This window comes from Gobius niger (genome assembly GCF_951799975.1).
Source record: "Gobius niger genome assembly, chromosome: 2".
Classification (NCBI taxonomy): Eukaryota; Metazoa; Chordata; class Actinopteri; order Gobiiformes; family Gobiidae; genus Gobius; species Gobius niger.
Genome location: NC_136853.1, coordinates 21,393,423 through 21,516,780, shown reverse-complemented (window position 1 = coordinate 21,516,780; position 123,358 = coordinate 21,393,423). Strand labels below are relative to the sequence as shown.

At 40.5% G+C, this 123,358-nt stretch overlaps 10 protein-coding genes and 3 long non-coding RNA genes across 20 annotated transcripts; 4 read left to right on the top strand and 9 right to left on the bottom strand.

The window, feature by feature from the left end:
- The first annotated feature begins 5,554 nt into the window (after positions 1–5,554).
- Positions 5,555–17,208, top strand: LOC306959858 (lysosome membrane protein 2-like). The gene is made up of 12 exons (XM_079552091.1): positions 5,555–5,773; positions 8,310–8,467; positions 8,725–8,872; positions 9,008–9,199; positions 9,296–9,387; positions 9,687–9,803; positions 13,205–13,383; positions 14,232–14,350; positions 15,381–15,454; positions 15,709–15,760; positions 15,850–16,002; positions 16,911–17,208. Exons 1-12 carry the CDS (start codon positions 5,651–5,653, stop codon positions 17,019–17,021), a joined length of 1,518 nt encoding a protein of 505 aa, XP_079408217.1. The 5' UTR covers positions 5,555–5,650; the 3' UTR covers positions 17,022–17,208.
- A 3,283-nt stretch (positions 17,209–20,491) lies between these two features.
- On the top strand, positions 20,492–32,010 carry nup54 (nucleoporin 54). 6 transcript variants are annotated; one of them, XM_079551998.1, is made up of 15 exons: positions 20,493–20,583; positions 20,843–20,950; positions 21,501–21,584; positions 21,723–21,758; positions 25,681–25,767; positions 25,880–26,038; positions 28,467–28,693; positions 28,772–28,959; positions 29,048–29,244; positions 29,314–29,368; positions 30,501–30,594; positions 31,071–31,178; positions 31,276–31,395; positions 31,504–31,614; positions 31,701–32,010. In XM_079551998.1, the coding sequence occupies exons 1-15, from the start codon at positions 20,541–20,543 to the stop codon at positions 31,821–31,823; spliced, it is 1,740 nt and encodes a 579-aa protein (XP_079408124.1). In that variant the 5' UTR covers positions 20,493–20,540; the 3' UTR covers positions 31,824–32,010. The 6 variants fall into 6 exon arrangements, with proteins under 6 accessions (XP_079408123.1, XP_079408126.1, XP_079408124.1 ...); XM_079551996.1 differs by having other exon boundaries at positions 21,723–21,887; XM_079551997.1 differs by lacking the exon at positions 20,843–20,950 and having other exon boundaries at positions 20,492–20,583; positions 21,723–21,887.
- Positions 32,011–32,184: 174 nt separating this feature from the next.
- ppef2b (protein phosphatase with EF-hand domain 2b) lies at positions 32,185–35,906 on the bottom strand. Its single transcript, XM_079552275.1, has 15 exons — positions 35,823–35,906; positions 35,699–35,753; positions 35,447–35,622; positions 35,241–35,355; positions 35,121–35,167; positions 34,882–35,048; positions 34,768–34,804; positions 34,273–34,422; positions 33,877–34,203; positions 33,632–33,817; positions 33,412–33,554; positions 33,240–33,346; positions 32,980–33,143; positions 32,808–32,895; positions 32,185–32,725 (listed from the first exon to the last, which is right to left on the bottom strand). Exons 1-15 carry the CDS (start codon positions 35,889–35,891, stop codon positions 32,529–32,531), a joined length of 2,028 nt encoding a protein of 675 aa, XP_079408401.1. The 5' UTR covers positions 35,892–35,906; the 3' UTR covers positions 32,185–32,528.
- A 3,734-nt stretch (positions 35,907–39,640) lies between these two features.
- On the top strand, positions 39,641–41,212 carry gsdf (gonadal somatic cell derived factor). The gene is made up of 5 exons (XM_079551834.1): positions 39,641–39,763; positions 40,036–40,193; positions 40,273–40,356; positions 40,452–40,570; positions 40,948–41,212. Exons 1-5 carry the CDS (start codon positions 39,642–39,644, stop codon positions 41,089–41,091), a joined length of 627 nt encoding a protein of 208 aa, XP_079407960.1. The 5' UTR covers position 39,641; the 3' UTR covers positions 41,092–41,212.
- Positions 41,213–44,258: 3,046 nt separating this feature from the next.
- aff1 (AF4/FMR2 family, member 1) lies at positions 44,259–52,931 on the top strand (the record flags this gene model as incomplete). Its single annotated transcript, XM_079552274.1, has 11 exons — positions 44,259–44,275; positions 45,630–45,744; positions 46,799–47,455; positions 51,417–51,460; positions 51,555–51,618; positions 51,685–51,821; positions 52,072–52,137; positions 52,208–52,301; positions 52,383–52,417; positions 52,495–52,712; positions 52,807–52,931. The coding sequence occupies 11 exons, from the start codon at positions 44,259–44,261 to the stop codon at positions 52,929–52,931; spliced, it is 1,572 nt and encodes a 523-aa protein (XP_079408400.1).
- Positions 52,932–54,450: 1,519 nt separating this feature from the next.
- On the bottom strand, positions 54,451–60,745 carry LOC306959854 (macrophage mannose receptor 1). Its single transcript, XM_079552084.1, has 21 exons — positions 60,703–60,745; positions 60,514–60,627; positions 60,323–60,438; positions 60,094–60,248; positions 59,819–60,024; positions 59,358–59,535; positions 58,720–58,944; positions 58,457–58,626; positions 58,314–58,384; positions 58,141–58,241; positions 57,912–58,028; positions 57,664–57,801; positions 57,444–57,598; positions 57,276–57,375; positions 56,963–57,198; positions 55,572–55,755; positions 55,257–55,505; positions 55,003–55,185; positions 54,859–54,918; positions 54,636–54,787; positions 54,451–54,564 (listed from the first exon to the last, which is right to left on the bottom strand). The coding sequence occupies exons 1-21, from the start codon at positions 60,712–60,714 to the stop codon at positions 54,520–54,522; spliced, it is 2,967 nt and encodes a 988-aa protein (XP_079408210.1). The 5' UTR covers positions 60,715–60,745; the 3' UTR covers positions 54,451–54,519.
- A 214-nt stretch (positions 60,746–60,959) lies between these two features.
- Positions 60,960–61,569, bottom strand: LOC306959780. Its single transcript, XR_013792644.1, has 4 exons — positions 61,529–61,569; positions 61,290–61,423; positions 61,180–61,223; positions 60,960–61,106 (listed from the first exon to the last, which is right to left on the bottom strand). It is a non-coding gene; the product is annotated as an uncharacterized lncRNA (long non-coding RNA).
- A 2,503-nt stretch (positions 61,570–64,072) lies between these two features.
- LOC306959210 lies at positions 64,073–64,911 on the bottom strand. Its single transcript, XR_013792606.1, has 3 exons — positions 64,831–64,911; positions 64,263–64,382; positions 64,073–64,184 (listed from the first exon to the last, which is right to left on the bottom strand). It is a non-coding gene; the product is annotated as an uncharacterized lncRNA (long non-coding RNA).
- A 1,130-nt stretch (positions 64,912–66,041) lies between these two features.
- Positions 66,042–66,768, bottom strand: LOC306959882. Its single transcript, XR_013792654.1, has 3 exons — positions 66,684–66,768; positions 66,193–66,294; positions 66,042–66,119 (listed from the first exon to the last, which is right to left on the bottom strand). It is a non-coding gene; the product is annotated as an uncharacterized lncRNA (long non-coding RNA).
- A 184-nt stretch (positions 66,769–66,952) lies between these two features.
- On the bottom strand, positions 66,953–70,434 carry LOC306960014 (C-type mannose receptor 2-like; the record flags this gene model as incomplete). Its single annotated transcript, XM_079552273.1, has 8 exons — positions 66,953–67,058; positions 67,746–67,881; positions 68,066–68,184; positions 68,323–68,429; positions 68,510–68,733; positions 69,973–70,106; positions 70,169–70,281; positions 70,408–70,434. 8 exons carry the CDS (start codon positions 70,432–70,434, stop codon positions 66,953–66,955), a joined length of 966 nt encoding a protein of 321 aa, XP_079408399.1.
- Positions 70,435–72,616: 2,182 nt separating this feature from the next.
- klhl8 (kelch-like family member 8) lies at positions 72,617–81,324 on the bottom strand. The gene is made up of 12 exons (XM_079582907.1): positions 81,226–81,324; positions 79,806–80,025; positions 79,007–79,068; positions 77,415–77,580; positions 77,010–77,330; positions 76,718–76,904; positions 76,483–76,626; positions 76,303–76,414; positions 76,057–76,225; positions 75,826–75,985; positions 74,035–74,236; positions 72,617–73,957 (listed from the first exon to the last, which is right to left on the bottom strand). Exons 2-12 carry the CDS (start codon positions 80,001–80,003, stop codon positions 73,834–73,836), a joined length of 1,845 nt encoding a protein of 614 aa, XP_079439033.1. The 5' UTR covers positions 80,004–80,025; positions 81,226–81,324; the 3' UTR covers positions 72,617–73,833.
- Positions 81,325–82,046: 722 nt separating this feature from the next.
- Positions 82,047–89,338, bottom strand: sdad1 (SDA1 domain containing 1). The gene is made up of 21 exons (XM_079551994.1): positions 89,146–89,338; positions 88,973–89,077; positions 88,794–88,892; positions 88,101–88,211; positions 87,952–88,023; positions 87,777–87,877; positions 87,650–87,707; positions 87,502–87,580; positions 87,314–87,411; positions 87,174–87,243; positions 85,892–85,995; positions 85,740–85,797; positions 84,499–84,557; positions 84,354–84,430; positions 84,179–84,276; positions 83,816–83,892; positions 83,409–83,535; positions 82,682–82,961; positions 82,512–82,596; positions 82,269–82,430; positions 82,047–82,191 (listed from the first exon to the last, which is right to left on the bottom strand). Exons 1-21 carry the CDS (start codon positions 89,233–89,235, stop codon positions 82,147–82,149), a joined length of 2,055 nt encoding a protein of 684 aa, XP_079408120.1. The 5' UTR covers positions 89,236–89,338; the 3' UTR covers positions 82,047–82,146.
- Positions 89,339–90,738: 1,400 nt separating this feature from the next.
- ptpn13 (protein tyrosine phosphatase non-receptor type 13) lies at positions 90,739–114,300 on the bottom strand (the record flags this gene model as incomplete). Of its 3 annotated transcripts, none has more annotated exons than XM_079552081.1 (48): positions 90,739–91,001; positions 91,074–91,136; positions 91,211–91,426; positions 91,503–91,840; positions 91,920–92,010; positions 92,083–92,231; positions 92,302–92,387; positions 92,457–92,512; positions 92,594–92,703; positions 92,769–92,858; positions 92,932–93,079; positions 93,159–93,314; positions 93,401–93,462; positions 93,546–93,631; positions 93,714–93,924; positions 94,348–94,519; positions 94,611–94,766; positions 94,832–94,988; positions 95,156–95,514; positions 95,600–95,695; positions 95,773–95,987; positions 96,062–96,209; positions 96,379–96,464; positions 96,543–96,636; positions 97,383–97,514; positions 97,990–98,438; positions 99,597–99,728; positions 99,815–99,922; positions 100,000–100,089; positions 100,295–100,348; positions 100,438–100,541; positions 100,680–101,058; positions 101,138–101,300; positions 101,377–101,559; positions 101,649–101,801; positions 101,932–102,070; positions 102,153–102,303; positions 102,438–102,606; positions 102,688–102,762; positions 102,857–103,073; positions 103,758–103,848; positions 104,311–104,403; positions 107,612–108,217; positions 109,264–109,351; positions 110,637–110,822; positions 110,948–111,013; positions 112,332–112,498; positions 114,186–114,300. In XM_079552081.1, 48 exons carry the CDS (start codon positions 114,298–114,300, stop codon positions 90,924–90,926), a joined length of 7,533 nt encoding a protein of 2,510 aa, XP_079408207.1. In that variant the 3' UTR covers positions 90,739–90,923. The 3 variants fall into 3 exon arrangements, with proteins under 3 accessions (XP_079408207.1, XP_079408208.1, XP_079408209.1); XM_079552082.1 differs by having other exon boundaries at positions 97,398–97,514; XM_079552083.1 differs by lacking the exon at positions 97,383–97,514.
- Between the last annotated feature and the right edge of the window lie 9,058 nt (positions 114,301–123,358).

Genomic DNA, 123,358 nt, shown 5'->3' with positions numbered 1-123,358 from the left:
TGAAGGGAGCATGTTAGTCTTTCTTATTTTTTATATACATTGGGGCAAAGAAGAAGAGAAGATTCAAACTTCATCCAGTGGTGGGCGGTAATGCAAAGTGTGTGATCCGCCGAATACCAAAGGAGAAGAAGAAGTATACGTACTTTGGTCAATATTTATTTTATGGCAGGCTTTGTGATTACATTTCTTTCCTGTTTTATTTAATTTATAGTATGAACTATTTGTTTCCCTTCTATTAATTTTGCCATAGAACAGATTAAAGCACCTTTGTTTTATTTAAATATAATTCATCTTGGACTGTAATTGAATCAATTCTTCTCTATAAGCATCTGAAGAAGTGTTTCTTTCAGCTTCTTTTTGTTCTTTACGTTTATCTTTCGCATATTTTATGGAAAATGTTCTTACTTCATTTTTTTTTTTAAATCCCATTGACTTGCATAAGACGTAAGGTCAGGGTTGCTTTGTACAGTATCTAAGATCTTTCATATCATAATACTGTTAATCTTTCAAATAATTAGCATTACATTTTTCACGACGTGTGATTTAAACTTTCCTCAGATACTAACCATGAATCTGTTGTGAATTTATTCTGTCCATTAGGTCTTACCCAGGAAAATGGTGTTGCATCAGGGTTAAAGTGCCTCCACACATCAGATAGGGAGCTGTTATTACAAAAGTCCACTAATATTTGGTGAGGCTCATATGTCACATATGTTGTAGGGAATCTATCCAGCCATTCGTCAGAGACAGAGTTGAAGTCTCCTCCTACTCAAATAGTTGGGTATTTGATGTTTAGTTGTCTAATCTTATCAGTAATTGAAGCTAATTAAAACCTATTCTCAACTTCAGTGTTATATCCATATACATTTATAAGGATAAACAAATAAAAAAACATATTTGAACACCCTCGATGTAACCAAAGGTCCACGGTCATACGCTCTCTTGTTCAAGAGTCAAGATTAATTTATTGGTCCCGAGGGAAGTTAGTTTTGGACGTGCAGGACAAACACAATGAACAAATACAATGAACAAATACAATGACATAATGACAGGACTTAACATTCAAGACAGAACATTGCAAAACACAATCACCACTCTGCTTTTGGCCTGAGTTCAGGAGACCCACTGAAATGGGGAGGAAGGACGTCTTGTATCTCCTTTTGTGTTTGATAGTGACTCTGGGGTCCGGATGGGAGCAGCTCATACTGGGAGTGCGGGACATGGGAAGGGTCTTCAGTAATTTTCCATGCTTGTTTGATGACAACCTCCTCAAATATGTGCTGTAACGATGGATAATATTTTACTCCCGTCACTTTGTGTGCCGTGCGCATCAACCTTCATCCTCGGCCACAGCAGCATCCTCTCGGTCTTCCCTGATCATGTCTTCAGCAAAACTAATGCCCTCCTTTCAGCACACTTCACAGTCTTTAGTAAGTCACCATGTGTCAGATTGAACACTGGCCTCGTGTGATTTGGTTCTTTCTGACTGAATGGAGTCCATGTTTTTCCTAATGTCCCACGAGGCTCCAGGAGCGATCTTGCAATCATTCTCTTTTTCGATGCTTGTATCTTTCTTGCTCTCATCGCACATTTTTCCCTCAAGGTGGTCATCTCTGCCTGAAGCTTAGCATTTGTTCTTCGAGCGCATCATTTTTAGCTCTGTATTCATTTGCTTCCTTAGTTAGTTTCCATTACTCGAGCACATCTTCAGGCTTAGCAGACATTTCATCCATCTGCTTTTCTTGTACATCAAATACTGCAGATCATTTCTTTACCTCTTTGTTGTTGCCGCAATGTCTTCAGACGATATATCATCTTCATATTTGTTCTTTTTGTTTTTTCGGGGTAGCTGGCGCCCCGTTTCTCGCTGGAGGATTTCTCATTCGACGTGGCTTGGTTGTAATCAGGATCCTTGGAAAACATAAAGACAAAGTGAATATGAAATGTTTACCTCCTACATGCACGAAATGCACCATATAAATAAAGTTGCCTTGCCTACAAAGTAAGCCAGAATAGACTTTTAATCCTGTCTTATTCTACTTTTGAGGGATAGGTATAGGTGCCCGGGAAAGTAAGTGCCGCTCAGAGCGCCATCTTGACCATGTAAACTAATATGAGTGAAGGGGCAGGCACAATTCTTGCAAACTTCCGGAATGAGATGAATAAAGATATTCACAAATGTATGCCCCGCCCTCCCGTGGTCAGTGTTGAATAGGCTAAATACCTCAGTGTCTCCTGTGGTCAGTTCCCCTCCACCTGGACAGGGCCTTTCTGTGCGGAGTTTGCATGTTCCCCCTTAATGCACGTTTCCTCCGGGTACTCCGGTTTCCCCGACCACTAAAACATGTAGAATAGGCTAGGATGAATGAGTGTGTTTGAGCATGCGAGGGGGAACAATAGATGAAAGGCTACAATCCAGCGTGGCGTGTTGACATGCATGAGTTCCATATGGAACATACATACAGTATGTACTGTATGTAAACATGCAATGTCCCGACCAAATAAACACGATAAAAAGTTTTTCCTGTCTGGTACTGGCATCCTCCAATGGTGTGTGAGAAAGAAAAACACAATTGGAAGAGAGATACAGAGCGTGACCATGAAACTGATACATCCTGTACAGGTTTGCACAGGCTTCTGACTAAATAGCAAATTTGTAGGATTTCAAAAACTATTTGTGTCCCTTTGCAATGACATTCAGGAAAAGTGATACATTCTTTATATTTGGCCGAGAGCTGTAAAAGCCTCCCCCATTTGAAGGTCACCTGAGCTGTTTTGACTGTGACGTGCATGGAGGGCAGATTATTAACATGTTATGAATGCTTTTTAGAGTTTCCTTCTGATCACAATGCCATGTCTGAGCACAGGCTGGACGTTGGTCTAAATGCATGAGGTGGTGGCTGGTGATGTAAACTCTAGGTGGGGCTATTGCACAGTGCACACAGTGTTGAGAATACATCACTATCAGATCTACCAAAATGCATTTACTGATGCAGCGTGTCAGCCTAAAAAGAAGAATTTAAGCACATATCAGCAAATACCAACAGAACCAACGTTACAGACAGATCCGAGCTCAGAGTATCAGACATAAAGCCTTAACTACACAGACGCAACTATGCAAAACTACAGCTTAGTCGTCAAACAGTTCACATAAGGTCAATTCCAAGATGATATAACATTAGTTGTTTTTTATGCCTTTAGGTGCACGTTGGAAATGCTAATGTGCAGTAATATAGCATTGTTAATTGAAAAATCAAAAATAAAGGTGCTAAGCTAAAATAGTAATGGAGTAATAGTAATAGTGTATTCTGAAACACGAGGTCTTTTGAATACAGGAAACAATTAAGACATTGCAGACTTTTCACCCTCATTGTCAACCAACGTGCTGTAAATGATTGTTTGACTTACAGGTATTGTTGCAGCCTGTGGAAGAGGAAGTGTCACGTCTTCGGCCTCATAAATGTATCAGCTACAGAGAACAGGACCATGTGCTCGGATCATTCATGTGACCCTGCCATTAAAAGTGTCAGTTCAGGGATTTTCAAAGTGCAAACCTGTCCCTTGACCCTCGACGTGAATTACTAAATGTGATCTTTAAAAAACACTTGTGAGTAATGAGAAGCCTAATACTAAGTCATACACTACTACTACTACTACTACTACTACTACTACTACTACTACTACTACTACTACTACTACTACTACTACTACTACTACTACTACTACAATTATCAGGCTACTGCTAAAACAACTACTACAAATACTACTACTAATAATAATAATTACAATAATACGCCTTCATTTTGTTTTTGTTGTGTTATTACTTTTACTGTTTATGTTTAGTAAGTCAAGCAAAGAAGTTCACCAGATAGACAGGCACCAAAAGAAAAACACAATTGGAAAAGGAGCAAGAACATGCCAAAGACTTAAAGTTCATGTGCTCCAGCCTCATGCCTGTATTGCTTTGAATTGACAGAAATTAAGGCCCTGAGATGGAAAAAGGTCAAGAACCTCTGGCCAATCTCATGAGTGTCAATCTCCTCACAAGGCTGTTTCAATGAAGCAACATCCTATGAAGCTGAGGGAGCCCTGATTGCACTTTCCTGTTGTGTAAGATAAGCTTTTAAGTTTTAAGTGAGACCTTTTTTTCCAGCAGGGCAGCCTATACAATGCAAACTACAGGGGGAACACGGGACACAATGGATATATTTCCTTCAACCTATTTTTAAAACTAGGACAACAGATGAAAAAGACGACTGATTTTACCCTTCGTAACCCTTCGGGAACTATGCATACATTTGGTCTGAAGTCGTTTGCTCTTAGAATCACACCCCAGGCCTGTTCAGCAGAACAAATCTGAATGCCCAAAATAAAAACAATCTGGAAAAAGGTACATGTGCAAAAGGGTTCGATGGGGCACAGTGCAGGGCAATCCCACAAGGCAAATGTTTGGCTTCGATCAATGCTGTGCTGGCAACACTGAGTGTCAGTGTCCATCACATCCTGGTATTAATCCAAAAAGAACCCAAATCCGACCTACTTTACTTGCCTAATCATTTTGTATTAACCTTTTTTTTTTTAAAGAGGGGGCATTATGCTTTTTTCCATCACATAGCACCAGTCAATATCACACTACAATAATGACGAAACCTTCTGTTGGTCTGTAAATGCAGTAAATTAGAATAACTGCCTTGTATAAAATTGCTCTCTCAAAATGGCTGTAGTGAAAGTCTTGAAATAGGCCTCTGTCTCTTTAAGAACCTCTGACCCTTTCCGACACGCCCCCTCCACACGCTGTCTGTGGCATCAGTGGGGAGGGGGTTCTGCTGAGGAGCAGTGGTTGGTTACTCGGCTGGTGACGAAAGCTCGGAGGCGTCTCCAGGAGGTGGGGGCGTTCCTAGGAGGACTCAGGCAAACCTATCCCTAAAATGGCCGCCATCAGAGTTTTTACAGATTACTCAAAAATACGTGAATGTGCCAAGGCAACACTTCAGGCATGTTTATAATGAGGGAATGACATAATAACATGATGTAAAGCTTGAAAAAGTCGATTTTGCATAATACCCCCCTTTAATTCCAATGTATATTTCCCCCTTCCTTTGCCTTATCTTCAACAGACTATAGCCTTCCTATCTCTCCAGCCACGCAGCATAAAGAGACTTGGCTTCACTTTCTCTGACCGCCTTTTTATTCATAAACCCCGCACAGTCTCCATTCAAAACTCACACTGCCACACACAGAAGTAGGTTATGAGCAATAAAGTGCCCCACAACACGACAGCAGCGTCGTACGGGTTACTATCCGTGCGTAAACTCCCGCACTCGCGTGGCCCCAGCTGACCAATCAGAGAAAGACAGACAATGAGAAAGGGGGAGTCTTCGCGAGCCGCGTTACTAGTACTTTGTGGCACGTTTGAGCGCTATTTATCTATCCCGCCAGGCAGAGCGATCCTGAGTTTAGGCCAACTTGAAACTTTGGATAAACACACACACACACTGTCCGTTCCTGAGCGCAGTTTCTCACGATAACAGAGAAACTTTTTTTTGTGTGTGCAACGCTTCTGCTGTTGAGCGCGGTGTAGCAGCAGCCGGTGCTGAGGTGAAGCAACACCACAGATCTTAATTGTGCATCCTCTTCAGCACCTGCAGCCATGACCCGGAGATCGTGTGCGATTTACGCAGTGGGGATCGTCTGCGCGAGCCTGCTCGTCGTCGGAATCGGGTTGATTGTGACTCAGGTCTTTCGCACGATGATGCACAACCGTCTCAAAAAGGTAAAGAAGACACGTGTTGCTGGGAGTCCCATAGTTCACAGCTACAACATGACATTGTGCATGACATCTTTACCCACACAACCTCAGTGACACTTTCCCTGTGGGCGATAGCGGCTTATGTGCCTTCATTTTCTCTCAATGTGGAGGCGGGTGAAAAAGAAACTAACTTCAGTAATAATAAGAGTCCCACAAGGCTGCAGTTTATCAATTCCTGATTTCTAACTGTTCATCTGTTATTTGTTTAAGGGTGTTGTCCACGCACAGTCTCTCTTTGCTCTTGAACTTTGCTACAACTCCTGTGTTTCCTAAGGTCAGGCTTGAGGGCAGGTGGATTCACACAGCGTGCAGCACAGAGCATTGCAATAGCCCTCTTTTTAATAGCCTTCTCTAAAGCCTTTTTGTGTGCATTCTCTTATTGTCTTTAGAGTGACCTTCTAATATCCTTCATAATGACTCCTATCATGCTCTGACTCCACATGGTCTGTTTGGATAAGTTCAAAGCTATCTCTGAATGTTTACTTATCCCAGTTTTAGAGGGGAGCAGTTGAAACATTTAGTCTCATGGAGTTTTGTTATACACAGCTTATAACACATGTTCCTCATAACGCTTCACAGATGTTCACCCGTTCATGTTATGATGGAATTTGAGAGTTTGGCGAGAGGTTTATGAACTGGTTTAAGGACCTTATTGAAAGCTCCAGCATTGTGTGTGGGGGACGGGGTGTAACAAGGACAACAGGCAAAATAGACTTGGGTAATGTAAGGTCACACACCGCCATTTGACCTCACGTTATATGAGGGGTTGTCACTGACAGCTTGCAGACATGTGTGTTTAGATAGTGCTGAAAAGGGAAGTGAGGAGATTTTATGACAAAGTTGTGCAATATTGGAAACCCCTTTTTCCCTTTCCTCACTAAGATAAATTATACACTAAATAGCCTATGTTGGTTGCCTGGAATAATTCAACAAAGGAATCTTGCCAACTGGTCTTGTGTACATTCCAGAAAATCCTTTTCCCACGCTGACCACGCACAAATAATGGTCTGATCTATTCTAGTTTTGCTCAAATAGGCTTCTGGGGTGTGACCCTTGCACGGACTGCAGCAGTGGCAGCATGATTTATTTTCGGCATCTCATGTTACGGCTTTACCCCACTTCCACCAGTGGGAAGGAATGATCCCATTCCTTAGATGCTCTCTCACAGTATGCCCTCTTTGTACGCCAGGCTTCTTCACACACCAGCGTACTCGCCACCGCCTCTTTTTCTCATTGGCTGTTTACCAATAAGTTCAGAAACGATTCGGTAGATGTGGCTTTATGACGATTTGGTTTGAAATAAATATAAAAAGAGTAACATTTGCATTCATAGTTTGTTCTTTTATTTCTCCGTTTTGATTATTTTAACAATCAATAAAAAAAGCCCTTTAATATGACTTGTGCATGAATTCTACAGGGCCGTGACATTGTAGCAGTTGGGGTGGGACATGTCTGTGTAAGCTCTCCATCAAATTCCATTCAACCTATTGGTCATTATTGGGTGTTTTCTGTTACTGAGACAAACCCATTTCCAGCATGCAAAGCTGAACCACCACACGGCCTCATGCTGTGCCTCGTGTTATTCGTATCAATGAACTGCCCTTACCTCTACATCAAAGCTCGAGCAGCATGTTTATCACCTCGTGTTTTCATACAGGGAGTGGTGCAAGACTTGAATAGATGTTAAACTATTAGTCTTCCTGTTCTTTAGTTTATACAATCATTCTTTCGTATATGGAGTATGTAAATTTACAATAAAAAAAAAAACGCCCCACTTTATATGATCTAAGGTGACAGCTTCATTGTCCTTCGCTGCTCAGCAAACGTTTGTCTCTGAATAAGCCAAGGGGTCCCCAAAGCTGAAGGGGGGGTATGTCACTCATGCAATAAAGGGATGTGCTTTCAGTTGTGAAACTTTGCTCCCTAACTTGACACAATTAGGCCAAAATCTTACTTGAATTTTTCGTGAAAGACAAACCACCCCACCCCCTTCCCTTGCTCCTTGTGTTTTCCAATTCTTCAGAGGAACCCTGTCGTGAAACAGTTCTCGTCCTAAAGCCACAGGACAAACTTGGTGACTACAGTGAAAAGAGGACCATATATGTTTGTGCCAATGCCAGTGGCTCAGACCTCTGACACAGGAATGTGGTTCAGAGCATTAAGGTCACAGTCCTGCGCTACCAGCGGGCATCCAACTCTCCACATCACATGATCTGCCAGCCACTCGGTAGTCATGGGCAACCGCAGACAATAAGTCTGTGGAAGGGTTTCCCGATGCCCCTAATACCATTCATGTGCACCACCAGGGCTCACCGAGGCTCAGACTGCCTCTCTACTCTTAAACCCCACGGATATTATTCTTCACCATGTTTTTATAAGGAGCAAGTCGAGTACCACAAAACAGACACGTTTACGTACTTGTTGTCACTCAAGCAGTGTTTTAAACTAAAAAGTTGTAATAGTAAGTAAAATAATTATGGAACATAATTTGTGTTTACAGGAAATAGTTTTGGTGGAAGGCAGCCGTGTGTTTGAATCATGGAAGAGACCCCCGCCCCCAGTCTACATGGAGTTGTTCTTCTTCAACATAACAAATGTAGATGCGTTCCTGGCAGGGGAAAAACCTCGGGTCACGCAAGTGGGACCTTACACCTACAGGTAGGACGCAGATGATTATCAAGCAACACAATTCAGACACGTGGCTCACGTCTCCTTGGAAATAATGAAGAAGCAAAGATTGTTTGGTTCATTGAAAAGTACAGTGAATTTAAAACAGTAGAACAATATAAGATGCACATTTGTTTGATTGTTTGTTTGTGATATTTATGATTGATAACCCTGTAAACTATGTGACTACATTTATTTGATACTAACATTTTGAGTTCACTAATTTTGCATATATTTTCTCTGTGCAGACAGTACAGGTATAGGGCAAATGTAAGCATGGTGGAAAATGGCACAAAGGTATCCGCTTATAACACAAAAAGCTTTGTGTTCCTGAGAGAGAGGTCTGTGGGAGACCCTTCTGAAGACACCATTACCACAGTGAACATCCCTGCCTGGGTGAGTCACTTCGTCTGTATCCCGTCCCCCCACTTTGTCCATTGTTTTCCCTCTGTATCCTGAACACAAACATTTACCTTCTTCTCTTTGGCTTCCTGTCATTTTATATATGTCTGAAACCTGGATGTGTCTTAGGCCGTTATGAACAAATTGAAAACTAGTCTTTGGAAAGCGTCCTTGATGTCTATGTGGATGAACTCCATTGGAAGTGGTCTCTTTACCACACGCACTGTTGATGAGCTGGTCTGGGGCTACGAAGACCCAGTGCTGGCACGTCTTGCCAGCACCAGTCCCGACGTGGATAAGATATTTGGCTTGATGGCTAAAGTATGTATCACCTTTCACAATGTACTTTTTAGTATCATCTGAATTTAGTTAATTGGTTGATTGTAAATGCTATTTCTTTTTTTTATATATATATAGAAAAATGGAACCAATAATGGCGAGTTTGTGTATCATACCGGTGAGCAGAACTACCTGGATTTTGGCCGAGTTGTGACATGGAAAGGTCAAAGGTACTTACATTACGTCTTACTTATCACACTATTGCATTAGGTTGATTTTCACATCTGCAGAGGGCAGGGCATCCTTTTGCTCTGGATGCCATATGTAATGGCTTTATTTGATCTGTATCATAATTGTAGATTCCTCTGAGACTCTGATTACACCATGCCCATGAGAAACATGGCTTTTATGAGTGCGCGTTTGATCATGAAAGAATGCTTTCAACACTAAGATAAACGGCGTGATGGTCTTGTTACAATAAATATGTCCAAGATAAATGTAACTGATTTTACTTTAATATAATGTGTAGCCAGCTGACATTTTGGACATCGAACCAGAGCAACAGCATCAATGGATCCGATAGTGCCTTTCACCCACTTCTAGACAAGAAGGAGCGCGTCAATATCTTCTCTCCAGACCTTTGCAGGTATAGTAACATTCAGCATAATGATACATTCACTTTTTCACCTTGCATTTCCTTTTAGTGTCTCATTTCACCAGGGGAACACAACCAACTGGTGTTTGTTTCCTAAACGTGAGGTTGTGCCAAGTGTCAAACTAATAACTATTTTGTGAAAATGTATGAGATGTCCGAAGCTGCTGACCATATGTGGTTGTACTCAATGACACCATGCAGATGCAGGATATTGCCTTGTATCCCTTATTAAAACATCCTGATCAGAATAGGTTTTATTACCATTGTCAGTGAAAGATACATAATAGTAATAAAACTTAAAGGGACTATACGAAGTTGAAAAATGATGTATTTTCCTCCCCCTACATGTTCCAGCCATGTCCTAATGTGTAGAATGAGATCAGACCTGTTCACCACAACGGCCTCTAAAATCCTGCACTGTCACTCAGAAAGGTGTTACTTCAAGTCTGAAGTGTCGTCATGCACAAGCTTAATATAGAAGCTGCAGTTACACGTATGACCTGAGGTGGCAGTAGTGAGGATAAAATGGCCAACTTGCATTTAGCCCCTTTAAGGGCATACAATAAAGACAACAGCAGGAGTTTATTTACAAGTGTACAAAAAGCAGCATGTGTGAGGTGAATAACCACATGGTGCATAGAATACAATTAGCAGGTAACAGGTTAGTTAGTGTTCCTGAGTTTTATGAGTTTTATAGGGGTGAAGCTGTTCTTTTGGTGAGAGGTTTTGGTCTGGATGGACCATAACCTTGAGGGCAGAGGGTCAAACAGTTCCTGTCCAGGGTGAGCTGTGATCCCACCAGCAAGCCCCGGGACGGGTCCTGGAGAGATGGGAGCCTGCAGCTGAGCAGTAGTCTGTGCCTGCACCTGGCGGACCATTGCTGGGCTTTTTTGACGAGGGAGCTTTTGTCAGTTCGTCAACAATAAGCCGTCTGTTTTTGTTAGTTTTCTTAGGTTAGCCCTCTTACAACATTCAACTGAGCCAGGTTTTCATTTGAGCCCACTCCAGCAGGTGAAGCATAGCTGTCAAGTGCCCCATATTTTGCCCAATATCGGGGCTTGGTTGTGGTCATGGGACGGCTCGCAGCACGTGCTGGTCCCTTATTTTCAAATCCAAAACTTGACAGGTATGAGGTGATTGTCAGGGCACCTCTGACACACTGCTACACAAAGAAAATGCTGAAAAATGTTTTTTATGAAAAGTTAGTCACTAAATCTAGCCCATAGTTCTATAATGTCAAAAAATGTGCATCCCTCTAAAAAAGAAAAAAAAAAAAATCAAGCTGACCACACAAAGACGCAAACTGTACAGCTGCAAATCTCCCTCTCATTTGTTGCCTACTAATAATCCGGTGTCTTACCTTTGACACAGATTTGATGTGTTTATATCCAACTTTCACCTACTAATTTATTGCTCGTGTGACTTTTCCTGTGTTCTCTCCCTGTTTCCTTCAAAGCAGGAAATATCTCATGTTAAGTTCAGAGGAAATGTTGACCTCACTTAATCACTTTAGCTTCTGTGTACAGAGTTGGCAACACTCTTGGGCAGATGTTAAACGATCTACAACTATCTCAAACTAATCCTTGCAATTGTGAATCTATCAAAGTCGAGTTTGCTCATTTCTTCTATTTATTATTTTGGTAATTAACAAATCTTACACAAGGGATCATGGATGAGATGGATGAATGAGATGTTTTAAAAAAGGGGGTAATTTTGTCGGGATCCCGATTTACTAAGTCAGGGCCTGAAATAGATTGGATATTCGACAGACATTCAGAGCAGTGGCTGTAAGTCCGCTAGACACACACTGGATAGGAGCGTAAGCCGCTTCCCTGTCATTAATAACCAATTACTATTCTTAAAATCACAGCTAAAAGTAAGTGGCACATGAAAAGAGCTTTGTAGCGAAATACTTTGCTATATCACCGCTGATCTAAAACAGATCTGTTGTTTTCATTGCATTTGTATGATTTTTGATATTTTTCAAATTTTTGACTTAGCACTGATATTAAGTATGTAACTTGCTAACGGTCCCTAAATTTGACCAGCTGGTTAAGAGCGTAAGCAGCCTCCCCATGTGTGTTTGGTGGCCTCACAGCTGCTGCAGCTTCCGCTTTGAATATCTGCCGAATATCTAATATCCAACCAGCTTCACCGCGCTCACTATCTCGAGTTAATATCTCGTGGGCTCGACTTATTAAGTCGGGATCCACAAATAATCACCCCTCTTTTTTATCTCATCCGTGTCCCGTGGCGGGCTCTGTACATATCTTATACAGACATCTTGTCATTTTTTATCATTTATAATTTTTCTTCTTGAAGACGTACCCCTTATTTTACACAAGGTATCTTTATGGTGTCTTATTTCCTTCTACATTTAACATTGTTATTATAGCTCATTTTTTGCCAACTGTCTGCATCTTATCTAAACGCTGCTGTAACAAGCGAAATTCTCCACTGTGAGATTAAACAAGTCTTATCTTATTTACAGACCTAACATTAGGGAGATTCCTGTCGTACTTTTTACTTAGCCGCTCCCTTAAAGAGGGAAAGGTCCGAACTGTGTTCTTGCACAATGGTGGTCTGCATAGCTCAGGGACACATCCTCTCAACCCACTGGCAGACACTCTATAGACGCCTTTGTTCTAATAGAGAATCAAAGTAATTCCTTAAACTCAGCTAAACCATGGATAAACCTCTGTGTTACTGAGGAGTGAGGACTGTTGTCAGGATACACTGAACATATATTTGAACTAAATATTATAGATACTGTTGACCTTTCATTACATGGAGTAGGGCTGCACAATATATCGCGAAAAATATCGTAGCGCGATATTAGCTGATGCAATATCCGTATTGCGAGAAGCCACAATATATACCATTACCATAGCCTTCATCTGACTGAGATCGACCCATTTTTTTTGCAAACTCAAACTCATGCATTGAGTTTTGAGTTTTGAGTTTAACATTTGCTAGCTTTGTTATATTCTACCCTTGTTTTGGTCCTGATGGGGTGTTTTTTAAGTCTTCTTTTGACACAATTTGCTGAAAAAAATGGAACATATCATGTTTGGTGAAATATCACAATAATATCGTGATCACGATATTGCACAGCCGTATCGCAAGTCACTTCAATATCGTGCAGCCCTAACATGGAGCAACATTAAATGTTTCATGGGTAAAACCAACAATGTAGTAACATTACATAACAAAACAGCAGCTATGTATGTATCAGACTGTATATACAAGAGGAATGGCCCGCTAATGATATCTGCTGATAGTATTACAACATAGTATAGTATGAAAGTCAAATATTAAAACTCAAAAGCATATATTCATAATGAGAATATAATGGTGAATTATGTTTACACTGTTGTTTCTGTTTCATCCAGATCTATCTACATGGACTTTGAAAAAGATGTAGAGGTGAAAGGCATCCCAGCCTACCGCTTTACCCCGCCTCGCTCTGTCTTAGCCAGTAAAGAGGAGAATCCAGCCAATGCAGGCTTCTGTGTCAGCCCTAAGGAGTGTCTTGGAACTGGCCTTCTTAAAGTCAGCCCCTGTCGTAAAGGTACATCAAGTTTTTAGTTCTTAAATATCTCTCATTACATTATTGTTTGTTACTTGTAGAGAACATACTGAATACAGACTTTTTAATAATTACATAGCCTAATGTGGTAGAATTTCATAACCTCAAGGCCATAATCAGGTGACTGGGCTTACCGCCCTCAGCTACTGAGCCAGTCAAGGTTAAGCGGCGCCTCAAGTGGAGAGAGCAGTGTCACATGGGGCTATGTGTGACCGAACAACACTCTAAATCAATTCATTTTTAATCATTTTTTACTGCAATCTGCCATCAAGTTAGAACGAAACAAGGTTAATGTGCAAACAAGTAATAGTGAAATAAAGATATCCTATGTACTATGAATAAAAAACATAAATAATATTTTCAAAATAGAACAAAATATAAGGTGTAAAAATGTGAAAAAAGTTGAAAGTGCAAAGTTTACTGTCATAGTGGAGGTATTTGTTTACTCCCGGTGGTAACCTTGGGGGTTGTCAAAGGGACAGCTTGCATCAGGTGACATGTGTTCACTATTTGTGTTGTGTCTGTTTCCAAACACAGACTCAGGAAAACGCTCACCTCTGCTCCACTTCATCACGGTCTCGCTCTGACTTGTGCTCTACAAGTATAGTCATAGTATAAATATAGGTCAGTTTGTGCTGTTTGCAGGACAGGATTATAAAGAATCAATGTAAACCATAATATAGAGACCGCATATTAAACTGTTTTCTCTTTTCTTAACTGCTTGCTCAGTCTGTTAAGAAAGGTGAGTCATTGCCACACCACTGTCTTAGCTGACCTTATGTGACCTCTTCTGAAGAAAAAATAATAAAAGTTTCTTGTTTTTCATACAGGAGCTCCAGTGGTGGCTTCTTTTCCTCATTTCTACCTCGCCGATGAAAAATATGTGGCTGCCATTGAAGGAATGTCTCCAGATATAAAGCACCATCAAACATATCTTGACATTAACCCGGTATGTCATTAGATGAGAATAAAGGTATTGCTTCCCCATCTAGAGGTCATTAAAGGTATGGCAGAACTGTATCACGCCCAGCAGAACCAGCATTGTGTTTGAGGTTCACTTGTCACAGTAAGCAGCCTGGGTTCTGACTTTTAGCTTGTGCTTGAGTTTGCGTGAGAATGAATGGGATGTGCAGACTGGATGGCGTCATAGATATGTTTAACCTCTTAGCTCCCACCTGAACGGATCCCATTTTCATCCAGTTTGGCTTTACCCTAATCAAAAAGCTTCTTGGGAAAAAGCACCAAAACAGCCACAAAAAATGAGAGTAAAACAAGGATGTAAATGCAACAAAAATGTGACAAAAATTCAACAAAGATGTGACAAAAATGTGACAAAAACTCAACCCAAAGAGTGACAAAAATTCAACAAAAATGTGACAAAAATTCAACAAAAAATTTGAAAAAATTCAACAAAAAAATGACAAAAATTCAACAAAAAGTGACAAAAAACTCAACCAAAAAGTGACAAAAATTCAACAAAAAGTGACAAAAAACTCAACCAAAAAGTGAAAAAAACTCAACAAAAAAAAAAAAAGAAAAAACATACAAAAGGTGACACAACACAGCAACAACGCGAGGAAAAAGATCAGTTTTGTGGGTCTCAGCTTTCAAATGAGGTGTTACACAGGCCTATATAATAGCCAAAGAGGACAGAATGCATTTGGTTTTGGCGGGTGGTAAGAGATTAATATGATCCAGCTTCCACATATGAGCTCCACAAATTAGACTGGAGGTGCTTGTGCCAGGTCAACACCCTTAAGGGCTCCCCCAACTGTCCATAAATAGAACTACAATAGTCCATACGCCAATATGGCCCAACAACACACCCAAAGTAACTAGTTGTAGGGTGCTAAAACAATGCTATTAAAGTAGGAAATTCATGCCAATAATTTGATGTTTTAACACAATAATTTCATAAAGAATACACAAAAATCATCCTTTACAAGCATGATAACATTATTTTTTGGGTTTGCTTTCAGACAACTGGAATTATTGTACGTGCCAACAAGAGAGCACAAGTGAACATCTTGATGGAGAAGATTGGGGGATTTGTGTAAGTGTTGGAGCTTGTATATTTAGATGGTTTTACTGGGTGAACTTAATGACGTACTTTTTCACAACTTTTTCTATATACACAATAAGCCCACTTCTCTCCAATATTGTTTACAAATCTGTCTAAACCTGTGTTAGTGAGCACTACACCTCCTCACAGCTGTGGAGATAGAAAGGGCTTTATACCATTGCGTTCACCCCATGAAAAATAAAATCATGTGTGTGTATTTCTCTAACTTTCTTTTTCCTTTACAGAAAAACTAGAACTCTAAATGAAACAGTGATCCCAGTGATGTATATTGATGAGGTAACAGTTGTCAGTAATAAAGCTGTCTTCTGCGGTGATGTTATTTGCAATATAAATAACATTTTCCCACCTCATTCCCTTCATTGCAGAGCGTGGTCATCGACGATGCGTCTGTAGCGAGAGTGCAGAAATTACTTCTGATTGTCAATCTTGTGTCAAATTTCCCCCTGATTATTGTGGGACTAGGAGCCATCATGCTGGCTGTCTTCATCCTTCTCCTTGTACGTGCTCGTAAACAGAAGGTAAGCGGCTAGAAGAAATCAAGGTATTGTTCTTATATTTCTTCTTTTTCTTGCTCTTCTCGATACTGCTAAACTGTATTGGCAGCACTGAACTCCTCCCTTTGCATTTATTAATCGCATCTTTGTGTCCTTTTGCTGAATTACGCTACAGGAATGTTTCTCCACAAACATATACACAACTTTTCTGACCCAAACTGCACTCGTGAGACAAAACTTCTGGAGCTCGTGCTGTAACTACTTTTTATAATAATGCATTGGTTCTGGACAATCAAAGAAGCTTTACATTGCACTATTCGTTCACTATTCGTTCGACCACCACCACCCACTCAGGCTTCCTGATGTTCCCAAACGGTCTCCCATCCCAGTTTCGACCAGGCCCTTCCCTGCTTAGCTTCCGAGGTCTGACGGGATTGGGCAGAGCAAAGGCGATATGGCCACATTTTACACATAGAAGCAATGTAAACGCTGCATTTATGTGTAAAAAGTCACATAAATGTCACTTTTAGTCTTGGACTCCAGCTCCTGCCTCACTCCTCCCTCTGCTGCTGCACACGTGCTGTCCACACATCCATATAATCCAAATAAAGCAGTAGTTCTCTTCCTCCATCATCGTCCCTGTTCTCGAATGTTCTCCGGGTCAGACTTCTCCGTGTGTAATGTGAACACGGACCATGTGCTTTATTGTGAAGTTGCGCCGCCCGTGTGGTTCCGTGTCAGACTTCCTATTAGGCTGTTTTATTTCTTTGACTTTAGCCTGTACTGTCCTGGCTAAAGCATAAACACAGGATCATCTTCTATCGAACTGCTTGCTCACAGTACTGTACATGAGGGGGGACTTTTATTGAATAAACCTTTTGTTAAGGCAAATAATATATGATTAATTTACAAATGTCAAACTCTTTCCTTAGACCACCTCTGAAGATGACACATCGTATACTCCTGTTAGTGGAAAAGAAAAGGAAGATCCTCAGAATGGCACCTACATCGGTTTGACTCCTAAAGTTGATGCTCAAGCTTAATTTCACACATCTACAAGAGGTTTAAATCACGTATTATCATTTGTCAGGGGCTAGTTATCATTTTATAGTTGCTATGTTGTAGTGGTTATCACCCATGCCACTAAACCGTCCTGATGTTAATAACAAGACTGTGTTATATTCTGCTTTTCCTTCCAAGGTTGTTTTAAACCAGGTGTTACTGACCACTGTGTAACCGAGAAGACGTATTTGTGAGACATCTAACTGTGAATTTTGAGATCATATGTCTCTCAGGGGACTAGATACAGTATTATTTAGTTTCCAGGGCCACTGTTATTTTATGTAATGCACTCTATGAAGGTAGTGTCTGATGGTTTATACCTGAGGAGGCATCTGGTGGCACGTGTGTGATACATTCCTGTCACTGTCTGGTGGGAACGGCTATTACACGTTGTACATTTAAGTTACACAAGTTTTGTAAAATATTTCTTGTTTGTAAATATAATATAGAATTGCTTTACTTTGAATTTAGACCTTTACCAGTGTTTTCTAGTTTTTGCAGTAACCAGTTTTATAAATTTTTGAAAGCCAAATATGGCGGTAACGCAAACAAGTTCCTTTCGTTTCATTTTTCCCATGACATTTCAATTATTTTAGTCCAATTTTTAAATTCACTTTCATCTCTTATTTTAGTGGCACTGCTGTTTTCATTCATTGTTGTTGCTGATGTTTGTTGCCATAAAAATAGGCTCTTTAAACTCAGTTCACAGCACAGGCAGCACACGTGTCTTTTAGGTCAGATGTTTCAGTTACTGGGTAACAGTGTGTGAATTCGTGTATATGTGCTTTTGTATTTCAGTGATGTGCAAAATGTCAGCGTCTGAATGTTTCTCACTCAACACAGTATTACGTGATGTTATTGTAAGCCATTGATTAAAGTGTAGTAAATTTAAAATGCTGAATTTGTTTCTTGAGCCACAATTGGTTTAACACAGCGCTGTATTATAAATTGTGGACTCTTATGATGTGCCAAACTGCTGTGAAAAAATCCACTGAATAAAAAATTTAAGTTGATAAGTTTTGTTTGTTGTTTTATTGTGGATGTAAATGTTAAAGCCACAGTCAGTTTCTTCATCAGAAATAGATTGGTGCTTCATGGTTGTTCAGGAGGTCCACCCAAGAGAGTGAGACGCTCCTGTCCTTATGATTCCCCTTAAATGAAGCGAAAGAGCAGGGAGGAAAATCTGGGCATGTCCGCTTGGACATTCATCCCACAGCCCAATATGAGATGAATTCATAAATCGCACATATGTTTAAGAACTTGTGTGTGATGTAGGAGTATTAGTTGGAACTGTAGTGATAGGTCCTGACCTGTGTAGCCTACAGTACAGTGGGGGAAAAAAGTATTTGGCCAAAATCCAATAGAATGTCTATGTGAAACTAACCAAATACTTTTTTCCCCACTGTATATGGTTGTGCAATCTAGGACGGGGTTCCCAAACTTTTTGAAAGGTTCTGGCTGCAGACCGACCCTCTCATGTGTCTCTGTGATTCTCATAAACAGAAGGGGGAAGCACTGTCTTCTAACACGTCATGGAGTCTGATATATTAAAAAGACTCCACCACCCTATCCTATGGCCCTGTGCAGAGGACATCCACAGCTTTCTCACAATATGTAATGTGTTGGGGTGGCACTAACAGTGCGTTTGAGACTTTCCTTGAAAATGGACGAATTTTCAGTCAAATCAGTCAAATTTGATAGACCCAAAGTTACTGAGAGGGCTAGTTTTAGCCAAATCAGAGAAAGAACCACATCAATCTCATTATTCTTGTAGAGAAGGTTCGTTTTTACTTTTGTAAATGAAATGTTTACCAATATTTTTTTTACATTTAGGATCTCATGTGCAGCACTTTGGAAACATCTTTGTTGGTTAAATGAGCTATACAAATAAAGTGGATTGGATTGGATTACATTTAAGCCCTTTTGAAAACATTTTCTTTCCATGTCCATTGTAACGGACGCCAGGACTAAATGTGCCTCTAAATCTCTGATAAACTTGGGGTTAAATGAAAATGAGAACATTTTGAGTTAATTAGAGACAGTACATTCAGACTTGGAGTTGTGAGAAGTTAAGCTGAAGGTCCAGTATTTGAAAAGAACAGTGGAGGTTCAGAAGAGGAAGCATCAGCTGAGGACACAGCAGGTCTGGGTCTCTGCTGTGGCACCAGTGTCCACTATGGGGAAGAACTCATGGGTTATGAAGAAAATGGGTTGTGTGAGAGCTCTTTGTGTGGTTCAGAGCCCATCACTGCTCTGTAGACACAGGTGTGTGAGGGGTCAGTGTCACTTTACATTCATTTACAAGCATTTATTAAAGAAACACCAAACCATGAACATAATAACTACAGATGTGAATGTAACCTACTTAAATATTAACTCTCGTAAATGATATTTATGATTATGCAGTGGTGGAAACTAACAAAGTAAAACGTACAAGTAAAAAGTAAAAATTACTTTTACTTTACTTAAGTAAATTTTATGATGAATACTTTTTACTTTTACTTCAGCACAGTTTAGAGCCTGTGTCTGTTCTTTCTACTCCACTACATTTCATAATTGTGTTAAAAGTAAAAGTATTTTATTTTCAAAGTGTCCTCTCTACGATGAACTGGTTTAGTCCCAGTTTAGACCTGGTTTAGTGGTTTACCCCTTTAGACCTTGTTTAGATCTGGTTTAGACCTGACCTAGTTTAGTCTGGGTTTAGTTCCTGTTTTTGACCTGAGTAAGTGGATTACTCATTTAGACCTGGTTTGATTCAAATGACTTAAAAAAAAATCCTGCACATTAAACTCTTGAACACTTTAACTTTTTACTCATAGAGTACATGTTACAATGCATACTTTTGTACTTTTACTCAAGAAAACATTTTATCAGATACTTTTACTTCAGTACATTTTTGGTCCTGTATCTACACGTTTACTCAAGTAAGAATATCGAGTACTTCTTCCACCACTGTGATTATGATATTGATTAACATGAGATCAGTAAAAAAATACTTCATCATTTAAGAATACTTAGTACTAATACTTAGTATTTCACCTGTGTCGACCCAGTGTCTGCAATGGACATGTCATAAAAGATACATTCAATAAAACTAAATTGCAAAATGTTTTTCTTTTTACTCTTTCACTCGAATTAAGTGAAATAAATCGAAATACAAGCATTCAACAGAAGAGGGCAGCATTACGCTTTTCTAACGTACAACCTGCCGGATCCACTTAAAGCTTAAGAAGAAGAAAATGTGTCGCTGGTAGCCGCCATGGATCTGGTCTTCTTTTCGTAGGATAGTTGGTACATTAACCAATCACAAGTCATGAGAATGAAACGTCATACAGATATCAACCAATCAGCTTAACCCTGATCCTGCCCTAGCCAATAACCTTAAGGGTGGGGGGCGGGTGTCAGAGCGTTATACATCTCTGATTGGATGATGAATGTCCACTGTATACCGACTATCCTAGGATAAAGAATCTGGCTCGCCGCTCAGAGACGCTGGCATCATGGCGTTTAATTTCGGCGGCACCACGAACAATCCCGCAACAAGTATGTTTTATTACAATTCCTTCGCTATATCATGAGTCGCATGGTGTGTGTCCTGGCAAGTGAAGTTTCTAATGGTTGGATGTGCTTTATCATCATGACAAAATGACACACTGTTCACCTGAACGCATTGGCCATTAGCATAACCCGCAGTGGCAACACTCAATAGAAATTGTCCAGAAAATACAGCACCCGAATTAAATAAGATGGGCTTCTTGACTTGTTGTCATAACCCTTGGTAATTTCTTGTACATTTTTGAAGGTACAACTGGATTTTCATTTGGCTCTTTTGGTGCCAAGACCACAGCACAAACAACATTTGGCTTTGGCACTCCAGCAACCACCACCACCGCTTCATCTGGGTTCGGCAGTGAGTGCACGGACAAAATGTCGTTGCAATTGACTTTTATTCATACTCCATTAGACGTAAGAACTTTGTTCTTGCACCCTGAGATGCAAGAACAAAATGAAGTCACTTTTTTTGTAACCATGAGACTGTCGTCAGTTACAAGACGGGAAAACATTACTTCACTTTGTTCTTGCATCTCAGGGTGCAAGAACAAAGTTCTTACGCCTTATGAATAGTATGAATAGGCCTCTAGTCTTAAAATAATTTGACTACGTTTAGATGGGTCAGTACTAGTGTATGCTCCCCATAGCCCTATGTTCCTACTTTGACCATCTGGACCAAAGTTATCATTTCCTAGAAATGATGCGTGAGATGTTTGAGATTTGTATATAAATAATGTATTTCACAAATGTGGAATCACAGAGCTGTGGGGAACAGGGGTATGCGCTCGCTGCCATACCATTGTTTTTACCATTTCACATTTGTTTATCTGCATATAATAACGCAATAATCCCAAATAACGCAGAGCTTACCATACTGTATTTACTGTATTCACAATTATTTTCTCTAGCTTTTACAGCTCCCAACTTTGGTACAGCCACCAGCAGTGCTGCTGCAGTCCCCACAGGCTTTAGTTTTGGTTCCACCAATCCCGGTAAGATCTTCAACATTAAAAAAAGTTTTCAATGTTTTTTTTTTTTGTTGCAGTTTCAATGAGAAAAGAGACCAACTTTGTGTTTTTAACTCATCAATGTCATCTCTTTCTTTTAATGCTTGCCTATACTGACTGTAGGATTTGGGGGGCTGGCAGTTGGAAACACCACCACTGGTGGGTTTAGTTTGGGGGGGGTTGGCTTAAATACCAATCCAGCACCTGTCAGCTTTAATGTGGGATGCTTGGGTACAACTGCTACCACTGGCAGTGTCTTCAGTTTTGGTAATAGCCTGGCTAGCACAGGTAGATGGCCTTTGCTTTTTTTTTTCGTAGCTTTTATTTGTGTTTCGGGGATTCAGTGAAACTCTATGCGCGCTAATGACACGGGACTTCAGAGTGTGATCCCCGGCAGCCGCAGTCCTTCCTCTCGCTATTTTCACAATAAGGATTAGCAATGTCTTGCACAAATCAGTATCTCACTGACAGTGAGATCCGAAGTCGCTCGCTACTTGCTAAAAATATTACATTGGATGTAAAAAACTTGACTGCAGGAAACGTCTCAGAGCTAATGGCTAATATCAAAAAACAACACCCCAAAAATTAAACAATTAAAAATGTTATTGTTTGAGCAGGCTCGTTCAAAATGTTTTTGCTATATTTTAATTTTTAATTAGTGTTAAGACACTAACTTCAAGACAAAAGCACTTACTGTGAAGAGCATGGAAGTTTCCTCTGGTGAATTCTTTGCTCCTGACACGATGATGATGCTAATGACTGTCCAGCATTAATAATAATAATAGTTTTATATAGCGTTTTTTTCAGACGCTCAAGGTCACTTCACTTGGGGGTGGTAAGCTACTATTGTAGCCACAGGTGCCCTGGGGTAGACTGAAGCAAAGCTACCAGTTTGCGCCATCCGCCCCTCTGACCACCACCACTCACTCACTCACTCACTACATTCACCCAGGCTTCCTGTGTTCCCAAACGGTCTCCCATCCAAGCACTGACCAGGCCCCTCCCTGCTTAGCTTCTGAGGTCTGATCGGGCAGAGCACAGGCGGTGGTATGGCCATAACTAACTCACTGCCTGCCATGTAATCTTCAGCTATTTATTTTTGTAGACAAGACATAGGGAAATAACAGACGGGAAGAGCAAGCGCCGGCTGAGGATCCACTCGGAAGTCACGTGACGCTCGCGTGCATATAGTGTATACTTGCATTGTTATGTTATTGTTGTAAATATATTGAGTTTGGTTTTCTTTGTTTTAATATCTAAAAAAAAAGAAAAACACATTCACTGTAATATATCACACAGTAACAACATGCTAACAGAATGGAAATTGCATGGTGACGAGGGATAACAAAAAGAAAGCATTTTGAGCCCCGTTTTCTTAAAACATTTTTCAATTTACATTCTTGTTGAGTTAACGTCCGAATTTAGAACTAGGGTAAGAAATCATCATGTCATCATGATAGGTCCAGTTTCCATACCATATTTACCATGTTATTACACTTTTAGGTACCATGTTATCCTACAGGAGAAACTTGGAAAATTAGAATATCGTTAAAAAGTGCATTCATTTGTGTTATTCTTAAACTGTTAAACTAATATATGATACACTCATTACATGCAAATTGAGATATGTATAGTCTTTATTTGATTATGGCTCACATCTTGTAAAAACCCCAAATATAAAAATCTCATTAAATTAGAATATTTTCAAAATGGACATAATCCATAACCATGAAAATGATAACAAATAGAGGCTTGGCATGTGTCACTTTGCATGGAATGAGTCAAGATCATATATTAGTCTCACATTTTTAAGTGGAATAACTGAAATAAATGAACTTTTGAGCGATTATTGTAATTTTCTGATTTTCACCTGTGTTGCCGTGCTTTTACTGTGCTGTAAAGTGAAGTGCTATATTGCTGTTTTTCTTCATATTCGTGGGGTGTGCATGCGAGCTCTTACTGCATGTCAGATAGTCAGTCTTTCTTATGCATATTTGTTGCTTTGCCAAACACTCACCAGGAGTTTGGTCTGCTATTGCCATTCATGTCGTGCCAATAGGCCAGAGAGGGGAGTGTTGCTGACAACTTTCTGTAGGGTCAAGGTTGTTTCCTGAATAATTTACGATTAAAAACGTTAACACTGACAATGTGATCAAAATTACACAAAAACAATCGTCAAACCTTATATTCAGTTTTTTTCAATCTTTATTTAATTTTTAATTTGTTATAATTGTGGACAGGAGAGCATGCAAGTGATGGCTTAGCATGTTAGCAGCATGGCAACAGAAGCCAAATGAGTGTTGAAGTTTACTTTTTTAATTTGGTTTGACACTTTGACAGTCCAATGATGTAAGTGCGTCCCGTCTATAGCAGGGGGGTCTCCAACCTTTTTAATATGTTGAGCTACTTTTACGTACCAAAACCACCAGAGAAATACTCATGCTTTCAAGACACTTGTAACAATAACCAAATCCACATGGGCCTCCATTAGGATTTTCTTCCAAAAATCCTGCCTTTAGCAGGACTTCAGCCTTCTGGGGGCGCACATGTGAATTTGGTCATGAGACTTGGGGGCGTACATCCTGGAGAGTTTGTAGCCAAGATATTTCAATAGAATTAGAGAAAATGACTTGAATTTTAAGATGAGACTTTGTAGCTCCCATATTGATTGTTCCATCAGCTCTCAAGAAACGTTTGGGGTGCAAACTGGACAGGAAATGTGCAAACAAGTAAAAGTCATGTCCCCATCAGTTACTTTATGAAATTGGTGCAGATTCTGTTCAAAATGTTCAGAACAAAAAGAAGATATGTTTAAAATGTGATTTGTCGAGATGATGTAGAGATGTAGAAAGCCTGTAGGTCTGGAGAGCTACCGGTAAGAGATCCCTGCTCTATAGGCATTACCCTACAGGAAGTTATACGCAATAGTGCATCATTCTACAAACATGTAGGTGTCTGCACCAAATCCAGCCTGCCTGGGTTTCCAAACATGAGAGGAGTTGAAGACAAGTTGGTCTAAATGATTGTGTGTTAGCGAAAAGAAAACACTCCCCTCTCTCCCGTCTCCTTAATGAAAACACTTCACATTTACTTTTTTTTAATTTTTTTTGTGGCAAGTCTGGCAGCCATGATAATCTAGTAATAAATCATATTATTGTGTTTGTCGTATTCTGTGTCCTCCGTAATGGATAAATATAGATCATTTCAGTGTCGGTATGGTGACTGAAGCTAGAGCTAGTTAACCTGATCAGTTTCAGTTCTGTTGTGTAACTTGTGTATCATGTTATGAAGTAAAAGATAAGGAGCCATGCACTACTGTTTTAACTGCATGATGTGGAGTGGTTTCACTAGAACGAGAGATATGGCAATAACTAATATAAAAAGTCTCACAATATCATGGAATGCCAAAAAACACTGCTCAGAAACACAATGTAACTCCAACTGTTCCCTTTTATGTATAAATAAAGGAAACACTTGGAGTTGCATTGTGTTGTTCAAGTGTTCCTCATTTATTGAATTGAATCTCCCAGGCTTAAAGGCATTGTTTTGTTGCAGCAATATGTAAAGGAAGCAAGACATTACATAAAGCATGTTCTTTGTTTAAATGCGGCCAATATAAAAAAAATGATGTTGATCCCTTTATGTCCATAATGATAGCTCTTAATACTCCAGGCAATTTTCAGAAGGGAGAAAAATATGTCCTGTGTCCCCATAATGTTGCAATAAATCACATACTGTAAAATAAATACCATAATATTTATCATAATATCAAACTTTATCGTTACATTCCTGGTTAAAACTCTGTAATGCACTCATGCAAACTATGAATTTTGTTCCCACAGACTAAAAGAGTCAGTCTGACTCCGGTTTGCGCTCTGTGGAGAACTACTTAAGTCTAAAATGATCTAAAACACCAGTCATTTATTATTTTTTATTTTATGCTGCTTTAGTAATGGCATCAGCTCATTGTTCACCGTTACTATGGTTACTGTGATTTGAACACAGTGAAACACAGCAGTTAACGTTACAGTTTTCAATGACCTTTTTGTTGTTGTTTTTAATGTTATGATGTGGTCCTCAGGCACGTTCGGTGGATTTGGGACGACATCGACCTCCGCTGCGGCTCCCGGTTCAACTTTCAGCTTTGCGGCTCCCGCCAGCACCACAGGTCTGTAGTGTCGATGTCCTGTCTGGGAATGTTTAGACTATCTGAAGATGTCTCATTTATTATAGGTTTATTATAGGTTTATTTGACTGTAACCAGTTGTACTTATTTATAGGGAGCCTCTTTGGGAACACACAGAATAAAGGCTTTGGGTTCTCGACTGGCCTTGGCACTGGAGCTACTACTGGACCATCCGCTTTTGGAACTGGACTAGGGACGACCAGCCTTGGTGGTTTTGGGGGTTTTAATATTCAGCCAACACAGCAACAGCAAGGTGAGCTTGTATATTTGAACGATCATTTAGATCAGGAGTGCCCAAAGTGAGTGACCTACTTTTACGCTGCGTGTGGTTAAAACTCTTCCATTCATTCTCAATGGTAAATATGAATGCAGTACACTTTTTGACCACCAACGTCAAATTGGGGGCGCTGTTTCACTCCTTTTGGAAACACTGTTGTGGTGCGAGTTAAGGAATGAGGTAAAGTTACTGTAGGTGCTGAAGATGCAGGTGCTTGGTTTTTTGTTTTTTCACATTTTGCACTAAATTGCTACAATTGTTGATTTTGTTCTACTAAAACTAGGCTTTTGTTTTGCCATAGTTACATTTGTTTTAATATAGCATGTTATTTGCATAGATAGAATCAAATGCAAATGTGATTTGCAGTTATATGCGTTTTTATATGTGTTTGGCCCACGACTCACAGGCACTTTTTCATTTTGGCCCTCGGAGACAAAAAGTTTGGGCACCCCTGATTTAGAGAGTATGTCCGTATAGAGTATAGTACCGCTAAGATCCATACTCTTAAGATTTCTAGGATTCTTGCCATATGCCATAACACTAAGCTGTTGGAGATTTTAAAATGTATAAGTGTGATAGTGCAAAGTGTGCACAACTTTGAGACATACAATACAAAAAACTTGAACTCAATATAGTGAAGAATTAAAATGTTAACAATAAAACAATAGTTTACTCTCAGTCTTTACAGCTTTAAAGTTCATACTCTTGCTTCTTAAGGTATGAATTATTTAAGTGCCCTTCAGTTGCTGTAGACCAGGGGTCACCAACGTGGTGCCCGCGGGCACCCAGAGGCCCTTTGGGGCATGTCCAGTAGCCCTTGGGACTTTTTTTAAAGTGTAAAACACTTCATTTTCTTGAATCTAATTCTTAAAATTACAGTTATTTCGGTTCTTGTGACTCGGTATGAGTTTAATGTAAAGCTATCTATTATAGAAAACGCTATCTCAATGGCCGCCGCCTGGGCGCCGCCATGTTTATTTCCCATACCGACTTTGAAGCTAAGCAGGAAAGTGCCTGGTTAGAACTGGGATGGGAGACCGTTCCTCCGATGCTAAGCAGGGAAAGGCCTGGTTAGGACTGGGATGGGAGACCGTTTGGGAACACCAGGAAGCCTGGCGACAGTACTGAGTGTGTGCGTGGTTGGTGTTATTACATCCGCGGCCGGCCCCCACGTGACGAGTCCCACCGCTCGCGGGCATTGGCCACGGGTCCATATGGACCGCGGTGCTGCTGTCCGAGGACAACCCGCTGTCACAAAAACCCGAGTGCACGAGATCTGACTGCCGTGCGTGTGCGCGCGTACAAACAGGGCGACGTGTGTGTGCGTGTGTGTGTGTATGTATGTGTGCGCGTGCGCATCCAAACAGGGCCATGTGTGCGTGCGTGTGCGTATGTGTGTGCGTGTGCGTGCGTGCCCAAAACCCCCTCAAACACGAGCCTCTAATCACACGTGCTGCTCCGACTGATTTATCCTCCGTGTGAGTACAAGCGAAAATGACACTACAACTTAACGAGCGCATGGCCTGCACTGCGTAGTTTTTTTTCTTTTTATCTTTTTTTTTACTTTGCTGCTGTACCTTTTGTTTTCTATTTTGCTTTCACGTATTGAGCCCAGAGGTACATTTTATTCTAAAGCAGCTTGGAAAGCATTGCCAATTTTATTGTAAGGTTATAAATACTGTCTAACAACGATCATTAGGCTATTTCATTTCTAAACCTACTCATTATTTTTTGGATTGTAAACTACCGTGATGCACCAAACCACGGGTCCTGCACTTTGAACCAAAGCGTTAGAGCTGAACCCCTAATATTTATCCATAATTATTCCACTGTCTCTTGAATTCTATTCCCTGAGTTTAGCGAAAATATTGTCGTTGTAGTTTATAAGAAAGGAGCACGGGTGCATCAAACACTCCAATTGCAGTTTGTTTGACTTTTTTTTTTGCATTCATTCTTTTACTCATTTGTAGTGGCCATAGTTTTTGGCATGGGTTGGGAACCACTGGTCTACAGCTGAACTGTCTGACGGGTTGGACATTTCTTTGTAATCACTCATAATCTCAGAATATCAAATGTGGAGACTAGCGAGGCCCGGCCGAAGGCCGGGTCTCAGCTAGTTTTAATATAACATGGGGTCAATATCCTATAAGTGAACAGTGTACGTTTAAGTCTTTAGGATTTGTTTTTAACTGGTAGCCCTCGAACAACTTAATGCTCTTAAAGTAGCCCTCAGCTGAAATAAGGTTGGTGACCCCTGCTGTAGACATTTGTGGAAATCACTGCGTTGCCAACTGTGCTAACAGCACTACTTTACCAACTGTAGAGGGCGCCAAAGATCCAAATATCGTTGTTAAACATTGTTGGTTAGGATGCTAAACCTTTTTTTTCTTTTTGTGCTTTTTAGGAGGCTTGTTCGGTCAGCAGGCTCAACAGCCAGGTCAGACCCAGCACACGCAGCTCTATCAGCAGGTCACTGCCCTGTCAGCTCCAACTTTATTAGGAGATGAGCGTGACACCATTTTAGCCAAATGGAACCAGTTACAGGCGTACTGGGGTACAGGGAAAGGATATTTTGCAAACAACAATCCCCCTGTTGACTTTACCCAAGAAAACCCTTTTTGCCGCTTCAAGGTTGGGCAGGTTTACATTTGTGAATATTACATCTTTTTGATTAAATACATTTAAATATAAGAAGTCTTTGTTTTCTAGGCAGTTGGCTATAGCTGCATCCCTGTTGCAAAAGATGAAGATGGATTTGTGGCATTGGTTCTTAATAAAAGAGAACTGGATGTACGAGCTCAACAGCAGCAGCTCGTCGAGTCCCTACAGAAAATGTTTGGTAGCAATCAAATGCTGTCTGTCAATGTTGATGGAGTCAAGTCTTTGCCAGATGATCAGTAAGTTTTGTCCTTGTCTGTTACAAGTTGCAGCTTATGATGTGTTACGTTTCTCTGACAGACGAGTGTGTCCTACTTGTTTTTTTAGGACAGAAGTGATCATCTATGTTGTGGAGCGCTCTCCAAATGGCACATCAAAGCGTATTCCTGCCTCTACTCTCTTCAGTTTCCTTGAACAGGCCAACGTGAAGCTTCAACTCACACAGCTGGCTGTGACTATGTCTGTGGCGCGCACAGAGCTGTCTCCAGCTCAGCTCAAGCAGCTGCTTCAAAATGCTCCTGCTGGTACAAACAGAACAGGATTTAATTGATCCATGTACAAAAACCTGAGTTATCTGTATCTCTGTTGTTTAGGAGTGGATCCCATCATTTGGGAACAGGCAAAAGTGGACAATCCTGATCCAGAAAAGTAAGTTTATTGGTGAAAGTTTAGTGAGCGAATATTAGTGGTACTGGTTAATGATAAAATTAGATAATAAGGAAGGCAGATTTTTTATTTTGTTTGTTTAGTTGGTCGGGACAGTGCATGTTAATGATTTTAGTGGTGGGGGAAACCGGAAACCTACACAGACACGGGGAGTAAAATCTCCAGGCAGAAAGGCCCCGTCCAGGTGGAAATCGGACCCAGGACCTTCTAGCTGTGAATCACAAGCACCGTGCCGCCGCCCGTTAACTCATTGACTGCCAATGACGTCTATGGATGTCAATTAGGTTTTTCAATGGGTTCAGCTGCAGCGAACTAGCCTGGCTAACGCCAGACTAAAATCACAAGTGATATTTAGTCTGGGGACCACCAATTCATTTTCTCGTAGGAGGTGTGGTTTACGATCGCCCATAGTCGTTTATTGGGCGCTACGAATGTCTATCATGCGTCTGCACGTAGCCACAGCCAATCGTATCATCGTATGAGATGACGTATGACGTACCCGCTGTAAACTTTCGAGCGAAACTATTTAGAACATGGTCTAAAGCTTGATCGAAAAATAGCGTCGCGTCTGCTGCTGTCATGTTGGATCTGTAAATAAACTTTTTTTTTTTTTAATCCGTAAATAAACTACAAGCTTCCGTATATCGAATAGCGCGTCATCGTCTTGCCGTCCCTCCTCGCTCTGTGATTGGTTCCCAAATCCATGTGAAAATTTCAGCCATGGTCCCCAGGCTGCTGTGCAGTTCAAAATGATTCGAGCGCACACAGCAGATTTCACTTATTTTCTACGGACGATTACTAAAGCGGTACAAACAAACTTTTTTTTTAGATGAAAGAAGAGAGTCTAATCTTTCTTTTGGTGGGTTTCGTGTTGACATAGACCTAGACCAAAATTTTCTGTGGGTCTTGAAAAAACAGACAAAATCCTGAAAAACCTCTGGCAGTGGGGAGCTCTCGGATTTGAAAATGGCTGGCAGTCAATGAGTTAAATGCATGCTTTATTTCTACCCAATGTTTCAACAAATAACTCATACGTGTAACACAGATTTCTGCCAAGCTGGGGGCATATTTCAGTTATTCTTACTGAACCTAAAGTATGTGTATGTCTTTGCAGGTTAATTCCAGTGCCTATGGTGGGGTTTAAGGAGCTATTACGGCGATTGCAAATCCAGGAGCAGATGACCAAACAACACCAGACCAGAGTGGATGTAAGATCTATTTATTTTACATTCTCATTTTGAGTAACAGACGCTTTGCACATGTTTTTCTCGTGGTAGTACAGCAGATGGTAAGTTTGTGAAACCAGCATGTTCACTAAAACCCTAAAAAAAAAGAAAAAAAAATCTGTTTGTCCTCAAAAAATCCAAGATGAAAAAAATATATGATAAAATATATGATGATAAATGCCAAATTTCATGCTTGTTTCACCAACTGAAGTATTGTAGAGAAAAACTGGATTTATTTGCTGCACTATGACGGGTCAGTACAGGCTCGTATTACTGAGAACGATGCCACTAGTTGTCAAAACGTCGCTATCCACCTGTAATTAAATCTAACTTTTGCAAAATTGACAGTGCGTGGGATTTTTTTTTCTCATTGAGTTTTCTTTTGAGTGTGTGTGTGTCGTGCAAAGAATGTTTTTAGTTTTGTAATCAAATGAAAATAATGCACTTTTAACCCACAGATTATCTCCAATGACATTAGCGAGCTGCAGAAAAACCAGGCTACAACAGTGGCTAAAATCGCTCAGTATAAAAGGAACCTGATGGACCTCTCCCACAGAGTTCTGCAGGTAACAGTTAATACAAATGATTCTGTGAACTCCATCTGCAAATTTAGCATCTGCCTGAATGTTGTCTCACCATGACACATTTCCTTTTTCTTTAAAGGTTCTGATCAAACAGGAAATCCAAAGGAAAAGTGGATATGCCATTCAAGTTGATGAAGAGCACCTCCGAGTTCAGCTGGACACGATTCAGTCTGAACTTAACGCTCCCACTCAGTTCAAGGTAACCAAGCGTTCAAACTTGTATCATGTAGTTTCACTCGCCATTGACTGTGTGTTCTTGCCCAAAATACTGTTGTTTTTTTTAAACCAAATATTATTGTTATGTTAGGGGCGTTTGAATGAACTGATGTCTCAAATTCGAATGCAAAACCACTTCGGTGCAGTGAGGTCTGAGGAGCGCTACAGTGTGGATGCAGACCTCCTCCGGGAAATCAAACAAGTGAATATTGACAATTGCCTTTTTTTACAAACAATATTTAGATTAATTACGTAGTCATTTTATTTTGATGTTTGTTTGTTTTTTAGCACTTAAAACACCAACAAGAGGGACTGAGCCATTTAATCAGCGTCATCAAAGACGACTTGGAGGACATCAAACTCGTAGAGCATGGACTGAGCGACAGTGGTCACTTAAGAGGGGGCATCTAACTGAACTGATGTAACGGCTTGTGCTCCCAAAGCTTTGTCTGTATACCAGAAGCCCTGGTTTCAAAAGAATGAATGATAACATGCTTATACTGTATCTCGCATGACATTCAGCAGGTTAGCACATTGGTTCTCAACCTTAGACCGGAAACCCCCACAGGCCCTGCTGAATTTCACGGGGTTGCCAGATCAGATACTCAGATACACTTTTTTATCTTGGGCTTAAATAGACTTCTGCTTTACACAAAACTGCACCCGTTATTTATAGTGCTGATAAATGGCAAAAATGGGCACGTTTCTATCCATACTACAAACACCCATGATTGTTTTACTGGGGAAAAAACACCGCAGAACAAACATTGAACATCACTTTATCTTATACCACAGATCAAGGATATTAAAATGTGAAGGCATTTTAGCATTTTGTAAATATACCTTTGTACTTGTTTTTGCTGAAAATATTAAATTGTGTCTAAAATATTTCTCCTGTTTACTGTTACATGATTGCTGTATGATTTTAGCTGAAAACAGTGGTAAAAAGAACATAAACATACAGCACATGCATTAACATACGCAGCAGTTTGTGTGAGGTTACCCTTTCCAACATCTCATCAAAGTAGAGCTTAAGTTGATAGGATTCATGTCCTGGATTTACAACCCCAGGATCAAAGGCTGATTGGCAGTTGAACTGATTAAGCAGCTTTTCGATTATGCCTCTGTGTGCTGCAGTGAAGAGAGGTCCACCAGTCGAAAGGCTTCCATAAACTCGTTAATGTCGATGCTTCCATCTTTATTAAAGTCAATACTTTGCGCCAAATCTGAAATAGCTTTGTCACTAATTTCTAGCCTCAAGTGTGAACTGAGTAATTTCCAAGTTTGAAGGAACTCCTCGTAAGATATGAGACCTGCAGAAGACGGGACATGCTATCATGGAAATACTGTTAATTTATAAAACACAAATACAAAATCTATCCTGATACCGCTTACCAGAATGGTCTGTGTCAATAATGCGGAAAATGGTTTCTAGGTTGGAATGGTGTTTGTACATTGTCTCCAAAATACTGGTATCTGGAATCTAACAAAAAAAAAAAAAGTGTATTTCAGCATGTGAGAAACTAACAAGATTTTATTTTTTATTTTTTACGAGATAGATTCTTACTTCGAGCTTGGGCCCAGTGATGGAGAACTCTCTAATCCACTCCTGATAGTCCACCATACCGTCCTGTGTGCAGGTGATGAGCTGAGGACGCAGCACCCTCCAGGGCAGACCTAGGTTTAGGACGCTCTCTGTGGCTTTGGCCCACTGACTGAGGGAGATCATCCCTGGACACAGATCAGAAACAGCCCTATTGAACATGAGTAGGACTTGGAAACAAATGAAATAGTTTTAACGCATAACAGTTATTCTTAGTTTTGTGCCTGTTTTGTTGACATCACAGTCCTGGAAGGCACTGATGAGATGTGACTTGTGTGCAAACAGTTGTTCTTTAAGAGCTTTCAGAGCTGAGTTTTCTGTCTGTCCCACACTAACAATATAAAGAGAGCACATTGTTAGTATAAATATTCCGCTGGATGATCAGTCATACTGTACCTCTGTCTGAGAGAGAGCTCTCTGCAGGCTCGACTGGCCTGGTACTGGTTGAAGTGTGGAACCAGGTCCGGTCCCATCCTGACATATGCGCCTCTGTTACTGCACAGCTCATAGTAATTTGAGGCTGAGAAAATGGTTAACACCTGGAAATCCAGACAACTTGTAATTGTGTTTTTCCAAGGCCAAATAATGTCACTTGTAATACTATGTAATAGTTTACTTTGTGATTATGGCAGAACTCATATCCTTCCTGTTTGCACTCGTGGGAGCGGATCAAAAGATGAAGCTTATGTCTTGATAGCACCTTCTCTGTGACATCAGGCCCCCAATAGCAGCCTCCTCCTCTGACTTCATTGGGTATACATCCATTTTGGGACATGGGATCGCTCCACAATAAGTCCACTACCTGCAGTAAGAGAAGTCCCTGAGATTATGTAAATGATAATAAATGCTTTCGTTGCTTACCTGTTTCCACTGATTCTCGTCTGTGTCTGTTTCTTCAGGGTCTGAGTCTGAGTTGGGTTCGTTAGAGGTGAGCTCAAATCCAGCCTGTTTGCGCCTCCAGTCAAGCTGTTCATCCCCCGACCAGTTACATTGGGCATTCCTGGGCAGATTGTCAAGTGATCGCCGTGGAATGTCCTGTCTTTGTGCAGCTTTTGGATGGCAGTAAGTAAGAGACTGAACTCTCTTTCGTCCTACATCTTGTGCAAAGGCATTTTTGGTCCTGCCCTTTGACACATGGGGTTTGTTGTGGGCTGAGTGTTTCTTAGGAGGCCTCAGGACCGACACATACTGTAATGAGACACACACACATTACTCACAATACTTTTAAAGGAGCATTAGTATATTCAAACGTCTTACTTTATGTCTATCCACTTTATCAATTGTGTCAAGATCGGTTGTGTCAGAAATTCCTCCGTGAACAACCAGTACTTTGTGATCAATAACTGTGGCAAGAGGCAGCCAGCTGAAAATCTTGTGTATAAGCTTCAGAATCTTCTTGCCGTGCACCTGCAGTTATGTGCATAATAGAGATTACAACCTCTGCAGTTTCCCACATGATACTTTTATCTTCGAAATTCTTTCAACAGGCAATAATTTACAACAGTTAATAAAACTGAGGCAACATCACAAATCTGTCCTGGAAGTGAGACAATATGTTGCAATGTGCAATGTCTCACCATTCATGAAGCCAAAAACACGATACATCCTGAAGGTTACTCTATGAAAAATGGTGTCTTACATAGATTAATGACAGGTGCTGGAGTCTTGCATTGAGTTCAAAACTATGGCCCACAAAAATGTGACAAAACTTTATGTAAACAAGGAAAAACCTACTGAGAAAGATATGCATACCCTGTACTTTCCCAGAACTTCTTTTGTGAACCCGTATCTATTATAAAGAGAAAAAATAAACACTTTAAATGAATGCTTAAACTCTCAAACATAACGTGCGTTGTTGAAGTCTACCTTAAGTTAACCATGTGGTCTTCGTGGTTTCCTCTGTTCAGATGGACGTCATTTGGATAGACCAGCAGAAACCCAAACAGGATGAGCAGAATCTCTAAAGAGTTCTTTCCTCGATCTACATAATCTCCATTAAAAACATATGCTCTCTCTGAAGCTGGCAGTCCATTCTACATTCAGTCCACAGATTAGGACAGGGTCACATTATTTCAGTTCGAGAGCTGTGCGGTTATTGCTCTTACCTTGTAGAATATCAAGAGCAGGTCCTCCAGGTGTCCGTGTAAGTCTCCTAGAAAGTTAAAAGTGTCATTTGCTGTTTCATGTGCTGGGACTTTGTCTAAAGCAAAGGCCTGCTCGTGTACCACATATAGTGATCTCTTTGGCATGGTTTGTAGTCACATGTGTGATATTTGGAAGCATTCTCAAAAGTCTCCATGTTTCTCCAAGAAGCTGTAGAACATATCGAGCATGGAGCTGCTACTAGGGGGAAAAAAACAGGCAATAAATACGGTGACTATTGAGACCATGTTTTTGAGCCACAGTCTGATCTGTGAAGGTGCACACTTACATGCTTATGCTTTAAGGCCTCTACCAGTCGGGACACCCCACAGAAAGTCAGTGGGAATGTCAAATGTGGACCAGTGTAGGTGTCGGGTACATCAACACTCCTGTAGCAGAAGTACCTTTCCCATTCAATATCACGGCAGATGTCATTTTCACGGAAGAGATGGGATATCAGATTCCCTTCGAGGAAAAAGACAAAAATAATACATCACGAGTCACACCATTACGCTCTAAGTTTTAAATAAGATGGGCTCACTTTCTTTGCTGGTTGGTGTAAAATGGTCCATTAAGTAGCTGAAAAACTTGTACAGCTGAGGATAGAGGACACATTTACCATCGACTTAGGTTAGGATTTGGTAACTACAAGTGCAAATATTCACCTTTATCTGGTCTTGCTCTCCTGCATATTCAATAGACTGAAATATGTTCCACGTACACCTGCGTCTCATCTCTAAACGTGCTACATACTGACGGTACCAGCGCTGAATAAGCAGAGCTGATCTAATGGCTGCAAAGAATTTAGACAAGGGTTAATCACGCTAATGACAAACAAGTAACTATAGTAAAGAAAAACAAACCTGTTGCAGCTGCTCTTTCCATTGAGGTGAGAGTCACAGGAAAAGTCCAGTCAATTTGTTCTTCTAAATATTGTACAAATATTAGGAATAATAACTTACCTGGCACTAAGTTGCTCACTGTAATGACAAAAAAAAAACTTTAATTCTACACTGAAATCAAACCTTCAATAGGGCTGTTAAGTGTGACATCACAGACAATAATGAACTACTTCTGGGTCCAAACTGTTGCTCCACAGTCAAACACAGCAAAAAATGCAACTTTATCTGAATCTTCTGCTGAAATAACTGTTTTACACCTAATTAGGATAATATATCTCACCAAGTTTTTGTTATAGCCTAAAATAAGCCTTCATAGTGTATGGAAAAAAACATTTGATCATTAATGTCAGAAAAGCATTACCAAAGTGTGTGGTCAGATGTTTTAAAAGAGCATTATAGACCCGGAAGTAGAGCGATGACATCATCTAATCCCAAACATTTGGTGGACTTTCCACTCAGTTTGCTCCTAACCTCCTGTTGCTAAGTTACAGCATCACATGCATAACCTCTATTATGTCAACTGTGTCATTTTCTTTTACCAGCTCTGTCAGAGTTCCTTTGCTGCTTTTCTGGTTTCCCCAAACCACATCCCATGACCCTCGGTTGTTTTCAATGCTGGAGACACTTTTATACACTAACTTGGTGTTTTACGAGCTGAAAGTAAAAATGCATTTGCTCATTACTCATCATTCCCCCAAACTCGTGGTTTAGTATTGCTGTTTACATCATCTAAATGACTTGAAAATAAAGTGGAGCTTACCTTGCTATTGCCACCTTTCCATTGTGTTGCCACAGTTCAGCATCTTAAATGCTTAGAACCGTATATTCCACATATTTCAAATGCCATGAGCAATTCTTCCTGTTGCAGACGTGCAGAGTGAGCTCGAGGCTCTGTCACAGCACTGGGCATAGTGATCACTTAAACAAAACAAGACGTAAGTGCCTGAGGATTACTCCTTACGACGGCTAGACTCTTCTCAGATTAAACGGATGAAGATTTGATGAAAGGGCAACAAGTGCTTAAGTAGTGTTGGCTGTTGGTTCATTTAAAGCACATTAAAAACAACTCCAGCTAAACGTAAAGGGTTCTACATTATCAATCAGTACAAGACATGTTATGGCAATGCATTACAATTATCATTCTCTCTGTCAATAAGCTATTTTCATATTGACCCTCTACAGCCTAGTTTTTTTCTCATCTTCTGCTGTGAGCATTGGGTTTTGTGGTTGCGAGCCAAAGGCAGCTGCTCTCATGGTGTCACTCCCTAAAAAAAAACACCTAAATTCAAGGACTTCATCAATTGAATTCGTACTGAGATAAATGAGGTACAGTATTTCAAAATGTCATCGACTCTGCACTTACAGCACATGCTCACACTGACCATTGCGATGGGGTTTACTATAACAAACAGAAATCACTTTTAAGACTTTTACTGTGACCAAGAATACAGTGATTCAAAGACTTCAAACCTCCATATTGGTCAAATGTAGCCTTTAAGAACAAAGCTTCCAATAAATATTACCTTTGTACCCATCATTGACAACTGCAACCTCATTCATTAGCCCAATGCAACATGTAAAAGTTAATCATTAATTATTATCATTTATATTTGATTTTTCTCTGTTTTTAACTTTTTATTTTTGTCTTCTAGATCTCTCTCTCTTGTGTGGCTGGATTGATGGGTCATGGAAGTCACATAGTCAGATAGTCAGCCTTAGAATCAATGAGTCAGTAGAGCTCTACAAAGAAGGTTTGTTGTTTGATCTGAAATGCATTTGTTCTTGAATAAATCTTTTGATATGGGTCGTGGCTTGTCATGACGCTCTCAGTTTGAGTTTGGAAGCTACACCTCTTGAGAAACACACAGAAAACTGAAGTATTTGATTGTTTGGAGGGATCACACTCCTCAGCCTCCCCAGTAAGGTCGACTCCAGGGTGCTGGAGGATCCGGCCGATAGTCAAAGCTCAGATCCAGGAGGAACGATGCGGTTTTGGTCCGTTCTATACATTAATCTACTAAAGGCTACCAGCCTGCGCCAGCGGCCCCTCCGCCCTAGCCCCACGGTCTCCCATCCAAGAACCGACCAGGACCTTCCTGCTTAGCTTCTGAGGTCTGACGGGGTCGGGCCGAGCAAAGGCCGTGTGGCCATCATGGATGGATGGATTTCTGATATCCATCTTAAACTGTGAAACTGTGATAGACTCATCACATGCAAAGTGAGAGATGTATAGCCTTTTTCTGTTAATTAGAATATTTTGGAAATGGACTGTAAGCCATAATCATCAAAATTATAACAAATAAAGGCTTGACATGTGTCACTTTGCATGTACTGAGTCTATATCAACTATTAGTTTCACATTTTAAGTTTTATTTTGAATTACAGAAATAAATGAACTTTTGAAGGATATCCTAATTTTCCGAGTTTACCTGTATAAGAGAACTTTTTTTTTTACATAGCTACACTATGTACATGCAGTACGTAGTTGTCAATACATGGACAGTAATGTAAAAGGTCATGGGATGTAATTTGGGGGTATTTGAAAACAAAAAGTTGCTTTTATAAAACTTAATCCCTCTATTCATTTGATTGTATACTCCACTGATATCCAAGCAACAATATTATTCTACAAGTCAAGGCCAGCTTTACTCAACTGAGGTGGAAAGCAGGTCATGTTCATATTTGTGAGGTAAACTTGGCAGCTCTTACTAGTAGATGTGCCAGCCCTGTGCAGCCACATCCACATACACTTCAAAAGTCAATATCAAGCATTGACTTAAATGACTTGAATTTAGGAAATTTGCTTGCAATTTGCTTTGCTAGTTTTGCTATTTCATACTGGTTCTAAGGTCATTGTGCTTGAAATAAGAAAGTAAAACAGCCAAGGATGTAAGAAAAAAAAACAAAAAAATAAAAATAAAGATGAAATGTATTGAAGCAAGTCAAAAACACATCAGAATAAGTGTAATAATAGGTCAAACTAAATACTGACTAATCAAAACAACTGACATTCTGATTATTATGCTCACATTTAGACTTAATTTAGCATAACTTTTGAATTACTTTTTGCAGTGTAGTGAGAAATATTCCTATGTCCTCAAATGCCCCCTCATTTGGGTCCACATCTGTTCAAAAAACAACTGGCATTTCTGTTTACTGACAAGGAGCATCCATTTGAGCTTCTATTTTTGTCATTATTCAAACGTCTGTGAGGTTATTTCGCAATTTATTGCTAAAATAAACCAATTTTCCTTGTTTGGTTGTTATAACTAGCCGGAAACAAAATAAAACAACACATATGTACAAACTTAACATTTCTATGAAAGATTGCATTTACTTTATATTTCTGTCGGTGAACTCCCATTTCATCTCTTTGCAGGTTCTTGGGCCAACCTCCTTGTACTCTTTCACACAGGACAAGACAACAATGTTAAGTATCTCAAGGCCACATTGGGGTACGCACAGATAAAAACTCAGGTTCCCAGGACCTGAAAAACAGAATCGCTGAATCCGTCTCCCAAACGGTCAGACTGAGCCATTTTCTTTACTGATCTGCTTGACCTCAGAATCATATACTTCAGCATGGCTTCCACATGTGTGTTTATGATGGTGCTCCTGGGTTCTTCAGTGGTGGTTGCTTTTGTGTTGCAGCCATTGCCTGGGGAGTCTGATGGTTCCATGACCTCAGCTGGTTTTCATCAAAGGTTAGTACATGAGTATATGTACGTGTATGTGGCAGTGGGTAGTTGTATGTGTTGTATAGTTCCTAAAAGTATTATATTTCTTTATAATATTTGATAAACTGGCATCAAATTAAAACAAAACACTCAGCAGATTATACCCCCATGGCTCATGCTGGTGCTTGTTGTAATAGGTCGCTCATTTGCCAAAAGGAAAACAGAAGCATTTTCTTGCACTGACTTCACTGACAAGTTGAAATGACATACTTTATCTGCCCTGGCCCGTGTGTTTGCAGCTGCCATGGTGTGTCCCTGCAAACCATGAAAAGGGACCTTCTAAAGGCCCTGAATCTGCAGGCTGAACCCCAGGTGCCATTGGGCTTACTGGACAGTGTCCATGAACAATGGAAAATGGCCTTCAGTGCACAGTCTAACCAAGCTCATGGATCCGAAGGTCAGTGGGAACAAGACGTTTAATATAGTCATGTTTTTGTGGTGAATGGCTAAAATCACTGTATTGTTTTCTGTTCCAGCGGCTCAGTCTGCCTCTGCCTCTGACGGGGGAAACAATAACAGCGTGAAGTGTTGTTCCTTCACTTCTGAAGTCTTCATGAAAGGTACAAATGTGTTTGTGTGATGCTCATGTTTGATGCACATTACAAAGCCTAAGCAGCTGAAGCACAAACACTGTTTGCTTGTTTTGTGTTTACAGATCTTGGTTGGGACAACTGGGTGATTCACCCCCTCAGTCTCACCGTTACTCACTGTAAACTGTGCTCTGGAGAAGGGAGCGCTGTGCAGTGTGTCCATGGTCATCCGCAGAAAGACCAGGTACAAATCATAGTACTCAGATTACCCAATTTTTTCTGTTAGAATATGTATCAATGCTGATTTTACTGGAAATTGAAATGTGTTAGAAAGATTTATTGGTTGGACCAACACGGATCTTGCTGAAAATGCAACAGCTGTCAACAAATAGGCCAAGTTTTTTCCTTGCGTCTGCCAACACAACTCATGCCAGGACATTCCCCAGTGTGGTCAGCCAGTTCATTAGGACATAAGACCAGACATTTGAATCCAACATTAAAGTGTACCAAATGTATTCTTACCTACACGGCCAATGCAAGTTAACATTGCTGAAACTCTTTGTGTGATTCATGTGTTTTGCACCATTATTTACAGTGTATTTTACTTTATATTTCCTCAAGGTTCCCTGCTGTCATCCTACATCCCAGAAGATGGTGCCCATTGTCTACATGGATGAATTTGGCTCTGTTGTCATTTCCTCTGTGCAGCTGACCCAAGGGTGTGGCTGTGCCACTGATAACAACCAGCAGCCCATAAACAAATGAAAGAGTTTCAAAAGATACCATGGACCACCTGCATCTCAGTAAAATTACACCTTCTACTTTTCAAAACATTGAAACAATTCAAAATTTAAAGCAACTAAGGGCAATTCCGTAACATGTGGTTTCCAGGCTATTTTGGGTTTGTGAATGTTACTTGGTGTTCCTGCCAGACAGAGTGTCTTACAGCCAGCGGTCTCATTTATCAACACTTTTCTCTTCCTTTTGCACTTGTATTTCAATAAATCTGAAATCAGTTGCATTCGCGTTTCTGATTTGGTTAGTGGTTCTCAGTTGCTGATGTTGTTTTTTACTTATTTTTGTCGTTCACTTTTTTACATTATTTGTGCTGCACTGATGTGCATGTACTGATATATGACATGATATGTTTAACAAGTTATTTCTCTATAGGCAGAATCTTTTGTATTCATTAAAATGTGTTGATGTTTTTTGCTTGGTATCAATAAATGTCCATGTAATCATCTTATAAGGTCTTTTTTTTTGCATATAACTTCTTGAAGACTGGCCATGCCAGTCATGTCTTCTCCTCAACATCCAGAGAAGCAAACCGCAAGAGTGAAAAATGTTGGCACTGTCTGCTCAAGCACGGTCACAGAGAGGGAGGGCAAGTTGTTGCGCACTTCATTTTTCAGTATGCCTCATAGAATTCACATTACCCAAAGGATCACTGCCTGAAGCTGAAAACTATTGAAAATGTCAAGATTTTTTACTACGTGGCTCACGTTGTGCACATTTATCCTGCTTGTAAATGTGGCCTGGACTGATGAGTGTTTGCGCAGTGTACTACAACCTTTGCCCAGTAATGTAAAACTACCGTCAGATTGCTTAATGGACTGCACAATGAGGACATATATCAAAAAACGTCTTTTGCATCACAGGCCTTCAATACAATTTAAAGACAGCAACCAAGGTAAGATTTTTATTCAAGAATATTAAGTCTTAGATTAGATTCACCCACTTTTATCCCTGTGTATAATGTATCATGCAAGCAATGTTAAAGTGAATGCACTATGTATTGTCATGATTGTAATGTCTCCCTTTAGGAGAACATGGGGGGCACTGCTGGCCAATCCAAATCCAGAGTGAGTGCAGAGTAGGAGAAATCTTTGACCGTGCCTTCGTGGTGTTACCTGTGAACATCACAGCAGTGGAGGTGACTACAAGCCCTGCTGCCACCAAACTGAGCGTCCATCCTGCTCTCCCATTGATCCCGAGTAACTGTGGGCTACTGTATGATGTTACCAAGCACTTCAGCAAAGAAAACACCCAGAGCTCCTTCTGCATACAGCTCAGCATTCAGCAGCATGTCCCTGGGGATGGGGCCCTGAGATGTCCACCATATCTGGTTGTCTTCTGGCAGACAGTCTCCAATCAGGAACACGTGCAAGGCCGGGGATAGAGAGGATGATGGACATTACAAAGCTTCACTTTTTGGATGGACTAAAACAAACAAATAGAAAATGCTCAATTTGATATGACTCCAGAATGCTGAAACAAATGGGGGCAGAGAATCTACAGGGCGTGAGTAATATGGACATTTTTACAACTTATTTGTTGAAAGCCCAGACATTCCTTTTCCTAATAGAATTCTGTGGTTATGCACTTCCCCTTTTGTTACCGACTGGATCCTGTAGGGAATAGTTTTCTAATAATACGAACATAAATAATTATGTGATATTTAAACAGCGATGACCATATAGTTTTATTTGTGTGTTTTATGAATGCTCAATAATCAATTGCCTTATAGATGATCAAATCTACAAACATGACATTTATGCCATAAATATGCTCTATAGATATATTTGTTTCTGTAAGACCAGTGTTTGCTGTAGAAACTGTATGGGTTAGGCTACATGATATTGCCTGGACTTGTCATGCTGTGGGTGCCAATGTCTGCTTTTAATGACGCTGGATTTTCAATATAAATGATTTGTTTGTATCATAAAGCTGAAATTGTCGTCCACGTTTCTACAGATTAGAACATTGCACAAAACGCTTCAGGCAAACGGTACCACATGTGCGTGCGTGCGTTTCGACAGCCCCACCTTCTGGTGTGAAATTACTTTAGGCCATGTGCAGACACGTGCCAGGGTCAGAGAACGGTAAAGTCACACTAACAGCTGTGTTGATTATCGGCATGATGCACCAGAGAAACCCATTATTCTGCTAGAATTTTGGGACTGAACGAAAAACGAAGCCATACGTGAAAACACGAAATAAAAGCGCTCTTTCATCCGGTATGGTCAATGCATTTTGTGGTTAGGTTTAGTAGAGTTATTTTCTTGAATTATGCATTATCCAAAATCCCAAACATATTGACTCGAGAGCCCGCCTGTGTGATTCCTCATTTGAAAGCCAAGACTTTCTAGTGTCTAAAAATACGGGTAAGGCCTATGTGAGTGACACAACTTAAATCACATTTGCCGTCCCTCACAGTCATAACCCTAACCCCTGACCCTAAATGTAAATTTTTTTCTTCTTTTATTGCAATGAACAGATACAGACAAAGGTACGTTACGTTTACAATGTCAGAGTCAGCAGCAAAAGTCAAAACAAAACAAATCATTCAAAACCTAAATCTAACCCTAACGGCCTGATCTGGGGGGATAATTCAATGAAAATAAGTCCTGTATCTTTCAAGTTTGTTTGTTTAATTCTAGTGTTTCCCCTGTAAACTTCGTGATGATGCGCTAAATGTGCTGGACCATTTGGGACCGTACCACCACAGGCGGCACAGGGGTGCACTCAGCGGCTCGGCGTGCTCAACGTGACAAAACAGTTTAAATTATACTTAAAAAGTGGTCATTATTACATCTTTACTATAAAAGAAAGTCATTGATTTATAATTTAATTTTAAAACCGACTCTCGCACTAAACGAGACAACGTAAAACCTATATTGGCCCCCGGACGGCTTGAGAGTCGACCCATCCTCATTAGCGTCCAACACCCGCAACAAAATTTACAACTGTGGGAAAAAATATATAAATAACTGTCACGCGATAGCCATAGCCAGCAACAAACCCGAAATGTGTGATTCAGTTGATTTAGTGATTTGTTGTGATTTAAATGTGCATTTGCGTTTGTATAATGAGGCTTAAAATGAGGAACACGCTCGACGTCTTCGCCGGCTGTGAGGGAGGAGGCGCGCGCCATGACGTTTCAACTCAGGTAGCTTGCAAAAGTTTGTGCGTGAAATTGTTCAATATTTTCTGCACAATCAGGTTTTCTCAGGTGTGAACATTGGCTCTATGTGCAGGTTTTGTGTATGTTCTCGTAAACACACCTGAAATCACTACTGCAGTGATTGCCCGGGTTGCTGTGCCCTTTAAATCATGTATTCTAGGACAGATAGAAATGGTCTTGTGTTTTATTTGTGAAATTACGTACCTAGATTTTTCTTTTTTCTTTTTTTTTTACGTTCAGTTCCAAACGCTGCTCATGTCACGTCATTGATGTCACGCTTCCCTTAGAGAAAACATGTTTCTAAAAAGATAATGGATGGAACAAGTCACCATGGGTTTGTCTTCTAGCCCATTTTCTTTTATCTTTAATTTCATTTTATGTTCCTTTGCATGTTGGCTGAATGTGAATATTGTGAGAAATCCTCTTAACCTCCATTTTATTTTAATTTTATTTTAATTTGGTTCGAGTTCGGGAAATTCCACAGTTACCATGGAGATCCGCCATATTTGCAGCTGTTAGCATACATTTCCTTTGACTAACATTAGCTAAAAACAGTATAAAAAGTGAAGAAAAAAGCTGTGGGACAACTCTGTTAGCTGCTGAGTTACTGATGGTAAATAAATCTAACTCACTGGTGTCCATGTGTTTCAATGTGAACAATAACTCCAGTATTTTAACTTTTAAAATCTCCATTACTTTACAATAGAGTTCGGGTATGTCCACAGTTACCATGGAGATCTGCCATCTTTGCAGCTGTTAGCATACATTTCCATAGACTAACATTAGCTAAAAACAGTATAAAAAGTGGAGAAAAAAACAGTGGAACGACTACTTTAGCTGCTGAGATACTGCTGGTAAATACATCTAACACACTGTGGTCTCCAAGTGTTTTAATGTGAACAATAACTCCAGTATTTTAACTTTTAAGATCTCCATTAGTTTACAATGGCTGCTAATCCCATAATGCTTAGCGATATGACGTCACATTCCCGAGCTCTATTACTGCTATTCCCATAATGCTAAGAGATATATGACATCACGTTCCTGAAGTCCATTTGGAACATGGTGGTTATGATTAAGTCTGGCATAAGATGTTTTATCTGGTTAAATAAAATGTGAATGTGCTCTTCTGTGCAGAAAGACAGCATAGCCAATCTTGAGCAATGTTTATTTAAAAAAAAAAAGAAAATAAATGTTCAGAGATATGTTCTTAAACTTACCATCTGTAATGTTATGCAGTGTTACAGTAACACTAGCAAAGCAAGTAAAGTTAAAGCTGTGGATGATCAGCTGGAATCTGCTGTAAATGTTGATTCAATGTTGTTTACTATTGAATTAGTAATGAAGACAGAGACCGCCTTCGCCTCCAAGCCTGGACTCGGAGAAACCAAGACTCCTGTCAGACCAAAGAACAAAACCTTGAAAGTGTGCCTCTTTTTGGAGAACCGTACAAGGTATGTGTGCACATGTGGAGGAGATGTTAAACAGCCTGAACATTAAACCTTCACAATTTCCTTCACATACCTATTTTCACTTGTTTGAATTTTGTTTATTATTTTTTACTTTATTTTTTGGAAATTGGCACTGGGTGTGGCATAAGATGAGATAAAAAATACCTTTAGTTCTCTGTGAACCATAATGTGCATAAAGGCTGTGAGTGAGTTCTATCCATCTTTCTGTGAGACTAATGCTGCCTTCATGTGTTCTCGTAATTATGGTAAATACCACTTGCCGAGTACAAAATTGCACATGAACGCCACCTCATGTCATATTTTCCTCTGGGAAACTGGGAGATATAATTCCCGAGTTCCCAAGATGAGATAACCTTTGACCTTTCAGCACATCAGAGAGCAGCGATAATATGTTTTTATAGTTTTGTTTATTATTAGGATCCCCATGAGCTGTGCTTCACAGCCAGGTCGTCTTCCTTGGGTCCTTGTTAAAAGCATACATGTACAAAATATTATCCGTATAAGTACATTATAAATACAGTTCAGTTATTTGAACAAAAGAAAATACAACAAGTACAATGTAAACTTGACATCATTCGGCATCCTCAAAGATAATCAACACCATTGTCCTTCAATTGTTCTTTAAAACAGATATTTTCTTTGTCTTTGAGCTATTTTTTATGAAACCAACACAATGAATTTAGCTACTCAGTTTTAATGTCGTCTTTTTCCAAACTTACCGTCTTTTTGAAAACGGATACTAAGTGGCAGTAATGGTTTGTAGACGACGACTCATGTGAATTTATTTGTTTACTGTGTATTTTATTTTATTGTTAATGTTTCACTTTGCTACGACACAAACGCACTTGAACATAGTGCCCTCGTAATTTCCACTCCACAACTGGAAAGGATCATCTTTACCAGAGCACATGAAGGCAGCATCATGTTGTAAACATATGTTCCAACAATTGTTACTTCACAGGTGAAAAACAAAACGTGATTATCACTTATTATTACCACTGGTGTTATTCCATCTAATTCTAATTCTGATTTTTAGAGAAATAAAGGAGATGAGCTTTCAAATCGGATTCAAAGAATGCTTGGTAATTTTGACGACGATACCACCGCAGAGCCTTTCATTGTTCCCTCTTCCTCAAACTTTCCATTGACAAACAACCTTCATCCGTACAAGTCACCAAAAGGCCCCTGTGCTAACCCTTCTTTAAGGCGTAGCTTTAATTCTCCTAAATACCAGAATGAAGATGAATCACAGGCCTCCAGTCAAGACAGTCAGGCGATCCTCTCCACTCCTGCTCATCGCAACAAAATTCCACATTCTCCTCAACTTCACAGCCTGGACGCCAAAGACTCTCAGTTTCCCTCTGCCGATGAGCCTCAGTGCCCTGGATCTACTGAAAACACGTCGAGCTCTTCTCCTGGGAACAACATGCAGTTTTTTGCTAAAGACCTCTATCCTAACAGGACTTTTAGCATGTCACACTCACAAGCTTTCAATCCGCCTTTGTCATGTAAGCAAACCAATGCAGCCATGACGCAGAAGCCTACTGCCTATGTACGGCCCATGGACGGTCCAGAGGTGGTCACCGAGTCCCCTGAGCTCAAGCCAACGCCTGAGCGCTGCACAAGACTACCGGGCGTCGACCTCAATGAATCCATCCAGGAAAAGGCAAGCACGTTACCACCGTTTTTAGAAGTAAGTGATAAATAAATAAAGCCTTTTTTGTCAGAATTGTGAAGTGCTGATCTATCTATTGCTGCCAATGTTTTCAGCATCAAGTGACTTCCAGCAGTAGTCAATGTGACAACTTATCAAGTCACATTTATAGCGGCATTTCCCTTTTGTGCACCAAATTATTGAGTTATGAAGACTACAAAATGTATCAAAATATTTGAGGATAAAGTGTTTGATGGAAATAGATTTTCAGTTAGTAGCCTAGATATTATACAGCATAAAGTATTTATCTCTTTGTACTATTATATTTACTATTTTCCCTATTTCTGCAGACTCCGACAAGTGAGAGCCAGTGTGTAGAACATGTATTAAATGTAAGTTTTTGGTATTATTAAAACTTTCTGCGCCTGAAATACTTACTGTTGGTTTTTTCAAAGGAAATGACCTGCTCTTGGCCACCGCTTCTGTCTGGGATACACAGCCCTTGTGCACCCAACATCAAAACATCTGTCAAAGTAACTGTATGTATTTATGTAATGGCCTCTGTTGCATTTTTCTATTTTGCTGTTCGTAAATCCTGGACATTCTTGTTTTCAGGAGGAAAATCCACCAAACCGAGGTAAGGAACATGATGTTGTTGCCGTTTATTTACTTGAACTTGTCACTACACACGAGCAAGTGAGAGGTTGTTTTTGCTCAAGAATAATTTTGACTAATTACTTTTTTTAATAATATAGATAATGGACATTTATCCTCAGAACCACCACTTGCACCCCGGAGTTCCCAAGTGTAAGCCAAGAATAAATAGTAAAATCAATGCCTATGTATTTGATATGTGCTGTAGGGGAGAGCGGGGAGGGTTTGGTTGTGGGGAGCGTCAGGTCTCACATTGTTTTACAGCTAAACTGAGGGATCATGGTCACAGAGTGTGATGTCACTAACTGTTTATGGATGCTAGACGGCAGCGCCTGAAAGATGAGTAAAAAATACTTAAACATACCAACTTTTGTAAACTTTTGGTGAGTCAGCTTTCACACTGAAGAACTTTAATTTCCATGATGAATTGGAAGTATCAAGTAGGTATCCATAATCAGTGACTAATGCCAAGTATTTTTTGGCTGGAGCATTGGGTAAAATGTTGTGGGGAGGGTTGGGTCACGCACAAGCCTTTCATCCTTGTGTAAACACCTGGTAAATATGTGTTGGTGAAGTACACAACTTATTCATCTAGAGCAGGGGTGGGCAATTCATTTTCATAAGGGGCCACATGAGGAGCCTGAATTGAGTCGGAGGGCCGCACCAACAATAACTCAAACTTATATCGGGATATAAGTATAATATATCGGGAGTGTATCGCTGGGGTCCATGAACAAAAGCTCCAAAATAAAAAAAAATGTTTTGATTGGGAAAATACATTGAGGACTTTTTTTCAATATCTATAAATTATTTCAATATCTATAGATTATATCTATATAATCTATAATGATGAGCCTGGCAGGACTGTAGCCTCATAAAAACGGCTTACACTTTACAAGCCTGTGTCACAAGTCTCTGCTACATTGTAGTCAATATTCATTCACTCCGCACTCCGTGGTAGTAAGCTACTATTGTAGCCACAGCTGCCCAGGGGCAGACTGTCCATTTCCCACTTGCAAGTCACACAATGTGTTGTTTATATCTTTATATCTTATTATGCCAGTGCCCTTTGCTGGACACCTGTGGAATTCTTTACTTTTATTCTTATTTAATCTGCCCCCTAGTGGCTGGAGTGAGCACTCTGGTAATAAAAATAAAAAATCACAACTCCGCACAGGAATGAGCTAGAGACTTACTTTTTTTTTTTACATGCTTATGAATTTATGCCCTACAAGTTATGGGCCGGACTGAATCATCTCGCGGGCCGGATGTGGCCCGCGGGCCGTACTTTGCCCAGGTCTGAGACTACTGTTCTCATGCGGTTCCCCTTTATCTGTAGGAGGTCCTGACCGGGCTGCTCCATCTATTATGTTTCCTGTAGATCTTAGTGGTTATCAAGGTCGCTAATTCAAGTTCAGCACTAAACTGTACAGTTTTGCCCAAAAAAAAAAAATATATAAATTCTATAAGATGTCATCCTGTCATAGATAAATGTTAGTGTCTACCTTCCCCTTGGACTGACCGAGAGGGTTGGGTCAAATCATCTCAATAATTAAAAGCTAATTATGTAAAAGTGTCCTTGTGCGTACTTAGTATCTAACTTCTATACGGAATTATCTCAAATTATTTAAGAAAAAATATAACAAATGCACATTTTTAGGGAAAAAAGTGTCATAAAAACATACATCCACAAAATAACTAAAACTATTAGAGTGGCTTAAGTTTTGTGACATTATACCACTAAAACAGACCTATTCCATCGCCCAGAAATGTTCTATAAAAGCGACTCGACCCACTGTATGTCGGTCTTTCTATTGTCTCCCTTTGCCCGTTTGTCTGCTGACATACTTTTCAGTCCTTTTAGTTTCTAGAATATATTTCTTTGTCCAGTGGCTCGGAATCGAACAGTGAGACTGGCACAGATCCTCCACTGAGTAACTCCCCCAAAAGAGAGGTACTGTATTTGAGGAATACATGGCTCTTGTGGACCACACATTATAATACTGATAAGTTCTGTCTTATTGTGTCGTTTTTTTCAGCCAGCACCTGTGTTAATGCCATCTGGTGATTGGCAGCTGGATACATGGGTTAATTTCAGCCAACAGAATTATAAAAGGAAAAGTCAATGTGCTGCCCCTCCAAGTCCAAAGCTCTCATTGCCGAAAGATGGATCAAAGCCATCGAGTGTCAGTGTCTTCAGCCCTGACAGGGATACTTCAAATCTACCGTCTTTGAACCAAAACACTGCTCAGCTGTCAAGTACTCGGGAGAACCATGAACAGCAAAGTACTCATAAATCACGTTCAACGAACCCCCTGCCTACGGACCCCGTAAAGCATATCCTAGACAACCGAGATGGAGGCGTCGGTGTCAATTTTGACCTGACATTGTCACAAGAACCTGGGCTTAAAGAGAGACCACGAGTCAAAAGCCATCCTGAACGAAGCGAAAATGGCAGTGTTGTGTTTGAAAGTGAAATATCTACTAACCGCAACAAAAATAAGTATAAAAAAACCAAGTCCGATCTCTGCACAGCTGGTGCAAATTCAAATGATTCTTATACGGATCATTTAGCTCCAGCATGTTGTTGTGGCAAGTCAAAGGGAGAAGCCAAACACAAAGGATTTGCCAATTTGTCACAGAAAGACAAACATTTGCATGGGTGTTCCCGGGACAGCAGCAGGGGCTCACTGTCATTGGTTGTGAAAATTGATCTGAATCTCCTCTCAAAAATCTCTCTGACGCTGAAGTCTCCTGAAACAAAGCTCTGCACCAAAGATTATAAGCAAGTCGCAAACAGCAGAAAGAATGTAGGATTTGCAAAGTGAACAGATTTTAATAAACTCAATCGGCACATTTTCAGTTTAGATTTATGTTGTTTTAGGACAAGGGAGACCATTATTGTCCCATGAAGAAACTGAAACTGCAAGGCCATAATCCGTCTCTGCGCAGAGCTAGACTTGAGTAAATTTCACAACTCACACAATGTAACCACTATTCCATGTATTACGGTTATTTATTGAATATCCCTATACATTTTTACCACTTGCAGAAATTCCAACCCAACAGAGGCTACAGAGAAAAGATCTCTAAAAAAAGATGAGATGTCTCTAACTTCTTCTGCAACGAGGGATGGCAGCCAAAAGTCTAAAAAACATAAACTGTTTAATGCACCACAGCTAAACAAGGAAGAGGTGAAATGCCCAAATTTTCCCAAGAAGAACGCCAGAAAAATCATGAAAGAATCAACTGCGACAAAAGTAAGAACATGAGAAAGAAAACAAATCATCAGTCGGTAACGCTATGCTTGTTTTATCACAGTATTGTTTTCTTCAAATGTTTTCAGCTATTCAGTGACAGCCACAGGCCTCTGCTTAGGTTTGAGGACAGGTACGATGATCTTTATTTGATTTAGATCTAACTCCAGAACCCTGCGTTAATGTGAATAAGTCTAAACACTGGGCACACAATCCCTCCTCCACAGGCATTACCCAGTAAAGCATTATATCAAAGAAGCAAAGAGGCTAAAGCACAAGGCTGATACTGAGGTACTTGTTTGTATCTCTCACACTGACATGAATGAAAGTAATCAAACTTGTTTGGATGGATAACAGATGGATAAGCTTACGAAAATATTCCACTACCTGGATGGAGCTCTGTTCTTTGTTGAGAGTGGGATCGCCATGGATAAAGATCCACAAATATCAATGTCTTCCTACACAATGTTGGCAGAGACAGTGGAGCTGATCAAGTAAGAACCTTGGGTACACTTTGATAAAGACTCAGTAAGTATTAAGGAATAGTTAATCCTTTATAATTGTAAATCATGTTAATTGTTTTATACAATTGTTATCTCTGAAATTATCTACAACTCCAGGGATCATGAATTTGTGACCAATTGTAAAATATGTATAAAAAAAAAAAGTGAATCTTTGTCCACTCATATGATAAAAGTGCCTTCATTTGTTTATTTAGTTTTAATAAGTTCTTAACGATCCTAGATTTGTGCTCAGTCTCATGAGCTCGGAGGAGCTTTCGCCAACAGAAAGTGACATACTAGCTTTATGGTAAGACTCTGAAATGCATTTTCAAGATCTTTTTTATATTGAATTTGAACTTAAATGTTTCATCTATTAGTTTGAAGTGCCAGGCTCTCCTGCAGATGGCCATGTTTCACACCAAAGAGAAAGCTGCAATTTCATATTCAAAGACCCTCACTGATCACTTTAATGTAAGGTGCTTTATTGAAAATGTACTTTAGTAAAATGTCATGCTACATGTATATGATTCCGTGTATCTTACCATTTTCTAGAGCTCAAGTCCGTCTCCACCTCCATCTTTTGGGAAGTAGGTGTTTTTCTAACTAATTGTCATTCTTCATGTAAATAGCAATATTTTTGCTTTTTCACCATGCACTGTTACAGAAGAAAAACCTCTCCAACGTCTCCAACCAACCCGCGCCGCTGCTCAGGCCCTGCTCTGTGTGGATCTGCTGCTGGTGCCAAGGGCGCTCACCGCGGTTCTGTCATGGTTCCTCAGAACATTGGACAAGTGGCATTAACCTATGTCAACATCACAACACTGTTTTTAAGTGCTCATGACCTGTGGGAACAGGCTGAAGAGTTTACCAACAAAGGCAGTGGTAAGAAAAAAAACTCATTTCTACATCCGCACCATACTCAAAAACCTGTCCATTAATAGTAATAATAAAATGCAGTTGCGGTTCTGGATTTCAGGATTATTGACAGAGCTCAACAAAGTAATGGGTGCTCTGAGTCTAACTTCCACAATGAGCTCCATGGTTTGCTACATAAGACAGGGCCTTCACTGGCTACAGATGGACTGCATTAAGGTAAAATGAGCCGTTCAGATCTAGGCTTCTCGTCTGTCATATCATGCTTTAAGCTCAACCTCAAGATGCCAAGTAATCATCTTTGCAGTTTGTGTTTGATGAAGTAAAAAGGCCACTCCACAATGACTGACTGGTCTTTGAATGATAGATCCTCAGTAGAATCTGACTTAATGGGTGTGCCATGAAATGACCTTGCCAATACTTGGTGAAAGTACCAGTGCCAATTATTGTAGGTAATGCTGTCGTATAAATGATGTGCACTATCACATTATATAGAATTGTACATTTTGGGCAATAATTAAGTCTCCTCAGAGCAAGTTTACAATTATTACTGGAAAGTTGTTTGTATCAAGCATTAGCTCATTTTATTTACATGTTTTTGCTTTTTTTGTTTTAGTGCATAGAATTTGTCCAATTAAGAAGTCCAGTGTTTTCATTAGCATTTCTACCTTGCAAGAACTAGCAGTTTCTGATGATTACACAGAAAAGGTACATTTTTGTTTAGATGTGTTTTTCTCATAATAGAATAATAGAATCATGAATTATGAATCCATACTCCCAGTTAAAGTACCACAAGTCTCTGACGTTTTCTTGCTGTTGCTCCGAGCAATTTGAAGTTGAATAATGAATTTGTGACATGAACGAAGCCACTCCCTTTTGCAATACTAGGGCCTGTCAGGTGAAAGTGCAGTCAGAACTCCTCGAGGACTTGGTTCTTTGGTGCACGATGGTGTCTGATTCTGCTGCTGTGGCATTTTCTGCTTGTATGAGAATCATTTTGGACTAGTTGCTTTGAGTCTTAAACATCATGTAGGTGGATTTGTCATGTACATGTTTCTATGTTTTCCTCGAAGTGTAGTCGTATTGGCAATTGCACTAAAGTGGGCAAGTTGATAAAGCTGCACTCTTTAGTATTTAAAAAAACGTCCTTGGATTGGAGACATTAGCAGGGTTGTCCTGATTCCGATATGACTTTGTTCCAAGAATAGTGAGTGAGGTGTGTCCTTAGATGTTCACTTTAACAACAAAACATAAAGCATTGCTCGATTTAATAGTTGTTTTCCAGTATGTGCTTAGGTTTTTGGCTAAAGAGAGATCACCTGGATTTCTGTTTTGTAGGATAATGACGTGTACTGGTGTCTAGGAAATTGGGGTGTTTGTGTAGATGTAGAAAAGGTCTGAGTTTACGAGTGTTAAAGGAAAATCAAGGCTAACTGACTGTCCTGTCATCTTGTTTGGTATTTTTTTGTGTTTTCCAATATTTGGAGTCTTAATAATCAAAGCTTTAGTGAACAATAAATGACTGTTTATAAACTACGTATTGTTCTGATAATGATCTGAATGTAAATATCTGATTTGTGTTTCCATTTCTGACACATGTAAACATTTGTGTAGAAGTGAATAAGGCTGAATAAACAAAGAGAAAAATAAAAGATTGAGTTTTTATTCTTCATAAGAATCACATTTTATGTCTGCAATGCATCTGATGTACATTCACCTGTATTACAGATATTCAAAAACTGAACTGAAAAAGTATAAAAGATTTGAAGACCTCATTCATTGTATTCATTTAAGACATAATTTGACAAACAGTAAACTAAGTATCTGACTCGTCCGCGAAGTTGGGATTGGCAAAAGTAGGCTGTAACAGAAAGTACATGTTAAGTTATAAGAATATGTTCCTGTTCTGTTTTATCCCTGTAGTTAACTTACCACATCAACCTTTGGAGTATTTCTCATAGTTGTTGGCAGGCTGAAGGTGTTAAATTTATATCCACGGACACTAATGGCATAGTACAACAGTCCACCAATCAGGCAGACAAATAAAATGGCCCCAATGATGGCACCAGCAATCAGCCCAGCGTCTCCAGAAAAACAAACACTGGTTTACATGTGCCAAATAAAAATGAAAGGAATGTTTGTTTTAAACACTTACTACTGACACCTGGGCCATCTGTGGGGAAAATAGGATTTCCTCCGTCATCTGTGCTGTGATCTGCAAGTGAAAAACACAAATAAGTAAAAAAAAAAGAAATGGGTTATAGTACAATTATATACAGCATAAAAAAGAAAATCGTACACTGGCGATGGCGACATGCGAATCCTCTCTTCAGTAGGCAGTTGTTGTCATTCCAATGTCCGTCATGATACATCTCCACACAGTTCTCTTCGGCTACCTCCCCGGGATGGAAGGCTGCATTGGGTTCACCCTGAGCCCAGTTAACAAATCCCATAGATGTCTTATCGGTCCATCCCCAGCCAACTGCGTTACACAGAAAATAAATGATCATGTTTGTTTCATTTGAGAGAATGTGCTTGGCGGTGGGGGCTTACAGTTTTGATCCCGTGTGAGGCCAATCCAGACGTGGTGCTCTTTGGTGTAGTTGAGTTTTCTTATGAACTCTACCTCCGCTCGACTGTGGACAGAAGCCAATTCGGTCTTTATCGCCTGGCAGTAGTGTCTCGCGTCTGGCCAGGAAAAGCCCGTCGGACCATTGTAAACAAAGTAACAGTGGTGTCCGTATGGTGCAAAGCCCGGCAGGCACTTTCCACTTCCAGGAGCATGAGTGGGAGGGGGGCTTTCTGGTGGGCAATAACATCCAAAGCATAACAATACAGCCACCAATGATGGACATTTTTAAGTTTTACCTTTCGAGATCTTGCAGATGTACGGCTTGGCGTCGTCACACTTGGTGTCATTCCAGGTTCCATGAAAGAACGGCGACGCGTGCATACTCACACAGCCCTCGCCCGCGTTGTTAGTCGGCTCCCCCGGCCCCCACTGGGTGAAGAAAACTGGCCAACCATCTGTCCACGTGTACGAGCTGTCATCCTGCCAATCAAACCATTACGTTAACGTTTGACACTATTGTTCACGAAATGTTTTGTTCCCTTTAATGTGGAATTTATGTGAAAAAAGCTTAAAGTACATATGACACTTTAGAGACAATTTTTGTTAAAACATAGTTAACATGATTGTATTTAAGAGCTATATTTGGCTAAAGATTGTACTTTCTTTAGTTTGGCCATTTTTGTGATTTCGGTTTATAGTTTCACTTCCTTATTGGACACCGACAGGAAGTGACATAGATACAGACGGCGTCTCTGGAATCTCCCATATGTGGTCATTTTTGAAAACGGTTAAGGAGGAAAACAATTTGGAGAAAAATTCTTTAATTATTCAAAAACTACTTTAACAAATGCAGAATTATGAATATAGTTTTCTACTAAATAAAGATACAAAGACATGGAGAGGAGCAAAGTGGTTCAACGGCCCATAAATACATAAAAAGGGAGAATGCAAACTTGATGCTTCATGTCGTACTGCTGTTTTTTTTTCACTTCTACTGAACAATCTGCGGTGAATAAACATCCACATGGACCCGATTCAGACTTGACTTATTTGTGTGTGATAAATACGTTTATATTACGCCAGAAAATGGTTAAAAAACAGTGAAAAATGGTATTTCCTGGGGGTAATGCAAGTGTTAATGGGATGATTGGGGGGTCTTTCATCTCCCCCTGGGGTCTCTGGCTAAAAAAACACACTTGCAGCTTTCCCTGCTCCGACCCGGTGGCACCAATTCACACTAATGGAATCACGAAGAAGAAGTTAACAGGCAAAGCTAACTGTGGGCTAGCACCACTTAAACAGTATTTACAGTAAAGTTTGAGTGAAAAAAAATGATCTCCATTGTGTATTTGGATGTACAATATCCCTCTGTCCCTTTGTCTTTTCTGTCAGTGTAGTATTTACTCTCACGGACAATTAATGAGTAAAAAAAACGCAACTTGCTGCAGTGGCACTTATGGCCTCTAGGGGCATGAGTTACTTAGTTCTGCTTTAAGAAATGCGCAATTAGTTCAGTTTTAGTAATGATTTTTCTTATTTTTATTATTGTATTATTTAAGACGGGTTTTTTCCCCTCTCATATCTGCAGCTTTTTACCAGCTGCCAATGATATCACCTACTGATAGTTGCTATAAGTAAGTTTGTCATTGTTGTGTTTCCTGTGAATGCTCATAATGTTGAGTATTACTTTGCGCTTGAGTCCAATCCAGGCGTCAGCTTTTCCCTGCAGGACGACCCCAGCCACAAACGCCTGGTCGTAGCTCATGTCGATGCTCGCCAGGTTGCCTCCTTCCTGATCACATGCTTTCTGAGCTGCATCCCAGGTGGCTGCCTCTTCCACCAACTTGTAGCAGTTAAGGTACCAAGATATGTATCCGGATGGACACGGACTGGCTGTGGGTGGTGGAGGGGCGATGCTGCTTGCTGAAAAAAAAGCGAAAGGTGAACTTGAGTGAGGATTGCTGTAGGTAACGCATTCTAGGTTGAGATAGTTGACACACATTTCTTTCTGGAACAGGCAAAACTCTGCTCCTTGTGGCAGGCGTCATCATTCCACTTCCCACTAACTAGGTGGTGATGGGTCACTGCCACACAGTGCTCCTGTAGAATACAAAGAAAGAGTTTAAAGCAAATTTTGAAATTCACTTTTTGTCGATATTAATTCTCACCGCTCCCCCTGCATTGTTCGGCTCGTTCTCATTCCAGTTCGTGTACAGCACAGGGCTGACCCCATCGCTCCAGGCGTACTGATTTTCAACCAGGAGGTCTGACAGGCCAATCCATGTGGGACGCTGCAAGTCCCTGAGATAACTCGCCACAAAATCTAGAAGACAGAGTTCAAATTGTCCACTGCATCTGAATCAACCCAGACAGCTGTCATTTACACACCGTTCTCATATTGGTTGTCGATCACTGCCAGCTCTCCTCCCTGCTCCTTGCACCAGCTTCGTGCATAAGACCAGTTTGCTTTAATGTCGTTTTTCTTTCCTTTAAACATGAAGCATTTGTTGTTGAAGCGTAGCCAATCTGGAAAACAGAGTAAAGGAATTAGCATGGTGCATTATTGTTATTATAACATTCATAAACAAATGATAATATGCAGCTACTCTATGTAACCATAGTACATAAATAAGCACCTGCAGGACAGTTGCCTTCCCAGGGCTGTGTCGGCGGGGGAGGGGTGTGGTGATCTCCGGGGAGCTTCTTGCAGACGTACCCTCCCATCCGACCACAGTTTGCATCATTCCAGCCACCTGTTCAAAAGACACTTCAGTATTGTAATTGTTCTTCATTTATTTTATGTAGCTAAGACCATTTGAATTTGTTTTATAAAATACAGTGTTACATAGAATCTGGACAGTTTACCCTGATTCCGATTCATCTGAACACACTGTTCTTCCCCATTTGCATTGTTTGGTTCACCGGGAGACCAGTGGGTATAAGACACTGGGGAAAAATCCACCCACCTTTTGAAAGAAAAGCATTTGTTAAGTCCATACAGGGAATTAAACTACAAAAACACAAAAATCATGGCATACATGTATTGTCCATTTGCAATGCCAAACATTCTCATTCCTATCCAGGCTGCGGCAACATCTCCAGTTCCCACCTGTAACAATGATCAATGAATTTTCTTCATCGTCCAGTGATTAAAATAGCCTCTAATGATGTTCTTTATTACCATGCTGTTGACATAGGCTTGTTCGTCTTTGTTATGAATAGAAACCAGTGTTGCACGCTCAGTATAGCAGCGAACCATTGCTGTGTGGAAATCCACTACATCAGTGTCATTATAGTAGTAACAAATGTTGTTGTTCTTCCTCCATCCAGGGTTACTGCCACAGTCAGGAGCTACGCAACAAAAACGTTTTAGTATCACAAAAAAAGTGACATGAGATGCTTTTGCTCTCTTTACAGGAGAGGCATAGTTTTGCCACTGTATACCTGGTACCGGAGGAGGGGGTACTGGGGGTAAGATGGGGGTCTGTCCTTTAGTAATCCTGCAGATCCAGTCCTGATGGGCATCACAGTTGAGGTCGTTCCACCAGGAGGCGGTCCCATTTGTGCTGCTCACCATTTCCACACAGTCCTCCCGACCCTCATGGTTATTAGGCTCTCCGTGAGCCCAGTTTGTGTGAGACAGTGGTGTGCCGTCACTCCAAGAGTAGCCTGGGTTATGATGGAGAATCAATGTTCTTTATCAGAGTGGTTTCTAATTCTGGTATGTGCATTACGGTCATACTGGTGCTTCTTCAGGTGGTACTCAGGGTCATGATTTTAGACTTTATTCATCTCAATAAGGGATTATTTCATTGATGCTTTCGTCATGCTTATAAGTGAAGAGTTTTTTGTTTTTTTTGTTTACACCCCGTTTAATTTAGGTCTATTTCAAACCCTTTTTTTGACCCACCCTGTTCTGATCTTGATTTAGGCCTATACTCAAAATAACAAATATTATCTGTAAGAGGTATTATCACAGTAAGTGGCACTTTATGTGAAAAGTTTAATTCTTATTGTAAATAGAGTATCTGCAACAAGGAAATAAATTAAAGCAATTAAATTGCTAAAATAAAAGTAAATACCTCCTTCTGTGGGGTTGCTCTTGAGACCAATCCATTTGCTGGTGCCTTTGCTGTACAGGGCTAAGAACTCCTCCTCTTCCTGGTTGTGGATGCTGACCAGATCTGCTCCTCTGGAAACACAGTCTTCATATGCTGCCTGCCAGCTCTTCTTTTGGGACCAGTCCACATTATGGAAAAGCTTCGACATTTGACATAAGTAACATTTTAGAGTCACATTTTGACCATTCGCTGCTGAATGTAATACTAGAGGGCAGTAACCTTTAAATATTTGTTTGTAAAGGAATTCAACTTCATGTATTTATGCTCAATAATGGGGTGAAGGTTTTTTACAAAACTTAAACATAATTAAAGCTATAACCACAGTTCTGAACAAATTCAGCCATGAAGCTGTTTTGTGGTATTATGTAAATCTGCTATTTGAAGTAAGTGAACAGTGATTGAAATGTACTGAGTAGAAGCACCTTGTAGCAGTTCCTGAAGTGCGGCTTAGCAGTCCAGCCTGTGGCACAGCCCTGAGCGGGAGGTGGTGTTGGGGCCTTGGTGGGAGGAGTGATATCCGGGCGGGGTTTCTCACAAATGAAAGCAAATTTTTCTAAACACTGCTTATCATCCCAAAAACCACCAATCTGACCTGAGGTCATAGCCACGCACGTGCCATCTCCATTATCTAGGATGCAGAATCAAAGTACTTAGTTTATGTTGAACTCTACAATCAGCCTCTTTTCCATGTATGCACCTGGTTGGTCTCTGTCCCAGTGGGTAAAGGTTAGAGGTGCTCCATTGTCCCAGATGTAATCTACACCTCCTGTAGCTCCTCCTCGAGCCCGAAGGCCAATCCACCAGAATCCAGTCTTACCAGTGAGCATCACGGTGAAGTGGGACTGCTCATAACTGCACCAAAGCATCTGTCGTCATGTATCCTGTTTTAATCCTTTTCAATGTTCACATTTTCTGTGTTAACTCACATGTCTCCAACATGTACTAAGAAGCTGTCCTGATCTTTACAAAATGTTTTGGCATCTTCCCAGCTTCTAGCCGTTTCCTCCATCCAGTAGCAAGCGTATGCATATGCATTCCAACCCTGAAATTGTCGACATAATGAGCATAACAGTTTGAAAAGGTTGCATTTCAATAAAAAACACAGGCAGCGCTATACCTGAGGACATCCATACTCAGTGGGTTGGACTGAGGGCACAGGGTAATGTGCTTTAGGTATTTTGCAAATATAAGTATTAAGTTCTGTGCAAGAAACATCGTTCCAGCGCCCAGTCTGTGTAATACAAATAGAAATATGTGTTAGAGTTTCTTTTGCTGGGTTTAAATTGCAGAGACAGACGTCACTCACAGTGTGCAACATTTCAACACAGTCCTCACTGAATCCATCATGATTATTGGGTTCTCCTGGAGCCCAGTAGGTAAAGCTGACCAGATGTCGATCAGACCAGGTGAAGAGACCAGAGAACTCCAAGTCGTTCAGCCCAGTCCACACATCACTGGTCTCTGCAGAGGAAACACAAAAGCAGGAAAATGTAGAGTACGTTTTGTCAAGAGTCTCTGTCAACAATTGAGTCTTACCCAGATAAAGGTAACTTTCCAGCCACATCTGCTCCGTTATCGACAGAATAGATATTAGTTCAGCTCCAGCAGTCCTGCAGGCCTTCTGGGCATCATGCCAGGTCTTTTTGTCCATAGATGGTTTGTAGCAAAAATCTCCAAATTCGTACCAATCAAGTCCGGGACACCTCACGTCTGTAACGATTTTGCACATGCAAAAATAAATCTGCATATGTGGATTTTAACTACATTAACCAACCCAACTTACCGCCGTCAGCAAATGAATAAGAGACTCCGTAATCGCCATTATATCTGTAAGGATGTCATTGGGTTTGAATTAAATATGATTCAAAACCTAAATGGAAACACTAAACTTACTCTCTAGAGGTAATGCCATTCCTGGTGGAACCTGGGTAAAAACTTTGTCCTTCTCCTTTCAACAGAGTGCATTCCCCTCCGATGTCATCAACTATCACTCCAGCGTGGATCGCTGCTGCGCAAATGTTTGAGTCCTGAGAGAAAAATTCATGACCATTAACAGTATTTCCAGCATTGTTCATGTTCCTCTGTACTTGTGTCCATCATACAGAGGGTGTTGTACAGAGACATTAACGTACACCACGATAGACTGAAGTCCCAAAGACACTGTAGGGCGCCTTTGCGCAGGCAGCAGGACAATGAACACTGGAAGAAAAATAAATCACACATTGGTAAGGTATTTGTGATATCCAACAATCTAGTGAAACAGATTTCACTCACGTCATTTTATCATTTGCAAAACTGAAGATGGGCTTGTTGGCACAATTAAGCGCATCTGTTGAGACAGCACATGTTTGAACCTCCCCCCAAAACAATGTCTTCAGTTTAGATCTTAAACCATGTAAATTGTAAGTCATCCAGGTGTTTAAAGGGATATTTCAGGATTTTGACATAGGTTATCCAGACTGTTGTTGATTTCTGAGATTTGATTTGATTTTTTTTCATGCAGAGTTTAGTGGTGCTCAGCTAGTGCTAGGCTAGTGCATGTCTATGGTAACTAGTAGCCCACATTAAAAACAGTCTGGCCCAAGCACAGAGCCACTGAGGCAAATCACTTACAACACCAAACTACCCATATAAATGTATGTGTTAAAAGGGCTAGATGCAAGTTAGCCATTTTATACTCACTACTGCCACCTCAGGTCATATGTGTAACTGCACTTTCTATATTAAGCTTGTGCATGACGGCAATTCGGACCCGGAGTAACACCATCTTTAGTGACAGTGCAGGATTTTTGAGGCAGTTGTGGTGAACAGGTCTGGGCTCATTCTACACATTAGGACATTGTTGGAACATATAGGGGGAGGAAAATACTTAATTTTAACATTTTTAAACTCCGTATAGGCCATTTTACATTTAAAATAACTTATGTTTGAGCAGCATCAGCTTCCTGGTTGTAAGCTACGAGTGATCTGCTAGGTTGCCGGATCTACAGTAGTTTGTTACAACACGTGGAATTCACAAAGGAGCTTTCTACGAATCAGATATGGCAACGTTTGGAGGACGACACCATGATTTTGAAGAGGTTTTAAATGCAGGCTACTAGTTACCATAGACATGCACTAGCCTAGCACTAGCACCACTAAACTCTTCAAATATAAGGACTGTGTGAATAAAAAATATATATATCTCCAGAAATCAGCAACACTCTGGATAACTAGGAAATGAGGCCCTAAGTAAAAAATCCTGAAATATCCCTTTAATGATATTTTTATATAAGTTAAAATGCCAACGTTTCACTCTCCATCCAGGAAGACTTCTCTTGGCATGGAAACGTGTGTCCACATTTAAGATTGAATATAGTTAATAGGAAACACATTGTTCTTACAGTTAGGTGTGCATCCTAAGATGTCAAAGCGAAGGCCTGCCTGCCCGTTGTAATCTAGAGGCATGATGCGGATGTACTGAGCTGACGCTGGAGTGCCCAGAAGCTGGGTCTCAACTGTATTTCTGTCAGTAGAGCCTGGGAAAAACTATAAACAAAACAAACATATAACAGTAATGTGTTGCCATGGTCTACAAAAGGGCATGTTTTCCATTGAAACTACATAGAAGTCCACTAGTCTGAATAAAGCCATACCTCTCCATCTGCAGTGTAGTCTTTCCAGGTCACTCCATCCACACTGTGCTGAATTTTAAATGTGGTTACCCAGTGATCATTTTGGGGGCAACCCTGAAGTACAATCCCAGTCACTTTCTTTGACTGTCCCAGATTTACTTGAATCCAACTAGAAGATGCTGTGGTTTGGAAAATGAAATGGTTAAATAAGTAATTATGTCAAAATTCGGGTTTAAGTGCGACATACCTGATCCTGACGGCATCCAACAAGAGTTTCCATTCAATCGAGCTTTATCAGGGGTGTTAAAACCCAGAGAGGATGATGCTGAAAGCTGAGTATCCGTGATATTTCCATGTTCAACACCAAGGCCATGCAGACACACTAAACAAACACAGCCAAAAACATCAGCTTCTATGCATTTTAGTGGCTTTGCTGAAATTCATCGCTTATACTGACCTTTCTGTTCACAGCTGTATGTGATCTCCAGGTATTTGGAAATTGTGGGGCAAGGATCGTCATCCACGTGAGCATACGCAAAGCAGAACTGGTGGTTGTCACAATTCTTCCTGTACATTGGTAGAACGCCGTCCACGGTGCAAGAACCTGCAGCAGATGCACGTGATGCAGTCAAGCACTTGGAGAGTTCATGCTGTAAGATCATTTGTAATATGGTTCACCACCTTCAGCAGAACCAATGTGGGGACAAATATCATCGCTCCTCCGTCCATAGAAAGCAGACTGAATGTTAATAACACTCTCATGTGGGCAGTGGAGAACAGCATTGGAACCCTGGCAGACCAGAGCTGTCATGAAGCCTAAAGCCAAAACCGACAGAGCATGAAATGAATGCAACAGACCGCAACAGTGTAATGTCCAATTCAATGCATTTATATTAGCGCTTTTTGTGTCTAATTTACATAAAACCACCATGCATAAAAAACTTCAAAGAAATGGTGCCGTACCATCGTGAGGAGGCGGCGGCACCGGGGTTCTTCCTACATGTGAGAACAGCATCAGTGAAACAGTACTTTAGCGTCACGATCATTAGGAAAGACAGATCACCTCTCTTCTCACAGATGTATCCTCTCTTGTTTTCACAGTTGTCATCGTTCCAGTATCCGCCGTTTATAAGAATAGACAGGCAGTCCTCCCCAAAGTGGTCATCTGGGTTGCCTGGGTTAGACCAAACATATACTTTGTTAATTTTTTATAAACTACTGTATTGTTGTTTTCGTTTTCACTTTTATGAACCTGCATTCCAGTGAATGTATCTGAATGGCGAACCATCAGTCCACTCCCAACCCCCTTCTGTGATGGAGTCATGGCCTCCCATCCACAGGGAGATCCCCGTCGGACTTTGCTGGGCAACACCTGCAATGAAGTGAAATCTCATTTATAATTATGCAAAATATTTCTCTCTCACAGTTTCCAAGCCTCTAATTAATATATCCATTTGAAAAAGGTCAATACACCCAGACTCGCACATCGCCACATTTTCATGATCATATATTTGGTAAAGCAATATCCAAAAACCCACAAAACAATCACTTCGGTCTTCCATCTTATTGACATTTAAATGTTTTTTGCCAACACAGTCTAAAACAACTACTGTATAAAAACATTGATAATACAAAAAGGAAATGGTAAACGGACTCAAGTTAGATAGTGCTTTTCTACCAGTCACTCATTCACTCTCTCATTCTTTTCTGTGTCTTGGAATCATCTTGGGACGCCCACTCAGTGCCTCGAGGCCCGACACGAACAATATGAAAGAACAGCCTTCGTAATCACACACATGGCCAGACTTTAGAGAACGCACCATGTATAAAGCCCTGTTCGAAGGGATCAGTGATGCTGACGAGGTCTCCCCCCTGGTTCACACAGTCGGCCCGAGCCTCCGCCCATGTCCTCATTGACAGGAAGTTGAACAGGTAGCAGAAGTCATTAAAGGGGTCAGACATCCATGAGCCGCACTTTTCATTCCACCCTGAAACGACACACTGCATCACACCGGCTCATAGACATTCACCCGACAATGTAAAAAGATATTATGCATGACTTCAGATCAAACTAACCTGGTCCTGAGGTTGGAGGCTGTGGAGGTGGGCCTTGTCCCTTAGCTGGTGTTAATAAAATGTCATGTCAACCAAAACAAACCCAATATAGATGTAATCAAATAATAGGGCCAGAAAAGTTAACCTTTTTTGCAGATGAAGTTTTTTGTAGCTGTGCAGAAATCATCATTGAATGTTCCTGGCTCTTGATGACTCATTCCTCTGAGGTGCACACAATCCTCATTATTCTGCCAGTTGTCTGGTTGGTTTGGGCCCCAAGGAGTGAAATTCTGAACCAGATGACAAAAGACTTCAGAAATGTAAATAAAAATAAATGTATAGACCCTTTCGCTGCTTACATCATCAGTGACATCAACTGGAGGCAGGAAGTGATCAAGAGAAATCACATTAAACTAAACCTAGCGATAATAAGTGTAAAACTACAACTGGAAATGTGGTCCTGTTGTGGGTTAAGATGCAAGAACAAGAAGAATGAGTTTTGAGACAATAAAATACGGTTTATCTGATATTTTCAACAACAGTTAGACATTTGTTTATCGTTACTATGACAACAGCTACAATGGAAATAGATAGCCTAGTAATCTAGCTTCCCGCCTCCAGCTAAGCCCAGAATGTTGTACAAACAATTAAAGGGTCTATAATATGCATTGTTAAAAATGTGTTATCCCATCTAAAACGTATTGATCGCTCCTCGTGACATACCACAGTGGATCCATCAGTGTACACAAACTGGTTTTCAATATTCATGTCATTGAGGCCAATCCAGGCTTCTGCTGGCATATGCGCTGCACAACAATAATGTTAGGTGAGTATTTTGTTGGGTCACGTGACACCCTGAGACCTGTTAAGAAGCTGCACTATGCATGAGTCACACCTGTTACGAAACCGTGCTCTGCCTCGGAGTGGATGCTGACCAGATGGGCCTGCTCTTTGGTGCAATGAGTCTCAGCGTCCTGCCACTGCATCACTTCGTCTGTCTCAAACTGATAGCAGGAGTCCCCGTACAGCAGATACCCGGCATCACAGTGTGAGTCTGAATAATCCAACACACAAAACAATTAGCCCCAAACACAGCGATGCCATCAGACAGCGACTGTGAGCTGTACCGGGTGGAGCTGTTGGTTTGATGTTCTGACCCCCAGGCAGCTCACAAATGTAACCCAGGCTCTTGAAGCAGTTGGTCGTCTCCCATTTGCCCTCATAATTCCCTAGGATCAAATGAGTTTAGGTTAACCTCCACCTAACCGAGTGCATTTTCTCCAGTTCAGCTTTATCCTAATCCATAAGATCACTGCAGCCTATAGGCCAGTGTAACATCTGAAAGCTAAGACCTATAAAACTCATCTAAATGGAGCTTTTTCCTCGTGTTGCCGTCAGTTTTTAGACACTTTTTTACAATGCTTTTTTGTTGGGTTTTCATCATATTTTTGCCCCTTTTTCATAGTTTTTTGGTCACATTTTCGTCACATTCATCGCCTTTTCGTCTCGTTTTTGTCTAACACTTTATTCAAGAAGCTTTTCGATTTGGGTAAAGCCGACCTGGAGAAAAAGTGCCCGGTTAAAAGACACTCAATCACCAGAGTGTATTGTTTCAAACCTGTAAAGATCTGTCCACAGTCCCAAAAGCCTTCCGTGTTCCTCGGGAAACCAGGAGCGAAGTTTGAAAAGGCAAAACCACTTTTATCCACCCATTTGAATTCTCCATCTTGATACATGTCTGTTTGGGGATGAACACATTAGACAGTATTACATTTGACGTTGATATTCAGTGTTGTTAAAACAATACACGAAAGGGAGCAGTCGTTCAAACACATGCATTCCTGTATGCATTTCTAACTAACATAACAATCAGGAAAATAAAATAGATTAAATTGCATTGCACTTCATACCTACTAAACCAATCCAAATGTCGGGAATGTCCACATGGTGAAAGTCTGGGAGTCTTCCATTGATGAAAAACTGCTCTTCTTGACTGAAAAATAAAAATGGAAATTCTATGCTTTCTGTACACAGTCTGTGACAGTTCTACACTATGAATGAATGAATGGATGAATGAATGAATGAATGAATGAATGAATGAATGACTGGTGAGTAACAAAACTCACCTCTACAGAAATCAATGAGAACAAAAGCAAACTTGTGAGCTCTCTTTCAAAGCAGTACTAAGTAACTCATGCCCCTAGAGGCCATAAGCGCCACTGCAGGTGTCGTAGCATGTTGTGTTTTTTTACTCACTAATTGTCCGTGAGAGTAAATACTACGCTGACAGAAAAGACAAAGGGACAGAGGGATATTGTTCATCCAATTACACAATGGAGATCATTTTTTTCACTCAAACTTGGCTGTAAATACTGTTTAAGTGGCGCTAGCCCACGGTTAGCCTGTTAGCTTCTTCTTTGTGATTCCATTAGTGTGTATTGGGGCCTCCGACCCGTAAGCAGTCAAGTTGCAACTGTGGTTTTCTGGCCAGAGACACCAGGGGGAGATGAAAGACCCCCCAATCATCCCATTAACACTTGTATTACCCCCACAGGGACTACGAAAAGGATTTATTAAGGTAAGTTACTTAGCACAACCCCACTGCCTACTCAAACCACAATTTAATGACATACATTTCCTGCAATCACAATTGTAATGCTAAGATCCTGCTGTGATTTACCTGTTTATAATAAGTAAGTGGGCCTGCATGTCGGAGCACTTGGTGAACGCTTCATGCCACGTCGTCAGAAGGTTTGTGTTACTGACTAACCAGTAACAACTGCCATTGAAGCTCAGCCAACCAGCAGGACAGAGAGCTGCAGACACACATTCAGAAGGTTCAGGAACTTTTCACACCCCTGAAGCCTTTAGAGAGTTTAAAATTATAATTATTCTTAAAACAAACTACAATGAAACGTAAATCAAGTAGAAGTACATCAGAATTACACATAATCAGACAGTAATAATCAATAGTAGCAATTCATAATTAAAATGGCTTACTGTTCAAGGGTCGTTTGCACATGTAAGGCCGTTCATACCGACACACATGAGATCTCCATTTCCCAAATTCTTCAGACGGGTCTTTGATGATGGCAGCGCATGAGCCTACCTGTGGGTCCCTGCACCAGAAAGCACCCGTTTTAACTCCCCCGTGTGTCAGACAGCGCACAAGTGGGTGGAGCATATTCAAAACATGTACTCAGGTAAGTAATAACTATAGAATCAAGACAAAGTAGTGTGAGACATGTTTTACTTACGGGGCTGGTTCGTTCTCACCCCAGTTTGTAAACGTGGATGTTTGAGCGTCGGCCCAGACGAACTGTGTGTTACCGTCTTCAACTTGACATGAGATCTTGTTGCATTTCTGAATGTGGACATACCGTAATGAAATACTGGGGAAGAAATCAATCCAAACATTAAAACTCACAGCACCCATGATCTCACCAGTGTGGACAGTCCGATCCAGAGGTCAGTGTAGGAGGGGTCCAGCCTCCCCACCACATACTGCTCTTCCTCCTGTGATGTGATGGACACGAGGTCTCCCCCCTCCTGCACACAGTCGTGCCTCGCTTCTGTCCAGCTCTTTCTTGTGTCAGCTTTGAGCTTGTAGCAGTTGGAGCCGTATGGTGCCCAGCCACTGGCCACGTCGCACCGTGGAACCGGGTTTTCTGAAGACAAGAAGATGATTGCATTGCATTGGTTTGGGAAGTAATTCTGTCTCTTTCCGCGTCTCTTTATAAGAATAAAACAACATAACAGCACCGGAACTCATGGTGGTCGTGCCAAATGCGCTCATTAGATTTGTTACAGAAACTTTACTGTATTCAATCACAACATCCCAAAGTGTTGTTGAAACTCTCGTCAGAGGTGTGGGTCTGACAAAGCAAAACATTATCGTCAACAAACTTTCTTAATGGGGGGAGTTTTTACACTTTGTATGTACACCCTTATAACACATTGTATACAGTTGTTACACTGTGTTCTCCTTCATTAAAACTTGTACTTTAAAGGGGCTAGATGCAAGTTAGTCATTTTATTCTCACTACTGCCACCTCAGGTCGTATGTGTAACTGCAGCTTCTATATTAAGCTTGTGCATGACGGCACTTCAGACTCTAATTAGCACCTTTCTGAGTGACAGTGCAGGATTTTAGAGGCAGTTGTGGTGAACAGGTCTGAGCTCATTCTACACATTAGGACATGGATGGAACATGCAGGGGGAGGAAAATACTTAGTTTTAACATTTTTAAACTCCGTATAATCCCTTTAAAGGAACAGGCCACCGTTTCTGCAAACTGAGATATGTTCTTACCTGAGCTTAGACGAGTTGATGTGTACCTGTCTGGTCTTTGTGCGTGTGCTCAGTCACCCAACAAATTCAAAGACAAGTAAGCATTTAGCCTCTCCCCCTCTCCTCTATGGGGCCAAACGGGGGTGCAGTTAAAAGTGACCAAGCTAGAAAATCAACATGTTTAATTTGGATCGTGAAACTACTCATGTAACTGTATTTAAATAGGGAAAACGTGGAAGAGCTTGGTCGCTTCTAACTTCACCCCTGCTTGGGTCCATAGAGGAGAGGAGGAGAGACAAAAGGCTAACAACATCTTTAGTCTTTGGACTGAGGGCATGCAGAAAGACCAGACAGGTACACATCAACTCGTCTAAGCTCAGGTAAGAGCATATCTCAGTATGGAAAAACGGTGGCCTGTTCCTTTAATGTGTCATTACCTGTATTACATGTGCATTTACTTTCTTGTTCCCTGTACCTACGCATGGGCTGTAATCTAAAGTGCTACGTTTTAAAGATCTAACATGGATTCCAGACATAAACCCAACATTATCATCCCTGATATTTCAGAAAGTGCAGGACAGGCCCACTACCTGTATCTAATTCCATGCTTGTTTTACCTTCAATATATTTGCAGATGTATTTTCTTTTGACCGCACAGTTTTCATCGTTCCAGTAGCCGTTACTGGATCCCACAACTTGGCCACAATCTTCATTATCCTGCCAGTTGTCAGGTTGACCCTGCCTCCATTGCCTGACACAAGAACACTTTGGTCAGACTCAGAAGGGACTGAAGCAGAAGGTCGAGTGACTTACGATAAGTGTTCAATAAAGGTAGTGCCATCGCTCCACTCCCACACGCCCTCAGTGATTTGATCTGTTAGGCCGATCCAGAAGATCTCAGACCCCAGTTGCGTCCTTAGCCAGAGCTACAAAACAAAACAAAGATATTAAGATGTTTCATATATATTTCAGCGTTTGTTCTTTGTCCCTCTCCCCCGGGCCCCCACAAGCACACACAAGCAGAACATTGTTGTATTTGTGGAATGTCTCACCCTCTCATGGATGTCCTGAATGCTCATGAGGTTGGTCTGCTGCCTCTGACAGAATAGATTAGCTTCATCCCATGTTTTTGTATCAGTGGAAAAAAAGTAACATTTACTTTCGTACTCCCTCCAGCCCGTCCGACACACGCCACGGGCTGTGAACACATGAAACACAGATTAAACTTTATATGCTGGTTAATACTTATTCATTAGTTTGTGCTATTATTGTTGAGCTGAAAAGATAAAAGAAAAACATTCTATGAATAGCCGAATTTGATCAGATTAGGAAATGATGGTACAATGAAGGTAGAAGTTTAATAATACCACTAATAATGATAATAATAAAAACATTTGACTCCATTCTCCATATTTGAGACCTTTGGCTGATTTTTTTTCCAATCATAAAATCCCAGTGCGTAAATAAACCTCTCAGTAATGTTTTACTTCAACAGTTTTAACAAGCACAGAGTCACATGTTTGGACCAGACTTTATTGGAAACTCTAGAGCTGCAAAATAGGACAGAGCCACAAACCAATTCATTCAAAACCTGTTTTTGAATAATATGTAGGAAAGATAAGAGAAAATAGAAGGGGAAGAAAAGAAGGAAAAGAAAAGGGGACGAAAGGGAAAAGAGCGAGGGATGAAGAGGAAGAAGATGAGTGGTTGATTGTTCTGAGCCTTTTATTTGTAAGATGGTTGTTTCCTTTTTGTTTGATAATGTGTGGTTCTTTTCTCTCTCTCTCTTAGCAAGTTGAGACTGTTATCTTATTTCTTTTTTCTTTCCCCTGGATTCACCCAGATATTTAAGGACCTAAAGATGGTACAGGTGAAACTCGGAACATTAGAATATTGTTTAAAAGTTCATTTATTTCTGTAATTCAACTTAAAATGTGAAACTAATACAAGATATAGACTCAGTGACACATGTCAAGCCTTTGTTTGTTATAATTTTGATGATTATGGCTCACAGTCCATTTTCAATATATTCTAATTTCAGGAGATTTTTAATTTGGGGTTTTTACAAGCTGAGCCATAATTATTAAAATAAAGGCCACACATATCTCACTTTGCTTTGTAATGAGTCTATTATACACCAGTTTCACAGTTTAAATTGAATATCAGAAATGAACGCACTTTTACATGAATAATTTTCCGAGTTCCATCTGTATTTGCGAGATCAAGATCATCTATAAAATATTTACAAAACAAACATTTTATTTGACACAAACAAAAAGTGTGACCAAAAATAACTGACATAATGTTCTTATAATTCACAAAACGATCAATAAATGCCACATTGGAGCTTTAGTCTCCGTATATTTGCTCTTCACAGATGCTGTGAAAATAACATCCAGAGACAGATTTAAAATAATTGAAGAAAAAAAAAAAGGACCTACCACAGACCAAGAGGGCAGCAAGGCTGTGCAGCAGCAGGGGAATCGCTTTCTTGTTCATATTTTCATCGAAAGCAGCAGCAGCTCAATACATTGTCCACGAGTCACCTCACAGCCTGGCACAAGTGTGGACGTCCAAAAAAACAACAGACACCGCTGTAGAGGAAGAGGTACAACTTGAGATCCTACAGATGAGTTCTCGTATAAAGGATGCGCTGAGCATCAGCTGATCTGGTCACCACTTTTCAGCACCTGTCCAGAGTCCAGCACCTGTAAAACCCTTATGACACCGTGACCCATCACCACACAGGTCTGTGGTTACTTAAGAAGAGCTGATCTCATACACGATACAGGTCTAATGTATTTAAATCAGTCGTGTGTTTTCTTTACAGAGTATCTTTCAGATCATTCAACCTATAGGAAAAAATTAAAACTAAAGAAGTATCAGTTTAACATGCAGACCTGTGATCAAACCTATATTTTAGCACTACATACATACAAACATTACAACTTAAGCCTTTCTAGCATGAAAAAGTTCCATCTTAATGTAAAAGGTATATTCTAATTTAAATAAGGTTAGCCAAGTTTAAATCTGGAGCGATCACAGACACGCACGTCAAGCACCAATAAAATATTTTAAAGCTTTTTTGTTAGCTTTTAACTTTTTGTATTCCCCTAACCTTCAAAACAATCTGCTGTAAAACTAGTAAGGCATTGAATTCTGGCAAATTGTCCACAAGAAATTAAAGTTTATCCTCAAAGTACTGAGTCACAGAATTACTGAACGCCATATAAATAACTTTATTACCAATAACATATACATATATATACAGACAATGTGGGGAGTCCAGGAGAAAGATTCAGTATATGTCAAAGATAAAATATAAAGACAGCAACATCAGTCCTGTTGTAAAACGAAGCACGCAGTTTGATAATCTAATATCAATGCCAGAAGTGTGCGTTTATTGCATCATACTTATTTCACTGTAGAAAGAGTCAAATATACTGTAAATATATCACTCTTAAACAGAAATGTTACATAAACAACTTTGAACATATTTTCCAATTCAAGACAAAAATACCCAGACTTCACATCTATATATTCTATAAAAATAGTGCACACAGCGAATAATATACATTAATGTCTCTTAAGAACCACTTCTTTTATACAAAAAGTCATATATTAAATTGGAACAGAAGTATCAGCAGAGACATCCAGGAGTATATCGAGTAGGTTTGAAGACAGCCCAGCTATCGTTCAATACAAGTCTCCATGAAGACCCTACTCTGGCTTTAGGCTTTGAGCAGTGCGGCACGTATTGCTTTATTCAGTCCTATATTGTACAAACATTTTGCCTCTTTTAATTGTGGATAAACTAATGACAGCAGTTTGAGTTGCTTTCAGAACGTCTTTGAGAATAGTCTCGCACAGACAGTGTAATGATTGTTCTATGACAATATCAGAAAAAATAAATATGATCCTTTGACTTGGCACGTGTGCAGTACGCACCCTGCACATATGGGAGTAGACATACCTTTAAGATAACACATTAGCCTCAAATTTCAAAACAAAACTGAAAAAATCAGTAAAAAAGACAATCAATTGGTGCAAGCTGGAGGGCCAGAGAACTTTCAGTAACTGGATTGTTCCTCTTATAGGGGCTATATTGAAGACTTTTCTCCATTTAGAAGAAAAACGTATTTTGTTCTCAATTCTTATGGCAATTGTCCTTACATTTCGCCACTGTGGACCCACGGAAATTCAAAGCATTTCCCCTTAAGTCAAAAATGACGTATAGCAGCCAAACATGACAAATTACAGTACAAAATATTACATAACTGATTGCAAAACACCACCAGCAGCAGTTTAGGATGTTTTTACAAGATTGTATGTACATTTCCCATTTACCCATCTTACTTCGTAGGAGTTTGATTCCCGTTCTACATCTTCACCGAACAACTACACAAGAAAAAGCCTCAATAGTCAGTCTTGTGTGCCGTGTAGTTTGTGCTTGTCCTTGTCCATCACCTGATCGATCATCACATGCAGTTGACCACATTGCTGGAGCCCTGGCCCACATCCCTGATCTGGCTGATGTGGGAGGAACAAACGGCCACTCCCGCTCCCGCTCGACAGTGGGACACCGAGCCCACCAGTTCCCACCTGGACACAGACACACACAGGGGCTTTTAGTAGCCGCCATTTCGGTTTGACCTTTTTTCTGACGTTTGTCGTCTGACCTGTTCATCCGTGGTTCAAACGCCTCCACGGTGTTCAGGTAGATGTTCCCGTTGTGTCCTCCCACCGCGAACACTCGTCCCATTACGGTGGCGACGCCGACACCGCCTCGAGGAGTGGTCAGCTCGGACACGAACTCCCAGTGGTGCATCCGGGGGTCGAAGCGTTCTACTGAGCTCAGGGGCGAGTTGTCGTCAAAGCCACCTTGGAACAAATGGAAACTATGCATTAAAAGAACGAAATCTAGTGAACGAGGCCGACGCATCAGAAACACGGCAATTTGTTATTTTTGTTGTTGTTGAAACGTTGTCACAGCTCAACACTCATGTAAAACATTACCAAATGACACCAGATAGAAAACGGTTTGAAAAATCCTTTATGGTTTAATCAACAGAGCTGGGCCCCGCTCCTTTTTTTAGCTACCAGTACTTTAATGATACTTGGTTTTTGATACCAATACCTGAACGATACATTATTTGTCGTACAGAACCATAAAACACATTAATAATTATTTGTATTTTGTATTGTATACTTTTTTGTCCCCGTAGGGAAATTTGTCCTCTGCATTTAACCCATCCGTCGATGCCACTGGGGCGACCCGTAAGGAGCACCCATCTCCATGATGTGGAGCCACCAGGCTGATGGTTAGAATCACCTGGCTGGAGGATTCACTTATTGCACATGTTTTTAGTGGTAGGGGAAACCGGAGTACCCGGAGGAAACCTACGCAGACACGGGGAGAACATGCAAACTCCACACAGAAAGGCCCCGTCCTGGTGGGAATCGAACCCAGGACCTTCCAGCTGTGAAGCGGAGGCGCTAACCGCTGCGCTACCGTACCGTAATGTTAATTTATTCCTTTCCTTTCCATTTCATTTCTTTTGCATTTGTACCATTAGTTTGAGGTGAAACAACCAATAAACTTTTCTTATTTTTCCCCCCAATTTCCCCAAAATGTTGAACTTTTTTTTACATTCCTCCCCCCACATTTTTTTTCATTCTCTCCCATATTTTACCCCTTTTTTTAATTAATTAATTAATTTTTTTCAACTTGTCTTTCACTTTTTTTCTTTGAAATTTTGATGACCAACGGCATCAAAACTTCTTTTCGGTGCCTGCTTTAGAATATTTTCATTTTTTTCCCCCATACCAGACTGGTATCATTTAACGGTACCCAGCCCTACAGATAACTTAATTACATGAAGTAAAATCAATTGTATGCAATTTTAAACAAAAGACAAGACAAAAAAGTTAACACATGTCTGATTCCTTTGAGTGCAAGGGAACACTGGTGGAAAGTCACTGAATCAGAATACAGCACAAAAGTGAGAAAACCAAAGTAGATAGTACATAAAGACTCTTTCACCAGCTACAGTATTAGTGTCTCATCACGGCCAGGGACACAAAAACAGAATGCGCTTCAGGCAAGATTTGTATCCTTTGCAGAGGACATTCACTATTGTTACTGCAGTTATGTAAACCACTCATCACAAGCAGCTACATTTAAGATAAGCTAGAAATAACTCGTCTTGTATCTGTTGTAACGCTGCTTTGTTTTACTATGAAATTGACAAATTAAATGAGAACTTGAAATATATTCGAAGAAAAGACAGGTGTTTATATAACGTCCACCATTCTAGTGAGTAATCATGGGAAACGTTGAATAACAGAACTGTTACGGCAGTGTAATAAAAACAAATTAGTAACCAGACATTCACAAACTGAACTTTTGTCGCCGTCTGCATTTTCATGAAAATAAAATACATAACTGAAGGGTGTGCTGCTTCCCTTACCCACAACATAAAGACATCCGTTAAGTTTGCTGACTCCATTTCCAGCTCGCCTTTGGCCCATTTCGCTGACCTCCGTCCATTTATTAAGGTGTGGGTCGAATCGCTCCACACTGGAAAGTGACGCCACTCCGTCATTTCCTCCGACTGCATAGACAAAGCTCTGTAGAGAAGGCACGGTTACAAAAAACACAGTAGAAAAAAAGAAGGCGCTGTGAAGAAGTTGGGTCTTACCCCTAGAGCTACAGAACCCACACCACCACGAGGAGTGTTCATGGGGGCCACAGAACTCCAGCAGTCGCTCTCTATGTCATATCTCTCCACATCATTAAAGCAGGAGTTGTCATTCAAACCCCCTATGGCATAGATGGGACCACCCAGCGCAGCCAGTGCAATACCCCTCCTGCACAAGACATCCAGATAAATGTGCTAATAATGACAAACCCCCCCCCATGCTTGGATAATCCTTTGATAGTGTACCGTTTGGTGTTCATAGAGGCTTTCATCATCCACTTGTTGGTTAGAGGGTCAAATACCTCCATGTTTCCCAAGTGTTCATTACCATCGTGACCCCCAACAGCATAAACCTTACCTGAAAACAATAACACATTGCAAGTTAATATGCTTTTTTATCAGCTGAATTTGACTTGATTGTCTCACCTCCAACAGAAATGACTCCCACATGTCGGCGCCTGCTGTTCATCTCCGGACCGAAAAACCAGCTGTTCTTGCTAATCGAGTAACATTCAATGCTCCGGAATGGATCCCCAGAACCCCCTCGACCGCCAACACAGAACAAAACCCCTGAGGGCGGCCAAACAGTAGCGTTGGTTAAAGCAGTGGAGGGTTTTGCATTCTCACTGATTAAATAGGTGTGTATAGGTATTGAAAGCACCTGCAGTGTGCTTCCGCGGTACAGTGCGAAGCGAGTACTCAAAGTCAGGCACCACCTTGTTGCTCATGTGAAGGTGGTAGTTCCTTGCTTCATCCAAAAGGTCCCGGCAGTTTAGGTTACCTTTGATCATCTCGTCTTTAGCCACAGTTCCTGTTAAAAACTCCACAGACAGCAACGGGAGGCGCACCTGGAAATCAGGAGTTCATTTATTAGTGACAGGTGTAAAAGCAGGTCAACGTTATATCTTATCATAATACTGTAACGGGAAACATGCAAAATGCTCTTGACTTACCTGAGACATAATTTGGTCCAGCCAGGCCTCATGATTTTGTGGGTTTGCTTTAAGCCACTTCACTGCTGCATTGTAAACTTGTGTTTCTGATTGGATGTTTAGATCATTGGAGGAGAGTAAAGTGCGCAAGTGTTGAGGCGAAACACATGTAAAGTCCTCACACTCAACCACCTCAGTGAAATGCTCACATGCATAGCGGTCAGCCATGTCCATCAGGTCCACGCGATTGTGGCTCTCAGCAAAAGTGCGAACCGCCAGGCAGTTTGAAGGATGGAAGTGGGCCTTCATGTACTCACAACATGCTCTAGCTACTAACTCCACCTGTCAGGGAGAAAAGCGCAATTTTATTACGGCATATTGTTGAGAAAACTATTGCGAGCATAAACACACACACAGCTCACTTACATGAAGTATACATGCCGCATACAGCAGTGGCTGGACATTGTCCACAGTCAATGTCAGTTTGGAGGAGTAGGCAAAATGTACGAGGTCCTGAATGGCGTCACCATCAAAGTCTTTAATTTCTATTAGTTCCTGTTTTGCTTCTGACATCTCTGACAGGAACATGGCCCTAGAGTAAAAAGAAATGCATCTTCAATGCAAAACAGCTCTCCTAGGCGACAGACTTTTTAGAAATCAGATTTCCTAAACCCAAATGGCAGTGGGTTAAAGGAATAGGCCACCGTTTTTACATACTGTGATATGCTCTTACCTCACTTTAGACGTGTTAATATATCCCCGTCTGGTCTTTGTCCGTGCGCTCTGCCAGGCAAACGGAGCACATACGCAGCCTCTCCCACATGTCATATAGCTCCAAAAAAGCTCACGATAGAAGCTACCAAGCTCTTCCACGTGTTCCCTATTTAAATAAAGTTACGTGAAGTGTTTTCATGCGAAGTATATTTACACAGAAATGTAACGTTTCGATTTTATAAGCAGATAAAAAGGGGGACTATATTGTAAGGCGTAATGATACGAGGAGTAAAACGTCCGCGCAGTAACTCCTAAAGGTTATTGATGGAAGTGAGCGGGGGAAGTCTTTAGGAGTTACTGCGCGGACGTTTTGCTCCTCGTATCATTACGCCTCACAATATAGTACCCCTTTTTATTTGCTTTTAAAATCGACATGCTACATTTCTGTGTAAATATACTTCGCATGAAAACACTTCACGTAACTTTATTTAAATAGGGAACACAAGGAAGAGCTTGGTAGCTTCTATCGTGAGCTTTTTTGGAGCTATGTGACATGTGGGAGAGGCTGCGTATGTGCTCCGTTTGCCTGGCAGAGCGCACGGACAAAGACCAGACGGGGATATATTAACACGTCTAAAGTGAGGTAAGAACATATCACAGTATGTAAAAACGATGGCCTATTCCTTTAAGGGTTATATCAAGGTATATAGGGTTATCATCAAGTTATTATTTTTCTTTTTGCATGAAAAGTTCCATAATGCACCTTTAAGTCTCAATGTTCTTTATCACTGCATGCATTAAAGAAGAACTAAGTAACTTGTTTACCTTAATAAATCCTTTTCATTGTTCCTCTGAGGGTAATTAATTATTAGTATTAATGGGATGATTTGGGGGGTCTTTCATCTCCTCCTGGTGTCTCTGGTCAGAAAACCACTATTGCAGCTTTCCTGCCTCCGGGTCGACGGCCCCAATACACACTAATGGAATCATGAAGAAGAAGCTAACAGGCTAACGGGCAAAGCTAACTATGGGCTAGCGCCACTTAAACAGTATTTACAGCAAAGTTTCAGTGAAATAATTGATCTCCATTATGTAATTGGATGTACAATATTCCTCTCTCCCTTGGTCTTTTCGGTCAGCGTAGTATTTACTCTCACGGACAATAAAGGAGTAAAAAAACGCATCATGCTACGACACGTGCAGTGACGCTTATGACCTCGAGGGGCATGAGTTACTTAGTTCTGCTTTAATGCATCAAACAAAATCAATGAACAAATTCCATAAAGTGAACAGGCAGAACCCACCTGAAGTATGGAATCACACATGCCAGCACGAGTTTGTGGCATGGAATCAATCTGCTACCAACCTATACAAATTAAACAAGAAATCAGATCTGTTGCAGTGGGTCTCATATTATATGGTTCTTATTATATTATTATATGGTACTATGGTATATATGGTACTTAGTCTTCTTCAAGAGGTACTCAGGGTCATCTGCAGTTTTAGACTTAAACTAGAGGTAATTTTGTGAAGTAATGTAGAAATGTGTCTAAATTTTGGTAAATTTTAGATTTACGTTTAACCCAGCTGATCATGATCAAGGCACAATATTTTATGAAGTGATGTCTTATATAAAAATATTTGACAACCATTAGTCAATGCACATATGAGTTTTTCTTTTTAAAAAAAAAGTTAATAATAGTTCTATGGTGGGTCAAAACATCGTTCACAAACAGAGCTTTGCTTCTGTGAAAGATCTGTGATTTAAAAAAACAGCTCTTCAAGCTCGGAAAAATCAGCTGCCACCAGTCGCCAAAACATCCAATGAAAATCTCGGAAATAAACAATAACAGCGATTCTCCCTATAGCAGAACTCTTCTGTTTAGAACAGTTGAGTTCCAGCTAAATGTCTCTTGCATCTTATAAACTTTTCGCAAAAGCCAAAGGACCAAAAAATCCCTTTAAAAAAACCTGATCCAAACAGAGCTGAAGGCTCTTTCAAAAGTTGGTAATGTGCAAGCTTGAGAACCATAACACACAAAAAACAAAGCAACAAGGTCTACTACACTGACAAATACATGTAATATAAAGAGAGAGACTGACCTTTAGTGTCACATCACAGAGTTCCCCCACCTCATAGAAATGCCTGAGAGAGTTATGGAAGTCCTTCCAGGCTTCATGAGCCTCAAAGACAAATGACCCATCATTCTCGCTTTCTGCTTTTGACACTCTATTTCCAGACCGCTTCTCCTTGGTCTTCACTTGCTTGGCATGGTCTGGCACCATATCACCCGGTGCCATCGCTGTCTATAGGAAACTGCACCTAAGGACAAAACAATAATAATGAAATATGTAAATGTACTTCCATTTGCATGATGTACTTTTTACACCACCATTAACTTAGAGCAAGCCATGATACAAATAAAGAAAAATCTACGTATGATTTAAACAATTTGCATTTTGACATTGTTTTAGCACATTCAACATTAAAATGTAGTTTTCTTACAAAGATATGTCGTAGAAGAATTTAAGCTTGACTTCTATAACTGGAACAAACTGAGAACCACTGTTTTAGACAAATGTACTGCCAAATCCATCCAGCCACAGGTGCGACTGTGTCTGACTAAACATTAAAAACCACAAAGAGTTGACAGAGAGACGTTTGATGTCCATTAGGCCCTGTGCCCACTGTTCAGCTTTTGCCAATGAACCCCAGAATTGTCCAGTACCTTTGTGCCTGTGGCTTTATGGGGACCAGGGACACTCTGACCTCATGTGATAGATGTAATTGGGTCTGAAGAAGCCATGCAAACTGTTATGCTGTATGTCAGTAAAAGAGCGACTTTTAAAACTACAATGTGGACAGCTAGGTACATATTGCACATCTGCTGTAGTGTTGCTTTCAGTTTACTTGAAACAAAAGTGTCCCTTCACTCATAACCACAATGATGCATGTGCAGAAGTAGCTGAAAGGCCCTTCCTCACATAGTGTGTGAGACGAACTGCACAGATCTCGTGGGTTTACAAAGGACACTACAGCCTTTAACAAACAGTGCACACGTTTAATCTGTGCCTTTGTGAGCAGGCTGTTCTTCGGCTTATGTTGTACACACATGTTAGAAAAACCCCATGATACTTTGATATGTTTCATATGAACAAACGAGGAGCATCTGCGTCTGCTACGGGGCAGCGCGAGGAGCGGGGCTGACTCTTCGACGCTCAAGTGTTTAGGCTATCGCTAGCATAGCTTTGGCCTCACCTTCTCAAATATTGTCCTATTTGAATAAATCACGAGTACACTTACAGTAAATTCCCATATTTAACCAGAAACAATGACAACACACAGTTTACATGGGCTTACAAGCTAATTATCAATCTTATGGCAGCCGTTTATATAGCTGCTAATGCTAACTCGCAAGGATAGCTAAACGGAAACTTTCCAAACCAACATGACAGTCATAAAACAAAAGCGATGAAAGGTTAAATTAGGATTGCATTTACTGCTGTAAACATTCGTGGGTACCTCATGCCGCTGGAAGAATTAAAACGCTGGCTTCTTTTCTGTCATATATTAGCTTGTGCGGTTTGTGTTGTGAGGCCCAATGCTTTATGGGTATTGTAGTCCGTTTTGCTTCTTCTTCGTCACATGGAGCGAGCACAACCCTGGGTGAGGCAAAATCAAGGAACTATATAAAGCAATAAAGAGAACCACATTCTCATGACAATAATTTTCACAGTATTATTTACAGATAAATATATTCAATTTAGATTTAATTGAAATAAATAAATATAGTTGGCCTATAGTTGATATTTGCCCAGTGAGCAAAAATCTAAATCAACTACTAATCTACATAGTAAAGCGGTTTTAGTTTTAAGGTGAAAGTTTTAAGGTTGGGATGTACTGGACAAACTCTCTGAAGTAGAAAAATGCTGATTTTTGAAACGTCCAATCTTGAAGGCGAGGGCGTCCGCATGCCTGCTTTAAGACTGAATGTGAAGTACCTTGACTATCTGATAATCAAACCTCTAACATGGTGAAGTACTGAAAAATAAATAAGTTACAAGAGTGTATGCATACAATAAAAAAATAAATAAAACACCACTAAAGAATTTGCATTGTAAGGAAAAAAGACTGGATAATTGTGTTTTTATGACCCAACAGTCATATGACTGCCAAGACTATTCTATACAATAAACTCTTTTATTCATTGACTGACAGACAGGACAGAAATAGGACTGCACCAACTAACAGAAAAAGTTGATGTTTATTTGCAATGTAAATGCAATATTTATGCACATTGAGCAACTTCAACAACAGATCTTACACCCAACCTTAATCCTTTATCAGGATTTAGGACCATGGAGAACAATAGATATTGTATTGTTGGATGTATAGATACTGAAGGTATAAAAATAGTGATCAGTCCAACAGGGTTCCAAAAATTTACTTGTTCTTCTTTTTCTTGAGGAGTGCATCACGCAATGCAATCTAAAACGAGAGCAAAAAAAATCCAAATAACACAATCTGCAAAACAAAATCTATTGTACGTCTTTAAGTCAACTTGCCTGTTTCTCTCTGAAGGAACGTTTGCCTTTTGTTCGGACGTTTTGACTGTATCTCATCATCATAAAATTCTTTGTTTTTCTTTTCTCCTTGTTGCTGGTGCTTGCATGGGGGTTCAGCTTGGTCCGCTTCCTAACAAAGTCCTTTCTGTCTGTCCTTCCAGCCTAGACAGATTACATTCAGTCACACCGCGCTATATCCAACACGTTCGGCTTAGTAGAGAAAAAAAGATTTATATACCATACCATTGCTGTTGCAAGTCTTGTTTCCTTATCTGCCTTTGGTTTCTTATGGAGTTTCTCAATATTCCGTAGTGTTAAAATTTCCCCTCTGATAAATACATTTAAAGTTTACATCACATTACTGGAAAGGACAAGTCTCAAAAGAAGCCAAATATGTAATAAATGTTTCTTACCGGTCATCCTCATCATCACTATCAACTATTTTCCTCTTCTGGCCTTTGCCTGGTGCAGCACTGACCTCCTTGGCCATTTGGACCATGCGGATTTTCTTAAAGTCATCCTGTGACAGAAGTCTACTGCCGCTGACTGCCGCTGCCATGGCTCGTCTTTCCTCCACTGGTATGGTCTTCAGTTTCTCGGTAATCTCTGTGTCTTCATCAGATGAGTGGTGAACATCTACCCACTCTCCATCTTCATCATTGTCATCACTAATGCTGGCACTCTCCCAGCCATCTGTCGAACAGAATCCAACATTTATGACATTACATTGCACATAAAATGATGTATATTTTTGGTGCACAGTATGTTGAGTATACGCTGGAGGGCACGTGGTATTTATGAACCTGTGCATACTGCTCCAATCCTGCTGTACGCACAAGCAGCTGATGATAATGCGGCAGTGGAAAAACGACCCAGTACACTGCAGCGGGTCGCTTATGTTATTGAGAAGCCATCCACATAAACCACACAGCTCCACAATATTGAATCAAAGTCTGTCCATGAATATTAACATTAACATAATATTTTATCTTTAAAGCATTGTACGGCCACATCCAGATTGATAAATGCCAAAACAGGCAGTGCTTTTTCGTACACCTCACAAATGCTTTTGATTTTGCCATATGCGTAATTGATGGCCATTGTGTGGATGACAACCATTACTTTCAACATATACTGTACCTTCATCTTGATCGCCCTCTTTTTTATCTTCCAACTCGAGAACTTCAGCTCCAGGGATATATCCTTTCGCCTCCACCTCCCCGTAGTCTTTGATTTTTGCTTCTGCTGAGGCTTCAGTGGGTTTGCCCTTTGAAAAGACAATCAAGTTGAAATTACTTCTAGATTCATAGTACAGGATTTGGCAAAAATGCATCGAGAAATATGAAAGACTGATTATTTTCTTTTGGATTCTTGTTGGTTTTACACCCAAACTACAGGTCATACTGTAGATACATAAAACCAGCACCGAGACTTTCCTTTATTTTTGGAATATACCATCGTACCATTAAAGACATTTTATTATTATTTTTAACCAAATCCCAGGATTAAAATTTAATTCGTAAAAAAAATAAAAAGGTTTTGCTCACCCGATCCTTCTTATGTAGCATTTGTGGATCAAGATTCCTAAACAGCTGAATCAGACCTCTGGCTGCCATCATCACATCTGGAACCAAACAGAACAATTAATTAATATCACAGTTTTAATGGTCACAAATTGCAAATGACAAAGACCGTTTATTTGGGGTCTAGTGTCTTTGGCAAAAACAAAAAGATTCCCTTTTCTTACAATGAATAAAAGATGCCAAGCATTGTTTAGACCAGTGGTTCCCAATGAATTTAGCTTCGAGATTGGGACCCACCAACCTACAACAAGCTGCGATCCAAACAAAAGTATGTGCACCGATTTGCAACAGATTAGGCCAAAATGGAGTGTCTTTTTATTAGCTTACTTTTATCTTTGTGAGTTTTGTACTGGGCCAAGTCTTGTAACAGGTCTTCGTTTATTGCCAGAGGACAGCGAGCTATAATCTCCTTGATGGCGTTGACTCTGAAGTGCACAATGAAAACAGTGTCATCTTTACAGTGGCATCAAAACTTGTAAAATTGAACAGAAATGCTTTTTACCCAACGGTCATGGCCTCGCCCGAGTTTCTGTCCGTCACAAAGTTGTTAGCAATAGTCATGATCATAGGTTCAATGATCTAAGGTTAATGAGTGAGAATAGGGTGAATATTTCATCATCTCAGTAAATTTGACAAAACAAATTTACCTCTGGTGGGACAAGATGATGGGACGCCTGGGCAGCACAAAGTAAAATTTTTGTCACTTCTGGAAAAACAAAGTTTTCATAATGACAGAGGAATTAAGCGTGCCGCTGCTGTTATGTTCTTATAGTCAGACCTTTAGGTTGTTTACGTATCTTACAATTTTCGCTACAACTGTATCTTCCTCAGAGGTTTGGTACATGATGTTTGGTCAGTTTTTGGCTTGGTCTTCCTGCTTATAGTAGCAGGCTCACAGCGCCATCTGCAGTCCAACTTCTTCAGAACTGTGTCCCGGGTGTGGGAAAAAGTTAGAATGCCCCCCTCTTCCCGGTTCACAGTCTGGGAGGCGCGCTTCCGGATCTCGATGGCTTCTCTGATCCAAATTGGGTATTTGATGCTCTCAGTGCCGATAACACGGGCATTGTCCCGATCCATGAGGTGGTTCTCCCTCTTGGTCTGATATGGCAGACTTCAGCTGGGTTTGTTCTGATGTCGTCTGGTGGCATGTGTCTTGATCACATTCGGTTCTATGCTCTTTCTTCCCGATTTTGAACCTGCCTCTTCCATGCATGACTTGTTGCACATCTCATATATTACATTGCATTTTTGTTGTTGTTCTATTTTGTCCTTAGGGTGAGCTAACCACTGCTGTAGCTTGGCATGAGGTTTGACCGGAGTACAGATGTTCATGGCCTGCTGTAGTCTCTCTGTGATTGCCCCCCTTCCCCCGGCGTATGGAAGTATAACCACAGCCCTGCTTTGCTTCTCATTACTCACTTGTTTTCTCCTGATAATGTTTAGTTTAGATTGTTGCCGCCCTTTGTCTATGGCCCACTCTGGGTATTTGCAGGTTTCGAGTGCCTTCATAATGTGCCGTTTCTCCTCCTTCCTGTCTTCAGAGTTTGTTCTTTGTGGGATGTTTTGATGTCTGTATAAGTGGGTTTTCGGTATACTTGAATTTTTATTCTGCCATCCTCCACATGTTTGTATGTGCAGGTCCAAAAAGTCTATTGTGTTGTCCCTTTCTTCTTTGTGGGTGAATTTTATATTGTTTGTTTAGTCCAGTGTGTTAAGGTGATCAGTGAGTTCTTGTGTACAACAACCAGGTACGACCTCTGAGGACGGCCACAGTAGCTGAAATTGTCAGGTACGAAATCAACATAAAGGTCTGGCTATAAGAACATAGTAGCATCATCACTGGAAGACCTAATGAACCTAATTCGACTATTGAATTAAAAGTGCCTACCCCTCTGATGTGGCTGAAGAAACCTTTGCATGAATGGATAGAAATTGAACAGGAACAGCTGTAGAAGAGACGTATCATTACAAAGGGTACATAGAATAAAACACAAGACATTTTTACAGTGTATTCTTATGTATAAAAGTCTCATTGAGTACCTCGTGGATACCAACAAGCCGGGATATGAGCTCCATCATCATAATCTTCACTTCAAAGTGCTCGTTAGAGGATTCCAACTGCTTAAGAAGTTTTTCAGAAAAATCTGCAAAAAGAAATGCTTTTACTGGGGGTATTTATGATGGGACTGGGTACCGTTAAAATCAATTTCCAAAAGCCACTTGGTTGTCAGAGGTGAAACAAATAGTATAATAATCAATATTTTAATGTATCCTTTATTTCTGTTATTGTTCAATAGATAATGAAGAGTGCAGCATAGTTAACATGTGTTGATGATATACACACATCATTTTTTCTTTCTTAAAAAAAAAAAAAAAAAAAAAAAAAAAAAAAGGATAGAATTAACAAGTGAACTATCCTTGCCTGGCCCGCCAAATTTCAGTGGGGAAAAAAAGTATTTGGCCAAAATCCAATTGAAAGTCTATGGGAAACTGACCAAATACTTTTTTTCCCCACTGTACATGCTTTTTCATGGATATTTCAAAGACATATAGTCTGGGAGCAGCAATGATCTCAACGATTTCCCGGTGGGCATGATTGACAGACGGCATCAACCAATCAGAGCAACACTAGATACGTCGCAGCAACAAGCGGCAGGAAGCCTTTCCAAAAACGTCCTTATTTACGAGGAACGCTTCCAACGCTGTTTCTTGCTCTGGTTTTAGGGGTGTAATATTTTCCAAATGATTTAAAACAGATGAAAGAGCAGAAGAAAACAGTGTATCAGTCGCCGCGCCGCCATCTTTAATGTTTTGGTAGAGTGTATGTGGTGGTGACAGGCGACGGCTTCGGTCTCCTGGCGCGTGATCGGACCGATGTGGGTCAAATCGTGAAAGGACGGTTCTTCTTTTTAACAGAAAGGAGGAGTGTCTGGCAGGCCAGGCAAGAACTCTCCCAAATACCTGTTCCTACCCACAGACTTGTGCCTAACCTTATCCAGACAGAGAACAGTAGCTAATCGTGGTCAGGTTGGTTTCACGTTTAGCTTTGACTATTCACCTCTGACTTTGAATATGCACCTCCACTTCTAAGTAGCGAGGGTGAATGGCGTGTGTGGTAGTTTACCATCACCAGGTATGGAATGAATGATTATTTCGTCATCATTCAAGTTTCATGAGTGAGCTTCTGAGTGATATAATGACATAATGACATTTCATACATGGAGCATAATCACCAATAAAATAAATACAAATGAGAGAAAAAGTATGAACTAAGTATCCCTACATTTTTATAATGAGCGGCTGCAGAAAAAACAAGCAATACCTTGAGGATCGTGGATCAAGTGGATGGCAGAAAAATTAAACACTTCAGCTTTTCCTTTTTTCTTGTGTTTCTAGGGCAAAGACAAAGATAATATAAAGCACGGTAATATCATGACCAGATAATTATGTTACAAAATGTACCTTTAAGACTTTCATTGCTTTTTCTAACTTCTTCTTATTTTTGGTGGTCTTTTTACCCGTGGAGTATCTGATCATTAGGTCTCGGGCTGATGGTCCTTCTGCCTGTAAAGATACATCAGAGCAAACCAAGGGTGCATTTAGAGCTATGTGCAGTGCGTCTTCATCTATTTTCACGCTAACTTTAAAACTTGCCTCTGAATCTGAGTCACTTTCATTTTTCTCATCCACGTCTTTGCCAAGGAAAAACTTAAGACCTGCTACAAGAATCTAGAGAAAGCAGATTTGAGCTCGCTTATGCTTGTACGCTCTGATTTTCTTTAGTATAGAAATACATACCTTTGTCACCTTTGAGAAGCAGGCTGTTGTTATCACATTGACTGTTTTTGCATCATTCCTGTTACATAAATAGTTCATTGGAAAAAAAACTGTATTGAATGTTGAAATGAGTTAGAAAAAAACAAACCATATGTTTCTTTTGTAGAGCTCCGCCATAACATCCAAGGAGATTTTTGCTGCAATTGGGTTGCTGTCCCTTAGCATGGTATACATAAAGTTCTGCAACATCTGGAGCCGAAGGGAATAAAATAAAGTTACAAAACGGTTACAAAAAAAAAAGGAAAATGGTTAAATGGACTTACGGTGTTAACTTTATTGTTTTTATGTCTTGCATTGATGTTTTTGATATCTGAGACAATGTGTGTGTATAGCGTCTGGAAAGAAAAGACACAAAGAAAACATTATAAAAGAAAACAAATGAGAACCCAGTGTAGGCCGAGAGCATCCCCACCTTCCTGAGAAGTTTGTCGTGACATCGCAGCAGCTCAAAGAAGAGCTCCAGGAGGCCAGAGGGGCTGATCAGGTTTTTGTTTCTGAGGAGAATCAGTGCTTTACAAAATGTCTGTAAAAGGCCAAAGAAGACACTTAGAGATTAGTCTCATTTAAATCACAAACATAACCCAACACCCGGCTGGGCACAAACCAGTGTTAATTTCGTCGACTAAAATATTTAGTCTTAATTTTAGTCAAAGTGATATCTTTGCCGACTAAAATTGGACTAAAACTAAATTAAAAGTTTCTCATGAGACTAAAACTATGACTAAAATGTCCAGATATTTTAGTCGACTAAAATAAGACTAAATAAAAATGAAAAGGAGAGACTAAAAGCAACCAAACTTCTACTGACCGTCTGAAAAAGCCTCATTTCATTTAAATTCACAGCTCTGTGCTTTATTCATGTGGAAGAAGCTCCATTAAGTCGAGGACCTTCAATAAATATGATTATAACGAATATTATAAATATAAGTCGACTAAATTAGTCTTAATTTTAGTCGACTAAAACTAGACTAAAATTGAAAAGTTTTTTTTGACTAAATCTTGACTAAAATTAAATTACATTTAAGTCAAAAGACTAAGACTAAAACTAAAATAAAATATGTTGTCAAAATTAACACTGGTGCAAACTGGTGTGGCATTAGCTCACCATCCTTAGATCTGGTTCCAGCACTGTATGATATGCCAGCAACAGCCCTGACAGCTCTTGAGGGAAAGTCGACATGTGTTGCAAGTAGCAGTGACCAACCTAAGAAAACAAACAAACAAACAAAAGATCTATTAGTGTGTTGATGTTTTTACAATTTCAGTGTTGAGCTTCAAAGGCACCTGAGCAAGAAACATGACCAGATCCGCCAGTTCCTTATTGGGTTTGTCTGGCTGCAGCTTGAAGATCTGGATATTGGACTGGTAATGCCTGAACTGCTGTAAAAACTACCAAAGACAAGCATAACGTTTAGTCAATAACATGAGGCTGCTTTGGGCCTGATGTTTACACTCACCTCCTCCAGGTAAGAAGGCGGATCTCTCTTGATGAGATTCTGCAGTTGAGGCAGATTGTTTGGTAACTTGTTATTCTGTCTCCCCGACATGATTCAAACGGTGTTCAACCAAAGTCTTGAGGTAAATCCCGACAAACTCTACACTAACAGGCAAGCGTGGCCAGCGTGTTGGCTGCCATGTATTTTCAAGGAAGTGCTGGGACGTCACTTCCGGGTATGTCGTCACTGTCTCTGAGAAGCCCCGCGTGCTGCTGGGAAGTGTAGTGTCTGCTAGATTTGACTAATGGCCGACGTACTGGCTGTGGTCAAACATTTTAGACACATTTTGCTACTATCATGAAATATTTTACCAAAAGCCACAGCGTGTAGAATTAATAAAAAAGTATTTATTATATGACGGATATAAAAAAGAAAAAGAGAAAATAGTTCATAAATGTACTGTGAGCGGCTCAGCTCACTATGACATGACTGTGACTTTACCGTAAAGTCCGTATTTGAGATTTGGTTAGGTCCTCATCCAAATCCATTCTTTGATTAACCACTGCAGTAGTCGCATTTTCCCTGTTGAGTTGATCATTGGGATTTTTACTGATGACAAATGTTACGCAGTGTGCCTTTAAGTACCATCACGCTAAAATAAGAGCCAGGTCGATAAGGGTCTATAACAGATCTAAATTACGTCCAAACTGGGTGTAAACAATGTCTAAACAACAAAAAACCCCAAACATAAATTCATTTTAAAGAATAAATGAAACTCGAATTAGAATAAATTAATCAAATGACCCCGAGTACCACAAAGAAAGCTAGAACTTTACCATACTTTTTTTTTTCATCGTTTCATTTTACCTTTTGCAATGTTCAACATCCTAAACAATGAGTTGCTTCACATAGTCATTCAGTGGATATGGATTATAGACCATTGATAGATCCATGATTCAGGTCCGTGAGTTTCACGTTACTACAGTGGTTTTAGAGCTTTCTACAAATTCAAATCATTCTTTGTCAGTGTATTAGAGCAGATACACAATTAAGCCCAAAATGTGGCCTCAATATATGAGTAAATACAAAACATGAATAAAGTAATGCCCAAACCAGGGTTTGTATTGCATTTTATTAAATATGCCGACATGACAATTCAACACAAAATCCTTTTATACAGAGTGAAAGCTACTAAAGTGACTTACTTTGGCTACTTCTGGCCAAAATGCAATGTGCAGTAAAATGAGAAAAAAAAAAAAAAAAAGCAAGAGACTACAACTGATTTGGGTGTTTAAAAAAGAAAAGGATCTGTACATCTTAACTGTATCCAGTTGATTTCTACGAGCTTCGTATTTACACTTTAATCTCATCACCTTAGGCAGTGAACATCAACACATTTACAAAGCAAATACTGATATAGTATTTTGTCAAGGCATGATCCAGCATTGAAATATGATTTAAAACACACATTTGTTCCTCATATAATATACAGACAGTGATCATGTAAAATCTTTATTTTTTGTATTTTTTTTTTTAGAAATTTTGATAAAGAAGACAGTGGGTCCTTCTGAAAAGAATGAAGACCATTCATACCGCAGTTTGGGGAAGAGCACAAGATAAAGAGTACTCTACATAAAAACATAATCTTCTATTGAAGAGATGATTAAAATACTGTAATCTTCTGTTGGAGAGAAGATTATGGTATTTTTATAAGTATATATTTGGCAACTATTGCCCTTAATCGCTGTGTGTCAACGATTCCAATGTAATATCATCATCCAGTGGGTGATGACACTTTCTTATCCTGAGATTTTTTCTTCTGCTTGAAGACAACGAAGGACATAAAGAATTACTTGATAGCAGAAAATGTACTGGTCCTGCAAAAGAAGTCATGTGTAAGATGTTTAAAAAGTACAGCAGCGACACATGGAAAAATGAACTGCACTTACCTCGGTCTGGACCATTCCCTGTCTCTGAAGTCTCATGTTTCTCACAACATCAGAAATATCAAACTGGAAAAAAAAAAGAAGAGTGTTGTAAGAGTAACATCCTGGTTAAAGTACACAGACTCTTTTGTATTACATACGTCAGCATCTTTGCTGATGAGTCCCAACACGACGTCTATGCAGATGAGGGTGCCTGAGCGGCCAATGCCTGCACTGCAGTGTGTGATGATGGGCCCCGATCGATGGACGTGTCTCATGTAGGAGATGAATGTCAGGAGCTGCTCTGGTTGAGAGGGTGTTCCATGGTCTGGCCAGCCAGTGTAATTTAGATGAGTAACACGCTGAATTTCATTTGTCTGAGAAGAGATTATTATAATCAAATCAAATGTACCTATTGTGCAAAATGCAAATATTCATGTATAATCAGTTTACCTGTATATCTTTAACTTCAATGAGACGGATGATAAAATTATCCAGATGTTGGTCTTTGATGAGGGTTATTTGTAACCGATTATCCACCATCTCAGCTGTCTGAGGTGTGACTGGCCAGTAACGCTGACATTTCACTTTGCCTCCCTCCACTTCTTGAGTCATCATAGCTATTACATTAGACTTCTGTTCCCAAACCATTTGCCAGAAGTCGGCCAGAGTGGTGGGTAAAGGTCCCTGACAGGCAATATACATAAAATCCTCGTCTTTAACAGGCATGTTGATGAAATTGGCATTAATGTAACCTCCGTCTTTGCCCAGAAGGACACGAGTTGTGTCAACTAAAAAACAAACAAGATTATTTGCAATTACAATCGATGGCTTACAATAAATGCACTCTTCATTTTGCAGTTTTCTTACAAGGAACAATGTTCTTGTAGCGATTCTTTTTCTTGTTTTCTTTTGTCTGACCGATTAAACAGTCATCAAGTGGTTGAAGATTTTGTAGATTCTGAAAAGTGAGACATGCATTGGAAAAGGGAGTTTTGATATTAATATTAAAATATTAACAAGAGGTTGTCACCTCAAACTCCTGAAGAGGGATTTTTTGCTCCAAGAGTCCCCTCATCATGCGGACCACAGAGCTGAGCTTGAGTCCGGTGTACTGGCCATCAGGAACCACTTTAACAAGTGGTAAAGAGGTCAGTTCCTCCTCTGTGATGACCGGTCCATCTGTTAAATGAGCAAAAAGGAATATTAGGATGACCTACTTTCAACAACTTTCACACGCAATTCCTCTTACCATCTCCAGATGGCATGTTTTCAATGGGCAGCTCATCGCTACCCCATGTGATTTCGTCTTCATCAGCATGCTCCGTTCCAAAGAAACTGTGTATAAGCATGAAGATATATTTGCTGTAGTAGGAACTAACTACGCAGAAACCTTACGGTACTTACGGTTCATCAAGTGGGTCATCCACACTCTCCTCCGGCCATTCGCTGTTGCGGTAATTCTGATATGCATAATGCATAAATATGATTATTATTTGAAAGTTGAGAATAAATCAACAATATGACATTGAGCATATACAAACCTTAGGTGAATCTTCTGGTAGTGATGAGCCATCATAGTCAGTATCCTCTGAAAGCTCATTGCTTTGATCCATTTCTTTTTTGTGATCAAATGAACCGTCATCATCATAGTCTGAAACAGGCAGTCGTTTAGTAAATGTAAAACATGTTTACCAGATGCTCCGCAGGCATTTTTACCTATAGGTGGTAAATCAGGGTAGCCAGTAGATTTAGAGCCATCAATGGGAGGTGAAGACTTGCTCCTCCTACTGTATTCGTCACTCAAATCTAGACAGAAGAACAGAGGAATGAGACAACACAAGACTGGCTTGTGTTTTCATAACATTAAAACAGCATTTACCTGTGGTTTCATTGTCTTTATTTTCTGGTGAATAAGAAGTGTTCTGCTCCGGAGGTCTGGACACTATCAAATGCACGAGGCCTTTGGTTTTACGGATTGTGGTGACAGCTTTGGTGTGAGACACACTTGTCATCATTTCATCATTTACCTTCAATAAAAAAACAAGATGAAATATCCAAGAGTTAATGCAAAGTCCTGTCAAGAAAAAGGTATAGATATATATTTACTTTCAGCAATCTGTCTCCAACTTGCAGCTTTCCTGAGGCCTCAGCTACTCCTCCAGGAGTGATGGACTTGACAAAGATCCCTCTTTCTCCTCCGATCACAGAGAAGCCCAGGCCTCCAGAAAGAGGCTTATCCAGGTCAATTTGTAGAGCTTCCTCCTGTGTGAGAACAGATGAAACATTTACAATGGCCACGGTCAGAATTTATTTTTAATACTTAAAATAATGACTCGCAGTATATTCACCTTTAAAGGACAAAGTGATGCAAGGAAATTGGTTTCTCGTGAAGCATCTGATTTGAAAAAACCTACAACAAACATAGGTCGCAAACGTAAGTAAAACTATGAATACAAAAATAAATGTTTAATAGGTGAGAGGCCTTAATCATACCATTTATCCCTGATGAAACCTTGGGGTTGACATTGTTGTTGTGGAAAGCGAGACTTTTCTGTCCCGTAAAAACAGGTTTGCCATCCCTTTAAAAAGATGGCAACAAGTCAAGCCAAATACATAAACACATTTCTCAGACAAGAAATGATTAATAGTCTTGAGGATTACCGTGTGGCTTTGATAATAAGGTCATTGAAGGACAGCTCCAGCAGTCTCCTGCTCTCATTGAGTGTCAACTCCTGGGTTGGAGCACCACTGATGTAGTGGATCAGATCTAGGGGTCGCAAACTGCCCTCTTCAGATGCCAGAGATCCAGGGAGGATGTCCTTAACAAACAGGACTCTATATGGACTGTCACTGCCACCATCGAGCACTAACCCTGTTCAGACAGATATTTTTTAAAAAGTGTATTATGTAATGTTTTATGCAAATATATATAAATATATATATAAAGTGCATTATAGAACCTTTTTCTTATTGCAATTTGACCTTTTTTTGACCCAGCTGCTGTACGAGTGGTTAGCATGGCGCCTTTACTTACCATCACAGCCTATGATGACCCAGGATCAGTTGTTTCCGACCAAACAATTGATCCTGGAGCATCATAGAGGCCACCGTAATGGAAAGTAAAGGCACCATGCTAACCACTCGTACAGCCATTGGGTCACAAAAAAAGGTAAATTACATACATTTTGCATAATAAGTTCCATAATGCACCCTTTAAGCAACAAATTCATGACCCTAACACAGGCCAAACCAGAGAGCTTTGTTTAAAAGTATTGCTTTATGCAATGTATTTTACCCAATGGTTCTTGGGCGCCTTTAAAACAGATATCAGGCAGCATGTGGGCTTCTATAGGTGGCTTTGGGTTCTCTAGGACTCTCCCAACCACCAAATCAACAACCCGAGGGGCTGTCCGCACAAGATTGACAACTTCAGTGTGCCCCATATTGGTAACATCTGTATTGTTCACCTAAAAATGGAGAATGAAATGAAAGTATTAGCCTTGATAATAGAGTATAAACACGAGACGCTTCAATACTGTCACATGGTGCTCGTCATACCGTTATCATCCTGTCTCCTGGTCTGAGCCGGCCGTCTCCTTTGGCTGGGTCTTGCACTATGTCGTGAATATAACACCCATGATCATTACCTTTGGTGAGGGTAAAGCCCAGACTGCCTTTTTCAGATTTGACCAAAGATATGTTAAGCTCCACCTCCTAAAAAAAAGAAAACAATGCATTAAGAATTGATTCACATTAAGGATTAACTACTGAAAACTTACTGGGACAAATTCATCCACATCCTGACCATTGGCAGACAGGGTCAGATTGAGTGGATGTGGCAGAGGAGGGGGCAGGGGATCAGGACTTGGGGCAGCTGGGGAGGAGAACATTGGCTCAGGTGACTCGAGATCAGCTGGTGATGGGGATGAAGGGCCTCTATGAAATAATGAATGAGAAAGAAATTGTAAAATGATGTTGCAAAATATCAATAATCTTAATAAATTCAAATGACATACACATTTCAATCACCATGAAAGGGAAAAAATACCTCACTTCATGACAATGTAAGGACTGGGGATGTGGTATATAACCTGCACCTGTACCTTTTGCTGAGATCCAGTCTGGTTAGAGACAGGTCTGGAGAGTAAAATGCGGAATGCATGCTGTCATCCAGTTGGCCCGAGCTGTTAAAGCCCTCCAGAGCCAGGCTGTTACTGGGAGTTTGATAAACACTGTGGTTCCAGGCGTGTCCTCCTGAACTGAAAGCTTCTTCAATCTCCTCATCTCCGTCGGTGCTGTCACTGTAGCTGTTTTGACGGACAGGTGTCTTCTGCAGTCTCTCCAGCACATCCTCCACTGAACTTTTCTTTCCTTCTGAACGTGGAGATGAGGTGAGTTTGCTTAAAAGCAGGCTGGGGTCGGCCTTGGACACGGGATCTTTTCTGGGGGATGCCATTGGTGTCTGAAAGAGAGAAACAAAATAGGATAAAAACTGAGCCTTTGTGTTTTTTTTTTCTCCAACTTGGAAAAGGAGATTATATTCTCACCAAAGCAGTGTCCACTTCAGAGAGAATGCCATGTTCAGGTCGACAGAGAAGCAGAGTAACCTCTTGTCCAGTCCCTCGCAATGCTGATATCACCTCCTACATTTACAAACAATTAAAAGGCAAATAATATGACAAGTCCCACTCTAGACATAATCACAAAGATGTTTCCGTACATGTTGAGAAAGTCCTTTAAGGGAGGTCTGGTTGACTTGTAAGATGACATCCCCCACCCTTATACGGCCACTTTCTGCAGCTGGTTGGCCAGGGAAGAGTTTCTTCACTCGCACCATACTAGAACCAGTGGGCTCTCCAGGAACATTCTCTTCTCTGCTGAAGCTAAAGCCCAACCCTGATGTGTTTTTCAGTAGGGTTACTGCAAACTTGTTCTCTGTCGGGACATATACATAGGAATTAGTCATGACAACATGCACAGCAGACGATCACAGGTGTCGCACCACACACCCTCTGTAACAAAACTGTAGTCCTGCTTGTTCGGCTGTGCTTTGCGCTGGGTGTTGGTTTGTCCAGCAGGGGGCGTGTATTGAGGAGTTACAGGGGCATGCACACTGTCTGCAAGAGGGTGACCCTTTTCAAGCAGCAACTGCACTTTCTGCAAAGGCAAAACAAACATACAAACAAATGATTGTAAAGGAGAACATAAAAGCATAAATCCTTAAATAGTGCCAGGTCCAAATGACAGTCTCGATTTGTGCCAGCTAGGAACTGACAATAAAGCAAAGTGTGTTGAATTTAAGCCTGAACATTTGAAAGGCTCTGACCTGCCCAGTGTCTCGGAGAGCTTCAACTGCTTGTTGATGAGTAGCGCCATCCAGACTCTTTCCGTTAACAGCCATAACACGATCTCCTAAGAATTCATGTGATGTCACATATTTTTAATCACTTATTATAGTGTAAATTAGGGGTCATAGGCAGTGAAATGCACCTTTCTGTATCCGTCCATCGAGCTCAGCTGCTCCTTTGGGTATAACAGCTTTCACATATATTCCTCCATGTCGGACACTAGTGTTTATTCCACCCTGTGTATTTCAAATAACTTTTAGTACAATGAACAGAACATTTTCTTGACTATGTTTGACTCGAGACTAGAGTGAGAGGTGGAGACTTTCCCAACTGTGTTATTCCCATGACAAATGCCATATCTTTAATTAGTTGAAATATACTGCTCAAAAAAATAAAGGGAACACAATGTGACTCCAAGTACATAAAGGGAACACTAAGAGTTACAATGTGTTGTTCAAGTGTTGTATATATAGACATTCATGTTTTCTTTCTTCAAATGGCACCAACAGTATTAACTAATGTAATGGTGAGATTTGAATGTAGTAAATAGATAAAGCGTTGGTAGTAGATTCCTAATATACTAATGTATATTTGTACAACAAAAACAATACAGCAGGGATCATCTCCATCTACCATGTTATCCACAAAAACTACACTTTGGTGCCATTTACAGCATTGCTTTTGGTTTAAACTGTGATTTGGCGATGATGATGGTTTGTTAGGATGATTTCCAACAATTGTAGATCTAAAAAGTAGTACATGCACATGAAACTGATGGAACAACTTAAATTAAATGCTGTATTAGAAAAAAAAGCTTTTGGTCAGTAAGAGGTTAATGAATAAAACAATATTTTGCAGGCAAAACATGCAATCATTGTAATTCAAAATCACACAGAAGCCGCACATAAGTCAAACACAATCTAGATTAGCCACAGTGCCAAAAGCTGAAGGGGAGGGGTAAAAACCAAGAGAAGATGAAAACCTTGCCAAACAGTACCGTGACACTTATGCCCAGGCTGCTGTCTTTTTTGGACAGCTCAACGTCAAATAGATCTCCTGGACAGAGACTATTGACACCTGGGGCATTACCATTTACATTATCCATGATGCATTCCTGTGAACAAAGAAAGGGGCAATGAGGTGAATTACAAGGTGCAACATGCAAAGAAAAGGCTATAGCACGAGGGGGTCAAGTAAGCACTTGTGAGGAGGAAATCAAGAGAGCACATGCAGGCCCACCAAGCTAATCCCAGTGTAAATACTGCAAGCATTAAGCATTTGGAGCAAGAGGTTAGTGGCACATCATCATTTGCTTGTCCTGAGAAATCTCACTTTGATATTCACTGTTCAGACACAACACTTTACACATGGGGGTCATTTACCAAGCAAGAGCATGGGCAAAAGTGGATCAGCAGCAGAATTCTCTCATTTACATGTCAGATTTGGAGCCCTAATACTGTAATACGGACAAAATTAATGAAGTGCAGATTTTATTTTTTCGCTTGCACTCGCTATTTAGCACCTGTCTTGACAAAATAACCCCCATACAGACACCACAGAAAACAACCACAGATCGCATAATGTCACACCTTTTTGCCCATGGCTCTATTTTGGCTGGAGTGCATCTCCTCATCTATATCGGAGTCTCCACCGTCAGAGGGTTCTTTCGGAAGCTCCACCACTTTAGCTTTTCTTGTTTTTGGAGGCAGCGCAGGCGGAGGCGGATCCAGACTGATGCTCGAATTGGGTTTATGAGCTGCTATAGATGAAACCGTGAGCGTCGTCTTGGCTCTGTCCAAGTACTGCTGGATACCATTGGCGGATGGTTGAGTAACTTTAGAGGTCAAGTCTGTTTTAGGGCCTCGAGATGGCGATGAGGCAGAAGAGGCAGGGCCAGTGCTCTGAATGACAGGGCTAGGGCTTCCTGTTCGAGCTTGCTCTTCAGATGACAATTCCAAATCGGCATTGAGTTTATGGAGAATTTCAAGTCCTTTCGATGGCGCATTCGGCTGGTAAGGCGATTGGCTGGATGAAGGTTCTGGAAAATGAAAGGCGTAAGTAAAACACATTCTGGCAAAAATTAGGGATGCACCGATCCGATACTGGTATCGGACATCGGAGCCGATACTGTAAAAAATACAATATCAGGTATCGGCTACAAATATCCGATACTGAACCGATACCAGTTCTGTCTCTCAACGCCTTAAAAACACAACTTTTACCTCCTAAATCTAAGTGCATATGCAACAGTCCGACCCTCATTAAGTACAAGATTTCTATAATTCTTCTTACGAAAACCAGCCTGGTTTCTTAAATTGTGGTGTGTCTAAACTCCAATGCTTTTCAATGGGGCAGCGGCCATTGGTAAAATCATGACAATAACAAATGACTTTATGAGCTATATGCACAGTTTCCCCAGGGGACTTCTTCCTGGACAATAAGCCAGATGCTGCCCTCAACCCCGGCAGCATCTGGCTTATTGTCCAGATGCTGTCGCCGATCATTTACATTCAGAATTAGCAGGGTCCCACACAAATAAAGATCAGAAATACAAACATCATGTTCACTGTGAATCCTGCACCCAAAAGGAAACACCAGTGTTCGTAAGGGTGGAGGTTTTTTCTTGGAGCTAAAGGCTAGTGTTAAAAAATGATAATATAACATGTAAACAACAAAATATAACTACTTACAGGCCAATTCTTTTTTGCGCAGGCTCGTTCAAAACTTTGCGCTAGTTTAATTTTTTCTTTGTTAGCTGCGTTAGCCTCAAGACAAAAACTCCCACCATTATGAACACGGAGGTTTCCTCCAGTGAAGTCGTCACGTCTCACGTAATGTTTTTAACCTGCTCCAGTCTCATCCGAACTTTTACTCGCTGTTCTTTACGAAATCTTGAGCTGTCGCTTCATTTCTGTGGGACCTGCGAAGGGGAAGAGACAGCGTGCAGGAAGGACAGCGCCGGGTTTGCTGTCCAGCGGGAAATCACCTGGGGTCATTGTGCATATAGCTCATCGATCGTAAAATGGCAAAAAGAGTCAATTAAATTTTTCACTCAGAGAAAGACACTTTTAAGAAAGTCTCTTGGTATCGGTAAATATCGGATATCGACAGATACTCAAACTAAACTCAGTATCGGTAGTAAAAAAGCAGGATCGGTGCATCTCTGGCAAAAATACAATGAAAATGGATCTACTACCTTTGTAAAGCCTTTCCTTTGGTTGTGACACTATCAGTTTAACATCATCAGGAGTGTTTTGGAGAATTTCCACAGTGGCAGCATGAGAAAGACCATCTACGTTCATGTCATTGACTGAAAGTAGTCGATCCCCTGAAATATTGTGCAAGCACCAGGTCAACACCACATAACAATACAACACAAAGTCAGTATCGAGGGAAGGAAGAGGTCTAACATACCTGGTTTGAGGTATCCATTAACATCAGCAGGTCCACCAGGAGTGACGGCACTGACAATAGTACCAAGATCCTTCCGACCAGAGGCCTCCCCGCCAACAACCTGAAAGCCTGGATCAGGTAGAGGACAGATAAGCACACATGTGAAAGATAGAAGACCGTGGCCACATGGATAATAGACAACTTACCCAGACCATATTTGACATCTTTCTTTAAATGTACAGCTGAGATTTCTCTTTCTGGTGATGGCAAGGCACTTAATTTTTTCTTCAACGAATCTAGTAAATGATAAAAGAGAACGCTAAATGACACGTTCACATATTTATTGAATGTTCTAATATACAGCCGCTCTAGATGGATTATAGGTAAATGTTTATCAACCGAATAGAAACCAGTGCAGCATTGGAAATGGCCATTAACAGTAAAAATGTGATTTGTGTAGTTATTTGTTAGTATATGTCAAAAATGGAAGCAGCCCATTACCATTGACAGAGGAAGGGGTAGAAGGTTGACCAGAGGAACTGTGCATACTGACACCTGGAAATGGAGCAAACAAATATTCAAATGTTTGTTATGAATGCTTTATTTTAGCCATTTATTTAAGGCAAAAACACATATTAACATACCAACAACATATGCCTGGCCAATATCTTCAACAGAAGACGTATCTGAATCCTTTTTAATCCTGTGGGTCCAGGCTGGGCTGCTGTGCGACACTGTGCTGAAAGGTCTGATGATGAAAGTTTAACACACTGTATGTAAGTAAAAGGTATTTTAAGGTTTAGAAATAAAAGAAAAGCAGGGTATTTCCTCCCACTCAATACTGAATGTTGACACACTTAGTAAGTGACTTTTACTGCAGACTCACTTGTGCTGTTGCTGTAAAAATGAGTCTGTGTCAGAACTGGCTCTCTGGTGCTGCTGAAAGCCTTGGTCACTGTTGGACTCGGTCACTCTGTCTTCTGAAGAGGCAGGGATCTGTCCGAGATTGTGAAGAGAACGGCTCAGTAGTTTTGGATTGGCACGGACAGAGGAGGGGCCAGGATTGAACCCAGGAAAGTGCAGCTCTTCGTGGACTGACAGAGGACCAGAGAGTGCCCTGTTGAGGGCCACCTCAGAGTAGGAAATCCTTTTCAGAAGGTCAGGGTTTGAACGAGTCGATAAACTGCCTGAGCTGACTGTCCTTCCCACTGCACCTCCAGGGTGTGAGTCAAAGGGATAGTGCAGGCTGCTCAAAGGGGAGTTCTCTGTTTAAAAAGATACACATCAGATTCTGGCATTGAATGTTTCGAAATAGAAGTGTAGCAGATCATGTTGCAGACTTACCCAGGTCTTGCAGCTCCTGGTTGTTTTGTCGAGCTTTCATCTGCAGATGGAACTTGTGCTGGTCTGAACACAGCTGCAGTAGATACTGACAGGACTTATTGCTGTCAGTCTGGAAAAGGTGCTTGATCCCGTCAGATGTGTTTTGAAGACAAATCTTCTTTTTCTAGAAATTTAATGGAGTTACAGGAAGATGAAAATGTCTTTTACTGATGATCATATCACTCTAATGAGTTACATACATTGAAGGAAATCTTCTTGGTTTCTCTCCAGGGAAAGCGCAGCACTGGTGTGCGGTTTCCATTGAGCACTTCAAAGATGAGCACCCCTTTGGAGTAGACGCCCAGCATGATGCCCGTCTGGGACCTTTTCTCAGGAAGCACCCGATGAAAATGTACACCATACTCTGTTAGCCTTTGGCTCACCTTTAATAAGAACGAATGACCCTTTGTTATTCACCAAATAAATAGAGTAAACTGTCAGCTGTCGATGTTAATGGGAAAGGTCGTGGCACCTTGAGGAACTCAAACTCCGCATCAGACTCTGAGGCTCCGTAATAGTTGCTGTGAAGTTTGGGAAGTTCTTCTTTGAGGGTTGTCTGATCCAATTTATCCAAAACAGACGCAGGGATGTAGTGTTCAAGTCTAAAGTATGTTTTTCCGTAGAACTGATAAAAGATAAAAGCGAAGCACTGTATTTAATAATAGTAATAGTTTGATTAGTTAGCATTAATAATACATACAGATTTATACATGTAATGCCCATCATTTACATGTAAAGGTTAAGTAAATATTTACTTCAGGCTGGTAGTCACCAAATTCAGCTTGAAGAGCCAGTGAGGCCAACAGCATTGAATTTTCCAGATCACAGCACATCCTTTCTTCCAATATATCCTTTCTCAGCTGTAGATAGTACTGATGCTTGGTCATCGCATGTCTGTAGCCAAAACATATAGTGTCAGTGGATATTTGATAAATGCAGAGTTCTTTTAGGTTTCTGAAATACATTTAATACTTACTGAATGAGATTAACATCATCAATAAAGAATTTGATGCGTAAAAACAATATAAATAAAATGTCGCTCTTCTTCTTTTTCTGATCCTTCTTCCATCCCTCTGGGGCAACATCAGTCAGTTTGGCATCAGGATGAACGAAGAAAAATTCATTATCTGCAAGAGTAATTTTACAGAATGAGGACAAAGGAAGTGAACAATACATATTTATCATGAATACAACAGGTTATATTTTTAACCACGAACCCACGTGTAATGCTTTAATGACACCAAGCCTTATTTATAAGTACCTTTAAGATACGCCAGGCCAAAGAGATGATGCTCAACCAGCCCAATGTGGGCCACCACCATGTCGAGAACATCTTTACAGACAGCCTTAGTGTCACAGCTCAGCTCCAGCTTCTGGCCATTCAAAAGCACCACGCCGACCTTCCTCTGGACCTCCTCCTTTCCGCGCTTCTGGGGTTGAACAGAACAAGTCAGTGTGTGCATATAACTACAACACATTGTTTTGTAGCTACTTGAAAGTGACATTTTTACCATTATTGAAGAGGGTACGGACAGGGTCACACTTGGGTCACTGGCCATTTTTACAAACTCTGGCCCAAAGAAATTCTTAAAAACATAAACCAGCATAAATTCATAATCTGATTCAAGGGAAATGGGAATATTGATTTTACAGGCTGGTGCATTAGGAAAGGTGAGTCACCTTGCGCTTGTGCAGCTGTGTTGAGTTTGTGTATAACGGATCTCGCAGGTCGAGAGCAGAGTTATGAGACAGCAGCAGCGGTTCATCAGGAGAGTATAGGTCTGCTCGGGACAGCCTCTTGGCCAACTGGGCTTGCAGCCGCTGCACGTCCTCCTCCTGCTTCTGAAGGAGGAGCTCTGCTCCTGCCAGGCCTTCATCTGATGCACCCTCATAGTGCCTACAGAAGAACATGAGACTAGAAATCAGCATTACACCCACTTTTTAGAAGAGGAACAAAACTCTACAAAATAGAACAGAAATAATCACAAAGTGCCTGGCCTGAAATGTGCAGCAAAATAGGGTAACAAGAAATAGAATAATGAAAAAAATAATAATAAAAGCAATGAGAAACTCAAAGCTTGTTGAAATAAAAGTGTCTTTGGCTGCTTTTGGAGGCAGTGTTGCTGTAAGCACAAACAGCAGCAGGAGGCTCAGTTATGTCAGAGATTAGAGAGTTTAGCTACTGCTGAATGAGGATGTTACATGACATGACCTCACTAGCAAAGCATGGGGCTGACCCTGCTTTACCACTCCAGCTGTGTAGGATCCAGAGGATCAGAAATGACAGCAATATTAAAGTATCTGTTGGCAGAGGCATCGAGAACAATCTGATGCATTTGCATAAACAAAACACAAACAATACACATATGTTCTGAAATCCATGCAATTATTCTGTTAGTTTAGCAGTTCTAAACTTCTCTCAAATGTTAATGTTCCTTAACTTTTTAAAAATGTGCACTCTGTGTCTTAATCTAAAAGACTTTGATGCATTTCAAAATGTAAATTGTACATTTTCAGGTGGCAACGACATGAAAAGGCTAAAAAAAGACGACAGCCCTGGCTTCTCGTGCATGCTCGTTACCTTTGTTGGTGACTTGTTAGTGACAGGGCATCTTGTTCAGATGTCAGGGCCAGCTGGGAACCAAACCTTCTCCCCTCACTTGGTTTCTTAGCTGAACAAACAAACAAAATCATTATTTCCCTAAAGATAAATTGGAAGTCAAAGACCCTGTGATTTTTTGAAGTAGCAGAATCATTTGAGTACATTGTAAATAGAGACATATGTGAAAATGCCTGTGTCCGCTGTATATCTAATAGCAATAATTACTAAGAATTATTAACTAGCAAGTTGTGGACGCTGTTTACTGTATATTATGTGATGGTATTGCTCTCTGAACACTGTGAAATGTGCTCATAAACTCATCCCTATGAAGAATCGGGATGCTACAAAAGTGTTATTGAAGTCAGAGTAAGTTTGGCCCACAACTGAACTTCATACTTATTGTTCGTAAACAAAACAATGTGCCAATGATAGGTTATACGAGTATACTCACAAACATAGCAAAAGTTTAAAATAAAACTTTTAAAACTCTTTAGCCCAAGACCTTTCACAAAGGCAACACCCCAATATTTACCGTGTCTGTAATCTGGATCGGAGGAGGTCACGGAGGGGCTTTCACTGGAGGAACTGTAATCACTGTAGTACCGGTGGTGAGTTTGAAGTGGGTCTATGAAAAGACAGAGTACACTTAATAAGTTCAGCATCTCTTTGAAAACACGATTCAATTCTGAAACCCATGCATGATGTGACACAGATCAAAACACTTAGATGTGCTCCCCACAGACTCAAGTGAAGGTAGTGAGCCTTTTCAGAACCATTTTTTAAATCAGATGCATTCAGGGCATTCCAAAATCAACAGTGAGATGCTAAAGGTGTATTATGGAACCGTTTTGTGACCCAGCGGCTGTACGGGTGGTTAAAGGAACAAGCCAGCGTTTTTCCATACTGAGATATGTTCTTACCTGAGCTGAGATGAGTTGATGTGTACCTGTCTGGTCTTTACGCGTATGCCCAGTCACACAAAAGACCAAAGATGTTGTTAGCATTTGGCCTCTCCTCCTCTCCTCTATGGGGCCAAAGACCAGAGTGGCCTGTTCCTTTAACATGGTGCCTTTGCTTTGCATTACAGTGGCCTCTATGACGCTCAGGATCAATTGTTTCATAGGTTTTCTGGTGAGAGGGTCCGGTCAGAAATTCTAATATCAATTGATCCTGGAGTGTCATAGAGGCCAATGTGATGGAAAGCAAAGGCGCCATATTACTACCCAATCATAAAGTTCCATAATGCACCTTTAAAAACATGCCGGGTGAACACATCTGCAAGTTCCACCATATATTTTTGCATAATATTTAACTATACGCTCTCAAGAATGTATTCCATCACATGTAAAGCAACTTATAATAGGAAGCAAAAAAAAAAAACCACATAACTATTAATAATCGACATTGTTTTAGGACTCTGTCACTTACAACGAAATACAGCAGAAGTGTTTCGACCACAGATTAAACAAACCGGTTTCCTTGACATTCTTTATATTCTTCAACATGAGCAAGCTCCGGGATGTGATTGTACAGTGGCGCTACAGACAACGGCGAGGTTAATCCTGCTGTTGGTAAATACGTCTCAGGAAATGCCACTGTGCCACCAAGTTACAGAGCTTTGTGTTAAGTGTTTGATGCACGGACTCCTAACAAAGGAAAACTACATCAAGCACCAGACCAGCGTTTGTTATGCTTCAGCCAATGTGTCATGTGCTTTTGAGTATCTAACAGAACTTGATCGTCCTGCTCCCCAGTATCGCTCTTCACGACATACTCTGAATAAGTGGCATTCTTGACTCTTTGCTTAACGTGTTAGTCACAGGATGACAACACTTTCTGTAACAAGTCAGGCCTTTTGTAAACACTGTGACCTTAAGAAGACGGTTTAGTTCAAACAGAAGGACGCAAGCCATAAACTGTGACCAATATATGTTGTTAGTGTTAAACTATATGTGCAGGAACAGAACAAAAAATGTGTGGGGAGAAAAAGAGAACAGTTTAAAGCCTTCAAGTATAGAGGTTTAAAAAGCTACTTAGAGAGATTACATTTTGATCTTGCTGATAATGCGAAGTTGTTTCTAAGCTGGCGTGGGAGAGTTCTGGCACTAGGTTTTACACTACACTAACAAATACAAGGATTGTCAACCAAGTAAACTAAATGTTCTTATCTCTTTTAACAACGGAGGTAAGAACAACAATCAATAATCAGGTATAATCAAAAGTTAAATGGTCTAAATCTGCAAAAAACAACAACAACAACAACAACAACAACAACAACATAAAAAGTGGATATAAATAAATCAAATCAAGTTGTTTTTGTGTAGGCCAATATCACCACAGCATAAGCCTCAAAGGGCTGCACAAATGTTACTGATTTGCAAACAGGAACTGTTTGGAGGCCGGCAGTGACACTGACATCAAACAGTGAAACACACAAACAAATGTAAAGGCCAAATGAACAGTGAAGACATAAGCATGTTAGCTATAGTCTATCGGACGAGACGAAACAACTGACTCGGAGCCAGAACAAAAATGGCAATGACTTGTGGCCTTTACATGATTGAATCAGTAAATAACTGGATAATGTGGAAGGAGCTGGTAGCAGTCAGACCAAACTGATGTGACACTTTAGGTCACGTCGCAGTCCAACCTGGACCCGCCCTGGTTAAGACCACATGACCTGCGGCCTTGAGCCGGAAAAGTGCAATAACGTGTGGAATTCCCTCATCTGCTATGCATGGCTCCAATTACAGCTTCTCAGAAGCATTCAAGCACCTTGGCAACAGGAAAAGGGGGCGTGGCAGAGCCCCGATTGAGACGTGAGCGGGCCAGGTACAAACATGCCCATGCACATGCGGCATGCATTCAATAATGTTATGATCATGAAAGAACTCCTCTGTTTGACATTATTTCACAATGCATTACACACACACACAACGAACGACAGTAGTCACTGTAAAAATGGTGAAACCTGAACCACTGACCACTGCTGCACCATCACTTTCCTGCAGAAAAAAAGTAACAGAAACAACCGTCTGCCAAGTAACACACTGATGGGGCCCTCAGCAAATGGTCTGTGCTCAATTAAATCCCATTCAGACCAAAGTAAAATGCTCTGGGAGCAAATGCAAAAAACATTCTGGTGTAGCTTTTACCAGCTACTCTCCACCAAAACAGTGGAACATTACCTTCATCTACTCAGCACAATAATGTCGACAAATACAGCAAACAACTGAATGAGTTTGAACTGGTCTGATGCATACAGATGTGCTTTACCGTCTTCAGATGGTCCACAGACAGAGCCACATGTGGACCATAAATAAAAGTAGGCTTAGAACAGAGACCTTACCAAGAATTCAGTAAGCCTCAGAGGGAAACCTAAAGCTCTTGGGCCTGACTGAGGTTGAGCAATATGGCCATGCAATGTATCTGTCCCCCATGGCCTGACTGTTTATCACACACATCACCTATGAAGGTATGATATGTATAACGTTACTGAGTATGATGCACAACCAGTCTACACATGGTGGAGTCAACGTTTCGGAAATTGCACAGTTTATAGATGTAATTGCACTTTTTGAAATATCCTAAAGCTCCAGAAAAAGTATTTACAACATATAGTATATACAAAATATTTTTCACAGGCCGATATTCTTTAAAAAGATGATCACAATAAGGGAGCGCCAAATTATCTGAAGACCCACTTTAAGATCTTCGATGACGAAATAGTTTCAATTTAATAAATGATCATTAAAAGCATGTATGTTGTCAAACATGTTCAGTCACCTGCTAATCACTTTAAACTAAATATAAATGTGTAGTAAGTTACTCACCTTCCCCTCCTTTTCTGAAAAGGTGAAGTTTCCTTTGCTGCTCCTTGATCCTGTCATAGGTGCTGGGGAGTCCTGAGCCGACAGACAGAGCCGACTGATGGTGCGGTTTCCTGCTCTTCAGCCCAAACTCCCTGGAGGCTAACAGTGGTGACTTGTGCCTGCCTGCAGAGTAAGTACTTAAAGCAGAACTGCCTCTCCGTGCATCCTCCAAGGCCCCAAAACGCAGCGCCTCCGGGTCAATATAAGCCAAATCTATAGAGGAGGCCCAAGGCTTCCTGGGCTGGCTCGGTCCAAGGTCTGTGTTGGGGAAGTGTAAAGACCGCCGGTCCAATTCCACGGGCCGGCCCTTCTGGTGCGGGTGTAAGGGGTGCAGGTAGGGGTAAGAGTGCTGGTGCTGCAGTGAAGGGGCTTTGGGGTAGAGTTCTGTCGGTGAGTCCGAGCTGGGCCGGTAGTCTGGCTGAGAATATTGTGCCACAGCCGCCTGTTCAGCTTTTAACAAGTCCTGAGGTAGGGAGCCCATAGAACGACTAAGACCGCGGTTTAGAGAGGCCTGCTCTTGAGTCCTGGCCCGGTAGCGCTCCAACACTCGAGGAGCGGCACTTCTTCCTGTTGAAAATAAAAATTAAAACATTGTGAGTTCCACGTAGCCTTCTGTATAACAAAAAAAGATTTGGATTAACTATTCACAAAGGTCAGCTGAATATCTAACAGTTTATTGTGGAGCGTGATACAAATGAAATACTGCATTAAAGGGACTATAGGGAGTTTAAAAATGTAAAAATTAAGTATTCTCCCCCCCCCACATGTTCCAGCCATGTCCTAATGTGTAGAATGAGCTCAGACCTGTTCACCACAACTGCCTCTAAAATCATGCACGGTCACTCAAAAAGGTGTTAATTCGGGTCAGAAGTGCCGTCATGCACGAGCTTAATATAGAAGGTGCAGTTACACGTATGGCCTGAGGTGGCAGTAGAGAGTATAAAATGGCCAACTTGCATCCAGCCCCTTGAACATGTTCTGGTTTGATCTACACCGCATATGCTTGGCCAACAAAAGCCTCAAAGAAGCTTCAGGAAGGTCAGAATAAAGGAACAAGATTGATATCTTTGTCTTATGTCGGGAGCCGTTACATCACGTGCAGGTTGTAACCTCTTGAAGCAGTTAGAGGGTGTGACCACATTAACGAACAGAACAGTGGGATGCAAAGCACTTGAAGCCTGGACAAAGGCCTGATACAAACAGCAGACCAGCAGCGTTACTGGTGACTGTAAACCCTCTGTGCTTACATAATCGGGAAGGATGCCATGCTTGTGCAGTGCACTATTCTCTTTTTCCACAGCCTGGAAAATACTCGAGTTCACTGAAAAACCACAGGGAGGATCTGCTCATATTTTCCCGAATTTAATCTCATTTGTGGAGTGCTAAGTACTGCATTTCATCTTTGTCCAGTACTAGATACAAAGGCAGGACATCTCCTTTTACGTAATAAATAGTTCCAAATAAAAATTTAGAAACGTAAACAACTTCGAACTACACCATGCTTTGCAACATATTTCCCTTGCAGTACCAGCTAAGCAGGATCAGAGGACAGAATCATTTCCTCAGAAAAAAAACACAATGACTGTTGATAGAATGTTGAAAGTTTATTTTACCTGAGGGTAAGCCTTTTCCTCGGAGTCTCTCCCTAATCTCCTTACTTCGCTCAGGAAGTGACTCTCGGTCTGTCAGCAGACCATCCAGCTAGGAGAAAGGGGTAAAAGAAGTAAATAATAACTTTAAAATGGGCTGAATTTCAAAACACTAATCCAGAACAACAACACCCCATGCTTGGCATATGACCAAAAAGTTCAAAACACATTTTTTGTTGAATTATTGAAATCTATTGAACCACCTAGTCTAGATAAATGGATTGAAGCTGTAGAAAAAAAAATAACACGGTGGCTGGATAATAATCAAATGCCTTAAAAAACAAAACCTAAGCATGACCTGTAGTTTTACCAGTATAAAGATGTCGGTGTTGAACATTTGAAAGCATTAACTATAGCACTTATCTCTAATCTATGCTCATGTATGCACGCAGACATACACGTGTACAATATTACTTTAATGTATTGCTTGTGACTAGGGCTGTCACGATAATTACTATATTGATTTATCGTTCAATAAATAACAGATAAACTATATATTCTTGGGCTCTACATTCATCGTCTGTACTTTTATTAACATTTCCCCCCTACTTTTTCTTTGTAAAACTCTGATTTCTAATGGAAGTAAATTGAGTTACAATATATTTCATGTTTATTGCAGCTTGTGTGGTACTTTAGGATATTATGAAGCACTTTCAGAACAAAGGTTTACTGTCATTTTTATGCCTGAGTGTTGACAGTATCTAGTATTGTTAGAGTCAATAATATCGTTTATCGCGATACTTTCCTGCCTCAATATATCAATCTTCAAATTTGTTATCGTGACAGGCCCGTTTGTGACCTCTGTTACATGTAGCACAGGTTATGAAACAATACCATGTTACACTTATACATAGGACTGCATTATATCGGGGGGAAATCAGATTTTCAGATTTTATCATTCTTTTCTTTTTGATTGAAACCGTCTTGCTTGCTGTTGTTTTCAATTCACTGGGTGTGCAATAAAACTCTTTAATGTTAATGTGTGATAGCTACAAGAAAGTTGTGACACAATAAAGAAAACAAAAATCTTTTCTTTTTTCCAAAGCTCCAGTTCAAACTCCAGCCCACAAACTCAAATTCAATTACATGGAAAGTTTACATTCTTCAAGACACAATATGCAAGAGATCATTTTTTCTACACCCCTAATGCTAGATTACAGCGGCCAAATCACGGGACAGGGAAAAGTGCTGACTCCCACCCTATGACACCAACACAAAGCATCTGTATATGCTAACGATTAGTTTTTTATGTCACTGGTTTATCCAATTTCTATGGCCTATAGTCAAAGCTGTTGTCGGAATAAACTAATAAAGCATTATAAACAGACTGTGTGTACCTGAGAGAGGCTGCCCATAACCAGGCGCACGAGTTTCCTGATGTAGGAGAAGGGAGGGTCACAGCTGGAGTTCCTGATGTGTTTGCTGCAGATGTCCAGCACCGTGCGCTGCGACATTCGACTCACTGTGACGTCATCACACATGTTGAGCAGCAGGCTGTTCAAATGTTCGCCTAACTTCATGGGCTGAAAAATATCAAAATGCATCAAGAGCAGTCAGTAATAACCCTTATCCGAAACACTGATTCTGTTTATCATGGAAATAAATGCATCCCCCACATCTCTGTCAGTGTAGACTATAGTATGTTTACCTGACTTTGTGGTATCTCATAATCTGCTCCCCAGAACAAGGTCATCCCCAATGAGTACATGTGCATCTGCAAAATGACAAGACAACGTGATTGATTTACCTGACATTTGTTTATTTGTTCAAGAGAAATGCATGCAAACAGGCCTCTCCAGATTGTAACCATGTCCTGTTGTCCCGCACTTGCACTCACAAGCACGTGCGCATTCATGCTAGCCCGAGAGCGAATCCAAACTGAAAGGCCCCGCTCGGCCCGCGGATCAGACCTGGGTCCGTCTTGCTGAGAGAAGTACCAACTGCTATGCCATGTGACGAGCACAGTAGTTTTGATTGTTCTTTCGTCAACCACTTAAAACAATAATAAGTAGAAATGTACTCACTGTAGCTTATCTATAATTAAAAATAAATAAATAATACCATCAGTTTAAAAGTAATAGATGTGGGGCACATTACACAACATGCTATTGAATGGGTAATGGGGCGTCTTCAGATGTAATAGATTTGATGTCAGATACAGCTGAGTGAACTGACAGATTAAATGCACAGACTTCTTCTGTCAGAGTAAAAACATGCAAAGGACTAAAGGTAATTGTAAATCCTAAAGCACTTTTCCATTTTCCTCTTCTTACTGGTGGCACTCACTGTTTGAAAGAGAAATCGCTCTTCTATTGAACTTGGAAATGGAAAGAATAATTCAGACACTGCCAAAGAATGCAACTGCCTTCAAGGACTTTCAGCAGAAGCGCTCAGGTTCAGACTTAAAGGCAATCGACTGCATTCATTCAGAGGATGTGGAAATTCAGAGTCACAACAAACGTAGCTCATTTGTTAAACAGAAGGGAAACACATGGCAGTTGTGCTGTCGTATGTTTGGACACACTTTGTCATAATGACAGTAGCAGATTATATTTTCTGCACAAAAATAGCTCAAGTAGCAAGACGGGGCTCGGACTGGAAAACTGACTCAGCACTTAAGAGTTGAGGTCTGAGGGAGTGCGCCAGAGATGGGAATCCAGTCATGCGAGATTTCTGCTCCACTAGTGAGAGGCAGACGGAGGGGAAGGGCGGCTCGCACACGCTCATAAACAAATGTAACTACGCCATTCTTATACTCTACTACTGAGACTAGTACTACAAGTAGTACTATGGTCCACTACTAGAAGAGGGGGAAGAAATAAGTGTGTTTTTAAGTAACTGTAGTAGCTTTTCACATAATACTTTTTTCTTCTACATGAGTAGTATGATTTTGAAGTAATAGTGCTCCACTTAAATATACTTAAACACCAAGTACTTTAACTTGAGTAATTATTTGGACTTGAGTATAATGATACTTTTACTTGTGAAACTATGAGGACTCCTCTGACCCCCTCTGACTTCCAGTCACTTACCTTTTCTATGTCTGCCACTGAGGTGAGCGTTACTCCTTCTAGGACCTCTGGGGCTGTGAAGGCTCTGAGGTCCTGCTGTGTGACATACTCCTCTGTGAAGGAGATGTTACCAGACGGCATGAGCAGGAGCGACCATGGGGAGATGATGAAGCCCATGGCTGCAGGGTCTACAAAGGTAAACGATGACATATCAGACAGAAGACAACACAGCCTTTTAGTCTGCAGGAAAGCAAGTGTTGGAGAGGAAAAGGAGCAGTGAAGGAATGGCTGCTGGACAGTGTAATTCGCTCTTCCTGTGAAACCACAGTCAGCCGTACGGTTAAAAAGTGTTGTAAAAATATACCAAGGAATGTTTGAGCAGCTTTGCAAAATTCTTTTCTCTGAGTTAATAACTCTACAATGAACAAATACAAAAACAGAGCAACAGTATTTGAGGTACCAAAAGTCTGCCTTGAAAAGCTGGAATGTGCTAAGTAAATAGAAGTTTCCTGTTTAAAACTTTGACAACTATTTGGACATAAAGTAAGGAAGACAAGGTTACACAGCATCTTTGAAACTTGACCACACTCATTGATGTGACAATCCCCAAAATAGAGAAGAGGTTACTGATCTTTTTTCCTTCTTCTTTTTGCTAGTATCTGAATCTGAAGGACGGATATGGCCTAAGTCCAACAAAACAGACACATTTTAATTCATACATTTTCTATAAATTTGTGGACTCAATTGTACAAAACCAGTACAAAACCAGGATTGACACTGAAGTGATCTGACAAAAGCCTGTCCAAACAGAAATAATCCAAGACTTTACAACATCTCCCTTACAGCAAAGAAGAGCTGCAAAAGAAGCCCAAAACACTAGAATGTGGCTCAAAAACCAAAGATAGCAAATGCTTGCCTATCTGTGGAATAGAGCGGGTCCTAAAGACTGTTAGAGAGTCAGCGAGGAGAGACAGGAATAACTGCATTTAGGTATCAAAACACAATCCTCAGAACTGTTGTTAACGCTATATTGGAGTGGTTAGTCATTTGCTCCTCCTGGAGTAATACAATGTCCGGCCACAGGGAAATTGCATTTTTTTAATAGTTGCAAATAGCAAATCGCAAAAGCTGCAAGACATTTAGGAAATACATCCTCTGTATACAACAAAACAGAAGGTTATAATATTGATAAAATCAGTCTATCCTGTTCAGTACGACATAAATGATTTAAATACTAACAATGTGAAGAGAGTAAAAGAAACAATTAGCTTTTGCTTCCCATCAAAGTAAGCACAAACTAACGTTTATTTAAACAATTAACACAAAGTAACCTCGGTTTAGCAGCCACACTGATCAACACAAAGTAGAACTTGGTTCAGGTAAAAACTCATTTGCAATTGAACGCCTCATTTAAAGTCATGAACACTTAGAGCACCTCGGCGCGGCACGTTGTGTCTTGTAGTAAATCCCTCTGGGCTTTGTACTCGATGCTGTTTTAAAAACAATGTCTGGAGCCTAACGCTATGAAAGGTTTGGTATCAATAAAGAGGCATTTTCAGAACATATAGGGCTACACACAACACAGTACACTATAGTGCTGGGCTGAAAAAGCATGAAGTGTGCATCACTAATAAAGGAGGTGGAGAGACTGAGGCTGTCGTTCACGTTTAAATTGCACACTGCAAATACCGCTGAGGGGAGGAGCAATGAAGAGGGCCCAAAACCTGAAAGCATAGTGCTATCCTGAAATAGAATGGGATCATTTTGTTGGAATATGATGAAACTTCTCCCATTCTTCTAATGTAGCTCGAGAAGAAAACATGAAAAGGAATGTGAATGAAAACATGTGAGTGAGTTAATCTCACATGGTCATACCTTTGTGAAAGAGTTCTTGGAGGCTCTCTGCACTCTGGCTTAGCACTGCCCACACCTCCTCCTCCTGCAGCGGGCCTCCTCGCACCTCCAGAGCCTCAGCCAGGGACACGTGCATTTTCCCTGACAACACAACACAGATATGATCAATCAATTAGCAGTTACTTTGCTCTTTGATATAGAGAACATCTGGCAAAGTTTCTGTTTTAAAGTTGTGTTAGCAGTGGCTGAATCTCACCTAGTCTAAACAAATATAACCATGAAGATTTAGTTACAGTGTCTACACAGTGTCTTACACGCAATTCATCATTCATTCAAAGCCTTCTATCATTTCAATAAAACCATTTCACTTGGAATTGTAACTAAGGCAGAGTGATACAATAAACATTTTTGTAAAATAAACCACAGCCAATAAGGTCAAGTTTAGAGCGCCTCTCAGAGATTCTGATTAAACACATGTTATAGCATGCTGGGCCTAAGGCAAACTCAGACGCCCACCATGTGACCCACAAATTGGCTGATTTACAGATCCTTTTCGTATCTTAGACCAGTGATTTCGAAAGTGGGGGTCGGGACTCCCTGGGGGGTCGTGGTACACTGAAGTGAGGGGGCCAAAACAGCCTCTTTTAGTGAAATTAGGCCAAATATCAAAATACAGTTCTAAACTAACATCATTTAACCAGACTTTAAATGTTTTGCACCGTAAATGATCAGAAATGCTAATTACATTTGCAGAAGGGGGTCCCAAGTTGTTTGTTGAGTGATTTTGGGGGTCACGGCCTGAAAAATTTGGGAACCCCTCCCTGTCTTAGACTTAGAAGTATTCAATAGTAGTGTCTGATCGTGATACATCGGTCCATGTGGATACGAGCCTGATATGGTCGATGTCACACAACACTTGACAATGTTGCCCAAAACTGCACAGGGATGATCCTGACACTGTAACCTCATGATCAGCAACAAAGTACATATTTTTTATCTTTTACTGACCAGCCTGATTAGCCTATAAATATCAAAGGACTCCGAGTCTGTACCCAGTTTTCAAACCATGGCAGAGGGAACTAGTCTAGTTTGTTTACTAGTGGCTGTTAGGCCTGGTTGGCGCATGGGCAGTATGTAATACTAAATGTAATAACATTCCAACGCTCTATTCACCTCTTCACCTCGGCACTTCCGTTGTCTTGACACTTCTGGTAAAGCAGCATTTTTTTTTCTTCTTCAAAGTTACAGCTCAGAAGCCTGATACTCTTATGTTTTGGCTAAATGCTCCACAATACAAAAAATACCATACTATTAACTAAAAAATAACTTTATCAAGCCACATTGTAAATACAAAGTCTGTGGCCAGTTGGGAACCACCACATCATTATAATAATATTATGATTCATATTATTGGCAGTAATATTAATAGCAATCATAATAACGCAGGACAATGCACAGATTTGTAGCCAGTATACAATATTGAAATAGTAATAAAAATTTCAAATGCATTCACACAGTACAATTCACATTTAGAAAATTCCAGTATTTGTCACTGAAAAATTATGATTCAAAATAATGAATTCAAACCATGTGATCATATCAAAAATCCGGATTGGTGCACCTCTAAACTCATTCCTAACATCCTAACAACAGCTGAACATCCTGTTTCTTTACATGAATGAGTTCATAAGCACATTCACTAAATTTCAGAGAGAAAAAGCACACATTAACCCAGTAATGCTCACAACAACCAGCCTGCAAACAGCTCTGCAGCACGACTTCTGTGTAAGCTCTCTGTCGAACAGAAGCTCTTCCACTGCAGACAAACTTCCATTAGCTGTCATCTGTACTCTGTCGTTTACGTGTTTTCCTTTCACTCACTACAGGGCAGTCCCGTTAACATAGTAATCAAGTGTTTTGTCTCTGACGTTCAGCTGAGTGAGGTGACTGACTACATATTACAAGGCTACCAAAAGCCATCGCAAATAAAGGGGAATTTTCCATAAAGAACAAAAAAATCTTGTGACAAAAAATGTGATGCATGTAGTGGACCTTAATACAGATATTACTCCCTACTGACATACTGTAGTTCCATGTGTATTACACAATAAGCATGCGGGGAAGAACTGCATTGCGCAAAGAAGTGATGTGAATCAATGTAACTTCTAGGGCGTGTTTATCTCACCTGTGACTGTCCTTGTAACTCTGTGACTGTATCTTTGTTCTGTCTGATGTGCTATGTCTGTATTTCTCTTCTGTCAGTTAATGTTTCTTCACCTGCCTTAGGACAACGGATATCATTTGATTAGTTTGATTAATGTGCACTGTCCTAATTCAAATAAATACATCGCTCTTAGCTTGCCTTTCTATGTTTCATTCCTTTTTTTAAACCTCATTTTTAGAGATATAAATTCAATCTTAGACTAAACTATAATATGGAATTTCACATTTCACTGTCACTATTTGTCCACAAGTAAAATGGTATACCAAGATATTCCCACCTTCTTACCCTAACCTTGAATGCAAGCTAAATTCTAGCGGTATTTGTGAGTTCAGTTCATAAATCCATCTTGTGCTTCTCCTGCTTATCTATTGGAAAATCAAACCAAAAGCGTTTTGGGCCAAATGGATACTAATTAACAACACAGTGTCAACGGAAAAGTACAAGGTATGTGGCAACGTACTCTCAAACCATTCCCATGCGAGAGTCTCCACAGGGCAAGTAACAGCGGACTGGGCAGGTTTTTTTAGTTTTGTTCAGATTCGCATCACCACTCGCTGTACAATTTCAGTCATTTAATTGGCCTTGGTGATGAACATGCTTGCAAAATCAGCAGAGCCAGAGTGTCTATAGGTGTCTCTGTAGAAGAAAGCTGCTGGTTTCTCCCATAGGTGGCTAGGAAGCATCAACAGCCTTGCTCTGTATGGCAATGGCTGCAAACTGAGGCTCCCAATGGACTTCAAGTCCATTGCAGATGAGCTCACGGTCAAGAGATTAAGAGAAGACAAGAGAGACGGCTACTGGTTTGGGAGCTCACAGCAGAAGTGGAACAAGGAGACTGGACCAAGTGGGACCTCTGGAAGCTGCTTCCCAAGAACATCAAGTTCCTTGTCAGGGCTGTTTATGAGTTCATACAACCTGCACCGATGGGGGATCATAGAACATGCCTGCACGCTATTGCAGAGAACATCTTTAAAACCATCAGAGGCTGACCTGGACAAACAGCTGTGTGACATCATAGAGACAACATTGTGTTCAGGCATTGCTATGTGGTCCAACTCATCAAAGAAGGTCCTCATGATGGAACTCAAGGTACCATGGGAGGAGTCGATGGAGGAGGCCCATAAGAGCAAGAGAGACAAATACGAGGGTCTAAAATCCAACTACCAAGGCAGAGGCTGGTGAGCCAAGTGTTGGAGTGTGGAGGTCGCCGTCTCATTCTCCACCACCACCGACGCCGCAGAGAGGGCGTCCAGGTGGTTGAAACGGGGAGATCCGTGAGTTGCTGCTAACGCAACAGTCCGGGTTCTGATTTGCCTCAGTTGGGTGGTCTGGGTGAGGATGTACACGGCCTGACCAAAAAAAAAGTATTCCGTTGGACCGCCTTTAGCGTGATTACAGCACACAATCCATGTGCTGTCCCGTGCTCCCTGAACCACTCTTTCACAATGTGAGCCCAATGAATCCAGGCATTGTCATCTTGAAATATGCCCACGCCATCAGGGAAGAAGAAATCCATTGATGGAGTAACCTGGTCATTTAGGATGTTTAGGTACTCAGCTTATCTCATTCTTTGGGCACATAGTGTTGCTGAAACTAGACCTGACCAACAACTGACCTGACCAACAACTTAGCATAGCATTTACAAAGAATATGTCAAAGAAGACAAAAACATTTTCAAAACTAAGTATTTAATGGATTTGCAGTGTGCTTCTTGATCCAATCAGAAGCAAATGCTGTCCCAACGTTTACTCTTCTCCACAAACAAATTAACTTTACTCATTTCCATTTCCATGAGTAAAGTAGGCTACACTTTTAGAGAAGTTACATCAGAATTTTACTTAAATGACGCTCAGTATGGTAACGCTGCAACTGTTTATTTTGCATTTTTCTGAGAACTTTTTTAGTTGCTGGGTTAGTTTTACAGAAGTCCGTAAAAAAAAAAAAACTAGTTAGCAGCTAGCTAGCTACATTAGCCAGCTAGTCTTGTAAACACTGCAGACACAGCGCTGCATGAAGGCAACATTTAGCACTGGCTAAATCCAGCACAGACTTTGATTTAGGGAGTATAGTCTGTAATAAAGTCAGCTCTATGTGGATTATTGTATTCTCACACAGAAGAATTCTTCAGTTTGTTGCTCTTTGCTCTGCTCAGCCAGGAGGTGCGCCAGCGCCACACATCAAGTAGTGTCGGAACCACATTAATGAGTACAAGTATGAACAAGCCATTGTACAAGGATGTGGTATCGAGCCAATACCCGATACTGGTATCGGGATCGGTGCGTCCCTACTTGGAGCAAACCCAGATGATACCTGTGTTAAAGTGCTAATGGAACTGTAATATCAATCTGGTTATTTTCACTCCATCATGAGTCACTTTTGCGTGACAAAGATGGCTGGGAGCTAATAACGCTTCAAAGGCACATTTGTAAAACTATATGCAACTTAGGCGGAGTATTGGATTTGTTGTGGAGATTATTATCTTGTGTATGGTTTTATGCACTGCAAATTTATTTTTTCTCCTTTAATGAAATTAAAGAATAATAATGGCAGTATCCATTTGCCATTATTACACAAATTGGCAAATGGATACTGGAGTCAATATTGACTCAGTGATATGTGTAAACATAATAATAATCTAAACTGTAACCTCAAAAAGCATCTTTTAATCTTAAAAGTAAATATATACAACATAATTATGGGGCATATAATTAAAATATAAATATTCAAAGTTCTGTATGAGGGCTGTGTGTCTTAACACACACCTCACAAATCCTCACGTCCACATCAGAAACATTAGTCCCTCCCCTGCCATGTTTCAGTATGATACTAAATGTAAAGGAGAGTGTGCCCTGAAAAGGATGTTAATGAGTAAGCAGACATGGCAGAGGAGTGTGTGTTGCTGCAGGAATTCAGGTTAACAATTTCAGTCAGTGGGAGGCCAAAATGTGAGGTGAATTGGGCTTGTACCAATCTTGCTCATTCCCCATGAGAATAGGGGCCATTGGAACTGTGAAGACTGATTGTTTGGCGGGCCTTGTTATTTCAGTAAAGACCTACAGTGGAATGTTTTTATCTATGCTCCTCTCTCATTGGACCAAGCTCCTGCTCATTATGGAGGGGGGCTTAGGAGGCCGCAGCCCAAAAGAGTCAAAGCAGACAGCCCTCAGCACTTGAGCGCCTCATTCTTTCTTCCTTTGTCAAACAGTGGGCACATTTGTTCCTCTTCGTATTCCCACACTGTAGTCGTACAAAGAATTTAAAACAAGGCTTAGATTTCTGCTGTTTGAAAATCTTGGCCACAGTCTCAAGGATTTTAAAGAAAATAATCCAGGAAACGTGATAGTGCTTTTTACTGTGTACTTATGTGAAGCTTTTCTTTCCTCCCACCAGGCAGAAAAGTGGACAAAAACAGTCCACCAAGAAAGTAATTACATATGTCTTCTGCGCCTAAATCAAATAATTCATTTGTGTCTGCCAAATAAAACTCGATGGCAAACATTTGTCTGACTCATTTCTGTTTTGATGGTAATCTTCTTCCTACAACTGAATCAACAATTACAGAGAATTTCCAGCATTACTTTATGATATGAGAAGGAATTTGTTCATATCCTCTGGACATCGGGCTGTGGTTACAGCTGGCAAATGCATTTGAAAGAGGAGTAGGTTCGAAGAAAAACACAGGATATAAAAATCTGAAAGTTTCACCAAAGTAACTTATTCCCAAAACAAATACGGAGTGTTTTGATGGACGTGTTGTGAACAATAAAACCTCTGATATCAGACAACAGACATGACGTTTGTCCCTTCATAATTAAATCTAGGTCATAACCCTTCAGAAGTTCAACTTTTCAGAAATCAGCTAACTGGCTTTTCCAGATCGTCTTGATCTGACATGTAGAAACTGGTGATGACTGAGCTTGCGTGCTGCTAAGGAGAAAAGCAGCTAAAAGCAGAGTCCTGACTTTTCCATGAACATCAGTGCAGCTCTGGACAGAGGACCATATTGCTCATTTTGGGTTCAACCTCATCCGCTCCATTTCTGTTAATCACAGGGTTGCTATGAGTACCGTGACAAGCAGAGCATGGTTTTGCAAAACCTCATTTCAACCACTCCTCCCCTCACAAACCCAACCCACTGGCTGTTTTCCCTATGCAGATGCTCACAGTTGATCAGAACCAGGAATTCCAACCAGGAATGCAACTCTTATCCAATCACCCCACTGCAGTGACACATCTGAAACTCTGCTGACCTCTGACACAGGGCTAACTTTACTACTCTTGTATGTTAATGAAGGGGGAGGGGGACATGGGCCTTTTCCTGCACCCCAATAAAACCTTCAGTCTGTGTTGACACATTACAGTCCTAAGGCCTATGTTAGAGCGCAATCTGCTTGTAAACATGAAGTGGAGGAGAACTTGATTGTTGTCTTTCATCCACCGTTAAGGAGACCGCTAAGAGGTCCCCCCTCCAAAATGGACGTACCTTAAGGGCCACTACTACAAATCTGAATTGTATAAAACCATAAAAAACCTATAATCTACAGCAGACTTCCAATGGCGTCAATCACACTGGCCTATCTCTCCCTTTTAGAATTAGATTACATTTAGTGTCTACAAAGCCCTTACGTCCCCGGTAAAATCCCCTTGAAGAAGTTCCATAACACACATGCCATGATTAAAAAAAGGCCCACTTCAAAGTTGAAGAAGGACAAACTCACCGGGCGAGGAGAGCTACACCAAAAGTTGAGATGAAAGTGCTCGTGCTCGGACCAGGCTAAGAGTGCGCACGGGACCAGACGCCATCCCATCCACAAAGCCACATCTTTGGACACTCGCCGACCGAGACAGAAGAAGAAGAAGAAGAAGAAGAAGAAGGCACGCAGGCAACAGGTCTACCCTCCTCCTCCCGCGCCACTTGTAGCAACACGGATCCACATCAACGTCTGATCATTTCCACCATGGGAACGGGTAAAAGAAAAAAACAACAACAAAAGTTTTCTTCTTCGGATAAAGGTTAAAGACGTGTCGACCGTAGCGCGCTGTGGTTCTCCTCAGGCGCCGCCGAGTTGCCAAAACTGCTGAGGAACGGAATAACCCCTCCCTTTGCCCAGCTAGCGTGGGCTGTCTGGGAGTAACCAGACACTTTACTGCGGCTCTCCATTGGCTGCCGGTGAGGGGACTGTCTTTACCGTCTCTATAGCAACGCAGTCACTCAGGAGCCCCGGGCCAGATGATTAGGCGGGTTCAATAATCTGTTTTGATCCACACGGAGAAGTTCTGAGTCTCTTTAGATTAGGCTACTTTCAAAAGTGTGGCTGAAAGCGACGTTTTGAGTGAACACGTGGGGCTTTTCTTTCACCCGAGATAATCTTTATGAATAAATGCCGTTCGCGCGCAGGAATCCCCAGGAAGGAATCAGGAAGCAATTGTCCTCAGAGTACTTCCTTCCTATGCACTTTTCTATCACAAGCCTTTCTATCACAGAGGCGTTTTGGTTCTTTCTACCCCCATCTAGTGGCCGATTGTCCGTATTGCACTTTTGGAAATATCACTAAATAATGTTATAGGCTATTTCATTTCCAACTTCTGTATTTTCCTGCTGACCAAGAGCAGGGGCGGACTGGGACTGAAAAACAGCCCTGGACTCTGACCAGCCTGGCCCAAATTAGCGTAATTGTGCACTTCCACAAATACATATTTAACCCTCTTACCACCCGCCTTAACATTAACGAGTGCATTTTCCCCAGTTCGGCTTTTTGTTATTATTTTTTTGATTGGTATCATCAGCAAAAAGAACGGGAAAGGTGGTCGTAGAAACAGAAGCAAAATCATGAATATAAATAACAAATAATAATGGTCCCAAAATTGAACCTTGTGGCACACCATACTCCACGGAATTCCTTCTAGATTCATCTCATTTTTATACTTTTTTCTATCTTTTTTTTTTTTTTTCTCACGTTTCTGTAGGTTTTTTATTGTCTGTGTTTTTCTCATGTTTTTGTTGACTTTTCATCCTCTTTTTCTCGCTATTTTGATGCTTTTTTATTTTTAGCTTTTAGATTTGGGTAAAGCTTGGTTGAGGCAGGACTGGTGGCCCTAGAGCCAGTGGCCCTTCCGTGCTCTTCCAGAATGGACATATGGCCAGTCCGCCCCTGACCAAGTGTAGCAATCCTTACTTTCCCTCAGTATTAAGCAGAGGATAGAGTAAATTCTCTGAACCCAACTTTAGAATTAAAGTGATTATCATTTTACATTCATGAACACTGGGATTTCCGTAATCTCCTGCACCTGCACTGACTTTTTTCAAGTAGTGGAACTAAATTTGCGTTGTCCTCCTTTAATATGTTGTAAACTCAGACATTTGTGGGAAAACTGCTGTGCATCAAATTATGCAGCATTTGCATTCATTTGATCATTCTGGGGAGGGACTTGGCCAAGCTGTGGTCTATATCTAGTCTGTAGGCTGACCTTAAATTTAAGTTCACTAACAAGGCCTTTTGGATGAGAGGCCCACAGAGACAGACTCAAGAACCTTTTTTGTTTAATTATGTTATTGCGTGTGCTTTACTCAATGGTATTAATGAATGGGTTTTCATATGTAGTGTTGAAAGACAAATTTCTACTCTATTGAACAGACGATAAAGTTCTATTCTATTCTATAGCTGATGATAGGACGTGAATCAGGATCAAACCAAAATTGTGATTTAGGCCAAAGATCATTTTGGTGTGATGAGTTTGTCTTTTTTTCAAAACTGTTTTTCGCAATGCAGGTCTTGGCCTAAAAAAGACAGCTTAATAATAACAATAACTTGCAGGTTGTGCAGTTGCAGAGAGAAAACAAAGCTATTATTTTATTTAAAACATTTCAATGATTTGATATTAAATATTATTAAATACAATACACTCTCTCTCTCGCTCTCTTTTTTAAAATTTGTATTATTAACGTTTATACACATAAGTACAGCAAAGA

Coding starts and splice junctions, on each gene's coding strand:
- LOC306959858 (XM_079552091.1), top strand. CDS start 5,651: ATGACCCGGAGATCGTGTGCGATTTACGCAGTGGGGATCGTCTGCGCG. Junction 8,873..9,007: donor CAGTGAACATCCCTGCCTGG/GTGAGTCACTTC, acceptor GATGTGTCTTAG/GCCGTTATGAACAAATTGAA. Junction 13,384..14,231: donor AGTCAGCCCCTGTCGTAAAG/GTACATCAAGTT, acceptor TTTTTCATACAG/GAGCTCCAGTGGTGGCTTCT.
- nup54 (XM_079551996.1), top strand. CDS start 20,541: ATGGCGTTTAATTTCGGCGGCACCACGAACAATCCCGCAACAA. Junction 20,584..20,842: donor CACGAACAATCCCGCAACAA/GTATGTTTTATT, acceptor ACATTTTTGAAG/GTACAACTGGATTTTCATTT. Junction 21,585..21,722: donor TTTTGGTTCCACCAATCCCG/GTAAGATCTTCA, acceptor TACTGACTGTAG/GATTTGGGGGGCTGGCAGTT.
- ppef2b (XM_079552275.1), bottom strand. CDS start 35,891: ATGAGACGCAGGTGTACGTGGAACATATTTCAGTCTATTGAATATGCA. Junction 35,356..35,446: donor AGGCCTTAAAGCATAAGCAT/GTAAGTGTGCAC, acceptor TCCCCCTAGTAG/CAGCTCCATGCTCGATATGT. Junction 34,805..34,881: donor GACCACATGGTTAACTTAAG/GTAGACTTCAAC, acceptor TCTTTATAATAG/ATACGGGTTCACAAAAGAAG.
- gsdf (XM_079551834.1), top strand. CDS start 39,642: ATGGCTTCCACATGTGTGTTTATGATGGTGCTCCTGGGTTCTTCAGTG. Junction 40,194..40,272: donor CCAAGCTCATGGATCCGAAG/GTCAGTGGGAAC, acceptor TTTCTGTTCCAG/CGGCTCAGTCTGCCTCTGCC. Junction 40,571..40,947: donor GTCATCCGCAGAAAGACCAG/GTACAAATCATA, acceptor TATTTCCTCAAG/GTTCCCTGCTGTCATCCTAC.
- LOC306959854 (XM_079552084.1), bottom strand. Junction 58,242..58,313: donor ATTGCAAATGGACAATACAT/GTATGCCATGAT, acceptor TTCTTTCAAAAG/GTGGGTGGATTTTTCCCCAG. Junction 54,788..54,858: donor AGATGGCCCAGGTGTCAGTA/GTAAGTGTTTAA, acceptor GTTTTTCTGGAG/ACGCTGGGCTGATTGCTGGT.
- klhl8 (XM_079582907.1), bottom strand. CDS start 80,003: ATGGCACCGGGTGATATGGTGCCAGACCATGCCAAGCAAGTGAAGACC. Junction 74,237..75,825: donor CGGATGTCTTTATGTTGTGG/GTAAGGGAAGCA, acceptor ATTTGTTCCAAG/GTGGCTTTGACGACAACTCG. Junction 73,958..74,034: donor TTTGAACCACGGATGAACAG/GTCAGACGACAA, acceptor GTCTGTGTCCAG/GTGGGAACTGGTGGGCTCGG.
- sdad1 (XM_079551994.1), bottom strand. CDS start 89,235: ATGTCGGGGAGACAGAATAACAAGTTACCAAACAATCTGCCTCAACTG. Junction 85,996..87,173: donor CTTGATCCACGATCCTCAAG/GTATTGCTTGTT, acceptor TTCTTTTTGCAG/ATTTTTCTGAAAAACTTCTT. Junction 82,597..82,681: donor AGTGATGATGAGGATGACCG/GTAAGAAACATT, acceptor TGTATTTATCAG/AGGGGAAATTTTAACACTAC.